Here is a 144,179-nt window from a genome sequence, read left to right on the forward strand (position 1 = left end):
CCCTTTCTGTCCAGCCCAGTTTTCAGATTTCAGTGCTCTTGCACTATAAATGACAACTGCACAGACATGCAACGCTGTACCCAAATAATTTTTTTTTCACACAAAGAGCTTGCTTTGGGTGGTATTTAAGTACCACTGGGTATTTTATTCACTCGCTGATGAGGCTGCACTGATGGGCACTGATGAGGCGGCATTAATATGCAGCACTGATGGGTAGCACTGATTAGCAGGCACTGATTGACACTGAAAGGCAGCACTGACTTGCATCACTGATGGGCGCAGACGAGCACAGACTGGCATCACCGATGGGCACTGTTGGGGCTGCACCGATAACCAGGGCACCAATTATCTGCACAGGTCTCCCCTGTGAGGAGAGGTTGCCGATACGCGCTCCTCTCTTCACACACTGTCAATGGTCAATGTAGGGCGAGGAGAGCCGATAACAGGCATTTCCTTGTTTACATGTGATCAGCTGTGATTTGACACAGCTGAGAGACGCATCATTGGCTCTTTACCGAGATTGGGGACAAGCCATGTCCCAGTGACAGTGCACCAGCAATCGCCGCACTACGCACAAGCACAGCCAGACTGGGGTGACGTCATATCTATACGGCGAGCGGTAGTTAAAATGTGTATCTTTAGTCAAAAATTGTATTTTAAAATCATATATTCATGTCCACATTGTGTTTCTACCATCAACTCACAGCATGGAATTAGGTTTTACAAGTAAGCTTATATTGGATTGTCAATAACACCTATTGTTTGCATTGCTTTTAGAATGCCGACGTTATAAAATGAATGTACAATATATGCTGTGACCATAGATCTCTAGACACGTGCACACTGAAATATTTCGGAATTTTGTTTTCATCCAAAAAATTTAGTTACTCCCGAAATTCGTTTTTATTTCATTTTGTTTCATTAAAAAATGCATTTGCCCGCAAATGCCGAAATAATTAAGGTTGAATCTGTCATTGAAGGCTTATGGTGTCTGTTGAATGTTCTAAGAAGATTCGACGGAGCTGCTAAACTGTACGACGGCGCCATCGTACATTTCCGGTCGAATGTTCTGCCTACAAGCTATGGTAAAATTCTAGTGTTGTATGACACTAGTAATAATTCTATTTATTAATTGTAATTACTAGTCAACCAACGTTAGAATTCTTCTATAGGCTATGGGCGGAGCATTTGACCATAAATGTCCGATCGCGGCAACTGCTTCATGTCAAATCTTTTCTCTCTATGTTGAATAATCTTGGACTAAGGTTGCTTTCACACTGGGGCGGTATTCAGGCGTTACAGCGCTAAAAATAGCGCCTGTGTAGCGCCTGAAAAAAAACGTCCCCTTTCACTCCAGTGTGAAAGCCGGAGGGCTTTCACACTGGAGCGGTGCGCTGGCAGGACAGTGAAAAAAGTCCTGCTAGCCGCATCTTTGGAGCGATGAAGGAGCGGTGTGTATTCACCGCTCCTACCCATTGAAATCAATGGGACAGCGCAGCAATACCGCCGGCAAGACGCCGCTGCAGCGGCGCTTTGCGGGCGGTTTTAACCCTTTTTCGGCCGCTAGCGGGGGTTAAAACCACCCCGCTAGCGCCCGCAGACCGCCGCTAAAACGACGGTAAAGCGCCGCTAAAAATAGCGGCGCTTTAGCGACGACGCCCACACCGCCCCAGTGTGAAAGGGGCCTAAGAGTTAGGTTAGGCGCAGTCGATCTTTTTTGTTATTGTCTCTATAATGTCGAATCTTTTCTCTCTGTGTCAAATCTTTTCTCTCTGTGTCAAATCTTTTCTCTCTGTGTCAAATCTTTTCTCTCTGTGTCAAATCTTCTCTCTCTGTGTCAAATCTTCTCTCTCTGTGTCAAATCTTCTCTCTCTGTGTCAAATCTTCTCTCTCAGGTGTCCTTTTATGAAGCAGTGAAATCTATTCACTGCTTCATTCTTCGGCATTCACATAGGAGATCTTTCTCCTCTGTGTGCCACTTTATGAAGCAGAGTAGATTGCTTCACCCTTGGAGGAGTGAAGTGATCTACAAACGCTTCTAACACTGGAGAACGGCTCCTAATACTGGAATGTCGTGAGACTTTACGAGATTACAGTACTAGAAATTCACTGATACACAGAGATATCAATTTATTAAGCAGTGATAAATTATCACAGCTCAATAAACTGACACACGGTGTGATTAATGTTAGTGAAATAAAGAGTCCCCCTACATAATATATACATGTATACATACACAGACATTATACATACATGTATATACACACACATTATATATATATGTATGTATATATATGTATACACATAACTATGACAGGGGGACATGGTTACATTGTTGGGGGGTCTGAACGAGGCATAAGGAAGTTAATTATCTTCCTCTTTCCTCCTTAGATCCCCCCAGATTCTCTCTTCACTCCCCGGTTCTCCACCTCTGAGCTTGTGAATCGGGGAGTGTGAATTCTGACACAGATCGCCAGTGAAGCGCTGAGATCCCAGCTTCATAAACTGGCCGTTACTGTGTCATTCAATGTGTATTCTCAGAGTGTGGAGATAATCGGCGGGAGAACAAGTTCAAACACTTCTCCCCCGATTATCTCTTGTTTATAAACTGTTTATGGGCTGTGATCAGCGGCGATCCTCTGGATCTCCACTGATCACTGCTTCATAAACGGACACCTCTGTGTCAAATCTTCTCTCTCTGTGTCAAATCTTCTCTCTCTGTTTTTCAAATCTTTTCTCTGTTTTTCGAATCTTTTCTCTCTGTTTTTCGAATCTTTTCTCTCTGTGTCAAATCTTTCCTCTCTGTTTTTCAAATCTTTTCTCTCTGTTTTTCGAATCTTTTCTCTCTGTGTCGAATCTTTTCTCTCTGTGTCAAATCTTTTCTCTCTGTGTCAAATCTTTTCTCTCTGTGTCAAATCTTTTCTCTCTGTGTCAAATCTTCTCTCTGTGTCAAATCTTTTCTCTCTGTGTCAAATCTTTTCTCTCTGTGTCAAATCTTTTCTCTCTGTGTCAAATCTTTTCTCTCTGTGTCAAATCTTTTCTCTCTGTGTCAAATCTTTCCTCTCTGTGTCAAATCTTCTCTCTGTGTGTCGAATCTTTTCTCTCTGTGTCGAATCTTTTCTCTCTGTGTCGAATCTTTTCTCTCTGTGTCGAAGCTTTTCTCTCTGTGTCAAATCTTTTCTCTCTGTGTCAAATCTTTTCTCTCTGTGTCAAATCTTTTCTCTCTGTGTCAAATCTTTTCTCTCTGTGTCAAATCTTTTCTCTCTGTGTCAAATCTTTCCTCTCTGTGTCAAATCTTCTCTCTGTGTGTCAAATCTTTTCTCTCTATGTCGAATCTTTTCTCTCTGTGTCGAATCTTTTCTCTCTGTTTTTCGAATCTTTTCTCTCTGTGTCAAATCTTTCCTCTCTGTGTCAAATCTTCTCTCTCTGTTTTTCAAATCTTTTCTCTGTTTTTCGAATCTTTTCTGTTTTTCGAATCTTTTCTCTCTGTGTCAAATCTTTCCTCTCTGTGTCAAATCTTCTCTCTCTGTTTTTCAAATCTTTTCTCTCTGTTTTTCGAATCTTTTCTCTCTGTGTCGAATCTTTTCTCTCTGTGTCGAATCTTTTCTCTCTGTGTCAAATCTTTTCTCTCTGTGTCAAATCTTTTCTCTCTGTGTCAAATCTTTTCTCTCTGTGTCAAATCTTTTCTCTCTGTGTCAAATCTTTCCTCTCTGTGTCAAATCTTCTCTCTCTGTGTCAAATCTTTCCTCTCTGTGTCAAATCTTTTCTCTCTGTGTCAAATCTTTTCTCTCTGTGTCAAATCTTTCCTCTCTGTGTCAAATCTTTTCTCTCTGTGTCAAATCTTTCCTCTCTGTGTCAAATCTTCTCTCTGTGTGTCAAATCTTTTCTCTCTGTGTCGAATCTTTTCTCTCTGTGTCGAATCTTTTCTCTCTGTGTCGAAGCTTTTCTCTCTGTGTCAAATCTTTTCTCTCTGTGTCAAATCTTTCCTCTCTGTGTAAAATCTTCTCTCTGTGTGTCAAATCTTTTCTCTCTGTGTCGAATCTTTTCTCTCTGTGTCGAATCTTTTCTCTCTGTGTCAAATCTTTCCTCTCTGTGTCAAATCTTCTCTCTCTGTTTTTCAAATCTTTTCTCTCTGTTTTTCGAATCTTTTCTCTCTGTGTCGAATCTTTTCTCTCTGTGTCGAATCTTTTCTCTCTGTGTCAAATCTTTTCTCTCTGTGTCAAATCTTTTCTCTCTGTGTCAAATCTTTTCTCTCTGTGTCAAATCTTTCCTCTCTGTGTCAAATCTTTTCTCTCTGTGTCAAATCTTTCCTCTCTGTGTCAAATCTTCTCTCTGTGTGTCAAATCTTTTCTCTCTGTGTCGAATCTTTTCTCTCTGTGTCAAAGCTTTTCTCTCTGTGTCAAATCTTCTCTCTCTGTGTCGAATCTTCTGTGTCGAATCTTCTCTCTCTGTGTCAAATCTTTTCTCTCTATGTAGAAAAATCTTGAACTAATAGAGCTAAGGATAGGCACATTTGACCACAGATTCGATGGACACAGATCACTATTGTCAGAGTCATGTCGAATCTCCTATCTATATCGAACTGTTGCAACAAAAAACGAAAATAAAGCATTTATGTCGGATCTTTCGGTTTTCGGATTCTGCACGCTCGTTACCGTTTGTTAAAACGATAACGAAAATACCCCAAATTCAGACGAAAACTAATGCACATGTCTATAGATCTCCTGTAATAATAGATTTAAGCCAATAGCTTAGAAAAGATTAATAGATTCCTAAAGTAAGCTGGGTCCATTGTCCATTTCTATTCTCGTTTATCTGCCACACTGTTGCGGCAGATAAAGTACACAAAAACAGGCAGTGTCATTAGTACAGTGACAGTGCATATTTTTAGCACTGATCACTGTATTAGTGTCACTGGTTCCCACAAAGTCTCAAAAGTGGGAGTTAGTGTCAGAATGTCCACCTCAATATGGTAGTCTTGCTGTTAAAAAAACGGTGATCGCTGCCATTACTAGTATACAAAAAAATAATGAATAAAACTTCCAGTAAACATCCCAGAGTTTGGAAACGCTATAACTTCTGCACAAACCAATCAATATATGCTTATTGGGAGTTTTTTTACCGTAATTTTGTAGCAGACTACATATTGGCCTAAATTTATAAAGACATTTTTTTTTTTACCTTATTGGATATTTTTTTATAGCAGAACGTAAAAAATATTGGTTTTGTTTTCAAAATTGTCGGTCAAAAAATGCCACCAAAAGAAAGCTCCATTTGTGGGAAATAAATTTTAAAAATTTTTTTATTTGAGTACAGTGTTACATGAGCGTGCAATTGTCAGTTAAAAAAACTCAGTGCGGATAAATAAAAAACATACATAAAATGCCACAAAAATGCCATAAATCATTCCCATAGTTTGTAGACGCTATAACTTTTCTGCAAACCAATCAATATACGCTTATTACGATTTATTTTACCAAAAATATGTAGAAGAATACATATTGGCCTAAACTGATGAAGAAATTAGTTTTTTTAACCACTTACCGACTGACTCCTGTACATATACGTCAGCAATTTAAAGAGGGATATCTCGGTAACGGCAGCAGCTGCTGCCACAACCGAGATATCCATCTTTTCAGGAGCCGGTCCTCTTCACGATAATGGTGGTCTCCACGCTGGATTTGCCGCGAGATCACCGTGATGGGCGGCGGGAGAGGTGCCACCCCCTTCCCGCCACTCTCACACACCCTCCGACGCTTATCGGAGCCGGTGGTAGTGCTGGAGGCGATCGGGTCCTTTCATGTCCTCGGTATGGAGACGAGTGAGGCTAAGATGGCCACCACTCGTCTCTATACCATAGGAGGGCGGAAGCGACGTCAAAACGTCACTTCTGCCCATACCTCTTAAAGGAACATTTTTCTGTTGTCATTTTTTCTAATGGCAATTTTTTTTTTTTTTTTTTTGCATTTCAGTCCAAATATGAGATCTGAGGACTTTTTGACCCCCAGATCTCATATTTAAGAGGACCTACCGTGCTTTTTTCTATTACAAGGGATGTTTACATTCCTTGGAATAGGAATGAAAGTGACCCAATTTTTTATTTTTTTTTTAAACAGTGAAAAAATAAATAAGAAAAAACACATTTTTTAAAGCGTCCTGTCCCGACGAGCGCGCGCGCAGAAGCGAACGCACACGTGAGTAGCGCCCGCATATGAAAACGGTGGTCAAACCACATATGTGAGGTATCGCCACGATCGGTAGAGCGAGAGCAATAATTCTAGCCTTAGACCTCCTATGCGAACGCAAAACATGCAGCCTGTAGAATTTTTTAAACATTGCCTATGGAGATTTTTGAGGGTAAAAGTTTGACGCCAATCCAGGAGCGGGCGCAATTTTGAACACGGTTTAGGAGATATTTACAAAAAGGCATGTGCCATAGACACCCACGCACAGGCGCACTGAGCAGGCCGCAGATCACTGCGATATGCCGCTCGGGTCGGCTCCCGTGCGCATGCGGCGGTAGTGACGTCATAGCGGCTCTGGCGAATCACAGCGCCGGAGCAGTGAGACCCGGAAGTCCCTCAGGGATACATGGCAGCGGCGAAGATGAAGACGAAGGACCGCTTCGGGGCTTCGTTCTCAGGTAAGTTATTTATAATGCTATGCTTGCTTGCTATGCAATAAAGGAGAATTATACAAAAAAAAAAGTTAAACCCACAAGTGCTTTTTATTTTTTACCACTACTATTCCCTTACATTGGCTTTTGAAGTTTACAAATTCAGCAATTTAGAAAATCGGATGAAAGGCTTAGCAATGGGAAACACTGATTTGATAGATAAATAGTGCATTTTATATATAACTATATAAATCAGATCAAAATGAGGGACAAATGAGGACAGGTGGACTTTGTTCCAAATCAGGGACAGTCCCTTGAAATCAGGGACAGTTGGGAGCTATGCAACTGTGGATCAGAAAATGTATATAAAAAAAGTGCAAAATAGAATTGCACCTAGTGATTTAAGTCTCTCCAAATCAAAGTTGCGTAACTTGTCGGGAAAGTCGAAGCCTGACAATGACTCTTTTATGACTCTGTGACCTGGGAAAGTCTATAGCTGGAGGCAGCTGAAAACACTGCTACCATCCACTGCTTGCTCTGAATAACGACCAGGCTGATGTGGCTCACTCTATAGGCAGGGAACTTGCCGTGGGTAAGGATCTGGGAGGGACTAGAGCAGCATGGATTTGTTTCGCATGCAACTGCTGAAGTTTTCATTTGTCACAAAGGGATACAGAGAAGAAGCAGCACCTTGGCTTTACAGAGGCTTGCTGACCCAGGAAATTTGGCCATGAGCAGTGTAAGTGTCCTTGGTTAAGACCTTTTCAATCTTTCCGTCTTCTAGAGTCCTAGGATATTGAAGCATACACAAATCAAGTGGTCCATCTAATATTGTGTTTCTTTGTGTTTCCTTTCCTCCCTCCCTGTGTGTTCTGGGGAGGAGTGAGACTTTGTATGATGTCACAGGCTTCCCTCTTTGCGGGGCTGAGTGAAGTTTCACTCTGCTAAATTCCAAGTCTGCATGTGCTGCCATGTGTCGATCAAGGAAGACCAAATGATCTAGCAGTGCCTTACCCTGAGGGCTGAATTTTCAGCCCTGCATCTCTTTGGACTATGACGGAGGAATCGGACTGCAGAGAACTTACTCACCTAAGCCCTACCGATAGCCCAGCCATCTCCGCCGTGATGTTCTCTGCTGGCGTGGTGGGAAACGTGATTGCCCTGGTGCTGCTGGAGACTCGTCGCAGGGAATTTCGAGGGAATATTTCTCTATTCTTTATTCTGGTCTCTGGACTGGTGGTCACAGACTTACTCGGCACCTGTATGATCAGCCCTGTAGTCATGGCCTCTTACGCGAGGGGGCTTTCATTAGTCGAAATGGGACTTTGTAAATATTTTGCATTTGCCATGACTTTTTTCAGCTTGGCCACCATGATGATCTTATTTGCTACGGCATTAGAGCGAGCCCTGGCCATTGGGCACCCCTATTTCTATGAGAAGTTCATCAAGAAGCGATGCGGGATCATCACCTTCCCAGTAATCTATGGCTTCTCCATCTTCTTTTGTCTCTTCCCGGTAATGAACTTTGGGGAGTTTATCCAATATTGTCCCGGGACATGGTGCTTCATTGACATGAAGAGTCGAAATACCAATTCCAATCTTAGCAACGTCTACTCCATGCTTTACGCCACCCTTCTTCTCATCCTCATCATCGCGGTGTTGACCTGTAACCTTGTGGTCATTGTCAATCTGGTCAGGATGCACAAGAGGCAGAAGACCCGTAGGATTGGTTCCATTACTGCCAATAAGCGGGACAGGATTTCCATGTCCGAGGAGATTGACCACCTTATTCTGCTGTCCATCATGACCATCACCTTCATTATCTGTTCCCTACCTTTTACGGTAAGATGCAAAGTTATTTGCTAAGGGATAACCTTTTCTCCGTTTTACTTGTCCACACAGCTCTACACACCTGTAAGGTTACACTCTGTTAGCCATGTTGCCAACAATGATATTTCGCAAAAGAATTATAGGGTGGAAAGTGAGAGGTTTCAGCACTGCACAGCAAACCACAAGGCTCAGTTTACTACAACAGCTGAGTTTTCTTAACTCTACTTTTATCTTACGATAATTTCTTCCTAAAAATGTCCAGTATACAAACTTCAGTTAGATTGACGTTGTTATTTTTCTGACTGAAACTGGCATTTAACCATCTTTTTTTTTTCTCATAGAATATTATTTATGTTATTTTATGACCAAATACCTAATTTTCATGTTCAATAGACACCTCTTAAAACACACACATTTATTCCCAACCTGAATCGAATGGCATTTAACAGCTGAGTTTTCTTAACTCTACTCTACTTTTATCTTACGATAATTTCTTCCTAAAAATGTCCAGTATACAAACTTCAGTTAGATTATTGTCGTTGTTATTTTTCTGACTGAAACGGGCATTTAACCATCTTTTTTTTTTTTCTCATAAAGTATTATTTATGTTATTTTATGACCAAACACCTCATTTTCATGTTCAATAGACACCTCTTAAAACACACATTTATTCCCAACCTGAATCGAATGGCATTTAACAGCTGAGTTTTCTTAACTCTACTCTTTTATCTTACTGCATGTTTAAATAAGCTCAGACAATGTGCATAAATATTAAAGTGCAATAAACCAGGTCACATTGTGCGCTTGACAAAAAACTTGATATGAAAAATCCTCTATAGATGACAGTGAGATGATATTAAGTATATATCCAAATATATAAATGATATGAAAAAAAAAAAAAAAAAAAAAAAAAAAAAACACAACTGAGTGTCGTTATAAAAGTGCAAAACAGATCAAAGAATACACAAAATACTAATAATCCATGTGTAGTGTATCACGTGTCTGAACAAAATACTAATAGTCCATAAGCAGTGAAATGTGTGTTTGAGCAAAAATTCCAAAAACAAAAATAAGGTGAACTATAGTTATATGGAGAGCATATCCATTTAGTGATAAAATGCGTCCATTTGATGATCAACAAGGCAGTATCCTGCGTGCTCCAAAAGCAGGGGGTGGATTCCACCAGTGCTCCTATGCGTATAATATCCTCACACTAGGTGCAGTAATTACCTTACCTTACTGCTGTAAGGTAAACAGCATTTCCAAAGTGACGCTTGTTGTCCAATGTAGGTTCAGTAGGTGATGTAATCCTGGACTCTCATTCACCATGGGCACGTTGTAACATGCAGAGAAAGCAAGGGGAACACTCCAATAGTGAAGTACGTATTCACAATTTATTGGGTATAAAACGAAGGTAAGGTACTCACATTTAAAACAATAATAAAAGCACAACTTAAACGAACGCGTGTCACGTTCGCGCTTCCGGACGTCACTTCCGGTGTCCTTACTGGCCAATTGTGTTCCTACGCGTATCGTCAAATGACTTCATCAGGGAATAACAACTGGGGTAAGGGCGGACGTATAAATAGTGTCAGTAATTAGCAGCCATTTTTGTGAAGTCCATTGTGGCCCCATCTACGGCCATTTTCTCGTGGGCTAATATATATAGAGTAATGGTCAACGGACGTGACAGTGGCAGGAAATGTGCAAGCCTCACTTGCGATCATTTTGTGGGGGTATTTTTTATTGTAGATGATCATTAACTGTTATAGCCCGCTGGGAAATACCCAGGAAACATTATTCTTATTGGCGCAGCCCCAAAGGTAATAACAGAGCAACCCTTCTCATTAGCGCACCTGCGCAATAACGTTCGTTTCTAAAATGACATCTAGCATAAAACAACAAGAAAGAAAAGTATGGGCAATACTGGACGAATATATTAAAATTGAAAGTGATTAAATAAAATCAAAATAAAAGCTACACTAGTAAAACCATAGTCATAAAATTATTATGTGTAAGAGATATCGATAATTATATAAAATCTTAAGGTGTGTGGTATAGCATGGCCAATAATTGGGAATCAGCTATTGGCGATATAAATTATCAACAGGTCCATCTAAAAAGCAGTGATGTCTAGGAGGGAGACAGTGATCTAAAACACACTTACGACTATTTACTAGATCACTACCAGTGTATAGACTGAGTGGTATGGGAAAGAATTAAAAGTTATAGCTAAAATTGTGTGTATATGAGATCAACAATATATTGGACTAGGATGTAAGAATTCCATGATAACGGCCATCATAGATGGTCCTAACGGGAGTCATAATCGATCTCCAAGAGTAACACTAAAAACATAGACTAATTAAAAAAAGGGGAATAGAATATATATAAAAATAGAATAGGATAAGATAGAATATGTAAAAATATCAGAATCACTCTGATATGAGCGTTATAGTTTAGTATGAGCGGTAGTCATAATCGATCTCCAAGAGTGACACTAAAAACAGAGACTGAGTAAAAAAAGGGGAATAGAATATATATAAAAATAGAATAGGATAAGATAGAATATGTAAAAATATCAGAATCACTCTGATATGAGCGTTATAGTTTAGTATGAGCGGTAGTCATAATCGATCTCCAAGAGTGACACTAAAAACAGAGACTGAGTAAAAAAAGGGGAATAGAATATATATAAAAATAGAATAGGATAAGATAGAATATGTCAAAATATCAGAATCACTCTCAATTTAGGAGAGGACACCGGAAAGGAGATCCAAAATTCACATAATAGTAATTTTAAAACATCCTAACAAAAGAAGCTTATAAATAATGTAGTCAAAAATCACTAATAAAACAATTAAGGTCAAAATCAATATTGAGTCCCTGGGGCGCAAAAGTGTCTAAAGTGAAAATCCATCTAGACTCTGCCTGACTTAGTGTTCTGACCTTATGGCTCCCTCTCCAATGTCTTTTGTAGGGTTCGATACCCCAAAACATAAGCTGGGTAGGGTCCTTGTTATGGTGTATGCAAAAGTGCCTGGAAACGCTGTGCTTGTCGAAGCCATTAATGATGTTTTTAACATGCTCTTTTATTCGTACCCTTAAAGGTCTTTTGGTGCGGCCTACGTATTGCAAGCCACAACTGCATTGCAACACGTACACCGCTCCCTCGGTATTACAGCATACGAAATCTTTTATTTCGTACGTGTTCCCAGTGCTTGTAGACGTAAAATTAAATTTCTTTTCAGCTGGGCGTTTTGTTTTTAAGCATGCAGAGCACCTTTTACATGGGAAGAACCCTTTACCAGTGAAGAAAGTCAGGCCTGTGGGTGGGGGGTCGGGGACGTTCTTGACTATCTTGTCCCTTAAAGTCATTGCCTTTTTGTACACAAATTTAGGGTATTCAGGCAACAATTCCTGTAAGTGTACATCTAAGCGTAGGATGTGCCAGTGTTTTCTGATAATCTTTTCAAATTTCTTGTGTTGAGCGTTGTAGTTTAGTATGAGCGGTATCCCATCCGTCCCTCGTGCCGGGGTGGTTTTATCTCTAATTAGAGTGGTTCGATCCATATTTTCGACTTCTGTAATTTTCTTTCTAATGTCTTCATTGTCATATCCCTTATTTATGAACCTCTGGCCTATCTTTTCAGCCTGTAGGTGGTAGTCCTTAGTGTTTGTACAGTTTCTGCGTAATCTTATCAGTTGACCCTTAGGAATATTACACAGCCAGTTGGTGTGATGGCAGCTACCTCTTGGCAAGTAACTATTCCTATCGACATTTTTGAAATGGGTCTTTGTATATAATTTGTTATTATTTTGTGTCACTTCTAGATCTAGGAAAGATATTGATCCGGTACTCACTTCCCAGGATAGTTTAATGTTTCTGTTATTAATATTTAGTCCTTCCAAGAATCTAACTAGGCTGGTTGTTTCGCCTCTCCAGAGTATCAGAATATCGTCTATATACCTTTTATATATAGCCAGTTCTCTGGGTCTGTTAGTGTATACCGCTTCCCCTTCCCATTGGGCCATGAATAAGCATGCCACACTGGGAGCAAATTTGGCTCCCATCGCCACTCCAGTTCTTTGATGGAAGTACTCACGGTTATGCCAAAAATAACTGTTTTTAAGGCAAAAGTCCAGACATTTAACCAAATATTTACGCTGGGAGCACGACAACGTGCTGTACTTTCTTAGGCCCCATTTTACAGCCTCACAGGCTTGATAGTGTTGAATCACCGTGTACAATGAAGAGACATCAACTGATGCCATAATCCAGGGTCCTTCCTCTTCAGGTAGTTCTTCTAATATTTGCAATACCTGCTTCGTGTCTCTCAGATAGGCTTCGGTTTTTGTGACCACAGGTTGTAAGAATTTATCTATGTATTCCCCCATTCTAGAGGTGAGGGAGTCAATCCCATTCACTATGGGCCTAAACGGGGGATCAATTTTATCCTTGTGTATTTTTGGTAAGGCGTAAATAATCGGAGTCCTGCATGCCTCTGGAATCAGGTATTTGGCTTCTTTTTTACTCAGGATATCCTTTTTCAGCCCGAGGTGAACTACCTGCTCAAGTTCTTTCCTACATTTAAACATGGGGTTCTTGGTTAGTTTTGTATATGTAGTGTTATCTCCTAGTAGCTTCTTCATATTATCGCAGTACTGTACTTTTGAGAGGATGACAATTCCTCCGCCCTTGTCGGCGGGTCGGATAACGATATCTTTCCGCTTTGATAGTTTCTTAATCCCATTTTTCATAAACTTGGGATCCTCACGCTTCTTGATTTTTAGGTCCTTGAGATCTTGTAGCACTACCTTTTTGAATACTTCAACATGTTTATTATTGGAGACCGTTGGGTTGAACACCGATCTATTCCTTAATTCACTATGTGTCACATCCTGATCCGCTACCTGGATGCGTTTTTTGATGGGATTGCTCGCTAGATATTTTTTAATGTTTAATGTCCTAACATATTTTTGTACTCCTAGATACGTCTCAAATTTGTCCATATTCTTAGTGGGAGCGTATTTTAGCCCTTTATCGAGGATCTTCAACCTGAGTGGGCAGCCCTTATCTCAAGAGGAAATAGGTGTACTCGATAAAGGGCTAAAATACGCTCCCACTAAGAATATGGACAAATTTGAGACGTATCTAGGAGTACAAAAATATGTTAGGACATTAAACATTAAAAAATATCTAGCGAGCAATCCCATCAAAAAACGCATCCAGGTAGCGGATCAGGATGTGACACATAGTGAATTAAGGAATAGATCGGTGTTCAACCCAACGGTCTCCAATAATAAACATGTTGAAGTATTCAAAAAGGTAGTGCTACAAGATCTCAAGGACCTAAAAATCAAGAAGCGTGAGGATCCCAAGTTTATGAAAAATGGGATTAAGAAACTATCAAAGCGGAAAGATATCGTTATCCGACCCGCCGACAAGGGCGGAGGAATTGTCATCCTCTCAAAAGTACAGTACTGCGATAATATGAAGAAGCTACTAGGAGATAACACTACATATACAAAACTAACCAAGAACCCCATGTTTAAATGTAGGAAAGAACTTGAGCAGGTAGTTCACCTCGGGCTGAAAAAGGATATCCTGAGTAAAAAAGAAGCCAAATACCTGATTCCAGAGGCATGCAGGACTCCGATTATTTACGCCTTACCAAAAATACACAAGGATAAAATTGATCCCCCGTTTAGGCCCATAGTGAATGGGATTGACTCCCTCACCTCTAGAATGGGGGAATACATAGATAAATTCTTACAACCTGTGGTCACAAAAACCGAAGCCTATCTGAGAGACACGAAGCAGGTATTGCAAATATTAGAAGAACTACCTGAAGAGGAAGGACCCTGGATTATGGCATCAGTTGATGTCTCTTCATTGTACACGGTGATTCAACACTATCAAGCCTGTGAGGCTGTAAAATGGGGCCTAAGAAAGTACAGCACGTTGTCGTGCTCCCAGCGTAAATATTTGGTTAAATGTCTGGACTTTTGCCTTAAAAACAGTTATTTTTGGCATAACCGTGAGTACTTCCATCAAAGAACTGGAGTGGCGATGGGAGCCAAATTTGCTCCCAGTGTGGCATGCTTATTCATGGCCCAATGGGAAGGGGAAGCGGTATACACTAACAGACCCAGAGAACTGGCTATATATAAAAGGTATATAGACGATATTCTGATACTCTGGAGAGGCGAAACAACCAGCCTAGTTAGATTCTTGGAAGGACTAAATATTAATAACAGAAACATTAAACTATCCTGGGAAGTGAGTACCGGATCAATATCTTTCCTAGATCTAGAAGTGACACAAAATAATAACAAATTATATACAAAGACCCATTTCAAAAATGTCGATAGGAATAGTTACTTGCCAAGAGGTAGCTGCCATCACACCAACTGGCTGTGTAATATTCCTAAGGGTCAACTGATAAGATTACGCAGAAACTGTACAAACACTAAGGACTACCACCTACAGGCTGAAAAGATAGGCCAGAGGTTCATAAATAAGGGATATGACAATGAAGACATTAGAAAGAAAATTACAGAAGTCGAAAATATGGATCGAACCACTCTAATTAGAGATAAAACCACCCCGGCACGAGGGACGGATGGGATACCGCTCATACTAAACTACAACGCTCAACACAAGAAATTTGAAAAGATTATCAGAAAACACTGGCACATCCTACGCTTAGATGTACACTTACAGGAATTGTTGCCTGAATACCCTAAATTTGTGTACAAAAAGGCAATGACTTTAAGGGACAAGATAGTCAAGAACGTCCCCGACCCCCCACCCACAGGCCTGACTTTCTTCACTGGTAAAGGGTTCTTCCCATGTAAAAGGTGCTTTGCATGCTTAAAAACAAAACGCCCAGCTGAAAAGAAATTTAATTTTACGTCTACAAGCACTGGGAACACGTACGAAATAAAAGATTTCGTATGCTGTAATACCGAGGGAGCGGTGTACGTGTTGCAATGCAGTTGTGGCTTGCAATACGTAGGCCGCACCAAAAGACCTTTAAGGGTACGAATAAAAGAGCATGTTAAAAACATCATTAATGGCTTCGACAAGCACAGCGTTTCCAGGCACTTTTGCATACACCATAACAAGGACCCTACCCAGCTTATGTTTTGGGGTATCGAACCCTACAAAAGACATTGGAGAGGGAGCCATAAGGTCAGAACACTAAGTCAGGCAGAGTCTAGATGGATTTTCACTTTAGACACTTTTGCGCCCCAGGGACTCAATATTGATTTTGACCTTAATTGTTTTATTAGTGATTTTTGACTACATTATTTATAAGCTTCTTTTGTTAGGATGTTTTAAAATTACTATTATGTGAATTTTGGATCTCCTTTCCGGTGTCCTCTCCTAAATTGAGAGTGATTCTGATATTTTGACATATTCTATCTTATCCTATTCTATTTTTATATATATTCTATTCCCCTTTTTTTACTCAGTCTCTGTTTTTAGTGTCACTCTTGGAGATCGATTATGACTACCGCTCATACTAAACTATAACGCTCATATCAGAGTGATTCTGATATTTTTACATATTCTATCTTATCCTATTCTATTTTTATATATATTCTATTCCCCTTTTTTTACTCAGTCTCTGTTTTTAGTGTCACTCTTGGAGATCGATTATGACTACCGCTCATACTAAACTATAACGCTCATATCAGAGTGATTCTGATATTTTTACATATTCTATCTTATCCTATTCTATTTTTATATATATTCTATTCCCCTTTTTTTAATTAGTCTATGTTTTTAGTGTTACTCTTGGAGATCGATTATGACTCCCGTTAGGACCATCTATGATGGCCGTTATCATGGAATTCTTACATCCTAGTCCAATATATTGTTGATCTCATATACACACAATTTTAGCTATAACTTTTAATTCTTTCCCATACCACTCAGTCTATACACTGGTAGTGATCTAGTAAATAGTCGTAAGTGTGTTTTAGATCACTGTCTCCCTCCTAGACATCACTGCTTTTTAGATGGACCTGTTGATAATTTATATCGCCAATAGCTGATTCCCAATTATTGGCCATGCTATACCACACACCTTAAGATTTTATATAATTATCGATATCTCTTACACATAATAATTTTATGACTATGGTTTTACTAGTGTAGCTTTTATTTTGATTTTATTTAATCACTTTCAATTTTAATATATTCGTCCAGTATTGCCCATACTTTTCTTTCTTGTTGTTTTATGCTAGATGTCATTTTAGAAACGAACGTTATTGCGCAGGTGCGCTAATGAGAAGGGTTGCTCTGTTATTACCTTTGGGGCTGCGCCAATAAGAATAATGTTTCCTGGGTATTTCCCAGCGGGCTATAACAGTTAATGATCATCTACAATAAAAAATACCCCCACAAAATGATCGCAAGTGAGGCTTGCACATTTCCTGCCACTGTCACGTCCGTTGACCATTACTCTATATATATTAGCCCACGAGAAAATGGCCGTAGATGGGGCCACAATGGACTTCACAAAAATGGCTGCTAATTACTGACACTATTTATACGTCCGCCCTTACCCCAGTTGTTATTCCCTGATGAAGTCATTTGACGATACGCGTAGGAACACAATTGGCCAGTAAGGACACCGGAAGTGACGTCCGGAAGCGCGAACGTGACACGCGTTCGTTTAAGTTGTGCTTTTATTATTGTTTTAAATGTGAGTACCTTACCTTCGTTTTATACCCAATAAATTGTGAATACGTACTTCACTATTGGAGTGTTCCCCTTGCTTTCTCTGCATGTTACAACGTGCCCATGGTGAATGAGAGTCCAGGATTACATCACCTACTGAACCTACATTGGACAACAAGCGTCACTTTGGAAATGCTGTTTACCTTACAGCAGTAAGGTAAGGTAATTACTGCACCTAGTGTGAGGATATTATACGCATAGGAGCACTGGTGGAATCCACCCCCTGCTTTTGGAGCACGCAGGATACTGCCTTGTTGATCATCAAATGGACGCATTTTATCACTAAATGGATATGCTCTCCATATAACTATAGTTCACCTTATTTTTGTTTTTGGAATTTTTGCTCAAACACACATTTCACTGCTTATGGACTATTAGTATTTTGTTCAGACACGTGATACACTACACATGGATTATTAGTATTTTGTGTATTCTTTGATCTGTTTTGCACTTTTATAACGACACTCAGTTGTGTTTTTTTTTTTTTTTTTTTTTTTTTTTTTTTTTTTTTTTTTTTTTTTTTTTTTTTTTCATATCATTTATATATTTGGATATATACTTAATATCATCTCACTGTCATCTATAGAGGATTTTTCATATCAAGTTTTTTGTCAAGCGCACAATGTGACCTGGTTTATTGCACTTTAATATTTATGCACATTGTCTGAGCTTATTTAAACATGCAGTTTCACATTTTAGTTTATTTCTGTTTTGGTTGTCACTTGAGTACATGTTAATTTAATTAGATCTAAGTAGTCGGAGCGCAACACCATTTCTTAATCACTATCACTTAATCTGGGGAGGGTGTATACCCCTGCCGGTGTTTTGCTGCAACCCCACTAGTTTTAGGACACATTGGTAGGCGCGAGAATACTTTTACTCTCATCTCTTTTATCTTACGATAATTTATTCCTAAAAATGTCCAGTATACAAACTTCAGTTAGATTATTGACGTTGTTATTTTTCTGACTGAAACGGGCATTTAACCATCTTTTTTTTTTTTTTTATCATAGAGTATTATTTATGTTATTTTATGACCAAACACCTAATTTTCATGTTCAATAGACACCTCTTAAAACACACACATTTATTCCCAACCTGAATCAAATGGCATTTAATACAGTGATAACCTGTGCAGTAACTTTAGAGAATGTTCTATTTCATTGTAGCGACAGTTAAAACATCTCTCTCTCAGGAGTAAAACACTACAATATAAGATCCTTGTAGATGGCCGTCCTCCATTCCGATCAACAGAGGATCCACGAACAGATTCCTCGTTGAATTTGAGGCGACTGGAAGTCATCTGTGTAGGTTTTTCTCCAACAGTTAGGTCTATGGGCAGGCACAGTAATCGGATGAACATCTGATCCATCACTTATGTTTAGAAGAAACAGAAAAGGGGCACAAACCTATTTTTTTTTTTAAACCTAAATGGACTTGAAGGTAATCGGATGCAAGTGGATGCATATCCATTTACATCCGACTACCTTTAGCCCTTGTACACACGGTCGGAGATTCAGACGGAATGTGTCCTATCGGACCGTTTTGTCGGATAATCTGACTGTGTGTGGTATGCATCGGACTGTTTCCATCGGAGTATCCGATGGACCAAGTTTTCCAACTTGTCCGTAAAATTTTCAGAGAAAATGCTCCGATTGGACATACTCCGATCATGTGTAGCCTACTCCGATGGACAAAGTGCCACGCATGCTCAGATCAAATTCCTAGACCAAAGCTATTGGCTACTAGCGTGAACGTAGTCCCGTCGTAACGAAATAACGTCATCACGTTATGTACAATCGGATTTTCTGACAACTTTGTCCGACCGTGTGTATGCAACAGTTTCGGACAAAATCCAACGGATTTGGTTGTCAATATGTCTGACCGTGTGTACAAGGGCTTAGACCAACATTGAGCTTCCAAACAGGTCTGCCTGAAAGGTGATAGGCTGATAGGTGGATCTGTTTAGATCACTCTTGGGAAAGGACCCTTGCAGAACAAGATATATCGAGTATGTTAAGCACTTTTGTGAGTTGAGGTTATAGAGAGCAACAAATGAGATGCCTTTGGTCAATACATTTGAAGTGGTTATATACCCCTTTTTTTTTTACAATAAGGCTTCCATAGCTCCCAACTACACCCGATTTCGAGGGACTGTCCCTGATTTGGAGCAATGTCCCTCTGTTCCTCTTTCCCCCTCATTTGGTCTGATCCATATGGTTGTATATAAAATGGACTTTTTATCTTTCAAAAAGTCTTTCCCAGTGCTAAAACTGTCATCCAATTTCTCAGTTTCTGCATTTGTAAATTTTAAAATCCAATATAAAGGAATAGTAGTGTTAAAAAAAAAGCCCTTGTGGATTTAAATAAACTTTTTTTGGTGACTTCTCCTTTAAGGGGTTTTGACAGGAGGGCATGTCCTATGCCTACATACGTTTGCTAGTAGGTGTCCCTCATTCCCATCTCAAAATGTTGGGAGGTGTGCTTACCTATAGGTAAAATTAATATCTCCTAAACCTACACGGTTTAGGAGATATTCACCTTGCATGCAGCCACTGACATCAGCGGCGCATGCGCAGTGAAGGTCCGTCGTATCGTGCCGGAAATTGCGCGGGAGTGACGCCATCGCGGCTCCGGGCCACTCACTGCATCGGGGGCCGCGAACCCGGAAGAATCACAGAAAATGGCAGCTCCCTTGGCGGTGACCGGGATGCGATGCCAACGCTTCGTTCTAAGGTAAGCATTTCCTAATGAGCTAGTATGCGGTGCATACTAGCTCATTATGCCTTTACCTTACAGTTTTTTTTTTTTTCATTTGCGGATATAAAACCGCTTAAACCTTCATTCTATGTATGGATCTGGATCAAAGCATTACAGCAAAAATACCTTATATAAACACAGTAAGCCCTTGTACACACGGTCGGAGATTCCAACAACCAAATCCGTCGGATTTTGTGCATCGGATTTTGTCCGAAACTGTTGTATACACACAGTCGGACAAAGTTGTTGGAAAATCCGACGTGATGACGTTATTTCGTTACGACAGGACTATGTTCACGCTAGTAGCCAATAGCTTTGGTGTAGGAATTTGATCTGAGCATGCGTGGCACTTTGTCCGATTGGAATTCTCTACACATGATCGGAGCATTTTGTCGGAAAATTTTACCGACATGTTGGAAAACTTGGTCCATCGGATATTCCGACGGAAACAGTCCAATGCAGACCACACACAGTCGGAATATCCGACAAAACGGTCCGATCGGACACATTCCGTCGGAATCTCCGACCGTGTATACAAGGGCTTAGAGCCAGTTGAAAAGGTGCATCTGCCAGGGTTCCTATATTCTCTTTTCACTCCAGGGACACTTGGGTAATGCGTCTAAACTTCCCTTCTTTGCTTATTATAAACCTTTTAACTATAGAGAAACTGTTCTAAAATTCAAACAGTATAGATATAAAATTTAAAATGATTAACTAAACCATTTTTATAGTGTAGAGTTGTGTGCAGAGGGTTACTAGATAATTGGCTGAACTAATAAAGGGTAAAATGGTATCAAAGCAGGGCGCAGACATTAAAGGGAGCCTGATATAAGGGAACGATTAGATTGGCAGCAGTCTTTGTTTATTAGAGGTGGTAAAAAAAACATGCATGTACATGCTGCCAAAAACCTTGAATGCCAGCTTATCTAAGCGTAGACAGTACTGAAAAGGGAGCCATTGTGGGGTCTAATTCTGACCATATATGTATCAGTTTTCAGGTAATTCCAAACACTTTTTAACAACTGTAGATTGATAATACTATTAAAAGTTATTGAACGAGGGCAACTTATCAACACCAGCATTTTAAAAACGTATAGTCCAAACATTATTTAGTTTTAAAGTAGAGTAGAGTAGAATTAAAACTCATTTCAGCTCATTAGTTATTGTCTGTGTACCATTGGGGAAGTTTTCCTTTACTTCCTTTCCCAGAAATATAACAGGAAGTTAGTAAAAGTCTCCCAAAAGTATGGGGGAATGACCCTCTTAGCCCTTGTACACACGGTCGGAGATTCCGATGGAATGTGTCCGATCGGACCGTTTTGTCGGATATTCCGACTGTGTGTGGTCTCCATCGGACTGTTTCCGTCGGAGTATCCGACGGACCAACTTTTCCAACTTGTTGGTAAAATTTTCCGACAAAATGCTCCGATTGGACATACTCCGATCATGTGTAGAGAATTCCGATCGGACAAAGTGCCACGCATGCTCAGATCAAATTCCTACACCAAAGCTATTGGCTACTAGCGTAAACGTAGTCCCGTCGTAACGAAATAACGTCATCACGTCGGATTTTCCGACAACTTTGTCCGACCGTGTGTATGCAACAGTTTCGGACAAAATCCGACGGATTTGATTGTCAGAATCTCCGACCGTGTGTACAAGGGCTTAGATAGTTGTCAATGGAACAGATGTGTTTTGTTAACAACTCTAAAATATGTGATTTTGCTTAATTTTATGTCCAGTTGACAATGGTCACCAATAGAGAGGGGCTAGTTGCCCCCCGATGGGGACATATACAGCACCAAAGACTTGACAAAGGGTCTAACCCTTCCGTACTCCATCCAAAATGAAAAAAAAAAAGGTCAAGAGATACACTAAGTTTTGTGAAGCGATATGAAAGAAAGTGTTTAGATTTTTAAATAAGGTTTGGTTCTTTTAAAAAAAAATGGTGATACATTGAATCAAAATTGAAGAATTGGATTTCCACATGTTATGGTCACCCTTTTGCATTGCTTGTGGACCCACATGAGAAATAAAAGATTTATTCACTATAGGTATTTATAAAGCACCAGCAATTTATGCAATGCTTTACATAATGTACATACACAACAACATCAGTCCATGTCCTCAAGGAGCTTACAGTCTTAAAGTTGTTGTAAACCCTTACAGACCACTTTGACCTACAGGTAAGCCTAGATTAAGGCTGCATTCACACCTGAGTGTAGCTTTTTCAAGCGTTTTTTGCGGCGTTTTTTACGGCGATTTGCGGCGTTTTTTAACGCGATTCGCAACGTTTTTTACCGCGATTCACGGCGTTTTTTGCCGTGTTTTGTCGCGAATTTGTGCAGGGCAAAAGGTCACCAATGTTAAGCATTGAGCAGATACAGCGTCAAAACGCCCATAGAAACACTCGTTGTCACGCTAAACGCTCGAATCGAGCGTTTCCATTAGTTTCTATGGGAATGAAAACGCCCAAATCAGCCCGATTCGCGCGACAAAAAAGGGTCCGGAACTTGTTTGAGCTTCAGGTGTAGGGCTTCAGGTGACTTGGAGTGGAGATGTGAACCATCTCCATTAAGAATAATGTATTTTTTCCCCTCCAGCGTTTTGTAGCTTCAGGCGTAGGGCTACAAAACGCTCAGGTGTGAATGGGGTCTAAGGCTTACCTGTAGGTCCAAGAAATATCTCCTAAACCTGCACGGTTTAGGAGATATTGGCAAATGACAGGCACCGCTGTCTACGGCGCACTTAGCATGCCGCTGCTAATGGCAATCACGGCGTTAGTGGCGGCTACCACGAGCATGCGCGGGGGTGACGTCATTGCGGCTCCAGCCAGTCACAGCTCCGGAGCCGCGATAACCGTAAGTCACTCTGAGTATCATGGCGGCGACGGGGGTCGCTTCGGGGGCTTCCATCTCAGGTAAGTTATTCATAATGAGCTAGTAATGCTATGCATACTAGCTCATTATGCCTTTGCCTTGCAGGGTTTTTTTTATTTTTATTAAGGCTTTACTTCCTCTTTAAGACTCATATCAAAATAAACACACATGCTAGGGACTTTTTAGACAGAAGACAGTTAAGACGGCATGTTTAAAGTGTGGGAGGAAAAATGAGTACTTGGAGGGGGGGATCAGGGGAACATAGGGGTTCATTTACTAAAGGCAAATAAAGTACTGTACAGTAGAACCTTGGTTTGAGAGTAACTTGATTTGAGAGCCACGTTTTTAAAAAAAAAAATTTTCCTTGATATACAAGCGATGTCTTGATATACAAGTAGCGTCATGTCACAACGGAGTATAAAAAGAGTAGAAGAGAGGCGCCTGTAAGTTTAGCAATATAGTTACATTTAATGAAGTTACAACATTTAGCAACATATTGCTACACTTAGAGGCTCCTCTCTTCTCTTTTTACACTCTGTATCTCCTGCTGGATTTTGCTTCTAATCCCCTTGTGGAGGCTTCCATTTGTGGATGGACATTTTATGGTTACACAACCTGGTCACATTGCTATAATCGTTTTATATGGACTATAAACTGAAGGACCTATGAATAAATGGTTGCGGAACGAATCATTTGAGTTTCCATTATTTCTTATGGGGAAATTTGCTTTGATATACAAGTACTTTGGATTACAAACTTGCTTCCGGGAACGAATTATGCTCGCAATCCAAGGTTTTACTGTAGACTGTGCACTCTGCAAGTGCAGCTGCTACAAAGCTTAGTAAATGAGGTAAAGCTCACTTTGCAAAGAACAACCAATCACGTGCAAGGGGAAAAAAAAAAAAAACAGCATTTTTGCTTGCACATGAATTACTAAACTTTACAGCAACTGCACTTTGCAAAGTAAGGAGTCTATTTGAATTTAGTAAATCATCCATAATGTCCTGGCTGGGATTCCAACCAGCGCTGAAAGGCAAAAGTGCGAACCACTAAGGCGCATTTCAATGCAGCCAGTTGATTCAACCGTGACGTGAGGATTAATGCCAGACTTTTTTCTTCTTTACATGTGATTAGACTGATTGTGTCATTTCTGTCTTGCTCCATACATCCAAAACAGTTAACAACAATTTCAACAGAAACGTATTTAACCACTTCAGCTCCGGGAGGTTTACCCCTACTCCATGACCAGGCCATTTTTTGCAATATGGCACTGCCTCAATTTAACTGAAAATTCCATGGGCGTGCGACGTTGTACCCAAAAAAACCCCCCCAAAAACGTAGGTCCTTTTTTTCCCCCCACAAATAGAGCTTTCGTTTGGTGGTATTTGATTACCTCTGCGGTTTTAATTTTTTGTGCTATATTAAAAAAAAAAAAAAAAATATTACTTACTTTCTGCTATAAAACATTCCCAATAAAAAAAAATAATAATAAAAATTGTAAAAAAAAAAATCGAATTTCTTCATCAATTTAGGCTAATATGTATTGTGCTATATATTTTTGGTAAAAAAAAAAAAAAAATTCAAATATGTGTATATTGATCGGTTTGCACAAAAGTAACATTTACAAAAGTAAATTAGTTTTATTTTATTTTTTTAACTAGTAATGGCGAATATCAGCGACTTATAGCGCGACTGCGATATTGCAGCGGACAAATCAGACACCTGACACTTTTTGGGGACTATGCGTGGTTACTGTACAAATGACACTGGCTGGGAAGGGGGTAATCAAAGGGTTAAATGTGTTCCGTTGGAGTGGTTGCTTGCTGTGTGGGAGACGCTTTGACTGGGGGGAATGTAAAGATCCGTGTTCCTGCTAAGCAGAAACACAAGATCAGCACATTCCCCTCTGACAGAACGGCTGCCTTGTTTACATATGCAGACCGCCGTTCTGCCTTTCTCACAAAGGATCGGCAGGTCCCGGTGTTCTGGCAGATAGTGTCCTGCCATCATATAGTGTCCGCCCCAGAAGAAGCTTCGGAAAACCTCCAAAGATGAACGGCGCCTGCGCCGTGAGTGGAGGTGGTGGCCCCACCATCTAAGCGGACGTAGGGTTCGGAAAATTAGAGGGCCCCCCGCGGGCGAGCTTTGCTCGCCCTCGCTGCGCTCGGCTCTTTTATATTGCTACTCTATGTCCACTTGGATGGTGGGGATAGAACCTGGACTCATGGCGCAGGCGCCGTTCATCCTCGGCTATTTTCGGAATCTGTGTGTGCTGTGTACTGCGCATGCGCAGTACACAGCGGACACTATCCGATGGGGGACCATATGCGATAGGACACCGGCGGACACCGCGTACGCCTGACCTGCTGATTGGCTCCCGCTGTGATTGGACGCAAGTGGGCCGCCATCGGCTGCGTGCACGCGCGCCCCCCAGACCCGGTACTGTCAGATCACCTACCAGGTACGTGATCTGGCGGCTGCCCTGTCAGAGTAAATCTATGGTGGGCAGTCGCTAAGCGATTAACAAAGCAGTCAATAATGTACATATCCCGCAGCGACCGGGTCATTTATCTTTCGTTAGCCTAGCTTCAGATCAGTGAAAGAGAACTAGTGATTATTACTTAGGGTTACTACACTTTGCACTGCGACACATTATAGGACAGGCAGGTTTTACTGTAAATTGCGCAAAGTTTATGAGAACTGCTACCATCATTTCCTCTTTCGTTGTGTACTTTCCAAGCATCCTTCCACCTAGAGAAGTGCGTTGCACGTCTCCCATATGTCAATGCAGCCACCTTCAAGAGAAGATAGTAAATGTGCTCACTATTATACGTTTTTATTATTATGTTTGACGTGAATAAAAAAACACTGTGCATGAAATGAAAAATCAACAGCACTCATTTAAAGGATAAATCCAGTTAAAACAAAAAATAAAAAATAAATGCACTTTTTTGCAGGTTAAAAAAAAAAGTGCATTTATTGTTTTGTTTTTTTCCCCAGAGAAGTCTGCAGGGCATTGCACCCACGATCAGCAGATCAGATCAGTCGGGCTCCTGCAGACGCTCAGTACAGCTGTCTGTCCGTTCCTCCCATATGGGCAGGAAATTACTGAAGTCCAAGAAGTTCAATGAACTACGAGAGTATTCATCAGCACCCTCGCAGTTTAGTGGGAACTGCAAGCTATTTCCCGTGGTGGAAGACAGCACTATATTTACATTGTGACAGCGGGTCCAGGGAGAGCATCCTGTGCCCACTGTCATAGCGCGGGATCAGGTTTGGGCAGGTGCTTTAGTAACATGTTACATTATACATGTTACACCTTGAATAATGAAGTAACATGTTACTGAAAGTGAACTTATCCTTTAATCATCGCTGGGAGAATTCTCCCCAACTTTAGTAATCCTGCAGCAGCCTCCTCATATATAATATTATATATATATACATACATACATACATATATATATATATATACATATATACATACATACATACATATATATATATATACACATACATATATATATATATATATATATATATATATATATATATATATATATATACACATACATATATATATATATATATATATATATATATATACATACATACACATATATATATATATATATATATATATATATATACATATATATATATATATATATATATATATATATATATATATATATTCATCTCTCTGTCATTCTGCTCTCTCCTCCTATCAGCATGTTCCTAGTTAGCACATGGGCACTATAGCACAACTGATTGGCTCCTAATGTTGCTTCTCCTTCTCCCTGTTTGTGCTCTGTTGTACACAGACTGCATGAGGTCGATACCAAGTCACATTTAGGTACTTACAATGCTTGCATTTAAAACAATCAATTCTAAAGAGGTGACTGAACAATGAAAGAAGAAGCAGCAGATTTTAGAGTTCATCTCTGTCACTTTGCTCTGTCCTCCTATCAGCATGCTCACCGCTAACACAAGAGCAATGCATCGCAACTGATTGGCTCAGGATGCCGTTTGTCCCTCTCCCGGTCTGAGCTCCGCTGTGCATATACTGCAAGAGGCTGCTACCAAGTCGAATTTTGGTACTTGAAGGGATTGTAAAAGGTTTTTGTTTTGTTTTTTTGTTTTTTTTTAAATAACAAACAACATGTTTACCTCCTCTGTGCAGGGGTTTTTGCACAGAGCGCCCCTGATCCTCCTCTTCTGGGGTCCCCCCTGTCATCGATCCTGGCTCCTCCTCTTCTCGAGTGCACTCGTGTGGGCGCGCCCCATTGACACAGACAGCAGGACTCGGCCCCACCCCCGGCTCCTGTGTCACTGAATTTGGTTGACAGCAGCGGGTGCCAATGGCTCCTACTGCCATCAATCTATCCAATAAGGACCCAAGACAGCGGTTGGAGCTGCTGTGCTCGTCCCAGTCGATGGAAAGTTTGGGTTCAGGTAAGTAAAGGGGGGGGGGCTGCTGCACTACAGAAGGCGTTTCACCTTATCGCATAGAACGCATTACGGTGAAAAAATAACGACTTTCCTTTAAAAGCCATAAAATTAATTATTTTTAACGGGCGTAGAGCTGCACTAATGTGGTTTTTGAGATCTTGTCTGGGGTTCGGCGTTACAAAGCTAGCTGCATATTTTCCTTATTCACAGGCAGCAGGGAAGGGCATGTGTCTGCCTGCATTGGGCTCCTTCACATGTACCAAGTTAAATTCTTGGATGAAAGAGACAGATGTCGCAGTAAGTTTTCTGGACACTGCACAGGCTTGTATAAACTTGTAAAGGACACAAAACGACATATTGCAGTCTGTTCAATTACAACCCGTCAGGCTTGCGTGCAGCCATCTGGCAATATGACAAACCGGATGTCATAGATGATAAAACACTTGACCTGTCAGATGCCATTTCCTCCTATGAGAGAAATACGGTCTATATGATAAAACGTGGAGGTTCCCAGGAATCTGTTCTAAATACTACACAAAAGCAGCTATCACCAGGGCCGTCTTTAATATTGATTGGACCCTGGGCAAAACTTTTCTTGGCCCCCTGCCCCGATGCAGTTTTGCTCTCCACCTGTTCTGAGACATACAATAAATAACAGCTAGACTCAAAATCAGTTTACTGAGTCAGATCAGGCAGCTATTGCGATTGGTCGCCAGAGGTTACAGTGTATCATTACCGCTCACTGACTGGTTGCTAGAGGTTACAGCACACATTACGGCTCACTGATTAGTTGCTAGAGGTTACAGCACATGATTTCTGCTTGTTTATTGGTTGCTAGACTGTGGATATGACCTCAGTGGGGCATGATATACATATCAATGCCGCCGGCCACTGCTATTTAAATATGAATGCTGGCAATTTACATGTAAACACAGGGTCTGCAGGTGAGTCATCCGTACACAACAATAGGGCAGAGCTTGGCAGCATTAGTAGCAGCACTTCACACTGAGATATCAGGACACAACACGGGACTAAAACCTCAAGGGATGAATAACATTTAAACCATGATAGTTGGCAAGTATGAGGCAGCTACTTTGGGCCCCACAACAATGACAGGGCCCAGGGCAGCTGCCCCTTTTGCCCTGCCTTAAAAACGGCCCTGGATATCACTTTCCTTTGAATGAATGAGAGGATAAAATTTCTCTCTTCTGACTCCTGGAAGTTTGTGTCGGTCCCCATCACACCTACTACTTCATATGGATGGGTAAGGCTCCATGCACACTGGAGCTCATCATAAACAGACATTTTTGGGAGTCTGGGCATTTATTTTATTTTTTTAACAGATCCATCAATTCCTTTCTATGTTATCCTATGTGTCCGTGCACACATGCAAGTTTTTTGACGTTTATTAGCAGGAGTTTATGGGTTGTTTTCTGAACGCCATAAAAAAAAAATTGCATTCAGGAGTCGTTTTTTTGACCACAAAAATCACCAAATGCTCATAAACACCGATAAACGCTAATAACGTGGCTCACCAGCGTTTCTTTTTTTTTTTCATTTTTTTTTTTAAAGTGGAGGGCCACCCTGAAAAAAAAAAATATATAAAAAATTACAAAAAAATCTAAAAAAAAAAAAATGAATTTTTTTTTTTTTTTTTTTACTTACCAGAAGTGCCTGTTGCTAGGCACATAATCCTAATCTTCCTCTTCCTCCTCCGCGGAGATCTTCTGTCTTCTCTCCTCCGTGCGGCGTCTTCTGGGTAATGAGTCGCGCTGTGTTCTGGGAACTGTGTGTTCCAGAACACAGCGCGTCCCATTCACAAAGCGCTGCGTGACTCGCGCATGCGCAGTAGGAAACGGGCAGTGAAGCCATAAGGCTCCACTGCCCGTTTCCCTTAAAAGGAATGGCGACGCTGGGACCCGAGAGCCGAGGGACGGGTCGGCCTAGGGCGGCCCGACATCGCGGGCGCCCTGGACAGGTAAGTGGGCTGATTAAGTCAGCAGCTGCAGTGTTTGCAGCTGCTGACTTTTTTTTTTTTTTAAACGGCCCTCCGCTTTAAGTCAGGGTTCTTTCCTCCTGCTCTGCCCTCTAGTGGTGTGTAGTCCTTGTTGCAATGACGTGTGCATCTTTGTATAAAGCAGTACTGTGAACCGAGATCAGTGTGAGAACACACCCGCAGGGGGTGTGTCCACGACAGCCTCAGCCCACAGGAAGTGGGTTGAATGACTGGGAGTCACGTAACCTAGAACAGTGGTGGCAGCAGCAGGAAAGAGCAGTTTATCTACCTGGTATGAGGCACCAGAGAGGTGGTAACTGCTACGGCGAAAGCTGCATTTTTTTAAATTGTATTTACAACTACTGTTTATTTTTAACACTGGAGTTGGGTCCAAACATTCCACTATAGCTTCTCTTTCTTATTTTTGTTATTGGAATAAAATATATAGGTTATCAGATTATAATGCAAAGGGAGCTCTGTTGTGATAAGGTGGACCACAAACCGAGTGCATGGTTTTCAGCGTGTCAGCTGACTCATAGACTTAAAGTGTAGTAAAATCAGTCTGTAAATGCAGTAAAGCACGCTTGTTAAACTTACTGCTGAACTTAAAAGGTTAATTAACTGCATTGTGTAAAAAAGGCTGTTTGCTCCTGTCTTCTCTGATCCTCCCCTTCTACTACTACAGTCCCATAACCATCTCCTGATAAGAAAGAGATTTTGGAGTCACTTTGCACATGCTCAGTTTGATGTGTATTCCTAGAGTGTTTTTTTTTCTTGGAAGGGTGCATGTGATCAGCACAGGTCCAATCAGCACTGTCCAGACAGAGGGTCAGGGCGTACAGCCTCCTAGGACAGTCAGAGGAGAATGCAAAACTCCTCCTACAAGCTTTATTTAGATACTAGTAGAAATCACAAGGCTGTTATATACTGCTGATAAGAAAGGGTATTTAGCAGTTTATATTTACTAAATTAATTGCATTTCCATGTTCTGTGTACTGTGGGAGACCAGATATAGTGAATGCAGGTTCCTGGGTTTAGTAACACTTTATATTGTATGAAGCAGCAGTACAGCACAGCCACTGGGTAGCACTGCAAAGCATGAAGCAGAGCTTGAGTATGTACTGAGCAGATACTTTGCTCCCTTGTACATATGTAAATGCAAACTACAGAGGTAAACAGATCAAAAAACGTTAACCACTTGACCTCCGGAAGGGTTTACCCCCGTCATGACCAGGCCGTTTTTAGTTTTTTTTGCTATTTAGAACGGTCGGCTAGTTCTGGGAGGGCGTACAGCAGTCAGGGCGAACCTTGGCACCCCAGATGTTTTGGAACTACATTTCCCATGATGCTCATGCGCTCAGCATTGCGCACCCCCTGGGGCGGGACCAGCACACCACAGATCGGGATAAACCACTAATGATAGCTGCTCTTTACCACGTAATTGGACAGAGCGATCACTTGTCAACAAACCAGCGCCATGTTCAGTTCAGTTCTCGCCTATCACTGATTGATACAGCCTGTAAGGAGAGGAGGGAGCCAATGCAGCAGGGCGAGTGGGCTGGATCTGGAGTGCCCACAATGCTGATCCGTGCTTACCCATGGTCATCCATGCCCAATCATGCCACATCAGTGCTCATCCGTGCCACATCCACGCCAGATCATTGCTCATCTGTGCCACATCAATGCTCAGCGTTGCCACATCAGTGCTCATCCGTGCCACATCAGTGCCATCACTACGCTCATCAATGCCTCACAAAAGTGTGATAGGTAGTCATGAAATCCGATGTGCATTTTATGTCCCCAGAACACCTGACGGTGCTCCCTGCATGTATTTTGTAGTGTAATTTTTGCCATGTACATGCTCTGTATTAGAAATATCTTATAAATTGACAACTGTGTGTAAAAAAAATATGTGTTTCCATTTTCTTTCCACATTTTCTAAAAACTTGTGGGAAAAAAATGACATGTTCAAAAGACTCAATATGCCTCATAGGATATACATTGGAGTGTTTGCTTTTCAAAATGGGGTAATTTTGTGGGTGTTTCCATTGTTCTGGTGCTTCAGGGCCTTCAAAAGTGTTATAGGTAGTTAAGAATTAAATGTGTAATTTATGCTCCTAGAACACCTGACGGTGCCCCCTTCACGTTGGGCTATTTGTATGTGGCCAGGCTGTGATGTCACAGGAGTGGCAGAATGTGTTTTGGGGTGTAGCTCCAAGTATGCATATGCCATGTGAGAGAAATAATCTGTTAAAAATTACACTTTTTTGAAAAAATAAAATAAAAAAATCTTTAGTTTGCAAAGAATTGTGGGAAAAAATTTACAAATTCAAAAATGTCTTACTAAATATCTTAGAAATGTCTGCTTTCCAAAAAGGGGTAATTTGGTATCATCAGGTTAATCAATTTTCAATGATTGGCAGCATAGTTTGAAGACTCTATAACCTTTTTAAAGTTCAATAATATACACAGATTTGGGATATTTTTACCCCAAAAAATGTAGCAGTATAACTTCTGGCCAAAATGTATGAAGAACAATCGTGTGCTGTGATTGACCCACAACTACCACATGGTACAGGGTGCTGTGATTGGCCCGCCCAGGTACCATGTAATAGCTGTGGGCCAATCACAGCATCACTATAGGAATCACATCTGTTATGCATGAATTTCAGGTAGAGGCCTAGGAACGGAACAAGGTTCGCCTACAATAATTCTTTTTAGAGATTAGCTCCCTTAAAAGTTAGACATACTTCATTGTATATACATCTGAACCAAGCCTCCTTTCTATTAGTCCATCATTGTGTAATGTAATAGGGTTCTGATTGGCCAACACAGCCATCCCTCGCTCTCACTCACAGTATGACTGGTGTTTCAGAAAGCTGATAAATAGTCAGATGTTTTGAAAAACACTCAACTATTTTACTTCCGAATGTGGTTGGAATTGGGACTGTATTTTTGCTTGCACATGATTGGATGACGGGAGGCAGCACAGCTTCACTTCATTCACTAAGCAAAGGTAAATTTCCCTTGCAAAGTGAACAGCTTATTTGCCATTAGTTGATTTTTAGGACACATTAGGAAGCAATGCTTTGTGGATCGTTTCTGTTTAAGTCATCAGTCTCGTACTTTACAGTCTCTGAAAGTCAATTTTGTAGCTTCAAGTTTACCACAATCCAACTCCAATCACTTTTGCATAGTGTCCATACACATGATACTCTACGTGAAATGGCAATTTTTTTTGTTTTTGGGCTCTATTTGAATCCAATGGCAATGTACGTGTATTGGCTCTGTGATGGGATACATATCAGTGAACGAGGTCAGAGGTGAGGGGCTATCACTGAGCGAGGAGCATGCATAACTGCAGAGTCTGGGAAATATCACCAACACATAACACAACACATAACACAGCCCCGTTGACTTACACAGCCCCGTTGACTTATAAACAGGAAATAATAGCTTGGGAACAGCTTTTTCATCATTATACTAATATTAAGTCTTAGATTGTAATGCCAGATGCATGCAACTTAATTTTAAAAGGTCAATTTATATTAAAAAAATAAAATAATAATAAAGATCAACTTTGAGAAGTATCAAAGTTAATAAATTCTCTGCCTTCCTTAACTCGGTTGTATACCCGCTGAATTATTATTATTTTTTTTTGCTAACCTGCAAAGGAAAAGGCATAATGAGCTAGTATGCACCGCATACTAGCTCATTATGAAATACTTACCTTAGAACGAGTCCCCGGCATCTGTCCCGATCCACGCCGAGAGAGCCGACATGTTCAAAAAGGCATGCGCGTGGGAGATTTCTTTCTGGTAGGGTCCTTGTTTGGTCTAGGACATAGGATAGCGGAGCAGTACTTCCCTTAACTCATGGTGGTGCTCCAGTCCTCTTCTCTTCAGTGCTGGAGCGCCAGGGGCCCCTCTACCACGGCTGGCCCGGAGATTATAAATTATGCATGGGTACATCTGTAGTCATAGGTTTTCGAGAGACAGAGGTTCTAGGAATGCCGGGGCAGTTGCTGATGCTGCTCCCCTTGCATCCAAACCCAAAAGTTTTTTTTTATATATGGACTATCTCTGTACTTTGTGGTTGAACTGGATGGACTTGTGTCTTTTTTCAACCTGACTAACTATGTAACTATGTATGTACTTGCCATGTATTTTGAAATAGCACTCCAATGCACAAACAAAAGGAGCTATTCCATAATGCACCACAATGCACAGATGTGAACATTGTGGTGTGTTGACAAAAAAAAAAAAAAAAAGGTCAGGTAAATAATTTTTGTGCGTGGTTATTGCCCATGGTTATTGGCTTGGTTATTGTCCATTCCAAGTTGATGGGATGCCTTAACAAAGCTTTTAAACACATGAAAGAGTGTGAACATGCCCATAACGTGGCTCAATAACAGCCAGAAGGGAGCTGGGATCAAGCCAGTGGGGTTGATTTACTAAAACTGGGGAGTGCAAAATTCTGGTGCAGCTCTGCATAGAAACCAATCAGCTTCCAGGTTTTTTTGTCAAATCTTACATGAACAAGCTTAACCACATGCCAACCGGGCCATAGCCGAAAGACGGCTACAGCGGAGTCGGCTTATTCTGGGAGAGCGTCCATGGACGTCCTCCCAGAATCTTGTCTTGAATCCTGGGGTGCACACCCGGGAACATCACGGATCATGGTGAACGGGCGCTGATACGTTTACCACGTGATCGCTCTGTCATTTGACTTTCACTTGTAAACAAACCAGCGTCATGTTGTGACGCCAGTTCTTCCCTCCCCTCTCTGTACCGATCTCCGAGGGGGAGAGATTGCAGCAGCGCTGTGGGCTTGATATGTAGAGCCCACAGCGCTGCTCAGTGACACTCTGCCAACACTCAGATTTTTATTTTTTTACCGAATTGGTGCTGCTCAGTGCCAATAATCTTCAGTACTCTGTCCATACTGTGCAATACTCTGCCAATACTCTGCAACACTGTGCAATACTCTGCCATTACTCACCAATACTCTACCAATACTCTGCAATACATTTTAAAAGAAACAAATAATTTTTTATTTTTTACCAAATTTTCTGTAATAAAAATAAATAGCGGTGATTAAATACCGCCAAAAGAAATCTCTATTTGTGTGAAAAAAAGGACAACATTTTAATTTGGATACAGTGTTGCATGACTGAGTAATTGTTATTCAAAGTGTGAGAGCACCGAAAGCTGAAAGTTGGTCTGGTTAGGAAGGGGGTTTAAGTGCCCGGTGGTCAAGTGGTTACGTTAGAAGTTGATTGGCTACCATGCACACAGCTGCACCAGATTTTTTTACTCTCAAACCCTGTATGTGCGATCTAAGGCCTGATTCGCACCTATGCATTTTTTGTGCTTTTTTGTGCTAGATTTGCGCTACAGTCCATTTACCATGGTTTCCCATGGAACACGTTCTGTAGTGCAAATCTGCAAAATGCAAAAAGCACTAAAAATGCCATAGGTGGGAATCAGGCCTAGGCCAGAATGGCAGTCTTCCTGGTACAGACCCCCCCCCCCCCCATATCAATGCATAGCTGCTTTGCTGTTGCTGGATACCATAGAGCTGGAACTGAAATGAAAGCTGTGTTGGCTTAAAAGGCCGGGCTGTGCCAATGGGAAATTGTGATGATTTTTAGCAGGGCAGACAAATCTATTTAAGTACTGGAGTTATTTATTTCTATAACTTTCTATGAAACTGCAATCATCATTTAAAGTTTTGCAATTTGTTGCAAAATGGCATTTATAATGGAGGTTCTTGGAAACCTGCCATTCCTCTGTAATTATGTGTACTAGCGATCCACCCAAAAATTGGGAAGAAGCCAGCTATCTGGTCACATAATCTGATTTAGTCATATGCAAAAAAAAAAAAAATAATATATTTATATATACATATAAAACGTGTTTTCATTTCTTACACATGTGGGATTCATTTTATAAACAGAACCTGTCAGGCTAAAACTATGCAACATGCCATCCTGGGCTTGTTTTTAGAGGTGAATCATCTTCATGCTTGTGTGTTTACCTAAAGCGAGCATGCACATACAAGCTGCACAGATCAGCAATATCATCTACCACCTATCTATCAGGACAGACCCCTTGTTAGCCCTTGTACACACGGTCGGAAATTCCGTCGGAATGTGTCCGATCGGAGCGTTTTGTCGGATATTCCTACTGTGTGTGGTATGCATCTGACTGTTTCCGTCGGAATATCCGTCGGACCAAATTTTCCAACTTGCCGGAAATGTTTTCCGACAAACTGCTCCGATCGGACATACTCCGATCATGTGTAGAGAATTCCGATCGGACAAAGTGCCACGCATGCTCAGATCAAATTCCTACATCAAAGCTATTGGCTACTAGCCTGAACGTAGTCCCCACGTAAGGAAATTACATCATCACGTTCTGAATGATCGGATTTTCCGACAACTTTGTCCGACCGTGTGTATGCAACAGTTTCGGACAAGATCCGTCGGACAAAATCCCGACGGATTTGGTTGTCGGAATGTCCGACCGTGTGTACAAGGGCTAAAGTGGGCCTTTCACCTGGGAGTTAGGCTACTTTCATACTGGGGCGTTGCGTGCACTGGCAGTAAAGCGGCGCTATATTTAGCGGTGCTTTAACATCGTTTTAGCGGCGCTATGCGGCCGCTAGCAGGGCAGCTTAACCCCCGCTAGTGACTGAAAAAGGGTTAAAACCGCCCGCAAAGCGCTGCTTTGCAGCTGGGTTTGCAGCGCTGCCCCATTGTTATCAATGGGAAAGGGGCGCTTCAGGAGCAGTAAATACACTGCTCCTACAGCGCTCCAAAGATGCGGCTTGCAGGACTTTTTTGACCGCCCTGCAAGCGCACCACTCCAGTGTGAGAGCCCCCGGGGCTTTCACGGGGAGACACAGCAGCAGCAGTTTGAAGGCGTTTTGCAGGCGCTATTTTTAGCACTTTAGCGCCTGCAAAGCGCCTCAGTGTGAAAGCAGCCTTAAGGTAATAATGTTTTAGAGCAAACTGAGACCATATGGAAACCATCATCGTTGCACAGTAATATTAAAATATTTTTTTTTTTTTTTTTTATGTTTTAAGACAAAATGTCACCTTACCCATGCAGAGCAAAGTGACAGTGTCACCACAGGGGACCAAACCTGACCTCCAAATACTCGCCTTACTTTCTTCTCCGCAGCCAGCAACACTAGCCGGCACTTCAGCATATTGAGGAGCATCTTTGCCTATGACAGTGCTCGGGCCTAGCAGACTATTGTCAAAGTGGTTCTAAAGGCAGAAGGTTTTTAACCGAATGCATTCTATGCATTAGGATAAAAAAAAGCATTCAGTGTGCCTCAGCCCCCCCCCCCCCCAATACTTACCTGAGCCTCATCTCGACCCAGCGATGTGCACAAGGGACTCTCCCTCCTGATTGGCTGAGACACAGCAGCAGTGCCATTGCTGTCAAAGTCTGTTAGCTAATCAGGAGAGAGCCGGGGTGGGGCCGAACCGAGGCTCTGTGTCTGAATGGACACACAGAGCTGCAGCTTGCTATCGGGGCACTCAGCAGGAGGGAGGGGCCAGGAGTGCCAGTGAGGAACCCAAGAAGAGGAGGACTGGCTCTGCTCTGTGCAAAACCACTACACAGAGGAGGCAAGTAGAACGTGTTTGTTATTTTTAAAGTAAAATAAAAACAAGACTTTAGTATCGCTTTAAGTATGAGCAGAGTCACACAACCAAGTGACGTCACTGCTTACATTTAATGCTGATGTATTTTAATGTTGGCCGTGATCGAGAAGGGAACGCAGGTAAAGTGAGTTTCTGGGAGTTGCATAGTAGGTGAGGTTGAAAAAAAGACACAAGTCCATCAGGTCCGACCTATGTGTGTGATTATATTGTCAGTATTACATTGTATATCCCTGTATGTTGCGGTCGTTCAGGTGCTTATCTAATAGTTTCTTAATTGCTAGGAATAGCTAGGAACCACTTTCTCTCTTCTCCTATAGTCCGTCCCATTAATTAAAAAAATTAAAACAATAATAAAAATGTCATAAATCTATCCCCTATTTTTGTGGACGCTATAACTTTTGCGTAAACCAAAACAATATCCACTTATTGTGATTTTTATTACCAAAAATATGAGAATACATATCGGCCTAAAATGGGAATTTTTATTTTATTTTTAAATTGGGGTATTTTTTTATAGCAAAAAGTACAAAATATTGTGGTTTTTTTTTTTCTAAATTGTCGCTCTTTTTTTGTTTATACGCTATAAACAAAAAAAAGAGCGACAATTTAGAAAAACAAAAACACAATATTTTGTACTTTTTGCTATAAAAAAATACCCCAATTTAAAAATAAAATAAAAATTCCCATTTTAGGCCGATATGTATTCTCATATTTTTGGTAATAAAAATCACAATAAGTGGATATTGTTTGGTTTACACAAAAGTTATAGCGTCTACAAAAATAGGGGATAGATTTATGACATTTGTAAACCGCAGAGATGATCAAATACCACCAAAAGAAAGCTCTGTTTGTGGGGAAAAAAAAAGGAAGTCAATTTTGTTTGAGTTCAGCGCCACACAACCGCGCAATTGTCAGTTAAAGTGTCACGGTGCCGAATCGCAAAAAAATGGCCCGGTCATTGAGTAGCCAAATCTTCCACGGCTGAAGTAGTTAAAGAGGAAGTAAACTTTCCCACTCTGATGCTTCTTTTCATTTAGTCCATTATAATAAGAAATTATCAGACTATAGCCACTGTAATCCAACCCAAATCGCATATTACTTACTGTTTACAGAAACTTTAAAAAACTTGTTTCCAGGGGTTAGGCAGCACCATCTTAAGTATTGTTTTCTGAGTCCACAGTGGAGTGTATTTCCGCCCTTACATTGAGCACTTCCTGTACTGTTAACCAAGCCTCCTTCTCAAACAAACGTTTCTATGGCAACCCTGCTTCCCTGTTCATAGCTGATTTGTTTTATTTAATAGTATTTACTTGTGCTGATTACCTAGTGTTTGCCTGTATGAGTCCAATCAGCTTCAGCTGATAAGTCTGCAGTACTGCTGTCCCATTCCCTGCTTTACACTGTATGAGAGGTCAAATGATCACATGGTGTGTAGGAGGAAGCTCTGAGTGATGGTCTCAGGCAGTCCGAAACCCGGACACATGATTCCAAACCCGAATTGTCCGCATGAATTCTGGACAGGTGGCAACCCTATTCTAGCCACTTACTTAAAGTGACAGCTAGCACGCTCAATAATATCTTACTTTAAAGAGGAAGTAAACCCTGATGAGTTTACTTCCTCTTTCATTCCCTGTAAAGGCAAAGCATAATGGACTACTATGCATTGCATCGCATCGCATAGTAGTCCATTATGTGTCACTTACCTGACACAGGAGCCAGCGATGTCCCCGCTGTCCCCTGTAGTCCGGCGCATCCACCTTCTCGGTGGGTCTCGCTGCTCCACCGCTGTCATTCGGCGAAGCCGCGATGACGTCACTCCCGCGCATGCGCACGGGAGCCGACACGCGCGGCATCTTCGTCGTTGACGGTGCCGCGCTCAGTGCGCCTGCGCCCCACTGTCTATGGCACATGCGCCGCAGACATCGGTGCCTGTCTTTCGGCAAATATCTCCTAAACCGTGTAGGTTTAGGAGATATTTCTTGGACCTACAGGTAAGCCTTAATCTAGGCTTACCTGTAGGTCAAAGTGTGTTGTAAGGGTTTACAGCCACTTTAATATCCTCAAACTAGAGCTGAGGGTGCTTTACAACAAAACCATCAAAGGTTCCTGAAAGCTGTACAGATGCTGCACACGTCGCTCCTATACACGTTGAAACCTGTGTAACTAGGCTGAATGGCCATTTTGATAGACCTGTTGCAGGATTGTCATTTGAAAGCTGATTGGACAAGAAGCAGGGCTTTTTTTTCAGCAGGAACGCGGGGGAAAACGCAGTTCCGGCACCTCCGCCACTGACAGCAAGTGGTGCTGAGGTGTGCTCCAGGGTCTATTGATACGCACTGCTAGGGGATCTAATCTAGCTGGAGGGTATCTATTTTTGCATGGGGGTCTATTGTTTCTGAGGAAGTCTTTTGTTGCTGGTGGAAGACCTACTGTTGCTGGGGGTGGGTCTCATATTGCTGGGGGGTCAGTTGCTGGGAGAGATCTCCTGTTGAGGGAGGGGTCTATTGTTGCTGGCTGTCAGAGAATCTATTGATTCTGGCTGTAGGGGGATCTATTGTTGTTGGGGGGATTTTATGTGGTGGGGTGGTCTATTGTTGCTGGCAATTATCAAATTCCTTACAGATTACTTAGCACTACAAATTGATACCTGGTTCTTCTGTATTATCTAAAAGGGCAGTACTGGGAGGTGGGTAGGGGATGGAACCAAGGAACGTGCTCGGAGGTGGGTAGGGGTGGAGAAAAGGGGTGGCTCAGAAAGTGGGAGTTCCTGCACCTATTCTCGGAGAAAAAAAGCCCCGACAAGAAGTCCTGAACAGGAATCCTCCAATCAGCATCAGCAATATTTTCATTCATTACTCTGACCTGATCCACAGTACCACCTGGATAACGTCCAATAAGTCCCATCGCCAAGTCTAATACCGCGTACACACGATCGGAATTCCGGACAGAAAAAGACCAATGAGAGCTTTTCATCGGAAAACCGTGTGTAGGCTCCATCGGAATTTAGCTGTCCAAATTCCCGCCAGCCAAAAACTGAGAGCATGTTCTCAATTTTCCAGACGGAAAAACTTTCTATCGGAAATTCCGCTTGTGTTTGCAATTCCGACACGCCAAAGCTCAGATTCAACTACGAGACAGAAGCTATTGGCTACTGGCTATTGAACTTCCTTTTTCTTGTCCCATCGTACGCGTTGCACGTCACCGCGTTCTAAACTATCGGAATTTGGTGTGACCGTGTGTAGGCAAGACGGCTTGAGCGGAACGGAAACCCATCAGAGCTTTTTCCGACGGGAACGCCGATCGTGTGTACACGGCATAAGGCACATCAATAACTTGCCTGAGCAAGAGCTGATGTTTCTGGGTATGATATCACCAAAGACGCACCGTTTCTAAAGACAGCGCTGTGGTTTCTAGATTTGGGAAATGAATAAAAAATTCCTTTGGGCAGAAAACGGTTTATTCAAATATTCTTGCTATTACTTAACCTTGGGACACTGAATAACATGACACGTCTTCCTGTGTGTCACTACATACACATTGAGAAAGCGCACACTGAAGCCGCCCGACTTTGGCTGTAATTCAGTTCTCTCTGCATCTGCATATTTCATTTCCATGCTTTTATTTCAGGGATTTATTTTTGGGATTTTTCTTGGAGACATATCAATCCTTCATGCGTTGCCATGCTCTGGTGTGATTATATAAACCCTTTCATTTTCTAAACGGTATCCTCTTGCTGACCTTAAAAAACAAGTTCCATGTAATCTGGAAATTGTCCCATTCAATAAGCAGAGGCGTAAGTAAAAGCGGTAGGACCCTGGTGTAAAATTCAAGCAGGGTGCGTTTTTATACAAGACCTTGATTGCCCTGTTGCTGTTCTTCAGTAAACCTATATTTAAAGCGAAGGTCCATACAAGTTAATAAATTCATCTTAATCCCTTCTTTGCTCTGTTCAAATAAAAAAAATAAAAAAATATATATATATATATTTTGTTTGTTTACCTTGCTAGTAGTCTTTATAGGGGTACTTCCTGTCTCAGACCCCCGTGGGAGTAGGCGTGCATCTTATTCTGTCCCCTGGGAGCTAAGGGTCTGCATTCCCAGGAATCAGTGCTGATCGCCGCCGCAAAATCTCGTGAACGGTATTGTTTTTGTTGCCATCACAATGGGGCGGGAACTCCCGACGACGCCGCCCGTTGCGATAACAACCTGGAAGTTAACGGCGCTTCGCACCGTTAACGCTGAGCATGCGCGGGAACGAGCGGTGAATGCTGGTAGCTCAGCATTCACCGCATCCAGGAAATGAATGCTTGCAGGCTTCACACGCCCACAAGCAAGATGGAACCGGGCATCCTCAATTTTCATAACATCTTTTTTAATGTGAATCCGGTAGGGCTGTGGAAATTAATTCCTCGAATTAATTTTTTTTTTTTTTTTTGAACAATCAAAATTCTTTTGATCAGTGGGTGACAATCCCTGGTACTCACCTCTCTGCCGGCTTCCAGGTCTTCAGGGAGTTTCCGGCGGAGATCCGGTGACGTTCCGGACATCGACGTCACCGGACTCCTCCCCCCTTCCCCAATTGCCTCTGTCTGGTAACAAAGGGAAGGGGGGAGGAGTCCGGTGACGTTGAAGTTCTGATTAAACGCAACGCGTATGGGGGAGGAGCTAACTCTACCTTCTCTTGAGCATATTACCTGAGCACAGGAGAGTCACTTTTTATCCTGGTTTGCGTAGACTAGAAGTAGTTGTATTACTTTACTGAAGCAGAGAAGAATCAGGTTCCCAGGCTGATTGATCTGTTATGTATATCACAGCAATGGGGGTTATTTACCAAAGGGAAATCCACTTTGCACTGCATGTGCACTTGTAAGTGCAGTCACTGTAGATCACTATAGATCTGAGGGGAAGTTGTGAAATGAGGGGAAGCTCTGCTGATTTTATCATCCAATCATGTGCACTTTTTTAATTTCCTTGCGTGTCCCCCTCAGATCTACAGCGACTGCACTTTCAAGTGCACTTGTGGTTCAAAAAAGAATCCCCACTGAGTTTACAGAAATACTGCTTTCATATACACTATATTACCAAAAGTATTGGGACACCTGCCTTTAAACGCAGGCCGGCCGCCGCAGTTCCACTGCGGCAGCATGGCTTAGCTGCGCAAATCGCCGTTATGCTAGGTCGGCAGCATAAACGGCCACTAGGAGGCCCTTGCATGCTGCCAGAGGCACGTGCCCCCCGCTTGCTCCCCGAGTCGATGCGAGTGCCCGGCGGTCTCGATCGCCGCCGGGCTCACAGAGAACCGCAAGCTGTGTGTGTAAACACACAGTTTCCAGTTCTCTGAGCAGTGAACTGACAGATTGTATGTTCATACAGAGTATGAACAGCAATCTGTTAGTTTCTCTGCACAGTCCCGTCTCCCCTTCAGTTAGAACACTCCCTAGGATACATATTAACCCCTTCACTGCCAATGACATTTTTACAGTAATCAATGCAATTTTAATCGCAACTGATCGCCGTATTAATGGCAATGGTCCCAAAAATCTGTCAAAATTGTCCAACGTGTCCGCCATAATGTCACAGTCACGATAAAAATTGCTGATCGCCGCCATTACTAGTATAAAAAATAATAATAAAAAAATGCCTTAAAACTATGCCCTATTTTGTAGACACTATAACTTTTGCGCAAACCAATCAATATACACTTATTGCGATTTTTTTTTATACCAAAAATATGTAGAAGAATACGTATCGGCCTAAACGGAGGAAAAAAATGTATTTTTTATATATTTTTGGGGGATATTTATTAAAGCAAAAAGTAAAAAATAATGCATTTTTTTCAAAATTGTCGCTCTTTTTTTGTTTATAGCGCAAAAAATAAAAATAAAACGCAGAGGTGATCAAATACCACCAAAAGAAAGCTCTATGTGTAGGAAAAAAAGGACGTCAATTTGTTTACGAGCCACGTCGCATGACCGTGCAATTGTCAGTTAAAGCGACGCAGTGCCAAATCGGCCAGCCAAATGGTCCGGGGCTTAAGTGGTTAGCACACACATGAACTGTAATGCCATCCCAGTCTTATGCCTTGTACACACGATCGGACTTTCCAACAACAAAACCGTGGAATTTTGTTCGAAGGGTTCCAACTTGTCTTGCATACACAACGGTCACACAAACGTTGGCCAACAATTACGAACGTAGTGACATACCAGACGTACGGCGAGGCGATGTGATATCTCCATTACGAGCAATTCCGGCTCGCCCTTAATTCTGAGCATGCATATTTGTACTTCGGACTTTTGTACACACGATTGGAAAGTCCGACAACACACATTTGTTGACGGAAAATTTGAGAACACGCTAGGCAACATTTGTTGGCGGAAAATCCGACAACAAATGTCCGATGAAGTATACACACGGTCGGACTTACCGCCAACAAGCTCACATCTAACATTTCCCGTTGGCTTTAGTCCGTAGGGTTCAATATCGAGTTGGCCCACCCTTTGCAGCTATAACAGCTTCAACTCTTCCGGGAGGGCTGTCCACAAGGTTTAGGAGTGTCTAAGGGAATGTTCAACCATTCTTCCAGAAGAGCATTTGTGGTCAGGCACTGATGTTGAACAAGAAGGTCTGGCTCGCAGTCTCCACTCTAATTTATCCCAAACGTGTTCTATGAGGTTGAGGTCAGGACTCTGTGCCAGTCAGTCAAGTTCCTTCAACCAAAACCTGTAAAGTCAGGCGCCCCAATACTTTTGGTAACAGCGTACGTATTTTATCTGCTAGCCTGGAGTTCAGCCTTAAAGTCCAAGTCTGGGTTTCCTGTCACTTTAAAAGTAGTTAGTTTGTGCCAAGCTGGCCCAAAGTAATTTGACGACTAAACACTGTCTCATACGGTAGTAGCATCCACTACATACAGTAGGCATCGCTGTGTTCCGCAGCAGTACAGACGACTTCCTGTCTGCCGCTGGAACAAAATCAGTAGCTGATGCTACTACAGCCCGATTCAGTTCTCACAGCTGCAGAATAACTTAGTAATGGAAATAGTTTGTTTTTGCCAGCTTGGCCCAAACGAACCATTTCAAGTGCCAGGAAACCTGGATTTTGGCTTTAAACCATATTTGAAGCCAAACTATTTTTTTTTTATCCTTGGCTACAGTCAGGGCTTTACTGCTATCAGGAGAGAACCACACTCTCCATGTTCCAGTAACAATGGCCATCAGGATAAATTATGTGATGGGAAATTCAGTTTTACCACTGTCAACAGAACACAAGGAGATTGAATGGGATCTTCTGAAGGGGACACATGTTCCAGTGACAGCGATCTTTTTAGGGCTTCCCTCTCTCTCTCTCTTCTTCTTGTGTTCCCAGGAAAAAAAAAACAAAAAAAAAAAACACATTTTAGCCCTTTCATGACGAAGTCTATTTCTGACATTTGATGTTTACAAGTTAAAATCCGTATTTTTTGCAAGAAAATTACTTGGAACCCCCAAATATATTATATATATATATTTTTTTTTTTTTAGCAGAGAATCTAGAGAATAAAATGGCGATTGTTGCAATATTTTATGTCACACGGTATTTGTGCAGCGGCGTTTTAAACGCAACTTTTTGGGAAAAGGGACACTTTCATGAATTTAAAAAAATAACAGTAAAGTTAGCCCAATTTTTTTTTATAATGTGAAAGATGATGTTACGCCAAGTAAATAGCTACCAAACATGTCACGCTTTATAATTGCACGCACTCGTGGAATGGCGACAAACTATGGTACCTAAAAATCTCCATAGGCGATGCCTTAAAAATTATTTTACGGTTACCAAGTTAGCGTTACAGAGGAGGTCTAGTGCTAGAATTATTGCTCTCGCTCTGACGATCATGGCGATATCTCACATGTGTAAATTGAACACCGTTTACATATGCGGTCGCGACTTCCATATGCGTTTTCTTTGCTGCGCGAGCTCGCAGGGACGGGGGCGCTTTAAAAAAAAAATATACCGTATATACTCGAGTATAAGCCGAGATTTTCAGCCTCTTTTTTGAGGCTGAAAGTGCCCCCCTCGGCTTATACTCGAGTCACCGCTGTCTGACTGCCCGAACAGCGTGTCGAGCAGACAGACAGCGGCCATTCTACCTTTCAAAAGCCGCGCCTCCGCCTCCGCCTCCGCCTGTGATAGGCGGAACACTCAATTTCCCAGCAGTCAGTGTTCCGCCTATCACGGACATCGGCTCATCCTCGGATGAGCCGATGTCCGTGATAGGCGGAACACTGACTGCTGGGAAATTGAGTGTTCCGCCTATCACAGGCGGAGGCGGAGGCGCGGCTTTTGAACAGGGGAATGGCCGCCAGGGCGCCGACGAAGAGCGGCGATCCTGGCATGGGACGACACGGAGGCTCGGGACGGGACGACACGGAGGCTCGGGACGGGACGACACGGAGGCTCGGGACGGGACGACACGGAGGCTCGGGACGGGACCGGACGGAGGCTCGGGACGGGACCGGACGGAGGCTCGGGACACAGGTAGGCTGGACACACAAGGCTGCACGGACACACACACACACACACACACACACACACACACAGGGATGGATGGATGGACACACACACACACACAGGGATGGATGGATGGATGGACACACACACACACACAGGGATGGATGGATGGATGGACACACACACACACACACACACACACACACACACAGGGATGGATGGATGGATGGATGGATGGACACACACACAGGGATGGATGGATGGACACACACACAGGGATGGATGGATGGACACACACACAGGGATGGACGGACACACAGGGATGGACGGACACAGAGGGATGGACGGACACACACAGGGATGGACAGGCATATCTCACCCTCGGCTTATACACGAGTCAATAGGTTTCCCAGTTTTTTGGGGGTAAATTGGGGGCCTCGGCTTATACTCGGGTCGGCCTATACTCGAGTATATACGGTATATATTATATATATATTTATTTTTTTATTTCACTTTATATAATTAAATTGTGTTTTTAAAAAATAAACATTTTTGATCATTTTTATTGCCGTCACAAGGAATGTAAACATCCCTTGTGACAGTAATTGTTGGTGACAGGTACTCTTTATGGAGGGATGGGGGGTCTAAAAGACCCCAAATCCCTCCTTTGCACTTCAAAGTATTCAGATCACCCAAAAAGGCGATTCTGAATAGTGTATTTTTTTTTTTAAACCGGCGCCATTGGCAGCCGAGTAAACCGGAAATGTCGTTGTGATGTCACATCCGTGTTTACATTCAGGAGCCTGGAACGAAACCGGTGTTCTGGCAGATAGTGTCCTGCCATCATATAGCGTCCGCCCCATACTGCGAAGCTGAACGGCGCCTGCGCCGTGAGTGGAGGTGGTAGCCCCGCCATCCAAACGGACATAGGGTTGTCCGCTCGCCACGCTTCGTGCTCGGCCTCGCTGCGCTTGGCTCTTTTTTTATTCCTACTCTATGTCCACTTGGATGGTGGGGATAGAACCTGGACTCACGGAGCAGGCGCCGTTCCTCCTTGGCTATTTTCGGAATCTGTGTTGCTGTGTATTGCGCATGCGCAGTACACAGCGGACACTATGTGATAGGGGACCTTATATGATGGGACACCGGAAACCAGTCTGTCTCTAGAAGCTGGAAGTGGCACCTCTCAGGGCCGGTAAGAGTGGCGGGAGGAGAGGGGGATGTCCCCTTCCGCTCCTCCGGTATAACAGCTGAGCAGCTTTTAGCCGAATCGGCTGTTATACCTGGAAGGCCAATCACCGGCTCTAAAAAAACGGTACCAGGATGATGCCTGCAGCTGCGGGCATCCTCCCGGTATAACCCCCAAAAGCCGAGTACGCACATCTGCGTACACTCGGCGGGAAGGGGCTAACCATTCTATAGCTGATGCAGGAGGCATCAGTGTCTATCGCCTCCTCTTTTAGGCTAGGTACACATGTAAAGTTTATTCATTCAACCCAGTCGGCTGAACGAAAAAGCAGAGCCTGTGTGTTCTGAAAGGCAGACTGCTGCCACGACCCCCCGCCAGTACACACTGATCAGCGATGGCAGACATTGGCTGGCAGTGCTGATCGGATGCTGGTTTTTCAGCATGTCCCTTCGACAAAAGCCAGTCTCCCGTTGGAAAGACGGCTGTATGCACTGGCCAAATGTTGGGGCCGGATTCTGATATTCGGCGGGCCCGTGTGTACCCAGCCTAAGGCTGAACTGTGGGAAGTAGAAAAAAATGTACCCCTGTGTTGCCCCCTCAACTGCAGTGGTTAAAGCAATATTAAAGCTTCAATTTTTTTTTTTTTTTTTTTTTAAAAGAAAGAGGTTTTTTTTATTGTTGGTATTTGATCATCTTGGCGGTTTTAATTTTTTGCGCTATAAACAAAAAAAGAGCGACAATTTTGAAAAAAAAAAACACAATATTTTCTACTTTTTGCTGTAATATCCCCATTTTTTTTTTTTAACCACTTGCCGACCAGCCGCCACCATTATACTTCGGCAGGTCGGCACATTCCCACGATGACCGCCATCCACAAGCGATCGCGGGCACAAGAGGCAGAACAGAAACACAAAAATCCCTGTTCTGTTTGGAGAGACAGGTCGTGAGTTCCTAATAGCTAGGGACCACGAACCGTCATCTCCTATAGTCAGTCCCCCCCCCCCCCCCTACAGTTAGAACACACAGTCAGGAAACGCCGTTAACCCCTTGATCACCACCTAGTGTTAACCCCTTCCCTGGCAGTGACATTTATACAGTAATCAGTGCATTTTTATAACACTGATCACTGTATAATTGTCAATCGTCCCAAAAATGTGTCATAAGTGTCCGATGTGTCCGCCATAATGTCGCAGTCATGATAAAAATCGCAGTTCACCGCCATTACTAGTAAAAAAAAAAATAATAATAATAATAACAACAACAAAAATGGCATAAATCTATCCCCTATTTTGTAGACGCTATAACTTTTGTGCAAACCAATCAATATGCGCTTATTGCGATTTTTATTACCAAAAATATGTAGAAGAATACATATCAGCGTAAACTGAGAAAAAATGTGCTTTTAAAAAAAAAAAAATGGGGATATTTGTTGTAAAGCGCTGCGCAAACTGTTGGCGCCATATAAATCCTGTATAATAATACCGTATATACTCAAGTATAAGCCGAGATTTTCAGCCTCTTTTTTGAGGCTGAAAGTGCCCCCCTCGGCTTATACTCGAGTCATCGCTGTCTGCCCGCTCGATCAGCGTGTCGAGCAGACAGACAGCGGCCATTCTATGATTCAAAAGCCGCGCCTCCGGCTCCGCCTTCGCCTGTGATAGGCGGAACACTGAATTTCCCAGCAGCCTGTGTTCCGCCTATCACGGACATCGTATCATCCTCGTACTACGGACGAGGATGATACGACGTCCGTGATAGGCGGAACACAGGCTGCTGGGAAATTCAGTGTTCCGCCTATCACAGGCGAAGGAGGAGGCGCGGCTTTTGAATTTTACAATGGCCGCCGACGAAGAGGGCACGGGACGGAGGCAAGGCAAGGCACGGCACGGGACAGGACGGGACGGGACGGGACGGGACGAAGGCAAGGCACGACACGGGACGGAGGCTCGGGACAAAGGCTCGGGACACAGGTAGGCTGGACACACACACACACACACACACACACACACACACACACACGGATGGAGACACACACACACGGATGGATGGATGGATGGAGACACACACACACACAGGGATGGATGGATACACACACACACAGGGATGGATGGATGGATGGAGACACACGCACACAGGGATGGATGGATGGAGACACACACACACAGGGATGGATGGATGGATGGATGGAGACACACACACACAGGGATGGATGGATGGATGGACACACACACACACAGGGATGGATGGACGGACACACAGGGATGGACGGACACACAGGGATGGACGGACACACACACAGGGATGGACAGGCATGTCTCACCCTCGGCTTATACACGAGTCAATAAGTTTGCCAGTTTTTTGGGGGGTAAATTGGGGGCCTCGGCTTATATTCGGGTCGGCCTATACTCGAGTATATACGGTAATAAATAATAAGAGCAAAATGTACAAAATATTGTGTTTTTTTTTTCAAAACAGTCGCTCTTTTTATTTGTTTACAGCGCCATAATGTCGCAGTCACAATAAAAATCGCTGATCGCCGCCATTACCAGTAAAAAAAAAAAAATTAATAAAAATGCAATAAAACTATCCCCTATTTTGTAAACGCTATAACTTTTGCGCAAACCAATCAATAATCGCTAATTGCGATTTTTTTTTATACCAAAAATATGTAGAAGAATACGTATCGGCCTAAAGTGAGGAAAAAAATATGTTTTTTTATATATTTTTTGGGGCTATTTATTATAGCAAAAAGTTAAAAATATTGCATTTTTTTCAAAATTGTCGCTCTATTTTTGTTTACAGAGCAAAAAATAAAAACCGCAGGAGGTGATCAAATACCACTAAAAGAAAGCTCTATTTGTGAGAAAAAAAAAGACGTCAATTTTGTTTGGGTACAGCACGGCACGACCGCGCAATTGTCAGTTAAATCAACGCAGTGCAGTATTGTAAAAAAAATGCCCTGGTCGTTGAGCAGCCAAATCTTCCGGTGCGGAAGTAGTTAATTGAATTTTTTTGCTCAGTTTAGGCCGTATTCTTCTACATATTTTTGGTAATAAAAAAAAAAAATCGTAAAAAGGAGCCAACGTATAGCTACGACGGTTTGTGGGATTGTGCCAACCTGTGGCAGTATAATGACGGTAGCTGGTCGGCAAGTAGTTAAATGTGGTGGCTGCATACCTTTTCACTTTTCAGGCTAAGAACGTTTTCAGCAAGTAAAAGAAAATACCGGTTAACACCTTTCACTTCCTGCGAGTGAGCACAGTGATCAGAAAGCAATAGTTAAAGCGGGAGTCCGCCGGGACTCCGTGTTTTTTTTTTTTTTTAAAGCCAGCAGCTACAAATACTGCAGCTGCTGACTTTTAAAATAGTGACACTTACCTGTCCAGCGCGCCCACGATGTCGGCACCCGAAGCCGATCTCTAGATCGTCTTGTCGGGTGCTGCCGCCGCCATCTTGGGTATGGGAATCAGGAAATGGAGCCTTTCGGCTTCATTTCCCGGTTTGCTACTGCGCATGCGCGAATCGCGCTGCGCAATAAGGACGGTCCCCGCTGCCTCTGGGATCTGTGTGTTTCCCAGCAGGCAGCGGGGCACTTGCGGAAAGGGGCGGGCACTTGCGGAAAGGGGCGTAATCTACGCCCCTTTCCGCAGAGAGCTATCCCGGAAGTGGGTGCAGAATACCTGTACTGTACAGGGTTCCGATGAGCGGAAGGTCCACTTTAGGGTGGACCTCCGCTTTAAACCGATACAGAGACTCAGATAAAGATCAGGGAAACGCACCAAGCATAACATTCCTGGACTCATTAAATCATCCCGCTGATTTAGATCTGTGCTTCCTTGTAGGTTTAATTAACTTTCAACATTCTCTACATTTGTGTATATATAAACACACACAAGTATGTGAATGTTTTCATTGTTTGGATCACTCTATGCCAGCCAAACAGAACACGGCATTCTTCAAAGCTATATGTAATAAAAAAATGAAATAAAGAATATGGCAGATTGTTTTACAGAAAAGTCATGTAAGCACGTTTGAAGCTCTTGTATAATATAAACGGATAGGGGTCAGTTACCAAGTTATGTAGCACAGGCTACATGGTTACAGGCTAGATTTACTTTTTGTAAACAACGTTATTTTTTTATTTTATTTTTTTAATGCACAATTTTTTACCTTAAAAAAAAAAAAAAAAAAGAAGTGTGACGATTACTGCACTTGCGGTCTACGGTATTGGACGGGATTTATCATTTTACAGTTCATCATTGACAGATTTCTGTGATTGAATGACAGGACTGTGCACAGCCAAGACGATTTTCAACTCGACAGTGGCTGTGGGGGAAGCGGGGAGAAACCCCCCCCCCCCGCCCGCTGTCAGGTGAGGGGGATGGGGGGGGGGTTCAGTTTGAAAGTTGGATGAGAGGCAATTGCACCCTGTTACATGTTACACCAAAATACAGGTGTTACATGTAATATGGTGCAAAAGGTAAACTTGGCCTTTAAAAGATGACGTTTAAACCACTTCAGCCCCGGACCATTTTGCTGGCCAAAGACCAGAGCACTTTTTGCGATTCGGCACTGCGTCGCTTTAACTGACAAGTGCGACGTGGCTCCCAAACAAAATTGACATTCTTTTTTTTCCCCCACAAATAGAGCTTTCTTTTGGTGGTATTTGATCCCCTCTGCAGTTTTTATTTTTTGCGCTATAAACAAAAATAGAGCGACAATTTTGAAAAAAAAAACGCATTTTTTTTTTACTTTTTGCTATAATAAATATCCCCCAAAAATATATAAAAAAAATAAAAAATTTTCCTCAGTTTAGGCCGATACGTATTCTTCTACATATTTTTGGTAAAACAAAAAATGCAATAAGCATTTATTGATTGGTTTGCGCAAAAGTTATAGTTGTTAGTTTTATGGCATTTTTATACATTTTTTTTTTTACTAGTAATGGCGGCGATCTGCGATTTTTATCGTGACTGCGACATTATGGCGGACACATCGGACAATTTTGACACATTTTTGGGACAATTTTAATTTTTACAGCAATCAGTGCTATAAAATTGCATTGATTACTGTAAAAATGACACTGGCAGGGAAGGAGTTAACCACTAGGGGGCTAGGGAGTATTTCTCACTATTAGGGGGATGGGCTATGAACGATACTTCACTGATCATAGCTCCCGATCACAGGGAGCTATGATCAGTGAGAGTGTCACTAGGCAGAACAGGGAGATGCTTGTTTACATCGGCATCTCCCCGTTCTTCAGCTCCGTGAGACGATTGCGGGTATCCCCTCGGCGATCGAGTCCGCTGGACTCGCACACCGACTCACGGAGCTCCCGGCAGGGTCGCGCGCATGTGACCACACGGCGGCAAATTCAAAAGGACGTACCTGTACGCCCATTTGCCCAGCCATGCCATTCTGCCAATTTAAATATACATGCGGCGGTCAGCAAGTGGTTAAAAGAGAAACGTGATTTGTTTTTTCCCCAGTCATACCTACTTAGGTGGATGCAGAATCATTCTGATACTGCACCTATCCTCCGCTGGCTCCAACACTGAGAACTGAGCAGTCTAACACCATTGATCGCTCGGTTCTTACAGCTCCCTGAGCAGAGAGCTGGTGTCCGTCAGTCACTCACTGGAGTGCTGGGCTGTGAGGGGGGCGGGAGTGGCCAGCTCAGGATCTCCGTGGCTCGCTGAGTGGCTGAGCCAGGTGCCGGTCCATAAGGTCATGATCTTGCCCGAGCCTGGACCGGCTCTGTGACGTCAGACGACAGCGCGCTTCAGCCCGCTGTTTGCTGAAAATGGGTCACAGGGATGTAGAATGAACTGCACTCCTGTGATCCATAGGCGTATGAATGAAGAGAAACGTTGGAATACTAGTCAGTACCAGTTTGCAAAAGTATATTTGCTTTGGAAGAATAAATCACCTCTAACGTTGGGTGTCCTACCTGTGTGGATGTTTCTGCGTTATGCAAAACTATTACAAAAGTTTTTGCATTTTAGAATGGAGTGCCTCAAGACTGTCCATAATTTTTGAATAACTGAAGAAAAAGTTGAGAAACACTAACCCAAAGCTACCAGAAACGGATGTTTTCATAGTTTCATCCTTAGTTAGGTTGAATAAAGACACCAGTCCATCTAGTTCAACCTGAGTGAGTGTCTACAATTGTCCCTATCCCTGTACATTGCACGCTCACATCAGTCCCTACCCTCTAGGAGCCCACAATCCAAGGTCCCCATTCATGTACTAGGGCACATTTTGGACAGAAGCCAATTAACCTACCTGCATGTCTTTGGATGGTGGGAGGAAACCGCAGTGCCCGGAGGAAACCCACGCAGGCACAGGGAGGACATGCAAACTCCAGGCAGGTAGTGTCGTGGTTGGGATTTGAACCAGCAACCCTTCTTACTGCTAGGTGAGAGTGCTAACCACTACACCACTGTGCCTCCCAAGTACAAACCCCACCCAGTATATCTGTGTATGCTATGGTAGTGAGGTACCCCACCAGTGTTTGGACCAGGCAGGTTGAGGGGCTCCAGTTTATTTGCTTATTTGGGAGGAACCTGGCTTTTCGGCTTCCTCATTGTTTACTAAAATCCGTTTTGGGATCTGGAGCCCCGGGGATTTTGTAGCGATCTGGGTGGGATGAAATCCCTAGTCCTGGATCCAGGTTTTGAGATCCACCAGCATACTGACTGGTCAGGTGTGTGCTGGGCTATTTGTAGACACCTGACCATGGTTCTGGGCTCCACCCCCCAAGGAGTCCAAGCAAGCAAGGGAGAAGTGTGCATGTCTGCACAGGTCTGTCTTTCAGAGCAGACAGAGGGTCCAATCCTGTGGGCTGGAAAAAGAGTGCTGAGGTGCAGGAACTCTATTATAGAGCCGAGAGGGCTGAAGCATAAGTCTGAGCAGCAGTGCTGCTAAAGAGAGCCAGGTGGCTTGGTATTTGTGGTTTTACTTACATTGTTGCTGTGGAAAGCTGAAACCTCAGTGTGGGCAACTCTTCTGTTATCGGACATTTTCTTTCTTTAATAAAAGTGGGCCTGCAAGCTCTTAAAAAGGACGTAAACCCTGATGGGTTTACTTCCTCTTTGATTCCCTGCAAAGGTAAAGCATAATGGACTACTATGCATCGCATCGCATCGCATCGCATAGTAGCCCATTATGTGTCACTTACCTGACACAGGAGCCAGCGATGTCACCGCTGTCTCCTGTAGTCCGGAGCATCCATCTTCTTGCTGGGTCTCACTGCTCCGCCGCTGTCATTCGTCGAGCCATGATGACATCACTCCCGCGCATGCGCACGGGAGCCGCCACTCGCAGCATATCGCCGTTAACTGCGGCACGCTCAGCGGTGCCTGTCTCTCGGCAAATATCTCCTAAACCGTGTAGGTTTAGGAGATATTTCTGGGACCTACAGGTAAGCCTTAATCTAGGCTTACCTGTAGGTCAAAGTGGTTTGTAAGGGTTTACAAACACTTTAAAAAGGCATATCTGGCATGGACTCAGCTCACTGGTAAGCTAAAACAACCCCCAATATTACAGTGCACACATATGTACAGTATGTATGCAGGAATGGTATAAATAACATATTCAAGCTGATTCTCAAATGCTGACAGTGACAGGGCAAGTTCACTAGGGATGTCAGCAAAGTCAGTCTTTAAACCGGAAGGCAGGAGTTTCTTGTGATGTGATCAAAGCGAAGGCAGAGCGCCTCTGGACTGGACGGCTTAAGTAAGCAGGACTGACGAGCAGGATATCATCAACAGCTGAGTAAATGTGGAGAGAGATTGGAGCTGGCAATTAGACAATAGCTGAGCGGCCAGCACAGAGAAGGAAGGGCTGGGCCCAGACAGTACCGCAGTGCAGTATAGCATAAAATGGCCTGGTAAATCTTCCAGAGGCCAAGCGGGTTAAAAAAATTAAAATAAAAAAATGAAGTTCCTCTTTAACCACTTAAGGACCACCTCACGCCGATGCACATTGGCAGAATGGCACAGCTAGGCACAAGCACGTACCTGTATATTGCTTTTTAAGTGCCCAGCCGTGGGTCAGGAGCTCCCAACCCGGTCCTGTGCTCTATAACCGTGGCCACGGAACCAGCGGACCCGACTGTCGCTGGTGTCCTGCAATCGGGTCACAGAGCTGAAGAACGAGGAGATGTGTAAACAAACCTCTCCCCGTGCTTCCCTGTGTGGCTGTCCCCGATCGTCTGTTCCCTTTTATACGGAAGGACGATCAGTAACGTCACATGCCAGGCCACGCCCCCCTACAATAATAAAAAAAAACACATAAAGTCATACATAACACCTACACTGCCCCCTAGTGGTTAACTCCTTCACTGCCACTGTCATTTACACAGGAATCAGTGCATTTAAAAAGCACCGATTGCTGTATAAATGGTTCTAAAAATGTGTCAAAAGTGTCCGCCATAATGTCACAATAAAAATTGCTGATCGCCGCCATTACTAGTAAAAAAAAATATTAATAAAAATGCTATAAAACTATCCCCTATTTTGTAAACGCTATAACTTTTGCGCAAACCAATCAATAATCGCTAATTGGATTTTTTTACCAAAAATATGTAGAAGAGTACGTATCGGCCTAAACTGAGGAAAAAATATTTTTTTTATATATTTTTGGGGATATTTATTACAGCAAAAGGTAAAAAATGTTGAATTTTTTTCAAAATTGTTGCTCTATTTTTGTTTATAGCGCAAAAAATAAAGAGGTGATCAAATACCACCAAAAGAAAGCTCTATTTGTGGGAAAAAAAGGACGCCAATTTTGTCTGGGAGCCACGTCGCACGACCGCGCAATTGTCAGTTAAAGCGACGCAGTGCTGAATAGCAAAAAGGGGCTTGGTCCTTTGGCTGCAAATTGGAAATTGGTCCGGGGCTTACAGCCTGTGTTAATAGAGAGGTTTTATAAAGGCGTCTTCTGAGGACAGCAGAAAGGAGCCAGCTGAGCTGGTGATAGAATTAAGAATAATGAGAAATAATGCTTTTTAATACATATTGTGAATTGAGCATTCTGATGAGAAAAATATTGAGAAATGAAGGCATGTGGGATAAATAAAATGCAGTTTAGAGAACCAACACTATAGTTGTAGATTGTAACCTAGCCAAGGATTGCCAGCTGTAGCTCAGAAAGACCCACACCCATCTTTGGCCACACTAAGCTCCATGGAGGTTCTGACTGGATGCTACAGCAACAGAATTTTTGTAGCACATACTTAGGACAAATGAGGCCCAGTCAGGCATGTACTGGCCATCGGGACTACCGGGAGTTTCCCGGTGGGCCGATGGCTCAGTGGGCCACTCTGATCTAAGGGGGCTGGTGATGGGCCACTCGGATGTAAGGGGGTGCTGATGGGCCGCTCGGGTGTAAGGGGGTGCTGATGGGCCGCTCGGGTGTAAGGGGGTGCTGATGGGCCGCTCGGGTGTAAGGGGGTGCTGATGGGACACTCTGGTGTAAGGGGGTGCTGATGGGACACTCTGGTGTAAGGGGGTGCTGATGGGACACTCTGGTGTAAGGGGGTGCTGATGGGACACTCTGGTGTAAGGGGGTGCTGATGGGACACTCTGGTGTAAGGGGGTGCTGATGGGACACTCTGGTGTAAGGGGGTGCTGATGGGACGCTCTGATGTAAGGGGTGCTGATGGGACGCTCTGATGTAAGGGGTGCTGATGGGACGCTCTGATGTAAGGGAGTGCTGATGGGACACTCAAAATGTAAGTGGGCTGGTCTGGATGAAGTCCAGGGCCAAATTTCTGTCCCAGTCCAGCCCTGCGCCCAGTGCAGAAATCTCGGATAAAATCTGCGTTGTGAATCTGCAAGGATTGAGGTCTTTTGGAAACAAATGAGTTGGCTAAGCCCTTTCTGTAAACTTTTCAAGGACAATATTTACACGGGACAAAGTACAAATCTGACTAATATATAACATTATTTTACAAGTTACAACACAATGGAAAAAAAAAGATTTTAGAAGAATATTAAAATTGCATTTCTTTCTTCAAATAGTCCAAATAGTCCAATTTCCTGTCCAATGCAACTGGCCAAATAAAATTCTAAAAGCTGTGTCTGCATGTTTTCAGAGACTGGCAACATTTCTTTCCAATTTAATTTGAACAATTTGCTTCAAGAAAAATATGACTGTTCTTATCATAAGGCAAACTATCAAGCCTCAGGCAGTATCCTCAAGAGGAAGTTCTTAAAGTGGTGTTGCCACCAAAAAATAAAAAGCTGCTTAAAATTTGTTGAAAAAATAAAAAAATTATAATAATTGGCAAAAAAATTAAAAAAAATGTACTCACCTCTAAATACCTGTTGCTAGGGGGTCCCTCGTAGTCTGCCTTCTTCCATTCCCGGGCTGGTGACATCACTTCCCCTCAGGCCGCACATTCACATGGGACCTGTCACGTGTCCCAGGTGACTATACGGCGTATCACGGGCCCTGGGCCGCTCGCGCATGCGCAGTGGGTGCCCGGCTGTGAAGCCACAGCCGGGTGCCCACAGTACGCATGACGGCGCCTGACTTTAAGATAGGAAAAGAGCACATGCTATAGTAAATCTGTATATTGGTACTGTTAGTTCAGCTTCCATGCTATCAAAACCAGCCATGAAAGAGATAATAATGGGGTTTAACGACCTGTTCCAACAGGCTTTTGGCTTGTGTCAATGACAGCAACACTTTTGAGATTATTTAGAATTCATTGACCTAAAGTTGACTAGCTTGGCCAAAGCTTTTTTGGTCATACGTCACTTATGGGCCACAGGAGTACACTTAATGCGGTTGTATAGTGTTTTTTTTTTTACTTTTACCTACAGGTAAGCCTACAATAAGGCTTGCCTGTAGGTAAAAACTACAGCGGCGCATGCGCACAGGGGATTTGCGGCTGAAAGCCCGGCAGACGCCGGACCCTGCCGGAAGGAAATTTCCCAGAAGACACGCCGAGGGAACATGTCAGCTCCCTCGGCGTGGATCGGGCGAGATGTCGGGGCCTCGTTCTAAGTATTTCATAATGAGCTAGTATGCGGTGCATACTAGCTCATTATGCCTTTTCCCTTGCAGGTCGAAAAAAATAAATAAATAAAATGTCAGCGAGTTTGCCCCCGCTTTAATATTGCACTCCTGTGACTCAGAATCAGCAGACAGCAGGCTAAAGCCTGTTGGCCATTGTCACAAAGCCGCTCCAGTCTCTGGAAGCATCCCGAACCAATTGTTGGGATCCACCCAGCTGCACCAGCCCCCTCTCAGTGAGCACTGGAGGGGCAGAACAGAGAGTGGTGACAAATGCCACGTACGCACGATCGGAATTTCGGCCAGCAAAAGACAGATGAGAGCTTCGCATCGGAAAATGTGACCGTGTGCATGCTCCATCGGAATTTAGCTGTCCGAATTCCTTCCAGCAAAAATTTGAGAGCATGTTCTCAATTTTCCCAATGGAAATTCCGATCGTACGTATGCAATTCCGACACGCAAAAACTCAGGCATGCTCAGATTCAACTATGAGATGGAAGCTATTGGCTAAAGGCTATTGAACTTCCCTTTTATAGGCCCGTCATACGCGGTGTATGTAATCGCGTTCCTGTTGGTCGGAATTTGGTGTAGGCAAGACAGCTTGAGCGGAATTCCGTCAGAATTCCATCGGGAAAACCATCAGACCTTTTTCCGACCATAATTCCGATCGTGTGTACGAGGCATTACAGTCACCACTCTGCTCTGAGCTGACACAGAACTGAGCGATCAGCAGTCATGTCATGCTCAGTTCTCAGGCTTAGAGCTGGCGGTGGACAGCTGCAGCATTTAGGCGAGTATTTTTTTTGTTTTTGTTTTTTTATATAGCCCAAACTACTCCTTCAAGTGGGTTTTGCATTCCCGAGGATTAAAACTGGATCAATGCTATCAAAAGCCCGTCGACACATTCCCCCAACACGGGTTTCCTAGCTACAGTATCTCAAAAAAGTGAGTACACCCCTCATTTTTTGTAAATATATGTTTTCATGTGACAACACTGAAGAAATTACATTTTGCTACATTAAAGTAGTGAGAGCACAGCTTGTATAACAGTGTAAATTTGCTGTCCCCTCAAAATAATGCAAAACACAGCCATTAAGGGGCTGTAAACCTTCAAGGTTTTCCACCTCAATACATTCTATGCATTGCGGTGAAAAACCTCCTGTAATACTGCAGCCCCCCTGAGCCCCCGTTTTACTTACCTGTACCCCCTCTATCTCGTCCAGGGGACTAGCACACCAGCAAAAGCTGGTGTCTCAGTTCCCGATTGGATGGATTAATACCAGCGCAGCCATTGGCTCCCGCTGCGGTCAATCAAATCCAATGACCCGGGGGGCGGGGCAGAGTCATACATTCTGCTTCTATTGACTCGGAAGCGTTCCCGCAGGGTAACCCCCTTGGGAGAGTGCTTCTCCTAGGGGGTTATCAAATGCGGGGAGGAGCCGAGGGACCCCAGAAGAGGATGTTCGGGGCCACTCTGCAAAACGAGTTGCACACTGGAGGTAAGTATAATATGTATAAATAAGCTTTAGTGTCACTTTAATGTCTAAACCACTGGCTACAAAAGTGAGTATACCCCTAAATGAAAATGTCCAAATTGGGCCCAATTAGCCATTTTCCCTCCCCAGTGTCATGTGACTTGTTTGTGTTACAAGTTCTCAGGTGTGAATTAGGCGCAGGTGTGTTAAATTTGGCGCGCACTCACTCTCTCACACTGGTCACTGGAAGTTCAACATGGCACCTTATGGTAAAGAACTATCTGAGGATTTGAAAAAAAAAGAATTGTTGCTCTACATAAAGATATCCTAGGCTACAAGAATATTGCCAAAGACCCTAAAACCCTAAAACCCAGCACAGTGGCCAAGACCATACAGCAGTTTAACAGGACAGGATCCACTCAGAACAGGCCTTGCCATGGTCGACCAAAGAAGTTGAGTGCACATGCAGTGTCATCTCCAGAGGTTGTCTTTGGGAAATAGATTTATGAGTGTTGCCAGCATTGCTGTAGAGGTTGAAGGGTTGGGGGGTCAGCAAGTCAGTGTTCAGACCATACGTCACACACTGCATCAAATTGGTCTGCATGGTTGTCGTCGCAGAAGGAAGCCTCTTCTAAAAATGATGCACAAGAAAGACCGCAAACAGTTTGCTGAAGACAAGCAGACTAAGGACATGGATTACTCGAACCATGTCCTGTGGTCTGATGAGACCAAGATAAACTTATTTGGTTCACATGGTGTCAACCAGGTGAGCAGTACAAAGACGAGTGTGTCTTGCCTACAGTCAAGCCTGGTGGTGAGAGTGTCATGGTCTGGGGCAGCATGAGTGCTGCCGTCACTGGGGAGCTACAGATCATTGAGGGAACTATGAATGCCAACATGTACTGTGACATACTGAAGCAGAGCATGATCCCCTCCCTTCGGAAACTGGGCCGCCGGGCAGTATTCCTACATGATAAATGACCCCAAACACACCTCCAAGGCGACCACTGCCTTGATAAAGAAGCTGAGGGTAAAGGTGATAGACTGGCCAAGCATGTCTCCAAACCTAAACCCTATTAGGTATCTATGGGGCATTCGCAAACAGAAGGTGGAGGAGCACAAGGTCTCTAACATCCACCAGCTCCGGGATGTCATCGTGGAGGAGGGGAAGAGGACTCCAGTGGTAACCTGTGAAGCTCTGGTGACCTCCATGCCCAAGAGGGTTAAGGCAGTGCTGGAAAATAATGGTGGAGCACACAAAATATTGACACTTTGGGCCCAATTTCGCCATTTTCACTTAGGAGTGTACTCACTTTTGTTGCCAGCGGTTTAGACATTAATGGCTGTGTGTTGAGTTATTTTGAGGGGACAGCTAATTTACACTGTTATACAATCTGTACACTGACTACTTTACATTGTAGACAAGTGTCATTTCTTCAGTGTTGTCACATGAAAAGATAGAATAAAATATTTACATAAATGTGAGGGGTGTACTCACTTTTGTGAGATACTGTAAATGTAGGTATGCATTCTAATGGATGCTAAATTCAAAACAGCTCCCAGTGTTTCCAACCTCTGTTTAGCCTGCTCTGGCAGTGTTCCCCATCTGCAAAAGACATTATCCACAAGGAATATTACTTTTGGGTAGACTATGCCTTTAATGGGTTTAATGGGTACCCGGCACCCCCTTATAACAATGTTCATATAACACTGAGAAGGGATCTGCATTTTTCCAGTCAACATTTAATTTAGGAATACCTTGCAATCAATGCAAGAAAGGTTTGATGTCCTATAGCAAAGTAACGATGGATAGAAGTCTATGTTGTTGCAGTTTTTTTTTATTTTTTTTATGGAAAATGTTCTTTTGTTGCTCATAGGAACCAAACCCCATAGGTTAAAATCCTTTTAACGCATACATGAGGGCAATTGCATTTAGATGTTTTTTCACTCTCGACTAACCCACAAGGGTCATTTACTTGTCAGTCCATTATTGATAACTTTTGTTAAACTAATGTCTGAAAGAAGATAAATGTTATCTAATGGCTACAGAAAGCCCCATCCTGAGATCATGTAGGTGGTTTAAAGATTGACCAGAATTAGCTTTATGGCTAATTCTAGGGCTCGTAATGGTGCTTTTAGGACCGCAAAGTGGTTCCTGTGCAGATGCTGTAGGAAAAACGAATCACCCTCGTTATTTATTCATGATGAAGTGAGACCCAAACACCAGCTCTTTGCGGCATAATCTTCAAATTCCAGCTTTACAGAGATTGCCGTGGAATATGCTATTTTTGCTATTTCCTGCAAAACATATACCATTGGACCTGCTAAATGTATAGGTAGTAAAAAAAAGTTGCAGTGTCGGCTCCTGAAGAGCACGCACTATGTGTTTTTGGCATTTAATAATCCTGGAACCGCAGTTTGGTTTTGGGTTTAATTACTCTAAATTTTGGCCTCAATACCAGTCTGGCTGGATTGCATGGTGTTCTGCTTGACCATAGGTGGCGCTGTCATCCCTGGCAGGTGCTAGAATGCAGTCCAGTTGGGCGCGTTAAGTGCCAGTTCTCTCTCGGAACCAGCACAGTGGGGAGTGTCACTCTTGCTCTGCATTCTGGGAGAGGTTCGTTAAGGTTCGGACATCACGTGCTTCAGGGGTTCCCGTCCAGAAGTGACTGTTTGGTCCTGGTCCTCCTGACCAGCCCCCAGGGCTCTCATGGCCTGGGGTGCGGATCCACCCGACTTCAAGTCTCGGAGCTGGCTAGCCCGAGGCAAAGAAACTGAAAGAAGGATTCGAAGGTGGTCTGGTGCCGTCTCGGTTTGTGGAGAGAAACAGCAACTGTGAAGGTATCCAGGGGAGGACTCTTCGGAAGAAGGCCACGCAAAGGTTGGCTTCTCAGCAGGAGCCTGGAGGCTAAGTTGAAAGACCCCAAGCGAATCTAATCTCGTATGGTATCGCCGGACCGGCTGCGAGATACTGGCACTGTACGAGGGTTCTCTACGTTGTCTACATCCTTCAGTTTATTCAAGTGTTCTACAACAGGTCTGTGGTAGAGACTTTGATTTAAAAAATGGAGCCCCAGCCAGTCACCGAATGGTGAACCTCACTCAGACCCTAGCAGCGCTTTGTTGTTTAAAACTACAAACATTCAACTGTAAGTTTAAATTTCAATGTGATACGAACTATCACACTACGCCCGGTAAGAAACCTTGTAGTATATACAATTAATTTCAAACCAAAAAGGTGGATGGTATCACATATGTCAAAAACAGTATATTGGATAATAGTTCATATTCAGCACCAATCCTGCCAGTATAAAGTACTGTAAGTCGACAAATGGCAAAAGTTGCTAGCAGATCGTTCAGATACACAGTAGGCCACCACCACACCTCCTGTGCAAATCCCTATAGGTTATGCACTTACCAGAAAACCCTGGTTTAAATGCACATCTCATATCACCGGAAAACCGATCGTATCCTTAGCTCTCATGTATAGCATACAGTAAAAGTATGTGTATCAGTGATTACCACAGCTGTTCCAACTTATGGAAGTCCTCTAATGACAGCCTGGTGGCCGTATTATCTGAAATGACACATCAACTTTGGTTAGGGCACGTGCAGTGAGAAGCACTGTGTATATTGAAGTCTCTGGAAGATTATGTTACTATTATACAGCCGACGGGATACATCCGATGACTTGCTATACATAAGAGCTAAGGATACGATCGGTTTTCCGGTGGTATGAGATGTGCTTTTAAACCAGGGTTTTCTGGTAAGTGCATAACCTATAGGGATTTTCACAGGAGGTGTGGTGGTGGCCTACTGTGAATCTGAACGATCTGCTAGCAACTTTTGCCACTTGTCGACTTACAGTACTTTATACTGGCAGGATTGGTGCTGAATATGAACTATTATCCAATATACTAATGGACTATATTTTATGTTTTTGACATATGTGATATCATCCACCTTTTCGGTTTGAAATTAATTGTATATACTACAAGGTTTCTTACCGGGGGCGTAGTTTGATAGTTCGTATCACATTGAAATTTAAACTTACAGTTGAATGTTTGTAGTTTTAAACAACAAAGCGCTGCTAGGGTCTGAGTGAGGTTCACCATTCGGTGACTGGCTGGGGCTCCATTTTTTGAGTTTTGTGTGATTAATATAGCAGCAGCTATAACTTATGTTTTTACCGTGAGTGCTGAGGGAGTAAGATTTTTAGTATCTTGCTCATATTTCTTCTAGAGACTTTGATTTAAGCACCCTGTTGGCTGCTAGGCCTGGTGAGAGAAGGACTATCCGATAAGGGTGAGGATCCAGCTGTGAATGGCTATTCTCTGGATTTCCTAATGTAAAAGACTCATTTTTTTTTATTTGACTTAGACTCAAGAGTACCTGGACTTTCCTACCTAAACCCTCTAACCCTACTTTGAGAGACTGTGTTTGTTTATTCTTTTTGCAAATAAAAATCCCTTAAGTGGATCTGGCGTCAGTCTCTACAGTTCTTTGGGCCATCTACCTCGGGAAACCCCCTAGACAGACACGAGGTGAAGAAGGTAACGGTAAGCCCAATTAAATCAGCCGCTCCTTCTGGGGTCAGTGCTACAGTAAACAGTAAACAACAAAAAATAAATTGGCTCTAATGTCATTTTAGAAAAATTATATCTTCCTATAAAAAAAAAAATCCAGATAATCGAGTCACAGGATGTGAAGAAATTCTAATTTGAGACTTTGGGGGTTATTTACGAAAGGCAAATCCACTTTGCACTGCAAGTGCACTTGGAAGTGCAGTCATTCTAAATCTAAGGGGTAGATCTGAAATGAGGGGAAGCTCTGCTGATTTTATCATCCAATCATGTGCAAGCTAAAATGCTGTTTTTCATTTTCCTTGCATGTCCCCCTCGGATCTACAGCGACTTTACTTCCAAGTGCACTTGCAGTGCAAAGTATTTTCCTTTAGTAAATAACCCCCTTTGTGTAGTTGCTCTTCCTTGCTAATAGAAAGGCAGGCCCAGACACAACATGGCCCCCACTAACCTCAGGCCAATGATCTTAAAGTTGGAGGGACATATACAGAAAATTATTATGATTTAATATGGTTTAGCAGGTGGGTTCATCTGCTGTGCATAGGAATAAATGAAATGTCATGCTTTGACATGTCAATAAAGTGAACAGTGCTCTGTGCTTTAAAAAGGCACCACTGACAAGAACCCCACCCATAACTGACACTATCCGTATGGCAAAAATCTGCATTTTACCGTGCAGATAGTGTGAACCAGCCAGTTTTCGTTTGTGATAGGGAAAGAAGTCAAGTATCAAGTAACACATTTTTGGGAACCTTGTCATTTATACAGCAATCAGTGCTATTTAAATGCACAGATTCCTGTGTAACTGACTCTGCCCCCGAGTTAACCACTAGGGGGCAGAGTAGGGGTTATGTGTGACGTTATATGTTTCTTTTTATTGTAGGGGGGCATGGCCTGGCATGTGATGTCACTGATCGTCTTTCTCTATAACAGGGAACAGATAATCGGTGACAGCTACAGTAGGAAGCATGGGGAGGTTTATTTACACAGACCTCTCCTCGTTCTTCAGCTCTTCGACCTGATCGCAGGACACCAGTGTCGATCGGGTCCGCTGGTCCCGCGGCCGCGGTCACGGAGCTCAGGACCCACGGCTGGGCACTTGAAGAGCCACGTACAGGTACGCGTTTGTGCCCAGCCGTGCCATTCTACCGATGTATATCGGCGTGAGGCGGTCCTTAAGCAGTTAAAGTCCTAAGTTTTAGAACTGTCATGAGAGTTAAAGATGAGGGGGGATCTTCCAAGGGGAACATTCTTTTGGCAACTGTCTTAGATGGGAATTCCCGTCACTTTGGGTAGACTTCCCCTCACAACCCAAGGCATTGCCAAGAGAGGAAGGGAAATATAAGTAGCAAGTACTACTCCCTTGCTAGTGTAGTTCATTACAGTACTGCTGGTTTAATCCCCACTTTTTCCACCCCGCTGTAATAAATCACAAACACAGTTCAACAGTCTAATGGGAACGTTTTTTCTTGAGGCTGCAGTGTTTGTGTGATCTGTAGGTTATGCAGGATAGTATAAAGTTGCCTCTCTTGTTGAGCTGCCTGAGTAGAAAGAACCCTTTCCCTTAATGAACTGGCCCATGCCCTTCTGAAAGAAATGTGGTACTGATGAAATTCTGGAAGTCCCAAGCCTCACTTGCCTTCTCACCCCCTGCGATTTCTTCCCAGGCCAGCTCAGGAAAGTCCAGGCGACCCTCTGTCTACTCGGGTCGCTTAGCAGCTACTTCCCGCTTCTTGAATGATGAACCTTCCAGCTCTGGGGTCTCTGAACCCCCAGGCTTTCCAGTTGAGTTCCTTGGCTTTCCAGCGCTGGGGTCTCGGCACCCCCAGGCCTTCCAGCCCTGCTCCTGTGGGCTACATTTTGCAGCCTTTGCGGATCTTCTCTAGTTCCATCTCCCCAGGGAACATGTGACCCCAGTGTATATGTATGAACACACCCCTGCCCAAACAAATTAACAATTGGACTAGGACCATACACACTGCCTGTCCTTCAGTCCCTGCACCCACTTCCTTTCCAGAACATTACTCTGGAGAAGCAAGGGAGGGTTTTCCAGGGTGATGAACAGGTGGTCACACCCCGCTCTAATCTACAACTCCACCCTAACCTAAACCAAACATCCAGGCCTAAACAAAAGAACAGTAAGGCACTGGAAATTTCTCCTATCTTTACCTACTAGCACCCACCTTAAAGTGGTGAGAGCTACACAAGAAAAGCAAAAATAAATAAAAAAACACCACAAAGTCAAAGTCAGTAATAAAGAACTTTCTTGCTTTGAGTAAAATCCAGAGAATAGACATTCACAGCTGGATCCTCACCCTAGTTGGATAGTCCTTCTCTCACCAGGTCTATCAGCCAACAGGGTGCTTAAATCAGGAACAAGTCTCTGCCACAGACTTTAAAGATAGAACACGTATAGAAATAAGTCTCTGCCACAGACTTTGTTATAGTATAGGAACAAGGAAACTTGAATACTTGTAGAACGCTCGTGTGGTACCAGAATCTTACAGCCGGTCATGCGATACCCACGAGATTGGATTCGCTTATGTCCTTCAGCTTTACCAGGCTCTTGTTGAGAAGCCAACCCTTGCATGGTCTTCTCCCGAAGAGTCCTCCCCTGGATAACTTTGAAGTTGCTGGGCCTCTCCACAACTTGAGACGGCACCGGACCACCTCGGAATACTTTCTTTAGCCCCGAGACATAAAGTTGGGTGGATCCACACCCCAGGCCATAGGCGTCCTGGGGGCTGGTCAGGAGGACCAGGACCATGTAATAAGAACATACTTCTGGACCGGAACCCCCGAAACACGTGACATCCGCATCTTAAGTACCCTCTCCCAGAAAGCACAGCAAGAGTGACACTCCCACTGGGCTGGCTCCGAAAGAAAGTAACCTTAAAGCACCCAACTAGACTGTTTCCATACCTGCCAGAAGTGACAGCGCCCCCTGTGGCTAGGCAAAACATCCTGTAGTCTAGTCAGACTGATGCTGAGGTCAAAATTTGGAGTAATTAAACCCAAACCAAACTGCAGTTTGGGTGTAACATAAAATTTCAAAAACACATAGCGCGTGCTCTTCAGGAGCCGGCGCTACAACTGTATATAGTAACGGTGTGTAAAAAAGTTCCTGTCTTCTATCTCCTGAAAATAAGCCCAAATGTGTGTTTTTGTAGCCAAAATATTATAAGACCCAGTCTTATTTTCAGGGAAACATGGTAGCTATGCCATAACATGCATAAATTGAAATCGTCACAGACGTATTGGCTATATACTGTAAAGTTTTAGGTCTTCTTTTCCAGACAGCCAATTTTTTTTAATGCCACTGTTGCATTTTACTTGTTTTTTTTTTGCAGATCAGAGCATACATCAACAGAGCTGCCGATGACAAAGGCGAAGACTCACTGGACCTTTTAGCGCTCCGATTCCTTTCTGTGAATCCTATTATAGACCCATGGATTTTCACCGTCCTGCGCCCCTCTGTTCTCAGAGTGATGCGTTCCGTTATATGCTGCCAGACCTCTTTCAAGAACAAGAGTATCTCAAACTTCCCCTCGCTCAATACTCATCTAACAACGAACACCAAGATAAATATAGACACTACATATGGAAGTGCTCAGGAGAAGGCTTTAGCTGATGGGGAGAAGATTGCATGTGGAGAACAGACAGACACATAAGAACAATTCTTTCGGTCTAAAAATAAATAAAAATAAAAATAAAAAAAAGAAGGTACCGGTAGATGCAAATTGCATCGGAAAAGCACTTCAGACGGCATTTGGGCACTTACTGAAGTAGATTCTGACTAAAGTTGGTCAAATTGTAAAATTCTCTGTATGGGAGCGATATGAAAACATGGAATCTACTCGGCTGATACCTGTGGACAGTGTGGCATAAAGAGAGAGCATGACCTATAGTTTAACGCTACGCTGCACCCGATTAATGACGGTGTTGTTTCCGCAGCTAGTAGTGATGAGCGAAATGAAGAGATTGCTCTTCACCAAAAAAAACAAAAAAAAACAAAAAAGTCTTCAAACATAACCACTTTGGCTAAATCTATTGAAGAGGCGAAAGGAGAGGCAAAATTTAAGAATGAAAGCGATATTGGATGTTTTTTTAGGGTACATCGAGCTTCAAATGGCTCCTCCGGGTTATAGAGGCAACATTTTGTTCATTTTGTTCATTTTTTTTTCTTCATGCGTATCTAAACCCGAAAACCAAAAAAAAAAAAAAAACTCTGTTGCAGCATACCAGTCCTTGAATAAGGGTCCTTTCACACGGGGCGGATCAGTGCAGATCCGCCCAGGGGATATCCGCTTGCACAGAGCGGTGATCGCCGGAGCGATCTCCATTGAGCAGGGAGAGGACAGGTCCGTCTCTGCACACTGCGCAGGGACGGACCTGTCACAGCGCCGCTCTCCCCTATGGGAGATCGGGTGACGACGGACCGCAGTGTCTGTCGTCACCCGATCCGATTCCGATGACAGATGGAAAAATAGCTTTTTCCTCCATCACACTTTTTCGGATCGGAGCGGGTCGGATGTCAGCGGACATGTCACCTATGGAGATGTCATCTATGGAGCATCCGTTCAGGTCCGGATCTGAACGGATCAGTAGTGTGAAAGGGGCTTAAGGCAGCTGGTTTTCTTTTTTTCAAATTTCCCCCCCCCCCCCCCCATCTGCTGATATAATATGATATAGTTAAAATGGCTGCAGCCAGATTCAGTGGAGGGAGATGTCTGCAGCATATTTGGCGAGTACAGAATCACAGTATATATAAAATAATATGCAAAGTGGTTGGAGGGAAGCTTCAGAATGGCAAAAGATGTTTTTATTACAAATTACGTGAACAGACAGCAGTTCCTCTTTATGGCGGCAATGTGCAGTATTATCTTTCCCCTAACGATATCAGTAGTCTCACCATTGTTGATGTCATCATGTGACAGGAGAGAGTCAAAGATAATAAGCAATTTTACTTCCAGCAAGATGGCGCACCACCCTCACTATCACCGAGACTTAAAGGGATTGTAAAGTAAAAAATAAAAAAAAATAATAAACATGTTATACTTACCTCCACTGTGCAGCTCGTTTTGCACAGAGTGGCCCCGAACCTGCTCTTCTGGGGTCCCTCGGCGGCTGTCTCCGCTTCCTCCTGCAGGTACTTCTCACGTTCATGGGAGCTCCCTCTCATGGTGAGAAGCACCTGCAGGCACGCTCCCGTGATACAGCCGGCGGCTATAGCCGCTCGCTGTATCACAAGGCCCCGCCCCGGCGTGCTGCGTCATTGGATGTGATTGACAGCAGCGCGAGCCAATCCACTCCAGCCAATCAGCGGCCAGGCTGAGTGGTGAAGAGGACAGCGGGGCGAGCACGGGACTTTCGAGGGGTGAGGTAAGTAAAACACGGGGGGGGGGCTGGGGGTGCCGGCACTGTCAGATGTTTTTTCACCTTAATGCATAGAATGCATTAAGGTGAAAAAACATTTATCTTTACAACCCCTTTAAGAGATCTCAATGACATTCTGCCAATACGTTGGATAGGACGTAGAGGTGCTGTTGAATTCCCTCAGTGTTCCTCTGACTTAAAGCGGGAGTAAACCCGCTGACTTTTATTTTTTTTTATTTAAATTTTTTTAGACCTGCAAGGGAAAAAGGCATAATGAGCTAGTATGCACCGCATACTAGCTCATTATGCAATACTTACCATAGAACGAGGCCCCGAAATCTCACCCGATCCACACTGAAGGAGCTGACATGTTCCCTCGGCGTGTCTTCCGGTTATCACGGCTCCGACCACTCCCGCATGCGCGCGGGAGATTTCTTTCTGGCAGGGTCCGGCGTCTGCCGGGCTTGCAGCCGAAAATCCCCAGTGCGCATGCACCGCTGCAGTCGGCAGCTCATTGCGAAGGAGAATATTTATTATTATAGACTTAACTGTAGGTAAAAGTAAAAAAAACAAAAAATAAATAAACTATACAACCGCTTTAAAGGAGTTGTAAAGGCAGAAGGTTTTTTATCCTAATGCATTCTTTTTTCTGTAGCAGCCACCCCAGCACCCCCTTAATTACTTTCCACAGCCCCACCTCTCGATGTCCACGAATGTCTAAGCTCTCCCAATTGGCTGAGACACTGCAGCGGCGCCTTTGGCTCCCGCGGCTGTCAATTAAACTCAGTCAGCCAATCAGGGGAGAGGGGCCCCATAGGAGGCTGCTGACTGTCTGTGGGGGCGCTCGATAGGAGGGAGGGGCCAGGAGCAGCAAAGAGGGACCCGAGAAGAGGAGGATCAGGGCTGCTCTGTGCAAAACCAACTGCACAGAGGACTTAAGTGTAACATGTTTGTTATTTTAAAAAAAAAAAACAAATAGACTTTACAATCACTTTAATACCCCTCCATTTCTATCTGTGGGGAACACTAAAGGATGTGGTGTACCATAGAAAACCACCTACATTGATTGTACTACAGGAAGAAATTGAAACACCATGCAGAGCATGAAATGAAAAGTGTCTGGATGCTAATGGTGACCACTTTGAGCAGCTAATGCGATTGCATAATTCAAACATGACTTGCAGCTACAATTTGATGTTTATATAAATCTAGTTATAACATTTTTATGCATTTTTCATGTTGAAGTGTATACTTTTTTTTGGGGCCCCTGTGCATTTATTACTGTACTGTATATGCCGCCTGACTACATTATAGTAATACAATAGGGTTCAAATGGGCTTTAAAAAAAAAAATTCTAGGTACACATCGAGTTGATCAACAAAGTTGTGTGGTCTCCATGTCAGCACTGATATGTTTGTTGGCTTTGTTAGAAACTACTGTAAGGCTGGAGTCACACCTATGGCAGCTTTTTTTTTTCATTTTGCAGATTTGCACTACAGAACGTGTTCCATAGGAAACCTTGTTAAATGGACTGTAGTGCAAATCTGCAACATACAAAAAGCACTAAAACTGCCATAGGTGTGAATCCAGCCTAAGGCTTGGTCCACACTAGCTTGGGCTGTGCTTTGACGTTTGCCGTTTGCTCAGGCACGGCAGCTCATTCATTTGAATGGGCTGCTGTGCTGTGTGAAATGCACAAAAAAAAGGTGCATGCCTGTATTTATAAATGCGGCCGCAGGGAAACCACATGGTCTTTTTGACCATACGGTTTCCTTGGCATTCCTGCACCCAAAAATCGCGCTGCGGCTGAGATGCGTGGGGGTGCCATTCGGTAGCGGTACAATTCCCGCACCCGCAACGCATAGCAGTGCCAGCCATTGTAAACCTAGCCTTAAAGCTGGGGCTAGCTTAAGAATTGGCATTAAAGTGTTTTTGTTTTGGATAGAGTGGTGAAGGATTACAACCCCAGCCATGCTTTTGTTGCTATCTGTGTCCCTGCTCTGTTCCGCTCTCTGGGTGACAGCGGTCACTGGGACTAATGCCGCGTACACACGATCGGAAATTTCAGCCAGCAAAAGAGCAGATCAGAGCTTTTCATCGGAAAATACGACCGTGTGTGTACGCTCCATCGGACATTAGCTGGCCAAATTCCTGCCAGCAAAAAATTTGATAGCATGTTCTCAATTTTCCAGATGGAAAAACTTTCTAGCGGAAATTCCAATCGTGTGTATGCAATTCCGACGTGCAAAAACTCACACATGCTCAGATTCAACTATGAGACGGAAGCTATTGGCTACTGGCTATTGAACTTCCTTTTTCTAGTCCCGTTGCATGTGTTGTCTGTCACCGCATTCTTGGTGGTCGGAATTTGGTGTGACCGTGTGTAGGCAAGACAGCTTGAGCGGCATTCCATCAGAATTCCAATGGGAAAACCATCAGAGCTTTTTGCAATGAGAATTCCGATCGTGTGTACGTGGCATAAGAGCATAGGAAAAATCTGAATTTTTCAGTTGTCTCTGGAAAGGGAATTAATGGAAAATCTTTCCGGTGACAATTAAAAGAGGTTTTCCGACACTTTGGATAGATTTAAGCCAGCTATACATGGATCAAAATTCAACTGCTTCAGCAAACTCAGATCCAATCCATTTATAGGCAGGCTGATTGTACCAGTCAATCCAACCAGCCTGTCTGATTTTTTTACATGTGATTACTGCTGGTGGCTACAGCCACTAGCTGTAATAATTGTGTTCTGCCAGCGGCGAAGGCTCCCTGTGCCCCCCGCCCCGCCAGCAGAACACAAAAGCGCTGCAGTAGACATTCCCCTATCAACACTGACAGTGTTGATAGGGGAATCAAGCTATTTTCTTTCCTTCCACCCATGGTGGAAGGAAAGAAAATCAAATCCTCTATGTCCTGCTTTACTCTCACTTCCTGCTGTTTTTTACATTACAGGAAATGAATACATTTTAACCCTTCTCTACTTCATCCAAAAGGAGAAAAAAAAAAAAAGGTTCAGCCTAAAGCTGGCCATAGATGGATCAATACTTGGCTCGATTCATCTATGGCATTTAGGTTTCGATCCATCTATAGCTATTCCAGTTCTAGAGAAGTCGATCTAAAATTCATCAACATCTCTCGAACTGGCTTGATGGAAAAATTTCTGTCGATCAGCGCTGCAGCCAATCGGTGCATTCTGACAGAAGAGGAGTTTGGGCTATCATCCTTGCTTGTGTGGATGTGGGAATCTGTTCTGTTTTTTTTGTTTTCGATTAGCCTGCTTGCCAATTCAAAAAAAAAATGGTCCTTGCTTGGCCAGCCTTAGATGCCCTTAGCTTTGTTTATTTTTATAAAAAATAAAATAAAATTAGAGCATGTTTCACTTAATTGGTCTACATGATGAAATTTAAATTCAATTTCAATTTTGTTAAACTGAAAAATTGGTAATTTCGTGAGCAAATCAAGTGCAGAAAAATTTCCTCTCATCCCGAGTTGCGTGCAATGACTTGACTCCCTTTCTCTGCTGGTGCAAAAAAAAAAAAAAAAAAAATGTGATGCCTTATAAATGATGTAGGAATCCTCTATTTTGTGTTTTAATTATATTATTATATTAATAAAAATGTGTTTACAACTGCTATTTTATGGAGGAACCAATATCGCCTGACACTCTATGTATGTTAAATGCACTTACATTCCAATCTATGATCTATCTACAGATATTTCAATAATATGTACAGCGAGAGACAAATATTATTTAAATTAAAAAGAACTTGTGTTTATTGATTGAATTTTGTAATAAAATATATTAAACCAATTATTTTGTTAATTTAATTTCTTATGCCTGATTTGATTAATTACCCACCCAGCTAGATTCTTGTATCATCTGAAAGATTTGGGGGCGAAGAAATCTCTCCACCAAGGTTGGTGACATTTTGCCTTTCATCTTGGAGTTTGGTTGTTCAATGTACTTTTGGTACCCACTTCACAAATGCTCCTCTGGCTGAACGGGCCCTACAATTCCTACACGCGCATTCCAAAATCTTACCAGAAGAATGGAGGGGCTGTTATAGCTGTAAAAGGGGTACTCTATATTAAGTCCTTGGCATTTGAAAATACAATATATTATCTCAGAATTTGTCCTTTAACCACGTGACCGCTGGGCTGGATTCACACCTATGGCAGTTTTAGTGCTTTTTTGCATTTTGCACTATGGTCCATTTAGCATGGTTTCCTATGGAACACGTTCTGTAGAGCAAATATGCAAAATGCAAAAAGCACTAAACATGCCATAGGTGTGAATCCAGCCTAAAACCTCTCTTAACCTCCCTAGCGGTAATCCCGAGTCTGGCTCGGGTTGGGATTTTACCATCATAAGCGGTAACCCCGAGCCAGACTCGGGATCGCATCGCTGGATACAGGGAGAGGTTACTTACCTTGTCCCCTGGATCCAGCGATGTCCTCCGCGCTGTGTGATCAAGCCGTCCTCTGCTCTATTCACACAGTGCCCGAGTGCCGCCGAGCTCCGTTCCCTGTGACGTTACGGCGCACGGGAGCGGAGATCGGCGCCAAATTCAAAAAAATACAGTATACTCTAATCTTACAGATTACAGTACTGTATAAAAAAAATGACACACCCCCTTTGTCCCTAGTGGTCTGTCCAGTGCCCTGCATGCAGTTTTATATTATAAATACTGTTTTTTCTGCCTGGATTTTTGGAGATTGTCCATAGCAACCAGAAAGTGTCCCTTTATGTCAAAAGTGATTTTAGACCAACTAGAAAACAGCGATAATAAATTAGAATCACTTGCAGAATTGAGCGATAGCGATTTGTGGGGAAATTCGTTATCAAACACTAAATCTAATAACAGCGACAATTCTGCAACTGAGCAAATTTCAGTGTTTTTGGATTTGATTACATTATTGAATAATTTTTATTATTATATTATAAACTTTATCATAACCGGGATGTCTACTAGACTCTGGTTTGAACAGATTTAAGAGAGTTATTCCTAAGAATTACAGGACTACAATATAAAACGCCAAATTTCCATGCAAAATAATTGTACCGCTTTCAGCACCTAAAACCAGAACTAATCATACCGCCAGGGAGGTTAATAACCAGACCAATTTTCAGCTTTCGGTGCTCTCACATTTTGAATGTCAATTACTCAGTCATGCAAGACTGTATCCATATGAAATTTTTGTCCTTTTTTTCATATAAATAGAGCTTTCTTTTGATGGTATTTAATCACCGCTGGGTTTTTTATTTTTGTGCTATAAAAGAAAAAAAGACCGAAAATTCTGTAAAAAAAATTTAATTTTTCTTCGTTTCCGTTATAAAATTTAGCAGATTAGTAATTTTTCTTCATACATTTTGGCCAAAGTTTATACTACTACATATCTTTGGTAAAAATAAGTACAAATTGGTGGATATTATTTGGTGAAAGTTATATAGTGTCCACAAGCTATGGTGGCAATATCTGAAAATTGATCACACCTGAAGGACTGACGGCCTATTTCTTGAGACCCTAACATGCCAGAAAAGTACAAATACCCCCCCCCCCCCCAAATGTCCCTTTTTGGAAAGAAGACATTCCAAGGTATTTAGTAAGAAGCATGATGAGTTTTTTTGAAGTTGTCATTTTTTCCCACAATTCTTTGCAAAATCAAGATTTTTTTTCCTTTTTTTTTTTTTCCCACAAAATTGTCATATTATCAGTTTATTTCTTACACACAGCATATGCATACCACAAATTACACCCCAAAACACATTCTGCTATTACTCCCGAGTACGGTGATACCACATGTGAGACTTTTACACAGTGTGGCCACATACAGAGGCCCAACATGCAGGGAGCGCCATCAGGCGTTCTGGAGCACCCAGGCCAATTCTGACATTTCTCTCCTACATATGAAAATCATCATTTATTTGCTAGAAAATGACATAGAACCCCAAAACATTATATATGTTTTTTTAGCCCCTAGAGAATACAGTGGTGGTCATTGCAACTTTTTATCTCGCACGGTATTTGCGCAGCAATTTTTTCTAACGCGTTTTTTTGGGGAAAAAAAAGCTTTGTGCTTTCAAAAAACAAAACAGTAAAGTTAGCCCAATGTATTTGCATAATGTGAAAGATGAAGTTACGCCGAGCAAATAGATACCTAACATGTCACCCTTCAAAATTGCACGCGCTCGTGGAATGGCGCCAAACTTTGCTACTTAAAAATCCCCATAGGCGACGCTTCAAATTTTTTTACTGGTTATATGTTTTGAGTTACAGAGGAGGTCTAGAGCCAGAATTATTGCTCTCGCTCTAATGTTCTCAGCGATACCTCACATGTGCGGGTTGAACACCGTTTTCATATGTGGGCGGGACTTACGTATGCGTTCGCTTCTGCATGCGAGCTCAGGGGGACAGGGGCACTTTAAAATTATTATTTTTTTTTTATTGTTCATTTTACTTTATTTATTTTAGTTTGACACTTTTCCCCAAAAATAATTATTTTGATCACTTTTATTCCTATTACGAGGAATGCAAACATCCCCTGCAATAGGAATATGGCATGACAGATCCTCTTTACAGTGAGATATGGGGTCAATAAGACCCCACATCTCACCTCTAGGCTGGGAAGCCTGAAATTAAAAAACAAAAAACAACTATTCTGGCTTTGATCGTATTGGCGAGTCGGTAGAGGGGCACGCATCCCCTCTCGCCTCCTGTAAGAACGATCAAGCAGCGGAACAGGGTGGGGAATCGCCAGCTGAAAAATCTGATATCTGAATGATGCCTGTAGCTACGGGGTCTGTAAGGCACTGTACTGTAATTTAACCACTTCAGTCCCAGAAGGATTTACTCCCTTCCTGACCAGAGCACTTTTTGCGATATGGCACTGCGTCGCTTTAACTGACAATTGCTCGGTCGTGCGACGTTGCACCCAAACAAAATTTACGTCATTTTCTTCCCCACAAATAGAGTTTTCTTTTGGTGGTATTTGATCACCTCTTTTGTGCTATAAACAAAAAAAGAAAAGGGCGACAATTTTGAGAAAAAAAAGCAATATTTTTTACTTTTTTGCTATAATAAATATCCTCCAAAAAAAAAAAAATTATATATATATATATATATATATATATATACACACACACATACACACACTGTATATTATATATATTGTAATGGAAATTTGTAGGTTCTGTATATAATTGTATTCTATTTTATATGTATTGCACATGCACAATGCCCTCACTGTGCACACGGCACTAACAATGTTTTCAGTACATGTTTTCCATTCTTTCAAGTCCTGATTAGAATTAGCCTGCCTATGTAACACCCCTTGTTGGGACGATTGTCATTTATACTGTGATCAGTGCTATAAAAATGCACTGATTACTGTGTAAATGACACTTGCAGGGAAGGGGTTAAACACTAGGGGGTGATCAAGATGTTAAGTGTGTCCTAGGGAGGTGTTCTAACTGTGGGGGGGGGGGATGGGTTTCCACTGACATGACAGCGGTCACTGCTCTCGATGAGCAGTAGATCCCTGTCTTGTCAATAGGTAGGACAGGGAAATGCCTTGTTTACATAGGTATCTCCCCGTTCTACCGCTCCACACTGCAATCTCGGGCTGTCGGCAAACATCGAGTTCCTGGGACCTGCGGGCACGCTCCCGTGGCGTGTGTGCATGCCCAATAGGCAGCAAATTTAAAAAGGGACATACGGGTACGCCCATTTACTTGCCTGTGCATTTGCCCGACGTACATCTGTATGCGGGGGTCAGCAAGCGGTTAATGTATCCAAGTGGCCCAAATCCAATACAACTTTTCATGTCGGCCCTTACACATTGCCACCCACTCCTCTGAAGCCATGATGTTGTTTACCAAGTGGATCCAATCCACACGCCCAGGGACATGAGCCGTTTTCCAGTGAACGGAGATCAAACGCCTGGCTACATTCAGAAGATGAGGTAGAACCGACCGCCTGGCTACATTCAGAAGATGAGGTAGAACCGACCACCTGGCTACATTCAGAAGATGAGGTAGAACCGACCGCCTGGCTACATTCAGAAGATGAGGTAGAACCGACCACCTGGCTACATTCAGAAGATGAGGTAGAACCGACCGCCTGGCTACATTCAGAAGATGAAGTAAAACCGACTTGCGGTAATGGCTGAGAGGAATAGATGGCACATGGAGCAAAAACTACGTGAGACAAGTCATTGACAATTAGTTGTCTGCATTTCAGTCTAAGTCCTTCAAAACTTTTGGGTTCACATAAGCTTTCACTAACTTCTACCTAAACTGGTCCTATCATGTGGCATGATCGTGTCTGTAATATGATGGTTGGGGGGCAGGGCTACTCTGCAGGCTCAGGGACAGGTCCTGATGCGAACTGTTTTATGTATCGTATTTATCGCCGTATAACACGCACTTTTTCCCCCTTAAAACCAGGGTAAAATTGTGGGTGCGTGTTATACACCGATCCCTGCCGTCTCTAAGGGAAGAGGAGCGATCGCCGCTGAATTACATAGAACCGCAATCTCCTGTATAACCGGTGCTCCGTCACTCACAGCCACGCCTCCTGGCCCCGCATTGGCCCACTGTTCTGTCTATCATATGAGCAGGGCCAGGAGGTGTGGCTGTGATAGAGCACCGGTTACACAGGAGATTGCAGCTCTGTGTAATTCAGCGGCGCTCGCTTCTCCTCTTCCCTTGAAGACAGCAGGGATAATCCAACACTAGGAGGCTGCAATGATGGGAAAGGTGAGGCTGCAGATGGGCACTGAACAGGCTGCATTTTCGGGCAATTTAATGGCTGCAGAGGGGCACTGAACAGGCTGCATTGTTGGGCAATTTAATGGCTGCAGATGGGCACTGAACAGGCTGCATTGTTGGGCAATTTAATGGCTGCAGATGGGCACTGAACAGGCTGCATTGTTGGGCAATTTAATGGCTGCAGATGGGCACTGAGCAGGGTGCATTGATGGGCAATTTAGAGGCTGCAGATGGGCACTGAACAGGCTGCATTGTTGGGCAATTTAATGGCTGCAGATGGGCACTGAAAAGGCTGCCTTGTTGGGCAATTTAATGGCTGCAGATGGGCACTGAACAGGCTGCATTATTGGGTAATTTAATGGCTGCAGATGGGCACTGAGCAGGGTGCATTGATGGGCAATTTAGACGGCTGCAGATGGGCAATTTAGAGGCTGCAGATGGCCACTGTGCAGGGTGCATTGATGAGCTGTGACCCTAATTTTGCTTCAAAGTTCTTTATTTAAAATGTAAGTTTTTTTCCTTAAACTTCCTTCCTAAAATTGGGGTGCGTGTTATACACCGATAAATACGGTACGTTATAAATTACTGCAGAATATGTTGGCACTTTAAGGCTGTATGCACACTGGACATTTTTATAGCTGATGTTTTTGGGTTCGGGCGTTTTTTTCTGCAACCAGTAAACTCCCCAGTATGTTATCCTATGTGTTCATGCACACATAGGCTGTTTCCAGTGTTTTTTGGAAGAATTAGTGGGTTTTGAGGGGAACTAAACTCTGATAAAATCTTAAAAACACAAAAAAATAAAAATAAATGCTACTGCGAAATTCGTTCTAGATTTACAGCTTTCTACAACTAATGCTACTGTTTCTTTTTTTTTTTTAAGGACGTCCAGTGTGCATGAGGTCTAATTGGCAATTCATTGTTAAAAAGGCAAGATAAACAACACTCGTACTGAATGACTCACAAACAGGATTTCACTGTAAATAAATATTTTAAAATCACAAAGCCATCCGACTTTGTTCCCTAAACAAACCGAGGCACTTTAATTCTGGTCCGCTGCACACGCAGCTCCTCGGTTATCTTCTCATTTTCTCTGGTCAAGTTCCAAAACATGTCACGCTTCCCACAGAAATGTCACATGTGGTATCCTACCAAAGCACAAATGTTTGTCATAAACAAGCAGTTATGTGATGAGAACGATACAATTCCTGGTGCCAGCGAGTTCTGAGAATAATTGGAAATGTGTGTGTTGGGGTGTAGCCATTTACTCTTTAACCACGTGCCTACCGGGTACTTTCACCCCCCCTTCCTGCCCAGGACCATTTTCAGCTTTCAGCGCTGTTGCACTTTGAATGACAATTGCGCGGTCATGCAACATTGTACCCAAATTAAATTCTAATCACTTTTTTTCCCACACAAATAGAGCTTTCGTTTGGTGGTATTTAATCACTTTTTTTTTTTTTTTTTGCTAAACAAATGAAACAGATAGAAAAATTTGAAAAACAAAAAAACAAAAATGTTTTTCTTAGTTTCTGTTACAAAACTTTGCAAACAGGTAATTTTTCTCCTTCACTGATAGGCACTGATGAGGCGACGCTGGTGGGCACTGATGAGGCGACGCTGGTGGGCACTGATGAGGCGACGCTGGTGGGCACTGATGAGGCGACGCTGGTGGGCACTGATGAGGCGACGCTGGTGGGCACTGATGAGGCGACGCTGGTCGGCACTGATGTGGCGACGCTGGTCGGCACTGATGAGGTGACGCTGGTCGGCACTGATGAGGTGACGCTGGTCGGCACTGATGAGGCGACGCTGGTCGGCACTGATGAGGCGACGCTGGTCGGCACTGATGAGGCAACGTTGGTGGGCACTGATGTGGTGACACTGGTGGGCATTAATAGGCACTAATAGGCAGCACTGATAAGCATCCCTGAAGGGCACTGATAGGCAGCAGTGACGGGTACTGTTAGGGCTGCACTGATCATCGGGACATTAATGATCAGTGCCCCGATTATCGGTATAGATGTCCTCTTTCACTTAGCCAGTTACTGGCTCTCTCCTCACACTGCGAGCTTCTTCCCTACAGCAACACAATGTAAGTGGGGTGCACTATGATGAAAAGGATGGTGGGGGACTTTTGACTTCTGATGGTGGGGGGGTTCTTGACATCTGATGTTAGGTGGAGAGGGGTTCTCTGGACAGCTAGTCTAATGCCCCATACACATTCCGACCACAAAATCCATCAGATTTTTTCTGACAGATTTTGGACGAAACTTGTGTTGCATACACACGATCGCACAAAGTTGACGGAAAATCCGATCGTTCAGAATGAGGTGACATTCGTAACGTACGAGGGGGACTACGTAGAGGCCAGTAGCCAATAGCTTTCGTCTCCAATTTTTTCCTGAGCATGCGTGGCACCTTTGTGCGTCGGAATTCTCTACACAGGATCGGAAAAAGTCCGATCGGATTTTGTCGTCGGAAAATTTTAGATCCTGCTCTCAAACTTTTTTGGTCGGAAATTCCGCCAGAAAAAGGCCTGCACACGATCGGATTTTCCGACAACGTAATCCAATCTGACTTTTTCCATCTGAATTTCCGACCGTGTGTACAAGGCATTACAGATACAACCCGCCCTTTGGAGCAAACATAATGCTAATGTGGCCCATGACGAAATTCAGTTCGACACCCCTGATTTAACCTGTTACTGTTCGTGCTCTGCCTCTCCGCCTTGTCCAATCAGAGAATGTTTTGCATTCATTGAGAAAAGCAAAGCATCCTATTAATGGTGCCTGTGCCGAGCAGCTAACCTCCTGTGTTCAGAATGTAGCAGGACACCTGCTCAGCACAGGACTTGCAAGTTAGTTGAGATGACTGGAGTTGCTATGTTTACTATAATGATTTCCAGCTTCCATAGGGATCCCACAGGTATAGTATATACAAAGTTAATTACATTGGTACAGCTTGGACCAATGTAATTATGTAAAAAATGCCAAAGCTGTAACTCTTTAATTGTTTTTAATAATTAAAGAAGTTCATTGTACTTTAGGTTTTATTTATTTTAAAAAGTTTATTTTTTTCCCATGAGGCTGGCAAGCTTATGTGAGCATCCAGCAAAAAAATAAATAAAAAATAAAAAAAACATACCACATGTAGTTGGAATGTAACCAAGTTCTTCTATATATAAAACAATGAGCACTCCCAGCTGCACTGAAGACAGTACTGGCAAGCACCATCCTTCCGACATTTACTTTACACTAAACAGAAAATCACAAATGTCAGTTTAAAAGGATAATTGATTATTTTGTCAAAAAAAATACTTCCAATAAAGCAGTGGTAAAAGCGTGTTAAAGCAGACCTTTACCTATTGGGAAAGTACATACGGCAACACTTCCAATATGGTTGGATATTTTCAATCTGAACCTAAAAACTTGTGACATCAGTGAACAGATGCAGGGATCATATTTGTGTTCTCCATATTACTTTGTAGCAGTTCACGTCAGAACATTTCATTCTGTTTTATTAAAAATCTAAAACAGTACTTAACCACTTATGCCCCCGAAACCAATTTGCAGGACCGGGCCCCTTTTTTGCGATTCGGCGCTGCGTCGCTTTAACTGACAATTGCGTGGTCGTGCAACGTGGCTCCCAAACAAAATTGACGTCCTTTTTCCCCCCCACAAATAGAGGTTTCTTTTAGTGGTATTTGATCACCTCTGCGGTTTTTATTTTTTGCGCTATAAACAAAAATAGAGCGACAATTTTGAAAGAAATTCAATATTTTTTACTTTTTGCTATAATAAATATCCCCAAAAAAATATATAAAAAATAATTTTTTAGGACGATACGTATTCTTCTACATATTTTTGGTAAAAAAAATGCAATTAGCGATTATTGATTGGTTTCCGTAAAAGTTATAGAAAATAGGGGATAGTTTTATAGCATTTTTATAAAAAAATTTTTTTACTAGTAATGGCGGCGATCAGCGATTTTTCTTGTGACTGCGACATTATGGCGGACACATCGGACATTTTTGACACGTTTTTGGGACCATTGTCATTTATACAGCAATCACTGCTATTTAAATGCACCGATTCCTGTGTAAATGACACTGGCAGTGAAGGAGTTAACCACTAGGGGGCAGTGTAGGGGTTGTGCGTGACGTTATGTTTTTTTTTTTTATTGTAGGGGGGCGTGGCCTGGCATGTGACATCACTGATCGTTTTTCCCTATAAAAGGGAACAGACGATCGGTGACAGCCACACTAAGAAGCACGGGGAGAGGTTTGTTTACACAGCTCCTCGTTCTTCAGCTCTGTGACCCGATCGTGGGACACAAGCGGCGAGCGGCTCCGCTGGTCCCGCGGCCACGGAGCTCAGGACCGGGTTGGGTAGCGCGCCGCTAGAGGCACGCTGCCGACCCATGGCTGGGCACTTAAAGAATCACGTACAGGTACCTGGTTGTGCCCAGCCGTGCCATTCTCCCGACGTATATCGGCGTGAGGCGGCCCTTAAGCAGTTAAAGTGGAAGGCCACCCAAAAAAAAAAAAAAAAAAGCATTAATAAAAAAAAAAAAAAAAAAAAAGTTTTCACTTACCTGAAACGCTGTTGCTAGGCAGTCTTCCTAATCTGCCTCTTCCTATTCCACAATGCTTCCTGCTCTTCGGCGAGCGGCCCAGTTGCCTTCTGGGACATGTATGTGTCCCAGAAAACAATGGGGCCATTCACAAAGCGCCGTGCAAGTCACGTATGTGCAGTAGGAAATTGGCAGTGAAGCCGCAAGGCTTCAGGATGGAGGCGCGGGCAGCCCCGCGGCCGTCATCGCGGGATCGTTGGAAAGGTAAGTGTCCTTATTAAAAGTCAGCAGCTACAGTATTGACCGGAACGCCCCTTTAAAGCAGATCTGGGGTCAACATATAAAATCATATACAGCATTAATTTTTACATTGTATTTAAATTATTTCTAGCCTACTCCCATTAATCTAAACTGTCTTGAAGTTTGTAAAACTTACTTTGTGAAGATCCCTACACATTTAATTCCTTGAATTTTGTGACACGTATTCACTATACCCTGTAAATAGGCACTGCTGTGTCACACATTACACAGAACCTGCCTTCTGACACACAGAGGTTCTGAGAGGAGGAGTTTCTGGAGGAGGAGTCAATACAGGAATCATGGCTTACAAGCAACAAGGTACCATGGGATATGTAGTCATTAGCAATAGAAAGTAAACAGCAGAGGAGAAGCTGAAAAGCATTCAGTAAATCCAGGAAATTTTGGAAAGAGACGGCCAGCAGACAAGTAAAACTCACAACATAAAAGATTTTTCAAGTAATCTTATACTAGACTGTCAAATAGAACTATCGTTTGTATTGTTCTTGTACAATGCTGAGGTTTAAAAATGAAAGTGTATGCAGTGACCATAGATCTTTACCAGTGGCGGTGCGTCCATAGAGGGAACAGGAGCGCCACCCCCTCTCTCCTGCACCGTTCTATCACCAATAGATAGATTCATGCAATGCGTGAATCTATCTATTGTTGTCACCCCCTATTCAGGTGTCTGGCCCCTTGTTGGGCGCCGGGCATCTGAATTAAAGCGGCGGGGTTTCCTTGGAAGCGCCTGATTAGAGCGGTTGGCTCTAATAGACATCCTGATTAGAGCCGTGGGCTCTAATAGGCTTCCAAAAGGGCAAACAGCGAGCGCAATGCTGTGCGTTCGCTGTTTACACAGTGTTGTGTTAGAGTAGCGAATACATCGCTTCCCTAACACTGACCCGCCTCTCAGCCAATCAGGTTGCTGGGTCTGTGTTACCTGTCACCTGATTGGCTGAAATCACAGGCGCTGTGATTGGATGCCTCATTGCCGAAGACGAGAGGAGGAGCGCGGGAGAAGACATCGGGGCCTGGATGAAATAGAGGACACCGCTTGCCGCCATCACCCGCTGCACACTAGAGACAAGGTAAGTGCCAGGCAGACAGCAGGGCAGCACTTGAGGCACAGTGGCAGCATTTAATGGGCACAGTGGCAGCACTTAATGGTCAAAGTGGCTGCGTTTGATGGCACAATGAGGCTGCAATTGATGGGGTTTTTTTTGGTTTTTTTTGTTTAGTTTGTTTGCGCCACCCCCCAAAAATTTTGAGCACCAGCCGCCACTGATCTTTACTAAACAATTTGAAAACAATTCTATTTAAGTATGTCATCACTCAAACATGTTCCTTCTATTGCTTTTAGCTGCCTCCAAATCTCCAATTCCCTTTTTTGATGTGGTGATCTGATTTCCTGTTAGAGGGTGGTTACATTTATTGTGAACAAAAAAAGTATTTATATGTGCAAAAAACACTCACTTATTCACCATTGTGCCAAAGAACACGTGAGAAAACACAGAAACCTAAAAAGATAAATAGAACCAGGGCCGATCCTGGGCGGGTGCGTGGGCTGCTCTGCACCAGGGCGCTGCAGAAGGGGGGGGGGGGGGGCGCTAAAGTGTGAGGCCGCGTACACACGGGCGGACTGTTCGTCCAACTTTGTCCGCTGAACAGTGTTTGGGCGGACAGTCCGCTCGTGTGTGGGCTTTCAGCGGACAGTTTCAGCGGACAGTTTGACGAACAAGGTTTTACGGAATTTCCGAAAAACTGTCCGCTGAAACCTTGTTTCAGCGAACAGTCCGCTCGTGTGTAGGCTTGTTCGTCAAACTAAGTTCCGCGCATGCTCAGAAAGGATTTACACGCCGAAAGTTATAATGCAGTGTATAGGACGTCGTATTTTTCGTCCCGTCGTACGTGCCGTTCACGTCATCGCGCACGGTTTCAGCAAACTGTTCGTCCGTCGTGTGTGGCCATGTCCGTCCATGCTAATTTTGAGCGGACTGTTTGCCGAAACTGTTTGACGGACAAAGTTGGGCGAACAGTCCGCGCGTGTGTACGCGGCCTCAGAGTGCTCCCCTTCCTCCTCCTCTCCTTGAACACAAGCTCCTGTGCTGTGACAAGGGAGGCGAGCTGCAGGATGTCAGCGTATCTCTCCCACTCCCCCCCCCCCCCCCTACCCTTCTCCTATCAGCGAGCGTGGCTCTCCTCTTGTTAGCTGCCCAGCTTGGTGCCCGATTTGTCCCCATTGGCCACAGTGGAGGGCCAATCAGAAGAGGCTAGTAGTGCATCGTGGGACATGTAGTCCTGGAAGATCTGCAAAGAAGTCTGCAAAATGTAAAAGAAGGCTTCTTGTGCTGTGCCCAGTGATTGCAGGTATGTGCAGGGGGAGGGGGGGGTGAGTGTTCCTGTTACTTTATCACAGGGATATGCAATTAGCGGACCTCCAGCTGTTGCAAAACTACAATTCCCATCATGCCTCTGCCTCTGTGTGTCATGTTGGTGGCTGTCAGAGTCTTGCTATGCCTCATGGGACTTGTAGTTCTGCAACAGCTGGAGGTCCGTTAATTGCATATCCATGCATCAGTTAGCAGCAGGACAGAATGTCTGTGTACACTGCAGGCTGTTTAGAACAGCCCGGGAATGAAGTGGGGAGGGGGAGAGTGAACGTACCTGAGCTCCTTACGGTCTTCCCCCTGACTTGGCAACCCCTACCACCTACTGTAGAAGGCTGTAAGGGGTGAGCAGTAAGCTGACACATAAGCAAGTCACTCAGTTTGTCCACCTGGCACTCCCCCCTTACAGACAGTGGGGTGTAAACAGTAAGTCACATGAAGCATGCTATACCATCTCTGCAGACTTGATGGAGAGCCAGGAGTAGAGAAAAGTCTCTATTGGGGTAATTTAAGGGGATAGTGTGTACTGGAAATGGGAAGGCAATATTTGTTGAACACTGGCCAGTGTGTTACCTCTGTGCTATGTGCATGGCACACACCTGAGCACTGTCTAAAACACACACTTCAACCCTCTACTCCATGCACTCCTCAGCCCAGCAAAATAATCAAACCTCAGCCCAACACCCATACAATACGCATTGAACCCTCTGCTGCCTGTGCGCATCGCACTCCTGTGCCGTCTGTGAGTCTCTTGTACCATGTCTGCAGTCTCTGATCATCTCCTGTAGTATGTCTGCAGTCTCTGATCATTTCTTGAATCATGTCTGCAGTCTCTGACCATTTCTTGCATCATGTCTGCAGTCTCTGACCATTTCTTGCATCATGTCTGCAGTCTCTGACCATTTCTTGCATCATGTCTGCAGTCTCTGACCATTTCTTGCATCATGTCTGCAGTCTCTGACCATTTCTTGCATCATGTCTGCAGTCTCTGACCATTTCTTGCATCATGTCTGCAGTCTCTGACCATTTCTTGTATCATGTCTGCAGTCTCTGACCATCTCTTGTATCATGTCTGCAGTCTCTGACCGTCTACTGTACTATGTCTGTAGTATGTCTGGGGGCTCTTTCTACCAGACTCTGTAACAGAAGCCCTCTCTGTGTCCATCAGCGAGACCCCCCCCCCTCCAGGTCCCATTAGTGTACTCTCTTCCTATAATTTGTTTATTGTTAAGAGATCATGGGAGTATCCCATGTGCGGGCGCCAGAAATATTTCAGCACCCAGGCATCGGTGACCCTAGGATCGACCCTGAACAGAACATCATAACAGCCACTGCTTGTTACATAAAATCAATAATATGCATAATTACTTGAAAACCTAGAAGTGAACAGCTCGGGCTGGCTGGGAGAAGGATATTGGTCCCATCTCGGAGGAGATTTTGGACAATGTCCTCCGGTCCCCATCTAGGGTGTCTCTTTCTCCATCACATAGACAGACCCAGATTTTTATTCTCCATAGGGTCTATAGAACTCTGCAGTTTCTCCGTGCAATTGGACTGAAATCAGACAGCCTGTGCTAGATGCGCTAACACAGGTACATGAATACATCTTTTGTGGTGATGTACAAAACTTCAAAAGATACTGGGTGGAGGGGATTGGTACCTTAAAGCGGAGGTCCACCCTAATTAACTGTCCTAGGTCTATGTGATCCCCCCTTCCCTAATCGCTAGGTAACCCCCTTACCTTTCTGATGTCTTCTTCTGTTTTCTTCTTCTTTCAAATTTTCTGCCTCTGGAGATTCCGGAAAGGGGCGGAGCCGCTGCGGAAATGGGCGGGGCTTCAGCGGCAGGTCACTTCTTCCTGTCGGCCGCAGGGGCTCCTGGGATCGTTGTTTTTATTTCCCAGGAGTCTGTGTGGCGCCCAGGCTCGAGATCTCGCGCGACCTGAGTGGTTGTCAGCGCTCGAGCGGATTGATCTGCGCATGCGCGAGACCGCAGATCTTACGGGCGGTGCATGATGGGAGTTTAGGAGGACTGTGCCCCGGAAGTCAATGCCTGTGGGCTGCACATGCCCACAGGCAAAATGGAAAACGCCTGGAGACTTTTTCCTAACAAGTTTAGAAGAAAGAAAAACAGCTGCAAGATACTCGGACAGCACTTAGAAGTAAGTAAAGAATTTAGAATAGTTAATTTTACAGATTAATGCGGGAAAAAAAAAAAAAAATAAACGGCGGTGGAACCCAGCTTTAAATAGGGTATTGGATATGAATATTGCGGTTGAACCGCTTATATGTATATTGGGTTACTGTGATACCTCTAGCTATACCTCCCCTATTGGTAATACTATAAGGCACGCACTTTTTGTTGCCCATAGACAGATTGCTCTTAAATGGACCTCTCTACAGCCACAGACTGTGTCCGATCGGATAGTAGATCTCAATAGGATCATTCTTTTTGAAAAGCATACATATTCCCTAAATAACTCCCTGAATAAGTTTGATGTTATCTGGTCTAGATGGCTTCAATCTATGACTTAGGTATCATGTAAACCAATGGGTACTGTGTACTTTGTAATACTGGATACTGCCATTCTTTTTTTTTTTTTTGTGTGTGTGTTATATATACTCCCTGTAGGGGGTTTGTTGAAGGGGGGTGGTCTAGTCAAATCAAACGATTTGATTTAAAAAAAAAAGGTGAACAGCAGCACTCAATGTAAAAAATGCAATAAAATAACCCAAAAAGTCATAAGGTGTATGGGGAATGAAAAATCAGTGAATGAAAGTCCATGGAAAAGTCACATAAACAGTGCAAAAGAAGCCAGAGAAGTGTAAGCGATCCTCCAAAGAGCGATCAAATCTTCACACAACAACGTGACTGTCATAAGCACCTCTCCCCATCAGTAATGAACTCACCAAAAGTAGTGGCCTCAGACTCGCGTGTTTGGCAGCAGAGCAGTTACCCATATAGGGTTAAAATCTTCAATACACCACCCTCCAATAGGTACAATTAAGGTGTAGCACACTCACATAGAGGGGAGATAAAAGAAAACTCCACTAGTGCAATAATGTCTAAAAAGGTGATCCATTTATTGTATAAAATCTTCAAATATTGCACTTACAAAGTTCACATGTATAACAAGCATTGGAAAAGATGTAACCAAGAGCGCGAAGGCGGAAGATGAGCGACAAACAGCATAATAAAATACATCTGGGATTATCTAGTGAGTGAGAACTATCAATTTTCTAGATGGCACTATTGAAAAAAATCAGTCCGACATTGACTACTAAAGGTCTATTTTAAACACACAGTGATCAGTTAAAAGTCATCATCCGGCTTTGATAAAAAAAATATTCCGAAAGGTCAAATTATAGCAAACATAATTGCAGTAGAAATGAGGATTATTTTGTACAGTCAGTCAATGGTACTTAAAAGATAAATTCATACAAAAAGGTTATCACCCTAAATATTTTGATGACGTCATTGGTGAGGTTGCCAATACCTCTAGATCTCAAGTCGTGTCAGCTAAAAGTACACAATACTTTATATCCAATTTCCATCATCGATACCGTAATATAGAAGCCATCTTCAGGAAACACTGGCAAATACTATCTATGGATAGGGATTTGGGTCCAGTCCTCCCCACTAACCCTAAATTCATATATAGAAAGGCCCCTAATTTTGGTGACTGGGTGGTAAGGAAATTTTAGATCCACCTGGGTAACAAAAATTGCATTTTGATCGTGTAGCACTAACCCCCCCCCCCGAAGGAGCTGCTGGTTTTATTCAGGCTTACCATTACCTCTTCATCCCAATTGGAGAGCGTCTGATATAGTGAGGGATTTGTCAAAGAGAGAAACTAAATGGATCTTTTTATTAAATACTTTAACACCCAATGGGCTGAACATCAAACATTGAACTGGTTTAAATTGTGTTATTACGCTCTACAGGTAGGGGCAAGAGGGGTCAAGCCCCCCCCCCCCCCCCCCCGGAATCAGGGATCAGATCTTAAATTCAGAACAGTTGCATCTGTATCGGGGTGCGGGCAGCCTGCACCTGGGTGCCACCCACCAGTGGGGTGACACCATCAAGTTGCTGTCAAGCCCCCCCCCCCCCCCCATCAGCAAAGTGTGACTTTGCCTCTTTTCCTTGCTCAGTCCAGCAGAGAACTCGGTGGTGCTGTGACAGGAGAAATACGAGCTGCGGGCTGTCAGAGGTTTCCCCCGATCACCCCCCTTTCTCCTGTCAGGGAGAAGAGACGGCAGCTCTCGCCAGGTTCCCTGCTCAGCTTCCTGTCCGCTCCGTTCCTTCCCTATTGGCCATAACTGAGGGCCAATCAAAAGGAGACTAGGAGAGGAGAGCATCATGGGACATGTAGTCTCAAAGATTGGCGGCCCATTTTCCACAGGGAGAAGGCTACAGCTCGATCGAGAGAGAGATTGATAGACTGCAGCCTGGAAAAAAGCTGAGAAAGAGAGTACTACAGGACAAAGAATGAGGAGTGTGCTTAGCAGAAGCCAGAGAGAGAGCCACGCTGCCCAGCGCCACCAGAGAGAACCACGCTGCCCAGCGCCACCAGAGAGAACCACGCTGCCCAGCGCCACCAGAGAGAACCACGCTACCCAGCGCCACCAGAGCGAACCACCCTGGCCAGCGCCACCAGAGAGAGAGAAAGACTGAGCCACTACCAGGGTACAGACACGCTACACTACTGACCAGAGTCGCCCCAGGGAACCCAGAGTGAGCGATCGTCCAGCCGGAGGGATCACTACTTTAGTTTTGCTGTGTCTGGTAAGAGGGCCTGTTTGCCATTATCCATTGCATCGTAGGGACTGTACTACATCTCTGACCATGATAATGTGATAATGACATTGTTGAAAAGGGGCGGTGCATGGGTGACCCTAAAATGATGCCCCCCCTGAAAAAAGTTTTGTGGACACCACTGGTGAAGCGATCATTCATTTAATACTTCATATTTTAGTCTATCTTTCATCTCATGTCAGATTTTATTTAATTATCAGACTTTTTCTGCCATTTTATGTTGTTATTTATTGTTTATTGTGGCGACATTCCCACATGCTTGGATTTGATGTTGGGACATCAATCTCGTCTGTGGAGGATTGTCATAATTGTTTTCATTCCAGATATGGTGTCTCGAGTGCCTCCCTTCTAGGCGCAATATGGTATTTGTGTCTGTGCTGTGCGGGGTACTTACAGTACTCGTTATGTATTAGGAGAGGGGGCGTGTAAGTGGTAATCATTTGTATGTCTCACAGTATATCAGAAAGGTTGCCGTACCGTACAGCCAATCCCAGGACGAAGCCATGATTACGAAACGCGTCGGGACCTGGCTGTACGGCAATTAGTAGGATTTTTCTGACATCACGAGAGACGCTCTGGCTGCATCTTCATTGTGCTTCATTGTGGTGAGACATTGCCTGCTGTTTGTGGCTCACCTTCCGCCTTAGCGATCTGGGTTGCATCTTTTCCGATGCTTGTTAACTACTTCCCACCCGGCCAATGTACATATACGGCTGGGTGGGAGCTCTCTACTCCTGAGTGGACGTTCCTGGACGTCCATCAGAATTAGGGGGATCGCGCGCGCACGTGTGCCCGCGCAGAGGCGTGATCCCGATGCGCTCGTGTCACCCGGACACGACTCATCTCGGATCGGCAGGAGGGCTCTGCGATTGGCCCTCCTGATCACATGAGGGCCGTGATTGGACAAGTGATGTAAACAAACAGCCAGTTGCTAGGCAATCGGCTCTCCTCTCCTCTCCTCACACGGAAGTCATCGCTGAGGAGAGGAGAGCAGAACGCTGCAGCCGGCTGGTGATCAGTGAGTATGAGCTGTTTTCTACAGCTTTTTACTCACTGATCACCAGTCTAGTGAAAACACAGTGTAAACACAATGTCCCCACACATGTCCCCAAAACACACACGTCCCCCACATATGTCCCAATGATTATCTGCACACATATGTCCGTGATCACCTGCACACATATGTACATGATCATTTGCGTACATATGTCCGTGATCACACAAACCAATTATTATATACTTAACCAAATTTTTTTTTTACCAAAGACATGTAGCAGAATACATTTTGGCTTAAATTTATGACATCATTTGAATTTATTGGATTTCTTTTAAAATAGAAAGAAGAAAATATTGTTTTTTTTTTTTCCAAATTTCCACTCTTTTTTCACTTATATCGCAAAAAAAAAAAAAAAAAAGGAGTCGTGAATAAATACCACCAAAATAAAGCTCTATTTGTGCAAACAAAATGATACAAATTTCATTTGGGTACAGCAGTAGCACGACCGCGCAATTGTCACTGAAATTGCGCGAACGCTGAAATCTGAAAATTGGGCTGGGAAGGAAGGGGGCAAAAGTGCCCGGTATTGTAGTGGTTAAACATATGAACTTATTCACTTAAATGCAATAATTTGAAGAATTTATACAATAAATGGATCATCTTTTTAGACGTTATTGTATAGTGAAGCTTGCTTTAAAGCGGAGGTCCACCCTAAAGTGGACCTTCCGCTCATCGGAACCCTCCCCCCCTCCGGTGCCACAATTGGCACCTTTCAGGGGGGAGGGGGGTGCAGATACCTGTACAGTACAGGTATCTGCACCCACTCCCGGGATAGCTCTCTGCGGAAAGGGGCGTAGATTACGCACCTTTCCGAAAGTCCCCCGCTGCCTGCTGGGAAACATACAGATCCCAGAGGCAGCAGGTCCATCCTTATTGCGCAGCGCGACTCGCGCATGCGCAGTAGGGAACCGGGAAATGAAGCCGAAAGACTCCACTTCCTGATTCCCATACCCAAGATGGCGGCGGCAGCACCCGAGAGACGATCGAGAGATCGGCTTCGGGTGCCGACATCGCGGGCGCGCTGGACAGGTAAGTGTCACTATTTTAAAAATCAGCAGCTGCAGTATTTGTAGCTGCTGGCTTTTAAAAAAAAAAAAAACGCGGAGTCCCGGCGGACTCCCGCTTTAATCACCCCTCTATGCGAGTGTGCTACACCTTGATTGTACCTATTGGAGAGTGGTGTATTGAAGATTTTAGCCCCATATGGGTAACTGCTCTGCTGCCAAACACAGTGTGAGGCCACTACCTTTGGTGAATTCATGACTGATGAGAAGAGGCGTTTATGATAGTCGCGCTGTTGTGTGAAGACTTGATCGCTCTTTGGAGGATCGCTTACACTACTCTGGCTTATTTTGCACTATTTATGTGACTTTTCCATGGACTTTAATTCACTGATTTTCCATCCCATACACCTTATGACTTTTTTTTGGTATTTTATTGCATTTTTTACATTGCTGCTGTTCACTTTTAGGTTTTCAAGCGATTATGCTTATTATTGGTTACATTTATTCTCCACAGTCCAACTGTGTGTAAGAACTTACTATCCTTTCTTGTTCGGTCCTGAGATGGACTACAGAATTTGTAATAGGGCAGTGTTCATAACTGCAACTAAAATGCACTGCTAGATCCTAATCGTGCACATTCAAAATATAAACGGAAACTTGCTTTTTACATGACTGGTTCATTGGATTGAAGTGGACACACAATTTATTGTGTGAAGATTCTCAACCGCTTTAGAAAATCACCCTTCAGCTTTCACCAATGTCATCAAATTAGAGGAGAAGGCTTCCCATTGACTTTTAGAGGTAGCCCATGACTTTGAAGTCAGACCCCAGCACAATTTCAGAATGACTTTAACAGACGTCAATGCAAGTCGCGCCAAAGTCCGATGAAAAATAGTGCAGTAACCCAGGGGCGGACTGACAACTCATGGGGCCCCCGAGCAATAGGAGATTACGGGGGCCCCCAGGCAATAGGAGATTACGGGGCCCCCAAGCAATCAGAGATTACGGGGCCACACAGTATACAATCACACAGTATACAAATACATGTACACACAGTATACACAGACATGTTTATATTGGCTGAGAAGGTACTGGAGAGGTGGGGCAGCTATAATCTCAGGATTTTTAGACCAAAAGGATGTCGGTAAGACTTTTCAGAGACAGATGTAAAAAAAAAAAAAAAAATGCAGATTTTTACATACTGTTCCTGGTTTTACTGAGGCTGGCGACCCTGATGGGGCCCCCTAGTGGCCCAGGGCCCTCGGGCAGTGCCCGAGTGGCCAAATCTTCAGTCCGCCCCTGCAGGAACCTTTTTCTAACTCTAAGTCGTACTGATTAGAACGGTTCATTTGCGCAGAATGGGGTCTGACTTCTGATGCGAAAAGTGCTCCAAAGTCGGAGCAATTGTCGCATCCTTGTGAACTGGGCCTGTGAGAGTCTACCTTTTTTACCGTCTGGAAGATTTTTTTCAGTAAATTTGTATGCATGGAGCTAGAAGGCACATAAAAAAAAAGAATTCAAGCCTTGTCAAGCCTCTACAGATATAAAACGGTTCGTTAGATACTAATGTTTGAAAGTAAAAAAAAAAAAATTTTCTGTAATTTTCTGTATTTTAATCCTATGAATTCTTAGTAGATACATAGACTTAGGGTTTACCCTTGACAGGGTATATTGGCAAAAAAAAGGTTTGCCAATGCAACCTATCAAAGTTGCTTTGGGCACCTTTTTTTTCAATTACATCTGCCATCTAGGACATACTTTTAATGAGTCAAGGGCAACAGTTTTTTATTTTTATTTTTATCCAAAAAAGTTTTGTTTTAGTATTGAAATGGGCATAAAAAGTAAGAACATCATTGCTGACAAAAGACATGCAGCGATGTTGTACATATTGTCATACAGAGGGCTCAAGATCACCAGCAAGCCACTTGTAAAAGTAAACAGTCCTTTTTGGTCTAACAAAACAGATAAACACAAATGGCTTTCTTCGGCAAAGGTAAAGCAAACAGTTCAAAGTTCTGGTAACAAGAAAACCATACAGCAGGCTCACCACCAGACTGTTGGTCCCACACTGGGTTTAGGGACCCCACTTGTCTCAGGGTGCTGCAAAAGCCAAAGGGGTTCAGCAACAAATGTCTAAGTTGGCCGCAGGGGCGAACTGACAACTCACGGGGGTCCCCGCCAACACTCAAGCCACACCTGCACAGGGGGACACTGTGGGGGGGGAGCACACAGAAGGACACTGTGGGGGGAGCACACAGAGAGACACTGGGGGGGGAGCACACAGAGGGACACTGTGGGGGGGGGAGCACACAGAGGGACACTGTGGGGGGGAGCACACAGAGGGACACTGTGGGGGGGAGCACACAGAGGGACACTGTGGGGGGGAGCACACAGAGGGACACTGTGGGGGGGAGCACACAGAGGGACACTGTGGGGGGGGAGCACACAGAGGGACACTGTGGGGGGGAGAGCACACAGAGGGACACTGTGGGGGGGGAGCACACAGAGGGACACTGTGGGGGGGGAGCACACAGAGGGACACTGTGGGGGGGGAGCACACATGGGGACACTGTGGGGGGGAGCACACAGGGGGACACTGTGGGGGGGAGCACACAGAGGGACACTGTGGGGGGGGAGCACACAGAGGGACACTGTGGGGGGGGAGCACACAGAGGGACACTGTGGGGGGGAGCACACAGAGGGACACTGTGGGGGGGGAGCACACAGGGGGACACTGGGGGGGAGCACACAGGGGGACACTGTGGGGGGGAGCACACAGGGGGACACTGTAGGGGGAAACTCTGCTGGGCCCTCCCTAACATGGCGGCCCTGGTGTTTCTATACTCCAGTAAAAAAAGTTTTAGTCACTCACCCGATGCCTGTAATAATACCGCAGCCCTAAAGGAGCGCTGCTTCCCGCTGGCCCCTCCTCTTTTCTCATTCGTCCCAGGTGATGTCATGTACATTACAAGCACTTGCGGTGAACGGGAGGGAAGGAGGTGCCTAATGGCTTTGGGCCCTTGGGCTGTGCCCAAGAGCCCGATGGGTCAGTCCGCCTCTGGTTGGCAGAGAGTTCACACTTGCTCACAGCTTGTGAACCACTCCACTCTGCTTTACAGACACAGGTGCCGATTCCTTCCTTCTGCCTTTCAAGACTCCTTCACCTGTGGCTTAACTCCTTCAGGACCAGAGTCCCTGTAATCAGAAATTTAAATCCCAAATTTTGAGTTCCTAGTAAGGGGTTATTAATCTAGAAAGTACTGAAAATCCATCCTCTTCACTAGATTACCCCAGAACCCCTCACCTTGCATGAGTGAGAACCCCTGAGTGCTCAACAATGTCTTCAAAACGTTCTCCTTTAAAAAAGGTACCACAACTCAAATACTGGGGACACATACCTGCTATCCAAGACACATTCCCAATGTCATATACAATATTCAAAAGAATATATAAGACAAGCTCTCTGCAATATAGCATACACAAAAGGAATGTATTACATAGACAATTCAAAACTTAAAGTGGAGGATTGTGCAGCTCTGGCTCCTCTGCGACAGTAAGTGACTACTGCAGGGGAGGAAGCAGCACTGACAATGGCTGGGGCAAAAAGAGTCTATAGGTGACATCATGGCTCCCAGAATTCATTGCCACCATTGAGCATTCCCATAACACAGAGCTGTAGGATCACATCACCGGAACCAGAGTTTACTGAAATTAGAGAAGAACACAGATTTTTTTTAGGTAGGAAGAAGAGAAGGGAACATTTTTAAGAATAGTTAATGTTAGGGTTTACTTTCACTTTAAAGCGGTCCTCCACCCTGAAGTGGAAGTTCCGCTCATCTGATCCCTCCCCCCGCCCGATGCCACAATCGGCACCTTTCAGGGGGGAGGGGGGTGTAGTTACCTGGATAATCCAGGTATCTGCACCCACTTCCGGGGCAAGACCGCAGCAGATGCCCCCCCCCCCCCCGTTGTGTTCTGGGAAACACACAGTTCCCAGGACACAGTGGGGACCAGCAGAGACGCGCAGCGCGACTCGCGCATGTGCAGTAGGGAACCGGGCAGTGAAGCCGCAATGCTTCACTTCCCGATTCCCTGACAGAGGATGGCGGCTGGGCCGCAGAGAGACGAACGATTGCTCGTCATCTGCCGCCGACATCGCTGGACCCTGGGACAGGTAAGTGTCAATTTATTTGTAGCTGCTGGCTTTTAATATTTTTTTTAAAAGGTGCAGAACCACTTTAAGGGCAACAGTTATTAAAATAATGGTGGCAGATTTAAAATGTTTACGAACTGTATCTGCAAAAGGGGAACAGAAGTTGAAACTCAAAGCTTTCCAACTGGAAAGACAAAATTAGGCAGATTTACTAAATAATTCAAAGCGATGCTACACAAAGGGCCCCTTTCACATGGGGCCCGACTCTGCCATGAGTCCGCCCGCTCAGCGGGGAATTTGTCCGCTGATCCCCGCTGAGCAGGCAGATGGCAAGTCCGTGTCTCCGCTCCCCTTATGCAGAGCGGACACAGACACAGCCTGCTCTCTTCTATGGGCAGTCGGATGTAAACTGACCGTTTGTTGTCCGTTTACACCTGACTGTCACCTGATTCGCCAGACGGATGGGGATCGAAAACGGATTTTGGCAGGTGTCAATGGACACATGTCTGTTGACCTTGGCAGCTCCATAGGAGGTAAATAGATGGTCTGATCAGGTCCCCCTGAAAAATTGACAGGTGGACTAGATTGGTCTACCGGTGTGAAAGGGAACTTATAGCATGTATCTGCCCAAAATACGGTTAGGCCTCATGTACATAGGAAGTTTGAAAACATCTTTTGAACGCTGGAACTTGACAGCTAGTAACTGACGTTTAAAAACGTCTGTTTTGCCACGTTTACATGCCACGTTTATGCGCGTTTGCGTTTAGATGCATTTTTTTTATTTTTTTTACACACATAACCTTGGGAGACCCTCCCAAATGCCAACAATGCATGAATAACCAGTATTATTAACCATCAGCCATTCTATGAGAGAAGAGTGAGCAGCAGCAGAGAGTGCAGTGTACTTGTAGATAGAGGGCTTTTTTTTAATGTTTTCAAAATGGATCCCATCATGAGCATGTGTGAGGAATAGGGATGAGCTCACGCATGGTCCATCTGCAGAGCCCGCCAAGAAGTCGGCGCAGCCCTGCGCTAATCACAGGCAGTGAGCCATTGCCCCGATGTGCGGCTGCAGAGATTGGGGCATTGTCTCACTGTCTGAGATTAGCGCAGCGCTGCGCCGACTTCCTGGCGGGCTCAGCACGCGGACCATGCGCACACGCCTGAGCTCATCCTTAGACCCCTTTCACACTGGGGCATTTTTCAGGTGTTTTTCAGGCGCTTTAGCATTAAAAAAAAGCGCCTGTGAACCGCTTGAAAGAAGCCTCATCTGTAATCCCAATACGAAAGCCCGAGTGCTTTAAGAGCCCTTTCACAATGTCAGCACCTGAAAAACGCTCGTAAAGCGCCGCTTTAAACCAGTGCCACTTTACCAGCGTTTTTCGAGCGCTATTGGGACACTTTTAACCCCTGCTAGTGGCTAAATAAAGGGTTAAAAGCTCCGACAAAACGCTGCTGCCAAAATCGCTTTTCAGGCGTTTTGCAGGCGCTTCCCTTGATTTCAATGGGAAGGGGCGTTTTAGGAGCCGTGTATTCACCGCTGCAAAAGCTCTGCAAAGAAGCTGCTTGCAGGACTTTTTTTTGATGCCCTACCAGCGCAGCACCTCAGTGTGAAAGCACTCGGGCTTTTACATTGGGATTGCAGTTGCGGCTTCTTTCAGGCGCTTTTTTTTAAAGCTAAAGCGCCTGAAAAACGCCCCAGTGTGAAAGGGATCTCAGTGTGAAAGCACTCGGGCTTTTACATTGGGATTGCAGTTGCGGCTTCTTTCAAGCGCTTTACAGATGCTTTTTTTAACGTTAAAGCGCCTGAAAAACGTCTGAAAAATGCCCCAGTGTGAAAGGGGTCTTAGTGAGGAAATTCTCCCGATTTTGCTGTTGATGAGGCTCCAAAGACTTAGGAAATGGCGTGAAAGGACCAGAGTTCATCGCTACTAGACTCATCCATTGATGCAGGCAACAGCATGTGGTGAAATTTGTGTTTTTTGGTGGGTTTTTTTTGTCATTTTCCATGTTCAAAAAAAAAATTATAAGAAAACGTTCCCCTTTGAAAACATTTATAAACGACAACGCACATAAACGCGGGTTTGCCACATTTAGATACGTTTGGTGTTTGAAATGGTGGTAAAATCACGTCCTGAAAGCAAAAATCTGCTTAAAAAAAAAGAAATAAAACTAAACTCAACTGCTTGTAAACGACTATAAAACGACTCAGTGTACATGTACTGATCAGATAACATAGGACAGTTCAGAGGCTGATGAAAAAAACGCCCAACTTCTCCTAAATGTCCGTTTATCAGCTGTAGTGTACATAAGGCCTTAAAAGGACTTTTAAAAATAAAAACAGAAGATGACAGTGGGGTTGATTTACTAAAAGGCAAATCCACCGCGCACTACAAGTGTACATGGAAGTGAAGTTCCTGTAGCTCTGAAGTGGGAAGCTTTGCTGATTTCTATCATCCAGGGCCGTTTGTAAAGGCAGGGCATAAGGGGCAGCTGCCCTGGGCCCTGACATTGTTGTGGGGCCCAAAGCAGCTGCCTCATACTTGCCAACTATCCCAGTTTAAATGTCCTTGTCTCTTACTGTGTCCTGGTATCTCAGTGTGAAGTGCTGCTACTAATGCTGCCCAGCTCTGCCCTATTGTTGTGTAACAATGACTCACCTGCAGACCCTGTGTTTACATGTAAATAACCAAAATTCATATGTAAATAGCTGTATAGATATGTAAATAAAGGCGGCATCCATATGTATAACATGACCCCTGGAGTGAGGAGATGGTGTGCTGTAATCTCTAGCAACGAATCAGTGAGCAATATTACTGTACACTAATCTCAACAAGCAGAAATCATGTGCTGTAACCTCTAGCAACTAATCAGTGAGCTGTAATGTGTTTTGTAACCTCTAGCAACCAGTCAGTGAGCGGTAATGATACACTGTAACCACTGGCAACCAATCGCAATAGCTGACTGATCTGATTCAGTAAACTGATTTTGAGTCTAGCTGTTATTTATTGTATGTCTCAGAGCAGGTGGAGAGCAAAACTGCATAGGAGGGGGGGGGGGGGTGCCCAAAAAAAGTTTTTCCCAGGGTCCAATCAATATTAACCAGTTCTCGACCAGCTCACGCCGATGTACGTCAGAAGAATGGCATGGGCAGGCATATTGGCGTACATGTACATCCAATCTTTAATGCCGCCCTGCCATCGCGAGCGCACCACCGACGGTGCGCTCGCGTGCCAGTCAGGACTCCCGTGAGTCCGGTCGCGGGTCCCACAGACTCGATCGCCGCGGGCATACCCGCGATCGTCTCACGGGACGGCTGAATGGAGAAGTGCCGTTGTAAACAGCATTTCTCCATTCTGCCTAGCAACTAGTGATGCTGGTCTCTGTTCCATGTGATTAGAGCAGAGATCAGTGTTCACAAAATGAAAGCCCAGCCCCCCAACAGTAAGTAACACACCCCTAGGAACACTTAACCCCTACACTGCCACCCCCTGGTTAACCCCTTCACTGCCAGTGTCATTTACACAGGAATCACTGCATTTATATAGCAGTGATTGCTGTAAAACTGACAATGATCCCAAAAATGTGTCAAAAATGTTCAATGTGTCCGCCATAATGTCGCAGTCACAATAAAAATCGCTGATCGCCGCCATTACTAGTAAAAAAAAAATAATAAAAAATTTATAAAAATGGCATAAAACTATCCCGATTTTGTAAACGCTATAACTTTTGCGCAAACCAATCAATAATCGCTTATTGCGATTTTTTTTACCAAAAATATGTAGAAGAATACGTAATCGGCCTAAACTGAGGGAAAAATAAATTTTTTTATATATTTTTGGGGATATTTATTATAACAAAAAGTAAAAATATAATGCGTTTTTTTTTTTTAAATTGTTGCTATATTTTTGTTTATAGCGCAAAAAATAAAAACCGCAGGGGTGATCAAATACCACCAAAGAAAGCTCTATTTGTAGGGAAAAAGGACGTCAATTTTGTTTGGGAGCCACTCCGCACGACCGCGCAATTTGTCACTTAAAGCAACACAGTGCCGAATCGCAAAAGCGGTCTGGTCTTTGATCAGCAAAATGGTCCGGTCTGTAAGTGGTTAAAGACAGCCCTGCTATCATCCAATCACGTACAAGCAAAAATGCTGCTTATTTTCCTTGCATGGTCCCCCTCATATCTACAGCGACTGCACTTCCAAGTGCACTTGCACAGTGGATTTGCCTTTAGTAATAAAACCCCACTGTATCGGAGTGAATGTCATCAAGTAAGTAGGATTACGATAACATATTAAAGCTTTAAAAATATAGGTAAAAGGAGGAATTACATCTGGCAGGTGCACTGTTAAAAAAAAAGATTTTCGCCTTTAGGGATTAAGTATACCTAATGTAAATACTTTTGTTATCTACCATATGTTCCCCTTATCTCTAGCCAATAATATATGATCATCATCCTATGTGCTTACAAATCGACCAGGGGTTTGTCTCTCGTTAGCACATACATGATTCGCAATTAACAAGGAAATTCCACTTTCATAAAATAATGATAATAATAAAGCATATATTACTATACAAGCCATTTTGTTAATGAATGTTAGGAGACCGGAAGGATTTGCCTCCCTCAATGGCCATTTTTTTTTGCGATACGGCACTGTGCCCGCATTTAACTGACAATTGCGCGGTCGTACAACGTTGTACCCAAACAAAATGTACCGTCATCCCCCCCTCACAAATAGAGCTTTCTTTTGGTGTATTTGGTCAACTCTACGGTTTTTATTTTTTGCGCTTTAAACAAAAAAAGACATAAAAAAAAATAATAATAATATTTGTATATATATATACATACACATACACACACACACATATATTATATATATATATATATATATATATATATATATATATATATATATATATGTATGCATGCATGCATGCATGCATGCATACATATATACACACACACATATTTTTTATTTTTTTTTTACTTTTTGCTATAATAATAAAAAATAAAAGAATACAAAAAAAATAATGTCTTCCTCAGTTTTAGGCCGATATGCATTCTTCTACATATTTTTGGCAAAAAAATAATATAATCGCAATAATCGTATATTGATTGATTTTGCTCAAAAGTTATAGCGTCTACAAAATAGGGATAGATTTATGGCATTTTTATTATTATTTTTTTTTTTTTTTTTTTACTAGTACTGGCAGCAATCTTGCGAATTTTTAGTGGGACTGCGACATTGCAGCAGACAGATCGGACACTTTTGACACTTTTTTTGGGACCATTGACAATTATACCCCCAAATCAGATCTAAAAATAGCCACTGATTACTGTATAAATGTCATTTGGCGGCAGAGAGGAAAACACTAAGGGGCGATCAAGGGGTTTAAATGTTTGTCCTAGGGAGTGTTTCTAGCTCTTATTTTGTTTACAGCGCAAAAAAAAACCCCAGAGGTGATATATACCAAAAATAAAGCTTCTATTTGGGGGGGGGGGGGGGGGGGACAATTTTATCTGGGTACAGCATCACACGACTGCGCAACTGTCAGTTTAAAGCGTGCCGTACTCTACGCACGAAAAATGGCCTGGTCAGGTAGTGGGTAAAACCTTGACTGTAACCTGAACTGGTTAACACACTGAAACTGCCCCAGGTGATTATAATGTAAGACGCTCCCATTTGGAAATGAGTCTTACAAGACAGTGGAACAGCCAGCCTTTTTCTTCAGAACAGAGAAAAGGAATCTGCATTTTAAGTGAATATAAGAAAGATAGTTATTATTAAAGACCCACAGCACCCAGTGTGAAATGTTACACCCGACACACCCAAACGTGTTGAATAGCAGCTGTGCTTGTAGCTCTTTAAGAGCATTAAAGCAGTATTAAACCCATGAGCAGACAACTATTAGATTGCAGCTTCCAAATTTTAGACTTGATGGCTGCATTTGTTTCCTTTTTTCCAGGCTTTCCCTTCTTCCGTTTTCATCTGGTGAGCCAGAAAGTCTGTTTTTCAAAAGCTCAAGCTCTGCAGCAGAAGGTATCAGTTTACATGCATTACTACCCCCCCGACAGACAATGCTGCTGCTTGCTGTGCCTTCTGTGCTCATTCATCCAGATTTGTTTCTCCTTGATACCTTTAGGTGTGTTTCAGGCCAGATCAACAGGGCAAAAGGGGGGCGGGGGGAGGATATAAAGAAAAGAAATGATGCAGACAATAACAACAACAACAATAAATGTGAGCAGGAGCTCCACAAAGAACCAGGCAAAAGGCTCGTAATAGCACACTGTAGCGGTACCCCCGTGGGGCCTGCTGGTAGTTGTCCGTCTCTCACCCTACACAGCCAGGAACACAATCTTCAGACACTCAGCAGGTCAAGAAGCAGTCCATGTACTTTGTTTTTTTTTTGTTTTATTGGGGGGAAATTAAACTTGGATTGGGTAAGGGAAAGTAATGGGGATGCCCACTTGATTGAAGAATAAAGAATAGGTACTTCAACTGTATACGCTCCTTGTATATACACCTCCTCACTTCCAGCTCCAGCACATCACTTGATTACTGGTCTCACTCCCAGGACCAGCTAAGCACTATGTTTTGAGGCCTGACACTGACTCAGCAGGCCTTAGCAAATGCCCTTTGCAGGCAGGGACCCCTTTGGGGTAGCAAAAATGGTGGTAGTTGCAGTGCTAGCTGTCCCACGTGGCGTACTGATCCCAGCACCACATGATCAGGCCCTGCCAGCCCTCCACTGCCTGTGTCACCACAGTCCACTTCTCTGGTTCTGCACCCATCCCAGACTGCACTCTCCCAGTTTCTCTCAGGTGTGCCTCCCCAGTCCTCCTGACTGTGTGAACACACGTCAGCCCCTCTTGGTTGCTCCCTGGAGGAAAGGAGGAACTCCTGGAGACTTGGCCGGGCAGTGTTCTTCTGCTGTCCTCTCTTGGTGAGGACATCTCTGTGGGTTGTAAGAGGGTCCCGTCCACAACAGAGCCCAGGCCCAAGGTCACCCGCCCCCCGGCCCCAGGACTGGGGAGCCCCCTCAAAGGCCCGACAGCCTAACACTCCATCTCCATCTTCCACCCGATCACCAACTCTTCCCAGCAGGACCCCTAGTATTTGAGAAGGCCTGTCCTCTGCTAATCCTAAATGGGGATTGGACAGGGTCCTCAAAATACTCCAGAGAGCTCCACTTCTCCTCCTCCTTTTTCAGAAGATTTCAGCACATCCTGGAAGGAGAGGGGAGATCTCAGTGATGCTGCCTGTGAGTCACCCAGCCCTGCCTGGCTTCCTGCCGACCCAGAATACAAACACACAGGCTTGGCTGCCTCCCGGACCTGCTAAAATTTTCCTACACTAAAAAATACTAACTGTACACATCCTAGTACTAGAGGGTGCTACACACAACCTAACAGTGATTTTCCAGTAAAGCTAGGTTTCCGCTAATGCCGAGTCCCAAAGTCACACGATTTTGGTGCAACTTTGATCTGACTTTACACTCAGGCAGAGTCGCATCAAACCTTTTCAAAGTCGCTGCAACTTTAAGTCGCATAGCTTGGAACGGGTGCCATGTAAAAGTGGTTGTAAACCCTTACAGACCACTTTGACCTACAGATAAGCCTAAATAAAGTCTGACCTGTAGGTCCAAGAAATATCTCCTAAACCTACACGGTAAGTGAGGCAGTCAGGTAAGTGACACATAATGGACTACTATGCAATGAATAGTAGCCCATTATGCTTTTACCTTTGCAGGTAGACAAAGAGGAAGTAAATCCATCAGGGTACTTCCTCTTTAAATCAATGGCTGTGACTTGTCATGCGACTTTGCGTCCAAAGTCACATGACAAGTCACACTAGTTGAAATGGAGCCTAACAGTGAACCCTAGACAAGGATATAATGTATATGCAGTAGACTGGTAAGGTACCAAACAAATAAGTTGAAAATGGGGGCAGTGGCGTAGAGTTGGTTGTCAACGCCCGGGGCGAGGCAAGTAATTTGCGGACTTTTTAGCACTCCCCGAGTCCTGTCCCTTCCCTTCCTACAATAGTACTAACCAACCTGATTCCTATACTGACCACTACACTACACAGACCACTATACTGTCCACTGCACTATACTGACCACTATACTGTCCACTACATTACACTGACTGTCCACTAATACTGTCCACTACGCTGTACTGTCCATTACGCTATACTGTCCACTATACTGATCATTACGCTATACTGATCACCACGCTATACTGTCCACTACGCTATACTGTCCACTATACTGACCACTACACTATACTGTCCACTATACTGGCCACTACACTATACTGTCCACTATACTGACCACTACACTATACTGTCCACTATACTGATCACCACGCTATACTGTCCACTACACTAACCACTACGCTATACTGTCCACTATACTGACCACTACGATATACTGTCCACTATACTGATCACCACGCTATACTGTCCACTATACTGACCACTACACGATACTGTCCACTGTACTGACGACTACACTATACTGTACTGACCACTTCACTACACTGACCACTATACTGACCACAATACTATCCTACCTACAGTATTCCTATACTGACATTACACTGCGCTGCTCTTCTACTCTCTCTCTCTCTGGCTGCTCCCTCTCCGCAGACCGTGTCCAAACCCCCCCCCCCCCCCACTTCCGGAATACGCCTTACCTTCTCTTCTTTGTTCTCCATTGGTCTGGAGGGGAGGAGGAGGCGGTGAAGACAGCGGTGGCTCACATTCACGATTTCTTGTGTCCCCCGCGCCCCGCCATGTTCTAACTCCGGAGCTCCGTACGGGGTCATGTGCGGCGGCGGGTCTGGCCTGTTAACGTTGCTCCTGGAGTCCCGCCTCTGCACATAACCACTCCAATCACAGGGTGCCGGAGACTGAACATGTGCAGAGGTGGGACTCCAGGATCTACCGCCAGCGTTGATAGGCGACCCCCTGCCGCCGCCGCACATGACCCCATACGCTCAATCACAGAGCGCCAGAGTTTGAACATGGCGGAGCGCAGGGGACACAGCAAAGTAAATTTTAGGAGGAGGCAGACAGAATTTCGCCCCCCCCTAAATGCTGCGCCCGGGGCCGCGGCCCCCTCCGCACCCCCCACGATAAAGCCACTGAATGGGGGTAATGATCCCAAAATACACAATGCATGAGTTTTAACGTTTAACTGTGGCAAACCAGTTCTTTCCCATAAACAATTGGAACAGGGAAATATCAAAACAGACTGCAGCCACCACATCTAAAATGATTGGTACGCTGCAATACATTTTTGGTTTGGGGTTTAATACTGCTTTAAGAATGCACGACTACTAGAGAGGTAAGTACTGAACATTTGCTTTTACAGGGTGCTGCTGATTCCTACTTTTAAGACCCCTTTTCACACCAGGGCGTTTTTGGCAGGCGCTATAGCGTTAGGAATAGCGCCTGCAATCCGCCATAAAAAAGCTGCACCATTGTCTGTAGTGTGATCCCCCGAGGGCTTTCACACTGGAGGACGTCAGGGAAAAGTCCTGCCAGCAGCTTTCTTTGGAGCGGTGAGTTTACCGCTCCTCCACCGCTGCTCCCCATTAAATCAATGGGGCAGCGATGTAATACCGCTGGCAAAATGCCGCTATTGCGGCGTATTGCCGGCATTTTAAACCCTTTCTCGGGCTGCTAGCGGGGGGAAAAAGCGACCCGCTAGCGGCCGAAAATACGCCGCAAATCCGGTGGTAAATCGCCGCTAACAACAGCAGCGTTTTACCGCCCACTCTATGGGCGGTGTGGTGTGAAGGGGTCTTATACATGGGCAGTGGAGATTTGCATATTCTTTCACAGTAGTTTCTAAAAGCCACAAAAGTTCAACCTCTAAAATAAAAACACTGAATTTTTTTTTACATTTTTTTTTGTTACTGCCAGCCTTTTGATCACATGACGTCTCAAAACAATAAAAAAAAGACTGCTTTCTGCAACATGCTGGGATTGCAAATGTGAACAGGGATCGGGTAACTATATAATTCCCAACGTGTTGTTGACTTCGGATCCTACCCCCAATTAACGTCTGAATGGTGAAGTGTTCTCACTTAGGGCCATCGGCCCTAACATACACTATATTGTCAAAAGTATTTGGACGCCTGCCCTTAACACGCACATGAACTTAATGCCATCCCGGTCTTAGTCGTAGGGTTCAATATTGAGTTGGCTCCGCCCTTTGCAGCTATAACAGCTTCACCTCTTCTGGGAAGGCCGTCCACAAGGTTTAGGAGGGTGTCTATGGGAAGTTTGACCATTCTTCCAGAAGAGCATTTGTGAGGTCAGGCATTGATGTGGACAAGGCGGCTTGGCTCGCAGTCCTTTGCTCAAATTCATCGCAAAGGTGTTCTATCAAGTTGAGGTCAGGACTCTGTGCAGGCCAGTCAGGTTCCCTCCACACCAAACTCGCTTCATCCATGTCTTTATGGACCTCACTTTGTGCACAGAAAGGGGCCGTCCCCAAACTGTTCCCATAAAGTTGGGAGCATGAAATTGTCCAAAATGTCTAAGTATGCTGACGCCTTAAGAGTTCCCTTCACTGGAAGTAAGGGGCCAAGCCCAACCCCTGAAAAAAACAACCCCACCATAATCCTTCTCCACCAAATGATTTGGACTAGTGTGCAAAGCAAGGTCCCATAAAGACATGGATGAGCAAGTTTGGGGTGGAGGAACTTGACTGGCCTGCACAGAGTCCTAACCTCATCCAGATACAACATCTTTGGGGAGAATTAGTGTGGAGACTGTGAGCCAGGCCTTCTTGTCCAACATCAGTGCCTGACCAGGACAAATGAACTTCTGGAAGAATGGTCAGACGTTCCCATAGACACACTCCTAAACCTTGTGGACGGGCCTTCCCAGAAGAGTTGAAGCTGTTATAGCTGCAAAGGGTGGGCCAGCTCAATATTAAACCCTACGGACTAAGACTGGGATGCCATTACAGTTCACGTGTGTGTAAAGGCAGGCGTCCCAATACTTTTCACAATATTGTGAATCTTAACAGTACTGGCTCGGAGGGGTTGCAGAAAGACATCAAGGTAATCTAAGGATAAATTAGGGTAAAACTCAGAACGACATTCAGGAGACAGGAGAATAAGTTAAACCAAAAAAACGTTTTGGCTTTAGCAGACCTGCTGTACTTGTATCATGTTCATAGCTCTGAATTTATCAGAGAATGTCTTGACTTAAATTTGACAAACTGATTTGTCACACAGGACAGAAGATCACAGCACGGCACGGCAGGTTGAGACAATGCAGAAACTCCCTTTTATTTTTATTTTTAAGATTTATACTTCTGTTTCCAAACTCTACATAGAAATCAAGTACATAGTTACACAGTTAGTCGGGTTGAAAAAAAAAGACACAAGTCCATCCAGTTCAACCATAAAAATAAATAAATAAGAAAATAATATCATACAATCCCATATACCCAATCATATACTCACAGTTGATCCAGAGGAAGGCGAAAAACCCCAGCAGAGCATGATCCAATTTGCTACAGCAGGGGGAAAAAAAATTGCTACCTGATCCCCCGAGAGGCAAATGGGATTTTGCGTGGATCAGTTTTACCTATAAATGTCAGTACCCAGTTATATTATGTACACTTAGGAAATAATCCAGGCCTTTCTTAAAGCAATCCACTGAGCTGGCCAGAACCACCTCTGGAAGGAGTCTATTCCACAATTTCACAGCTCTTACTGTGAAGAAACCTTTCCGTATTTGGAGATGAAATCTCTTTTCCTCTAGACGTAAAGAGTGTCCCCTTGTCCTCTTTGTTGACTGTAAAATGAATAACTCAACACCAAGTTCACTATATGGACCCTTTATATATTTGTACATGTTGATCATATTCCCCCTCTTATCAAGAGTGAATAAATTCAGTTCCTCTAATCTTTCCTCATAGCTGAGCTCCTCCATGCCTCTTATCAGTTTGGTTGCCCTTCTCTGCACTCTCTCAAGATCCCCCCAATTTTCTTTTTGAGAACTGGTGCCCAAAACTGAACTGCATATTCCAGATGAGGTCTTACTAATGATTTGTACAGGGGGGGCAAAATTATATCTCTCTCTCTGGAGTCCATACCTCTCCTAATACAGGAAAGGACTTTGCTCGCTTTGGAAACCGCAGCTTGGCATTGCATTTTATTATTGAGCTTATGATCTACCAAACCCCCAGATCCTTCTCCACTATGGATTCCCCCAGATCCTTCTCCACCATGAAACCCCCCCCCCAGATCCTTCTCCACCATGGATCCCCCCCAGATCCTTCTCCACCATGGATCCCCCCCAGATCCTTCTCCACCATGGAACCCCCCCAGATCCTTCTCCACCATGGATCCCCCCCAGATCCTTCTCCACCATGGAACCCCCCCAGATCCTTCTCCACCATGGAACCCCCCCAGATCCTTCTCCACCATGGATCCCCCCAGATCCTTCTCCACCATGGAACCCCCCAGATCCTTCTCCACCATGGAACCCCCCCAGATCCTTCTCCACCATGGAACCCCCCAGATCCTTCTCCACCATGGATCCCCCCCAGATCCTTCTCCACCATGGATCCCCCCCAGATCCTTCTCCACCATGAACCCCCCCAGATCCTTCTCCACCATGGACCCCCCCAGATCCTTCTCCACCATGGATTCCCCCCAGACCCTTCTCCACCATGGATCCCCCCCCCAGATTCTTCTCCACCATGGATCCCCCAGATCCTTCTCCACCATGGATCCCCCCAGATCCTCCTCCACTATGGATCCCCCCCAGATCCTCCTCCACTATGGATCCCCCCAGATCCTTCTCCACCATGGATCCCCCCAGATCCTCCTCCACCATGGATTCCCCCCAGATCCTTCATCATTGATCCCCCCACATCCTCCTCCACCATGGATCCCCCCAGATCCTCCTCCACCATGGATCCCCCCAGATCCTCCTCCACCATGGATCCCCCCAGATCCTCCTCCACCATGGATCCCCCCCAGATCCTCCTCCACCATGGATCCACCCCAGATCCTCCTCCACCATGGATCCCCCCAGATCCTCCTCCACCATGGATCCCCCCCAGATCCTCCTCCACCATGGATCCCCCCCAGATCCTCCTCCACCATGGATCCCCCCCAGATCCTCCTCCACCATGGATCCCCCCCAGATCCTCCTCCACCATGGATCCCCCCCAGATCCTCCTCCACCATGGATCCCCCCCAGATCCTCCTCCACCATGGATCCCCCCCCCCCAGATCCTCCTCTACCATGGATCCCCCCCAGATCCTTCTCCACCATGGATCACCCCAGTTGTACGCCCCCTAGTATGTATGATGCATGCATAGTCTTAGCCCCCAAGTGCATAACTTTACATTTATCAACAATAAACCTCATCTGCCACATATTCGTCCAATTAGTGCATTGAGGTCGGCTTGTAAATTGGAGACATCCTGTAAGGACGTTATTCCGCTGCATAGTTTGGTGTCATCTGCAAAGACTGAAATTATACTTTTAATCCCAAACCCAATATCATTTATAAAGATAAAAAGTAAGGGTCCCAGCACTGAACCTTGGGGTACACCACTGATAACCTTAGATCTTTCAGAGTAAGAATCATTAACCACGACTCTCTGAATTCTGTCTTTTAGCCAGTTTTCTATCCATTTACAAACTGATATTTCCAAACCTGTAGACTTTACCTTACACATGAGCCGTGTGTGCGAAACTGTGTCAAACGCTTTTGCAAAATCCAAGTATACCACATCCACCGCCACCCCTCTGTCCAAGTATACCACGTCCACCGCCACCCCTCTGTCCAAGTATACCACGTCCACCATCACCCCTCTGTCCAAGTATACCACGTCCGCCGCCACCCCTCTGTCCAAGTATACCACGTCCACCGTCACCCCTCTGTCCAAGTATACCACGTCCACCGTCACCCCTCTGTCCAAGTATACCATGTCCACCGTCACCCCTCTGTCCAAGTATACCATGTCCACCGTCACCCCTCTGTCCAAGTATACCATGTCCACCGCCACCCCTCTGTCCAAGTATACCATGTCCACCGCCACCCCTCTGTCCAAGTATACCATGTCCACCGCCACCCCTCTGTCCAAGTATACCATGTCCACCGTCACCCCTCTGTCCAAGTATACCATGTCCACGGTCACCCCTCTGTCCAAGTATACCACGTCCACCGTCACCCCTCTGTCCAAGTATACCACGTCCGCCGCCACCCCTCTGTCCAAGTATACCATGTCCACCGTCACCCCTCTGTCCAAGGTTTTACATACATCTTCATAAGAAGAAATCATATTTGACAACTGCTGTCTTTCGTGAATCCATGCTGTCTGTTGCTTAAAATATTTTTTTCCCCAGCAAGAACTCATCTATGTGGTCTTTTATTAAACTCTCCAGTATCTTCCCGACTATAGAAGTTAAACTAACAGGTGTATAGTTACTTGGTAAAGACTTTGTTCCCTTTTTAAATATAGGCACCACATTGGCCCTATGCCAATCCAGTGGTACCAGTCTAGTCATTAACGAGTCCATAAAAATGAGAAACAATGGCTTTGAAATGACAGAGCTCAATTCTTTTAGGATCCGTGGGTGGATGCCATCGGGTCCAGGTGCTTTATCCACCTTTAGTCTGTCTAAATATTTCTGGACCATATCACTTTTGAGCCACTGTGGATCATTTGGGGCGGTGTCAATACCATCCCCATTTTAGACTTGAGCTCCCCCATGCTCCTTTGTACACACAGAACTGAAGAAAGTATTTAATACATTTTCCTTCTCTTTGTCCCCAGTCACCCACTCTAGATTATTTTGAAAAGGGCCTCCATGCTCAGACCTGACCTTTTTACTATTAATATATTTGAAGAATTTTTTGGGGGCTTGTCCTACTACCTTTTGCAATCTGTCATTCGTTTTGAATTTTTGCGTCCTTGATTTCCTTTTTACATATTCTGTTATACTTTTTGTAACATTTAAATGACAATAGCATTCCTTAATTTTTATATTTTTTAAAGGCTCTTTTCTTATTGTTTATAGCTTTTTAACTTTGGCCCATGAGCCACATAGGTTTTATTTTTAGCCTTTTAAACTTATTGCCCATGGGAATAGACTTTGAAGTGAGTGCACAGTCTTTTTGAAGAATTCCCATTTCTGTTTCTGCATCACCGATGCCAATATTATCTCCCAGTCTAAGTGCTGGAGAGCAGCCCTCATCCTTGGAAAATTTGCTCTCTTAACCACTTAAGGACTAGCCTTGTTTTGAGATTTACATGTTTAAAACTGTTTTTTTTGCTAGAAAATTACTTAGAACCCCCAAACATATATAGTTTTTTTCCCAACACCCTAGAGAATAAAATGGTCGTCATTGCAATACTTTTTTTCACACCGTATTTGCACAGCGGTCTTACAAGTGCACTTTTTTGGGAAAAAATTAACCTTTTTGAATAAAAAAAAATAAGACAGGAGTAAAATTAGCACAATTTTTTTATATTGTGAAAGATAATGTTACGCTGAGTAAATTGATACTGTCATGCTTAAAATTGTGCCAGCTTGTGGTTTGGCGACAAACATTTACCCTTAAAAATCTCCATAGGCGACATTTTAAAAATTCTACAGGTTGCATGTTTTGCGTAACAGAGGAGGTCTGGGGCTAGAATTATTGCTCTCGTTCTACCGATTGCGGCGATACCTCACATGTGTGGTTTGAACACCGGTTTCATATACGGGCGCTACTCTCGTATGCGCTCGCTTCTGCGCGCGAGCTCGGCGGGGCAGGGCACGTTTAAAAAAGAAATGATTATTATAATTTATTTTACCTTTTATTTTTTATTTTTACACTGTTTAAAAAAAAATTGTCACTTTTATTCCTATTACAAGGAATGTAAACATCCCTTGTAATAGAAAAAAAACATGGCAGGTCCTCTTAAATATGAGATCTGAGGTCAAAAAGTCCTCAGATCTCATATTTCGACTAAAATGCAATTAAAAAAAAATAAAAAAAATTTAATGTTAAAAAATCGTTAAAAAAAATTGCCCTTTTAAGAGCTATTTAAGACGTTGCTTCCGCCCAAGAATTGTATGGAGACGGGTGGGGGCCATCTTCCATACAGAAGGACGCAATCGCCTCCGCCGAGAGCTCAGGTAAGCGGCGGAGGGCACTGGATCTAGGCGGGAGAGGGGGGTGGCGCTCTCCCGCGATTCCGCCGCAAGGACCACTTTTATCTTGTATCGGACCGCCTGCTGAAGAAGAGACTATCGGGGTTATGGCAGCTAGCTTCTGCCATAACAAAGATACTCTTCAAACAGCCGCCGGAAAACTGTGGCGGACGATACGCAAGTGGTTAAAGTTAAGTGTTTTTATCTTTCCCTTATGTCTTTTTTGCTTACAGCCAACATCAAATGAAATGATGTTATAGTCACTGCTACCCAGATATTCCTTAATATGAACATTGGCAATAAGCTCTGCATGGTTTGAGATTACCAGGTCCAACAGAACATCATTCCTGATGGGAGCCTCAATAAACTGGACCTTAAAATTGTCCTGAAATAGGTTTATAATTTTTTGCCCTTTAACTAATCCAGCAGTGCCACTACTCCAGTCAATTTCCAGGTAGTTAAAATCCCCCATTATTATCACCACCCCACCCCTTGCAGCCCTTTCCATCTGTGCAAAGAGCTCAATCTCCGCCTCCTCATTAACCACTTACAGACTGGACCATTTTGCTGGTCAGACTTTTTGCGATTCGGCACTGCGTCGCTTTAACTGACAATTGCGCGGTGGTGCGACGTGGCTCCCAAACAAAATTGACGTTTTTTTTCCCCACAAATAGAGGTTTCTTTTGGTGGTATTTGATCACCCCTGCGGTTTTTATTTTTTGCGCTATAAACAAAAATAGAGTGACAATTTTGAAAAAAACGCATTACTTTTTACTTTTTGTCATAATAAATATCCCCCAAAAATATCTAAACTTTTTTCCCCCTCAGTTTAGGCCGATATGTATTCTTCTACATATTTGTGGTAAAAAAAAAAAAAAAAAAAATCGCAATAAGCGAAAATTGATTGGTTTGCGCAAAAGTTATAGCGTTTACAAAATAGGGATAGTTTTATGGCATTTTTATTAATAATTATTTATTATTTATTTTTTTAATAGTAATGGCGGCGATCAGCGATTTTTATTGTGACTGCGACATTGCGGCGGACACATCAGACATTTTTTACACATTTTTGGGACCATTGTCTTTTATACAGCAATCCGTGCTATATAAATGCAGCGATTCCTGTGTAAATGACACTGGCAGTGAAGGGGTGAACCAGTAGGTGGCAGTGTAGGGGTTAAGTGTTCCTAGGGGTGTGTTACTAACTGTGGGGGGGGGGCTGGGCTTTCATTTAGTGAACACTGATCTCTGCTCCAATCACATGGATCAGCTTCACTAGTTGCTAGGCAGAATGGGGAAATGCTATTTACACGGCATTTCCTCCATTCAGCCACCCCGTGAGACGATCGCGGGTATGCCCGCGGCGATCGAGTCCGCGGGACCTGCGACCGGACTCACGAGGGTCCCGACTGGCATGCGAGTGCGCCGCCGCCGGCACGCTCACGATGGCAGGGCGGCATTGAAGATTGGACTTACCTGTACGCCAATATGCCTGCCGTGCCATTCTGCCGACGTACATCGGCGTGCGCCGGTCGGTAACTGGTTAACATTGGGTGGGCTATAACAAACTCCAATGATTAACTTTGAACTACGCACATCTGTATGCAGTTCCACCCATAATGCTTCAGGCCACATCACACTCTCCATCAATTGAGTCCTTATTCACACTCGCTTCTCACATAGAGACAGACCCCGCCACCTTTCCGTTTTACCCTGTCTCTCCGAAAGTGTGCATAGCCAGGAATAGTAACAGCCCAATCATGTGAGGAATGAAGTACGATTTAAATAAAGTCACATTTTGTTTTGTTTTTTACGAAACTTACCAGAATTGAAGAGAAAGCTCTGTTCTTGGGCAGCCATGGATGACTATGCTTTGTCTTTCAGAACCTAAGATGACCGAAAACAGAGGTTACATTAATGGTTTTATAGTAAATTATAGGCAATTTTTTATTTTATTTTTTTTAACAGAAATGTAGTCTCACATTGGAAGTCAATAAAAGCCCTACCTATCGTTTCATGGTATAATTGGATCATACAATAATTATAGAGGAATTAATGTATGATAGAGATTCTAGTATTTAGATTGATTTGGAAGAAATTAAACATCTATAAAAAGTATTTACTCCCCCTTGACTTTGATCAGGAAATAGTTTTTTGGATTCTGATGTAGATGTCACATCTTTAGAAGGATACTACGTTATCATGATATTTCCTCGTCTTCCCTACCGAGGACTGTCAACATGTGGAGTGGCTTTGACTGGGCTCTAAGTTATAGGAAATATGGTCGGGCCATTGACGGAGACCCTTCTGGGATGGTCTGGAGGGGAGCCACCTTGAGGGTTGCCTTGGAAGATAGTAGATTATTGGGCGGACAGCTCGAAAAGAGAGTTGGCTTTATAGTTTCAGTGTATCCATGGCTGGTACCGCTATCATATGGTAATTTGAAAACTGTCCCCTACATTGTACTAAATGTATTGTTCGGTGTTATGGAAAGTTGAGCAACCTGTTTTTGTACAGTCTGTTTCTGTATTACCTGCAATCCGTAAATAAAGAATTAAAAAAAAAAAAAAAAGAAAGAAGGATACTACGGTAATCGTTTCAGGTTTTTGGACCTTAAGAACTGTCACACAGCTTTTTTTCCCCCTCTCCATCTTATTGTTCTTCCTTTTAGGGATGGGAGGTAAAGGAAAAAAATATGTATTTATTTGTCACTGTTAGTATCACCCCTGAATGAAAGATTATAATGGCCTTTGTTTTTCTTTAGTTTTTTTATAGAACAAAAAAAAAAAAAAAGTATTCTGTTAACAACACTGATTCTTCTTGGTTTTAGGTGTAAGGTTCTTTAAAGTGTTTTTTTTTTGCTTTGTATATAATAAACCCCCCCCCCCCCCAAAAAAAAACAAAACTAATAATTAAAAGAGAAAAAGAAAAGAAATCATGTATACTGTGAACGACACTGATTCTTCCTGGTTATATGTCCTTTAGGTCCGGTTCACACCGCTGCGGGTGAGAGATCCGGATGTGATTCGCACCGCACTGCAGTGCAAATCACATCCGATCTCCGTCAGATAGTATGGCTGAATTCGCATCGCTCCCGCCGCAAACTCGCACGGGACCCTTTTTTTGGTCCGCAGCAGAATCGGATCGCATGGGTGTTCACACCATGCGATCCGATTCCTGTGCGAGTGTGCAGATCGCACTGCGATATACGGACGGATCTGGGGGTGTCATTAATATTTCATTGACACTCCCAGCAGTCCGCATAGGGCAGTGTGAACTGCCGGCGGGAGGCATGCGATGCGGGAAAACGCCGCGGATTTGCGGCGTTCCCGCATCGCTATGGTGTGAACCCAGCCTTATGTAAAATAGATTTAAACCCTACTTGAATAATATTTAGTTTGCTAAAGCACTGTGTAGTAGAATTTGTTTTACATAAAATTCAAATTTTACCTTTTTTTATCCTCTTTTGAATCTTACTGCTGCACACGGTTGTGAATTTAAGCCTGTTTTATCCACTTCTTGTCAACAGAAATCTGTACTCTGGACCGGCTTCCTGATAGTAACAGCAGTAAACCCTTGGGCAGTATGAGACGGACCCCATAGCAGAGGGTCTTTGTGGATCCCCAGGTTGAAAACAATGCTTTAAAATTTCATTAACACCTTATATCTCATTAGGGGTTATATCTATTGGGTTTAGATCTACTTTAAGTTATGAAAAATTATAATATATATATATATATATATATATATATATATATATATATATATATATATATATATATATATACACACACACACACACACACACTAGGCCTCTATAGAGTCATACGCTTTCTGCTTGGGCCCCTGTTCCCTTGGCACCCAGCCATTATCATGGTTTACATTTGAGGCTGTTGGGTTTAGCCCATTCTGTATGTACTCAGCAGCAACATTGTGCATTTTACAGCCTTGAAAAAGTTATATGAGCTTCAAGCTGGATGAAATTAGGTTGTTCACCCATGACCAACATCTTGACTTAATATTACATTGTTTTCATGGTTCTGCCATTGGGAACCTATTAAAGATCATAAAAGAAAAAACAAAACTGTGAAACAATATGCTTACTTATGCAAGGAATTGTATGTGCTTCTAGATCAATCTACCACCTAGTATGTCTAAGGCTCGGTTCACACAGTAGGCAAACAAACAAATTCAGCCCCCATAATATAGGGCTTAAATCAGGGGTCTCAAACTGGTGGTCCTCCAGCTGTTGCAGAACTACAATTCCCATGAGGCATAGTAAAGCTGACAGTTAAAATGGAAGTAAACCCTTCCAAACAACTTTGACCTACAGGTAAGCCTAGATTAAGGCTTACCTGTAGGTCCAAGTAATATCTCCTAAACCTATATGGTTTAGGAGATATTTGCCCGAAAATGGGCACCGCTGTCTACGGCGCATGCGCCGTAGACAGCGGCGCGCAGGCGCACTAAATGCGGCAAGTCCAAGAATGAATTTGTCGACTCCCGTGCGCATGCGCGGGAGTGACGTCATCGCGGCTCCGCCGAATGGCAGCGTCGGAGCTCCGAGACGCGACTCCCGTGCGCATGCGCGGGAGTGACGTCATCGCGGCTTCTCCGCTGTCATTCGTCGGAGCTGCGAGAGACGCCACAACCAAGATGGATGCGGCGGACTACAGGTGACAGCGGCGACTTCGCTGGCTCCTGTGTCAGGTAAGTGACACATAATGAGCTACTATGCGATGCATAGTAGTCCATTATGCTTTACCTTTGCAGGGAAAAAAAGAGGAAGTAAACCCATCAGGGTTTACTTCCTCTTTAAAAGCATGTCTCCCATAGGCAGAGGCATGATGGGTAGTTCCGCAGCAGCTGGAGGGCCGCCAGTTTGAGACCCCTGGCTTAAATCCACATTAAATCTAATTACATGATTTTGTGCAGTGCAACCTATCTTCCTTCCTCCAAGGTTGCTGCAGTCTTGGATAGAAAGAGGTAATGGAACTCCCTGACATGCAATTTCACAAGCTCGGTCTAATGGCCATTTAGTAGATGGGGATGATTTTACTAGCAGGGCAGACAGGTGCAGAAGGGGAGTTATATGCTTAGATGGGTCAGTCATTTAAAGCAGAGCTCCAACCAAAACACACCTGGGAGACATTTGGTACCTTTTGGGGAGGGGGTGGGGCAGGGTACCTGGTTTTGATAGGTAACTACTCCCACTTCAGGCTCGGTTCGCCATGGCAGACTAAGCCAGAAGTTTGACCCCCCCTCCCCCCTTTCCTTCACCTGCAGCCGGCTGGAGCATGCACAGTAGGAAACCAGCTGTGAAGCTACAAGGTGGTGGTGTTACCAGCATCCGATAGCCTATTGAAAAATCAGTAGGGGTGAGGACACACCACTAGATTCCTGGACAGGTAAGTGCCCTAATATTAGATTTTAGCAGCTACAGTATTTGTAGCTGCTGACTTAAAAAAAGAAATTTGGGGGGGGGGGGGGGGGGGGGAGCCTGGAGCTTCTCTTTAGGACCAAAAAAGTCAGTCAACCCAAGCTTAATTTTTTCCTTATTTAAGCAAACAGAACTTATAGGGCTTGTTTACAAACATTCCATGATCAGAATGCTTTTCAGAAAAGTTTGCGAGGTTGAGGAGTTGATATGTCATGTCCTCACTGCATAAATTAACCCCCTAAATGATGCACTACTGTACTGCACCGACCCGCATTGCACATGGCTGCAGGGCAGTTTCCCTCTTTTACATAGGCCTTGAATTCTCATGCAGCCTTTAACCACTTGCTTACTGGGCACTTAAACCCCCCTCCTGCCCAGACCAATTTTCAGCTTTCAGCGCTGATGCACTTTGAATAACAATTGCGCGGGCATACAACACTGTACCCAAATGACATTTTTATCATTTTTTTCCCACAAATAGAGATTTCATTTGGTGGTATTTAATTACAGCTGGGAGTATTATTTTTTTCTAAACAAACAAAAAAAGATGCAAAATAAAAAATCATGTTTAATAGTTTGTTATAAAATTTTGCAAACAGGTAATTTTTCTCCTTCATTGAAATGCGCTGATGAGGCGGCACTGGTGGGCACTGATAGGCACAGTTAAGGCGACACTAAAAGGCACAGATAAGGTGGCACCGATAGGCACAGATAAGACAGTACTGATGGGCACAGATAAGGCGGCACTGATAGGCAAAGATGGGCACGGATGGGTGGCACGGATGGGTGGCACTAAGGGGGAACTGATGGGTACCACTGATAGATGGGACTGATGGGCACTGATAGGTGGCACTGCTGGGCACTGGTAGATGACACTGATGGGCACGGATATGTGGCACTGAGGTGCAGCAATGTTTTTGAGGCAGATTGTGGGCACTGATAGGTGGCACTGTGGGCACTGATGTGTGGCACTGTGGGTACTAATGTATGGCACTGTGGACACTGATGTATGGCACTGCTGTGTGGCACTTTTTTAATTATCTGGGGGTTACTGGCAGGAGGCAGGTGGGCACTTATATGCTGATGTCCCGATCACGGCCGCGGGTGATCGGCTTTTTTTTTCTCTCCTCGAGGAGGAAAAATAGCCAATTACTGGCTCCGTTATATCACATGATCAGCTGTCATTGGCTGACAGCTGATCACGTGGTAAGGGGTCGGGATCGACCCCTTGCTCGGATCCGTGATCAGGCGAGTCTCATAGACTGGCCAGTCACAGAGCGCGCCGCGCGTGCCCCCTCAGGGGGCGCGCAGGCCGCTCGTGCACGGGACGACGTCAATAGACGTCGTCCCGACAAAGCAGGTCCGTGCTGTAGCCGTAATTTGGCTATAGCGCGGATCTCAAGAGGTTAATGCGCATTAACGCACCTGTAGGGTTTGACATCTGTGCCTCACCTGTGAAAGGGAACGCCCGTTGGTGTGGGGCGTCTGTCTCCTGGGAGCGTGCCTTAGAAGGCTCTTCATAGATTCCAACCAGTCACCTGTGTGGGGAGCCTATGAGATCCTAGCAGCTTCCCTGCTGCTCTACTAAGCTTTGCTTAACCCCCCTAAGTAAGGGCGGTCGCTGGCTTTCTGGTAAGCCTTCATTTTTTTATTGTAAGGTGATGGGCAGCCCAAGCGGTGGAAGTATACACCCAGGGTTTCGCATTGGAAATTTCCTTACTGGATACCTTCACTTATGAACTGTTTTTTGTGGCCATAAATATTTTTTGTGTTTAAACGCACATGTCTGCTACTAATGTAGTAATCACACAATCATATATGGACTATTTTTTGTATGTGTTTTATTTGTATGCTATCTTTGATCATTAAGGACACATTGTAATTATGTTGTACACATTGTAATCATATTCCCTTCTACTATTAGTATATTATCCAGCGCAGCACTCTTATTTGTATATCTCTTGTGCCCTATATCGGGTTTATGGTGCTTAGCTGCAGGATATCCTTCACGGCTTTTCTTTTTTCACATTTATCACGCACCTAGCGCATTTCTTCTTTTTATTTTGATACTAAGGACACCCCCCAGGCACAATATTTAAAGGAATATTTCATTTTTATTATTTCACTTTAAGCATTATTAAAAATCCCTGCTCCTGAAAAAACTGCCATTTTAACCACTTGCCGTCCGCCCTATAACAGAAACACGGCGGCATAGTGGTTTCAAAATCCTGACGTCATATGACATGATCAGGATTTTGAGCCACTGCGCGCCCCCGGGGTTGCGCATCGCGGCGATCGCTGTTGCGGGGTGTCAGTCTGACACCCTGCAACTACGATCTCGGTAAAGAGTCTCCAACGGAGACTCTTTACCACATGATCAGCCGTGTCTGATCACCACTGATCACAGTGTAAATAGGAAGAGCCAGTGATCGGCTTTTCCTCATTTGCGTCTGTCTGGCGCGAGTAGAGGAGAGCCGATCGGCTGCTCCTCTGACAGGGGGGGGTCTGTGCTGATCGATTATCAGCACAGCCCCCCCGAGGATGCCCACACTGGACCGCCAGGGATGCCCAGCACAAGGTATGCCACCCTAGGTCACCAGGGATTCCAGTCAGTGCCCACAATGGATGCCAACCAGTGCCCACAGTGGGCATCACTGATTGGCATGCATTGTTTGGCACTGATTGGCATCCATTAGTACAGTATAATATAATACAATTCTGCCTATCAGTGCCCATCCATGCCCACCTGTGCCGCCTATCAATACCCACCTGTGCCGCCTATCCATGCCCATCTGTACAGCCTATCCATGCCCATCTGTACCGCTTATCCATATCCCTCCATGCCAGCTATCAGTGCCAATTTGTGCCACCTATCAGTGCCCATCTGTGCCGCCCATCAGTGCCACCCATCATTGCCGCCTATCAGTGACACATATCAGTGTCCGTCAATGCCACCTCATCAGTGCCACTTCATTGGTGCCCATCAGTGTAGCCCCATCAGTGCTCATCAGTGAAGGAGAAATGTACTTATTTACAAAGTTTTGAAACAAACAAAAAAAATTTTTTTTTCTGTGTGCTTAAAGTTTGTTTACCCTGGAGAAGTATGCAGTGCAGTGTGGACCGGACTCGGGGGGGGGCGGGACTCTGGCTGGGGAGAACAGACATCGGACTGAGTGGCAATGCATGGAGCAGGAGAGGGGTACTCTGAGGAGCCGGCCGAGGACACAAAAGTCATGTGGGGAATGCACAACTAAAGAGCAGCCAGTGCATGGAGCTCTGCTAGTCACCCTCCACCTCCAGCCACCTGTGTGCATGGTGCACTGGTACCCCTAGCTGCCTATGCTGCTGACGGCCATATGTAGAGGGGGCTGCATGGGCCCCCTGCATCACAGGGCCCGGTTGCGGTCGCGACTGCTGCACCCCCTATAGTTACGCCTGGCTCTGGTAGTTCATTGTATTTTTCTGTTGGTGTGTATCTGCCTGCCTGTACAAGGTACGAGCAGACAGATACACTGACAAGTCTACAGGAGTGAAGCATGGCACCCGCGATCTACTGATCTTGGGTGCAATCTTTTACAGGCTTCTATAAAAAACAAAAACAAAACTAAATGCACATTTCTTTACATGCAAAAAAAAAAGTTTATTTTCTTTTTTTTTTAAAACAAAGTAAAAATATTCTTTAACAATTTTAGGTGGCATTGATGGGCAGTTGAGAAGCAGTAAAGATGCCACCATAACAGTCATTATGCCACAAAACTCGTGTGAAAGAACCCTTTAGGCGACGTGCAATTAGAAGGCATACCAAATGCTTACGCAACATCCATAATGACTATGTGTCAGAGACTTGCAGCATTACGGGAAGTTCGATGGACATGGTAGAAAATTATCATGGTATTGTGAAGCGCATCATTTTTAGCAACAAACTTGCAGCTGTTTGCATCCTTTCAGTCACATCTGCACAGACGTTTCTTTGGAAGAGGAAATACACATTCTTTTTATCACAGGAAACTTGACATACAGTACATAGAGCATTATACATAGACTTCTTGAGAATCAAATGACGCACTTATTGGTGCCTCACATGTAATCTGCTTAAGTTGCTCGTTTTCATTAAAGAAAGCCTTCTGTCGGACAAAGAGGGGTACACACAGATCCAAATTTGTCCGGGTTCCTCCTTAACCTCAATACATGTATGACCAGCTTTACACTTTGTTGCAGTTGATAAAATGTGAAGAAAAAAAAAAACATTATCTAGCGCTTTTAATCACTCATAAAATAGTAGTAAACTGAAGATATTATGATTTTTTTTTTTTTCAAATTTTTTTATTTAACACAAGGAGACCAGACCACAGAGTTCAAAATAACAGCAGTATAAATAGCAATACAATGACAGTTAAACAGATGGTTATTCATCTATATTGACTCAAGCGAAGTTCTTCTCTCCAAGCCTTCACCATGAGGTGAGTCTAGAGTGTGAGTTCTTCTACACACAGGCTCCATCCATGTCTGACTCTATCCCCCCCGTGAAGGGGGTACGGTTCGTCTGAGTGAAGAGAGCGGTGGCGTACCTGACTCTGTAGGCATGGCCTCGTCTCCAATTTCTGTAAGGTTTTTTCCTTTTTTTTGCTTTGTCTTCTCTTCCCCCTTTTCTAAGATTAGAATTCCTATTTGTATATGGACCGGGGGAGGTCTGGGGGGGGGGGAGGGGGGGTGCGACCGGGTGGTATAGGATGGGTCATGGGAAGGGAAGGGAGAGGGAACAAAGGGGGAAAAAAAAAAGAGGGGAGGGGGGGATTGGGAGAAAAGGTTCAGTAAGGATTTACCAACTGAGTATCATGGGAGGGTTGTCAGTCAACCCTCCTAAGGGTACAACCTTCATCAGAGTATCTGAAGGCGTTCCATGCCTGCCACGTTTTAGAGTATGCTTCTTGCCGGTGTTGGTTAGTAAGGATCAAGTCTTCCAGTCGGCGATATTATGATTTTTATGATGCAAGTCAGTTTTTTTTGTTTAGGAATAAGATGCACTAGGTCCTCAGTAGATCTGATATGGCCCCTTGAGGAGTTATCCTATTCAATAATATCCTCTCTTTTATATGACAATCTTCCTTGAAGGCTCCATTCAAATCTAAACATAGTGCAGCATTGGCTGCTGCGCCTTTTTTTTTTTTTTTTTTTTTTTTTTTTTAAAGCTTCTTTGTGTTTTTTTTTTTTTTTGTACCAAAGAAGCTCAAATTTTGTCACAGAGGCCAGAGCGTTTGGCGGTGACATTTGTTTGCTACGATTTAAAAAATATAAATAAAAAAATTGCACCGCGTTTCGGGTGAAATTAAGAAATAATGGCTTTGCAAAACGCATCCTATGTTTCCAGTACACTCAGGTGTAAAAAGAGCATAAAAGATTGAATGAAAACTTTACTTCAAACGAGCTACAAACAACTTTATTTGATCAATTCTTCTTAGTTCGACCTTAGAAAGAAATAAAAAAAATAAAAAAATAAAAAAAAAGAAGAAAAAAAAACAACACCCAAACACCATTTTTTTTTTTTGCAGACACATGGTAATATTTGTAACAAAAAAGTTTTGCGCTGGACCAAAAATTCACCTACTATAGAAGAAACACCGCGTGAGATACACACCAATAACTATAAAAATCCAAAAATGGTTGCCCTCATAAAAAATTATGAATTAATAAAGATTATATATATATATATATATATATATATATATATATATATATATATATATAAAAATAATAATAATAATAATAACACTGATCTAAATTAAGTAATTTCATCCCTACATGGATAAATCTTAAATCCTGTGAAAGAATTACCAATAATAATGAATACAGTTACTGTAGAAAATCATAAAAATTTGTGTATATGATCATGAAGTTCATGTGGATATATTCATAAGCATCTAAGAAAGCTAAAAAATGTGAAAAGAAATATGAAATAAACAAACCCAAATACAGTGAAAAAAAAATAAATAAAAAAAAAATAAAACAAACACACACATATATAATATATGTAAGTCCACAGTCCATGAAAAAAATTTAGTGACGACTGGGATATTTTCCACAATAAAGTTACTTGCTGAAGAGATCCCACCACCAGGTGAAGTGCACGCTTACCAGCTGTGAAAGGTTCAAGCACATATGGCCATAACCCGGCCGGGGGCCTTTTTCCTCAGAGAGGTCTCCACACACAGTCCAATCGTCAGAACGATCAAATCGGCGAAAATCCTCAGAGGATGGAGTACCGAGATCCGTAAATACGCGGGGAGACAGATCAGCTCCAGGGAGCTTCCCGGGGTACCAGCTCGGCGAACATCACAGAGCCAACATGGACCACGTGTTCAGCCTGTATGCGTCAGTCACATACAGGCTGAACGCGTGGTCCATCTTGGCACTCCATCTTCTGAGGATTTCGCCGATTGGATCATTCTGATGATTGGACTGTGTGTGGAGACCTCTCTGAGGGAAAAAGGTCCCGGCCGGGTTATGGCCATATGCGCTTGAACCTTTCATAGCTGGTAAGCGTACACCTCATCTGGTTGTGGGATCTCTTCAGCACAAGTCGCTTTAGACCCCTTTCACACCACACCGCCCATAGCGTGGGCGGTAAAACGCCGATATTTTTAGCGGCGTTTTACCGCCGGATTTACAACGCCCCGCTAGTGGCCGAGAAAGGGTTAAAACCGCCGGCAATACGCAGCAATAGCGGCATTTTGCCGGCGGTATTACAGCGCTGCCCCATTGATTTCAATGGGGAGCAGCGGTGGAGGAGCGGTAAACACGCCGCTCCTTCGCAGCTCCAAAGAAGCTGCTGGCAGGACTTTTCCCTGACTTCCTGCCAGCGCACCGCTGTAGTGTGAAAGCCCTCGGGGCTTTCACACTACAGACAATGGTGCAGCTTTTTTAGGGCGGCTTGTAGGCGCTATTTCTAACGCTATAGAGCCTGCAAAACGCCCTGGTGTGAAAGGGGTCTTATTGTGGAAAATATCCCAGTCGTCACTCAATTTGTTCACGGACTGTGGACTGATTTTATAGTTTTTTTAATTTTTTCACTGTATTTGGGTTTGTTTATTTCTTTTCAAGATTTTTTGCTTTTTTAGCTTTCTTAGATGCTTCTGAATATATCCACATGAACTTCACGATCATATACACAAATACATTTTTATGATTCTCTACAGTAATTGATATTTATTTAGATCTGTATGAATTATTATTGGTAATTCTTTCACAGGATTTAAGATTTATCCATTTTAGGTATGAATTGACTTAATTTAGATCAGTGTTATTATTTTTATATATATATATTTTTTTTTTATTAATTTAATTTTTTTTTTTTTTTGAGCGCAACCATTTTTGGATTTTTACATGGTAATATTTAGAAATGATCCATGTGTAGATAAGAGAACTGGGGAAAGCCTAAATGAAGCAAAGCTAAAATTATCCATCTTGTCCTCTCCATGTTATGATACCCGGGATTTCTCTCAGATGCAACCCTGTTTAAGTCCTGAATTCCTCATTGATTGCAAAAGCTAAGCATTAGTTTTAATAACGTACATGACTCATCCAGAGAATAAATCTTCATGAACATAAACGTCACCATTGGATGTTAAAGGTCTATTAAATTGGTGACTACATGTCGTTTATTAATGATGCTCTGATAAGGCATCAAGTGCATTTAACTCACTGCAGTCGCATTAACAGGACAAGAATTTTAATGAAACCCCTGAGGCAATGCACTTTGCCAAATCAATTTCAGATGTACCACTGCCTTAAAGGAAAAGTCTAGTTGATGCAAGCTACGGTAATAAATAAATATTTGTTGGTCACCGAAAAAGAATACATTTTAAGTGTATAATGTGTTGCTTTAAAAGTTACATTAAAATTATATATTTCTGTTCCAAAACATGGCAAGGTTATTTGCAAATCAAAAAAGGCTTTTTTAAATTGTGTGCATTTTTTTGGGCAACAGTAGAAAAAAACAAAAACAAACAAACAGATTTAACAAAATCAAGGTAAAAAAAAAAAGTAGAAAAATAGCTTAGGGGAGGATGGCGTTAACTAGGCCTGATTAGGGCGGTAATGAAGATTTGAATAGGAATACTTTTTTTTTTTTTGGTGACATTAAAAATAACAAAACAAAAAGGAAAAAGGATTAAAGGGGTTGTAAAGCTTCGTTTTTTATTTTCCAAATAGGTTCCTTTAAGCTAGTGCATTGTTAGTTCACTTACCTTTTCCTTCGATTTCCCTTCTAAATGTTTTTTTTTTTTCTTTGTCTGAATTTCTCACTTCCTGTTTCTCCTCAGTAAACTTCACACCATCCTCTGAACGGTGTTTGGTCAGCCAGAACAGCTTACTGAGGAGGAACAGGAAGTGAGAAATTCAGACAAAGAAAAAAAACATTTAGAAGGGAAATCGAAGGAAAAGGTAAGTGAACCAACAATGCACTAGCTTAAAGGAAACTATTTAGAAAATAAAAAATTAACCCTTACAACCCCTTTAACAGTATTTATTGGCAACCCCTTTAAAATGAAGACAAATATAAGCCCTTGTACACACGGTCGGACATTCTGACAACCAAATCCGTTGGATTTTGTCTGACGGATTTTATCCAAAACTGTTGCATACACACAGTCGGACAAAGTTGTCGGAAAATCCGATTGTACGTAACGTGATGACGTTATTTCGTTAGGATGGGACTACATTCAGGCTAGTAGCCAATAGCTTTGGTCTAGGAATTTGATCTGAGCATGCGTGGCACTTTGTCCGTCGGAGTAGGCTACACATGATCGGAGTACGTCGTAAAATTTTACGGACAAGTTGGAAAACTTAGTCTGTCGGATACTCCGACGGAAACAGTCCGATGGAGACCACACACAGTCGGAATATCTGACAAAACGGTCCGATAGGACACATTCCGTCAGAATCTCCGACCGTGTGTACAAGGGCTAAGGAATATAAAATGGTGAGTTTACATCAGGGGTGTGCAAACTTTTTTCAAAGAGGGCCAGATTTGATGAAGTGAACATGCGTGAGGGCCAACCATTTTGCCTGACATTCTTTGAACCATTAAAATTCGGTCGTTCGAGCACTCATACACTGCCCAACAAGAATTCTCTTGCCTTTGTCGCGCTCTTGCCTTTGTCTAAATGGTACCCCACACAGTTGAAACGTGGGGTGCTTTTGGTGCAGTGCAATTTAAAAAAAATAAAACTCTGGGACTTCTTTCCCTGCATTTTTGTGGGTGAAATGCATGGGCTGCCCTACACGCAGCATGCAGCCACGCAATTGTTGGAGGGGCAGTAAAACCACATGGTTAAGCTGTTTTTACCACCCCCAACTTCTCCCCCTTTAGCTGCAGAGGGAGCGGCTGGGGGTGTACACATGCTGTGGCTGGATTAAAAGTAACACACAGACACATGCACACACACATACAGACACATGCATACACATACAGACACATACATACATACAGACACATGCATATACTTACATACATACAGACACATGCGCACACACACACACACATGTACATACATACATACAGACACATGCACGCACAGACATACAGACATACATACAGACACATGCACACACATACAGACACATGCATACATATACATACAGACACATGCATACACATACATACAGACACATGCACACACATACAGACACATGCATACATACAGACACATGCGTGCACACAAGTACATACAGATACATGCACGCACATACATACATACATACATACATACAGACACACATGCACACACATACAGACACACATACATGCACACACATACAGACAGACATGCACGCACATACAGACAGACATACATGCACACATGCACACACACAGAAACAGACATACATGCGCACACACAGAGAAACAGACATACATGCGCTCACACACACACATACAGACATATGCGCGCGCACACACATACAGACATGCACACACACACACACATACAGACACATGCACACACATACATACATACAGACACACATGCACACGCATACATACAGACACACATGCACACACATACAAACATATAAATAAAGCCTTTTTAAAACGAATCTAGCTTGTAGCATAGTACATTACCTTTGCAGCTTCCTCATTCAGCCGGGTACTGCACTGTAGGGGGAAGCAGAGAGCACAGCACACTTCCCTGCATTTTACTTTCACTTTTGAAGCCTACGGAGCTTCTCACAGTGCAGGAGATCGGCTCATCTGACAGCCCTGATCCCGCAGCACACCAGGCGGGCCGTTCAAAACCGGACCGCGGGCCGCGATTGGCCCGCGGGCCGGACTTTGGACATGCCTGGTTTACATATTCTTTTACTAGGGCTGATTAGAGCAAAGGGTTAAAAAAAAAAGTTTAATAGGAATGCATTTTTAAACCACTTTGGAAAAAGAAAAAGGGGGGGGGGGGGGGGCAAACAAAATGAAAATAAAAAAATAAATTAAAAAAGGTAAAAAAGACGTTAAATAGGAATACTTTTTTTTGTTTTTTTACTTGTAAGTTTGTCCTATCCAGATCAAAGGTTATACCATGAATCTACATATGAATAAAATAGTAAATCTAATGTAATAAACTGTACACTGTATTCTCATTGACACTTGCAGACTATGGGCAGACTATGAGTTTAGGGCTTTCACACACGGGCGAACTTAAGCCCCCGTCCCCATATCGTGTAACGAGTGTTCCTGCTACGCGATTTTCAAAGTACCATTGTCACGTGATTCAGCGAGTTGCATAGGGCCAGCCCATATATATATATATATATATATATATATATATATATATATATATATATATATATATATCAAATTATTATAGCCAAATTTACCACCCTAACACCTCTCACAGCTTTTACACTACATAGCTCGTAATATACCGAAACGTGCGGATTGTTCCCGATTGGTGTGCTATTACTTTTTGGAACATTTCGCCGAATGGATCAGGAACTATCGTTGTTTTTGCGGTGAAATTGGTCCCATAGGAATGAATGGCGAAATGTTCAAAACTAGAGTGGGAGGTGACAAAAGCTGACAACCCCATGATCAGCCAAAACATTATGACCCCCCCCATGATCAGCCAAAACATTATGACCCCCCCCCCCCCAATGATCAGCCAAAACATTATGACCACCCCATGAAAAAAAAAAAATATTATTATTATTATTATTATTATAATAATAAAAATAATAATCATTTTTGAAAAAAAAATAATCTGTTAAAAAAAATAATAATTTTTTATTACTATTTATACTTTTTACAATATTAAGCTTTTTAACACTTTTCACAGTTACTCCAGCCACTCCACCCACACAACAGTTACTCCGCCCACTCCAGTTGTAGACTACTGTAGGTGGAGGCAAGAACACTTCACACAATTTCCCCAGAAATTGTAGCTTTTCTGGTTTCTAGTTGTTTTAGTTGGCCCCATTGCTGTTCCATTCTAATAAAGTTAGCAAACTTTAAAAAAGTCCCTTATTATAGGTTTGCCTCTCTTTTTTTAGATTTGAAGCCCTTACAACAAAGTTTAAGTGACCCGAGAAAGCATTTTTATAGACGATCATGATCTGGCTGTCTCTTGTAAAGAGCAGCAGATGTACTGAATTAGTACAGCTTTGTGACCTCTTAATAATTTTCTTTTATTTACAAACTGCTAGAACACTCTTGTTACAGGGGAACGATAATCATTTGCTTGTCCCAGTTCTGTCTAAATAAAACATACATCTCATCCTGGTATTTGCTAACAACCATGGCTTAATATTACTCCATTGCAAAACAGCAGACATTCAGAAAATGTTATTTATATGAAAAGGCATTTACATAGTGACATTTTACATCCTGTGTATAGATATCATTTATCAGAAAAAGCCCATCCTCTTTTTTTTTTTTTTTTTCCCCTTGAGAATGATAGTCTAGATCCAGAAAAGTAGGCCTGACTGAAGGGTCAAAAGGGGGTGAAGATCAGTGACATCACTGAAAATGCAGCCTATCCAGTCACTAGACACCAGTGACATCACTGAGAATGCAGCCTATCCAGTCACTAGAGACCAGTGACATCACTGAGAATGCAGCCTATCCAGTCACTAGACACCAATGACATCACTGAGAATGCAGCCTATCCAGTCACTAGACACCAGTGACATCACTGAGAATGCAGCCTATCCAGTTACTAGAGAGTGGTGACATCACTGAGAACACAGCCTATCCATTCAGTTGAAAAATGGAAGGGTTCCCCACTGTTTTTATTAGCAGCTGAATAAATTGTAGAAAAATTATTGAATTCAAATATTTTATTTTATCAAAAAATATAACAAACTCACAGTGAGTTTGATATATAGGTTTTGATAAATGAGAAAGATTTTAATTCAATAATTTTTCTATAATTTATTCAGCTGCAAAAAACAAACAAAAAACAAACAAACAAACCTGTGGGGAACCCTTCCATTTTTTGAAACTTTTTGGGGTGTGCAGATTTCCTGACTCTCACATACAGTTGTGCTCAGAAGTTTACATACCCTGGCAGAATTTATGACTTCTTGCCCATTTTTTTTTAGAGAATATGAATAACAAACTTTTTTCACTCATGGTCAGTGTTTGGCTGAAGCCATTTATTATCAACTGCGTTTACTCTTTTTAAATCACAATGGCAACAGAAATTACCCAAATTACCCTGATCAAAAAAAGTTTACATACCCCAGTTCTTAATATTGTGTATTGCCCCCTTTAACATCAATGACAGCTTGAAGTCTTTTGTGGTATTTGTGGATGTGTCTCTTTATCTTATCAGATGGTGAAGCTGCCCATTCCTCTTGGGAAAAAGCCTCCAGTTCCTGTAAATTCTTGGGCTGTCTTGCATGAACTGCAAGTTTTAAGATCTCCCCAGAGCGGCTCCATGATATTGAGGTCAGGAGACAGATGGCCACTCCAGAACCTTCACTTTATTCTGCTGTAGCCAATGACAGGACGACTTGGCCTTGTGTTTTGGATCATTGTCATGTTGGAATGTCTAAGTACGTCCCATGCACAGCTTCCTGGCTGATGAATGCAAATGTTCCTCCAGTATTTTTTGATAACATTCTGCATTCATCTTACCAACAATTTTGGCCAATTTTCCTGTGCCTTTGTAGCTCACACATCCCCAAAACATCAGCGATCCTCCTCCGTGTTTCACAGTAGGAATGGTGGACCTTTCATCATGGGCCTTGTTGACTCCTCTCCAAATGTAGCGTTTATGGTTGTGGCACGTACAGTCAGGTCCATAAATATTGGGACATCGACACAATTCTAAACTTTTTGGCTCTATACACCAGCACAATGGATTTGTAAATGAAACGAACAAGATGTGCTTTAACTGCAGACTTTCAGCTTTAATTTGAGGGCATTTACATTCAAATCAGATGAACAGTGTAGGAATTACAACAGTTTGTATATGTGCCTTCCACTTTTTAAGGGACCAAAAGTAATGGGACAATCATCCATCAAACTTTCACTTTTTAATACTTGGTTGCAAATCCTTTGCAGTCAATTACAGCCTGAAGTCTGGAATGCATAGACATCACCAAACACTGGGTTTCATCCCTGGTGATGCTCTGCCAGGCCTCTACTGCAACTGTCTTCAGTTCCTGCTTGTTCTTGGGGCATTTTCCCATCTGGTTTGTCTTCAGCAAGTGAAATTCCAGCTCAATCGGATTCAGGTCAGGATATTGACTTGGCCATTGCATAACATTCCACTTCTTTCTCTTAAAAAACTCTTTGATTGCTTTTGCAGTATGCTTCGGGTCATTGTCCATCTGCACTGTGAATTGCAGTCTAATGAGTTCTGAAGCATTTTCCTGAATATGAGCAGATAATATTGCCCGAAACACTTCAGAATTCAACCTGCTGCTTTTGTCAGCAGTCACATCAATAAATACAAGAGAACCAGTTTCATTGGCAGCCATACACGCCCACGCCATGACACTACCACCACCATGCTTCACTGATGAGGTGGTATGCTTTATATCATGAGCAGTTCCTTTCCTTCTCCATACTCTTCTCTTTCCATCACTCTGGTATGAGCTGATCTTGGTCTCATCTGTCTATAGGATGTTCCAGAACTGTGAAGGCTTTTTTAGATGTTGTTTGGCAAACTCTAATCTGGCCTTCCTGTTTTTGAGGCTCACCAATGGTTTACATCTTGTGGTGAACCCTCTGTATTCACTCTGGTGAAGTCTTCTCTTGATTGTGGACTTTGACACACATACACCTACCTCCTGGAGAGTGTTCTTGATCTGGCCAACTGTTGTGAAGGGTGTTTTGTTCACCAGGGAAAGAATTCTCTGGTCAGCCCACCACAGTTGTTTTCCGTGGTCTTCCAGGTCTTTTGGTGTTGCGGAGCTCATCGTTGAGTTCTTTCTTTTTAAGGATGTTCCAAACAGTTGATTTGGCCACACATAATGTTTTTGCTATCTCTCTGATGGGTTTGTTTTGTTTTTTTCAGCCTAATGATGGCTTTCTTCACTGATAGTGACAGTTCTTTGGATCTCATATTGAGAGTTGACAGCAACAGATTCCAAATGCAAATAGCACACTTGAAATGAATGCTGGACCTTGTATCTGCTCCTTGTAAATGGGATAATGAGGGAATAACACACACCTAGCCATGGAACAGCTGAGCAGCCAATTGTCCCATTACTTTTGGTCCCTTAAAAAGTAGGAGGCACATATGCAAACTTTTGTAATTCCTACACCATTCACCTGCTTTGGATGTAAATACCTTCAAATTAAAGCTGAAAGTATGCAGTTAAAGTACATCTTGTTTGTTTCATTTCAAAAACAATGGGGTTGGTGTATGGAGCCAAAAACATTAAAATTGTGTCACTGTCCCAATATTTATGGACCTGACTATATGATATTTGGGTTACTCAATATAAACTTTATTGGCGTTCTGATGTGATGCTCCTTGCTGCTTATTTCTGGGTGGGGTTTGGTATGTATGGATACACTACCAATGCATGCAACAAGGTGTCTGGGATATGGGAGGAAAAAATACACATATTTATGTCCTTTCCATTTCTCCTGATACTCTTTGGTTAAGCCAATATGCCCTATTGGGTCCTTTTCCCGATACTGCATATTTTGGCATTCAATTAAATACCATTTACTATTTTTGTATCTTATTACCACAGGTGTTGCCTGCCCACCATCACACCACCGGGTGATCATCCCTCCTCCCTCCTAGCATTAGGGGGAGGTTGTGGACTCAAGTGTGACCTCTCGTAAGGCGTATTTTGTGGCCCCGGCCCGTCTTGGATTGTTACTCCTGAGGTGGAGCCCGGAGCCCTGTCTGTTTTGTCTATTGAGTTTTTTTTTTTTTTTGTTTTCTTTTTCCTTTTTAAATGAGGGTTTGGGTTAGGGTTAGGGTTTAGGGTTAGGGGTTAGGGTTACCCCGACTTGTTCAAGCCCCGACTTGTTCATGCCTCCGACTTAGTTGGGGTAGGCGGAACACTTTGCTGGGGGTGGGTCAGCCCGACACTTGACCTTTGACCTCTGGTGACACGCCTCCTGACCTTTGACCTTTGGGGGAGGTCCCTATTCTAATCCCTGAGTCCAAACCTTGTTCTTCTAGGGGAAACCCTAACCCTAACCCTCTCACCCTCACCCTCACCCTCACCCTAACCCTAACCCGCAACCCTAACCCGCAACCCTAACCCGCAACTCTGTTGTCATTAAGATTTAAAAAAAAGAGTAAACACAGTTGATTGATAATAAATGGCTTCAGCCAAACACTAACCATGAGTGAAAAACATTTTTGTGTTATCATTCTTATTCTCTGAAAAATGACCAAGAAATCATCAATTCTGCCAGGGTATGTAAACTTATGAGCACAACTACACACGTTCTTCCATTATCCATTTACTAGAGACCAGTTACCTCACTGAGAATGTAGCACTAGCAAGTGCTTTTATTCACACACAAAAAAAAAAAAAAACAACACTGGCATATTTTTTCCCTTTTCTCCTGAAGTATCTAATTCCAATAAACATTTCACAGATAAAAATAGAGTCAGACTTCTAAAGGCCCGCGGACATTTTTCTGTGAACAAACATTTCCTTGTGTTTCTCAGGCTCTCCGATTGTCTTTCCTGGGAAGGACTTAATAAAAAAGAATAATCATATATTTAGATTTATCAGATTAAGTCCTCTCTGGAATAAATTTAGAAACAAACATTTACTGAGAGCAATTTGTAGGTTGTTACGGCTGACCTTCTGAAAATGCTTTTTGCTGGGCTGTCTGCTACTTCAAGATGAATTCCAGGTATGGTTAGTTTTACATTGGTCCAGCTTGCATATGCCATACCTGTGGGATCCCTCTAAGCCCTTGTACACACGGTCGGACATTCTGACAACCAAATCCATTGGATTTTGTCTGAAACTGTTGCATACACACGGTCGGACAAAGTTGTCGGAAAATCCGATTTTACATAACGTGATGACGTTATTTCGTTACGACGGGACTACGTTCAGGCTAGTAGCCAATAGTTTTGGTCTAGGAATTTGATCTGAGCATGCGTGGCACTTTGTCCGTCGGAGTAGGCTACACATGATCGAGGTATGTCCGATCGGAGCATTTTGTCGGAAAATTTTACCGGCAAGTTGGTCCGTTGGATATTCTGACGGAAACAATCCGATGGAGACCACACACAGTCGGAATATCCGACAAAACGGTCCGATAGGAAACATTCCGACAGAATCTCCGACCGTGTGTACAAGGGCTAAAAGTTGGAAATCACTGTAGTAGACACACCGCTACCACAGTCATCTCCACCAACTTCTGGGTCCCATGCCGACCAGCTGCTCCACTGTATTCTGAACACAGGAGGTTGGCCACTTAGCTGAGGAACCATTCAGAGAATGCTTTGGATCTTCTCATTGAATGCAAAGCATTCTCTGATTGGACAAAGGGAAGTAAGTCTATGATGTCACCAGGGGCGGACTGACAACTCATGGGGCCCCCGGGCAATAGGAGATTATGGGCCCCCCAGACAGTAGGAGATTATGGGGCCCCCCCAGGCAGTAGGAGATTATGGGGCCCCCCAGACAATAGGTGATGGGGCCACACAGTATACACACACATTATAAACACACACACACAGACACACAATATACACACACAGAATACACATACACACACTGGAAAAGGTACTGGAGAGGCGGGGCAGTTATAACCTTGGGATAAAAAGAAAAAAAAAAAAAACACAGATTTTTACATACTGTCTCTGGTTTTATTGAGGCTGGCAACCCTGATGGGGCCCCTTAGTGGCATGGGGCCCTCGGGCAGTGCCCGAGTGCCCAAATGGTCAGTCCGCCCCTGGATGTCATTTTGTTCAATCAGAAAAAACTTTGCATTCATTGAGAAGATGTAAAGCATTCTCTGAATGGAGCCTCTGCTGAGTGGCTGACCTCCTGTGTCCAGAATGTGGCAGGGCAACCATTGGGCACTGGGCCCAGAAGGGGGTGGATATCACTAAAGTAGGGGCGTCTACTTCAGTGATTTCCGGCTTCTAGAGATATCCCACAAGTATGGTATATACACCGTTACATTAATCCAAGCTTCAACAATATAACTGTAAAAATATCCATACCTTGGATTTGTTTTCCAGCATTTCCCAAGTCTTTCACTTGGAAGAATTCTGCAGCCAATGAGGTCGGAACTTGAAATCTGCATACTTCGGGGTCACCAACTGAAGACAATATTAAAGTGTTTGTAAACCCAACATTTCATAGTCCTGATATGTGGCTGCTGTACGTGTATGAAAAAATATTCTGTTCTCCTTGTATGCTTTCTTTGTATGAAATCCGTGGTATCCCCATCAGTCCCTCTGCTCTCCTTTTAAAAGCTGACCACACTAAGCAGGAGAGCACATCGTAGTCAGTTCTTTAACTGTGCTGGGAACTCAGCTTGCTCTCCTCCAATGATCAGACCTGTCCTGACACACCTCCCCTGGGAAGATCAGTGTACTGCAGCTTCTCCTTCCCCCAGCTCATATGCAACTGAGAACTGAGGGAATGTGATCACTTATAAAAAAAAGGGGGGAGAAGAGATTATAATTTTTTTTTATATATCTATAAACAAAATGTTTTGGCTTTCATTTCTATTTTAAATTGAACAGGCTGTTTTAGGAGATGAGGTTTTACAATCTCTATAACTGCAGTGGATCATCATGAAACCCATACAAGGCACAGTGCGGCACAGTGGTGTAGTGGTTAGCACTCTCACCTAGCAGTAAGAAGGGTCACTGGTTCAAAACCCAACCACGCCACTACCTGCCTGGAGTTTGCATGTTCTCCCTGTGCCTGCGTGGGTTTCCTCCGGGTACTCCAGTTTCCTCCCACACTCCAAAGATATGCAGGTAGGTTAATTGGCTTCTGTCCAAAATTGGCCCTAGTATATGAATGGGGACCTTGGATTGTGGGCTCCTTGAGGGTAGGGACCGATGTGAGTGTGCAATGTACAGGGATAGGGACAATTGTAGACACTCACTCAGGTTGAATTGGATGGACTGGTGTCTTTATTCAACCTAACTAACTATGTAACTATGTAATAAGCAGCATTTTCAGAAGGAAAAAAATCAGTAATGGTAACCTATGTAATTCTTTTAAAGGAACTACAGTCTGCTCACATAGTTTGTAATAAAAACATCTTTTCCATCCTAAAGCTTCCCTCCAACCACTTTGCATATTATTTTATATACACTGTGATTCTGTACATGCCAAACTTGCTGCAGAAATCTCCCCCCCATTGAGTCTGGCTGCAGCCATTTTAACTGTGGGCAGCTGAAGCTGCTGTCTGTCCACTTCCTGCATTTTACACAGAGACACACCTCCAGCTCTTCAGCTCTCATTGGCCCCCTTATGACTCACCCCCCCCCCTCCCTTCCTGGCAAACTCTCATGAGAGTGAAAGAGAGCTGTGCATGTCATAAGCCTAGGCTTTTTACCAGACAAGAAACAGGAAGTGGGCTGTATAAAAGGTATTTATTGGCATAAAAAAAAACAGTTTTTATTATCCAAAAGTTAAAACAAGGGCAGAAGATTTAATAGATGGAAAGTTGAAAAAAAAAAATGACTGAAGGTCCGCTTTTAGTATAGATCAAGAGATCAAGCATACTGGAGAAAGGGCCTAGGGATGGTGTCGCCCATTTCAACCATTCATCCGCCTACATCTACACACAAGGAATCTGTCTCTGCACTAACCGATTTGCTGCCACATTAGGGTGTCATTCACATGGGCACTGAGGCCTGTATACTGTGAATGAGCCATTTATTTATGCAGCTGCCAAGTGCGACGTGCAGGCAGCCCAAGTCTTTCAGGATGCAGAGGCTGCATGGACACAGGCGCTAGTCTTAATCTGACAGGCGTGTGGGTGCGTATGAGTGGCCCCGACTATAGACAGTGTGCATTCGGGGCCAGACACACACACACACAGACACACACACATCCCTGTCAAAATAGGGCGAGCAGCTGCGTCTTTGCACCCGCCTGCATCCCCATTGACTTACCTGGGCTGCTTGCAAATTTAGGTTATCAGAGACATAAAAGTACAGTATGTCATATTTAACCACTTGCCGACCGCCGCACGACGATGTACGTCCATTTTTTGAAGAGGGATATCTCGGTAACGGCAGCAGCTGCTGCCACAACCGAGATATCCATCTCTTCAGGCGGCGGTCGGCTGTACGATAACGGTGGTCTCCGCGGCGGATTCGCCGCGAGATCACCGCTATCGGCGGCGGGAGAGGTGCCATCCCCCCTCCCGCACCTTCCGCCGCTTACCGGAGCCGTCGGTAGCGGCGGAGGCGATCGGGTCCTTCCGTCTGCTGGGCATAGAGACAAGTGAGGCTAAGATGGCCCCCACTCGTCTCTATACCATAGGAGGGCGGAAGCGACGTCAAAACGTCACTTCCGCCCAAACCTCTTAAAGGTATATATTTTTTTTATATGTCAGATTTTCTTTTTTTTTTGTTTTTTTTTTTTTTTTTTGTTTTTTGCATTTTAGCCCAAATATGAGATCTGAGGACCTTTTGACCCCAGATCTCATATTTAAGAGGACCTGTCATGCTTTTTTCTATTACAAGGGATGTTTACATTCCTTGTAATAGGAATAAAAGTGATCCATTTTTTTATTTTTTTTTAAAGTGTAAAAATAAATAAAATAAATTAAAATAAATAAGAAAAAAAAATTTTTTTTTAAAAACACCCCGTTACGACGAGCTTGCGCACAGAAGCGAGCGCATACGTGAGTAGCGCTCGCATATGAAAACGGTGGTCAAACCACATATGTGAGGTATCGCCACGATCGGTAGAGCGAGAGCAATAATTCTAGCCCTAGACCTCCTCTGTAACGAAAAAAATGCAACCTGTAGAATTTTTTAAATGTCGCTTATGGAGATTTTTGAGGCTAAAAGTTTGACGCCATTCCACGAGCGGGCGCAATTTTGAAGCGTGACATGTTGGGTATCAATTTACTCGGCGTACCATTATCTTTCACAGTGTAAAAAAAAATTGGGCTAATTTTACTGTTGTCTTATTTTTTTATTCAAAAAAGTGAATTTTTTCCAAAAAAAGTGCGCTTCTAAGACCGCTGCGCAAATACGGTGTGAAAAAAAGTATTTCAATGACCGCCATTTTATTCTCTAGGGTGTTAGAAAAAAAACAATATAAAATGTTTGGGGGTTCTAAGTAATTTTCTAGCAAAAAAAAACTGTTTTAAACATGGAAACACCAAGTCCGAAAAAGAGGCCTGGTCCTTAAGTGGTTAAAAACAAAAAATGGCAAAAAAGTATCATTCCTGCAATGTAAAACATGTAACATGTTAAGAGAAAATAATCAAACTGGCAATGCAGTATGAAAGTCTATCAGCTAAAATGATGGGAACATTTTTACAGTTGTCACCAGAACAAAAGGTGAGGGCAGGGGCGTTGATAGGGGGGTGGCTTTTGGGGCTATAGCCCCCCAATCTGGGGCCCAGAGTCTCTCAGATGGCCGTGGCCGTGGTCGTGGCCTCTCTGCAGCCAGGCCACGAGTGTGGCAGGCAGCACCAGAGAGTGGGCAGGCAGTATGGGGGAGCGAGCAGAGAGATGTAAGGAAGGGGCTCTCTAGGGACCCTGATTTACCGGGGACCCTGATGTAAGGAGCAGGCAGTCTGGGGACCCCGATGTAATGAATATATATATATTTATATATATATATATATATATATATATATATATATATATATATATACACACACATACATACATATATATATATATACACATACATACATATATACACATATATACACACGTAAATTATATACATGTGTATGCCCACCATATGACTTTCTTTACTTCACTGCTGTGGGCTCTAGCCCCAGATATTTTGTAGACCTAACAACACCCCTGGGTGAGGGGAATCTTTTTAACCACTTAAGGACCGGAAGGATTTGCCCCCTTCCTGACCAGGCCATTTTTTTTTTGTGATATGGCACTGCGTTGATTTAACTGACCACTGCACGGTCACAAATAGAGAGTCTTGTTTTGGTGGTATTTGATCACCTCTACGGTTTTTATTTTTTGCGGGAAATAAAAAAAAATAAAAAAACGTGCAAGTGCCCTAAAAAAATCTTGAAACTAAAGACCTCTCTGGACAGAGTCTTATAAAAAAAAAAAAAAAAAAAAAAGGCCAATATTTATTCTACTTTTTATTTTTAATTTTATCTACCAAAAACAATAAAATCGCAAAAAAAGTGTATAACGATTGGTTTTCACAAAAGTTATAGCATCTACAAAACAGGGGATAGAAGTATGCAATTTTTATTATTTATTTTTTTACTAGTAATGGAGGTGATCAGCGATTTTTTTGCGGTACTGCGACATTGCGGTGGACAGAGCGAACGCTTGACACTTTTTTGGAACCAGTGACATTTATACAGCAGCCAAAGCTAAAAATAGCCACCGATTAGTGTATAAATGTCACTGGTAGGCGTTAACACGAGGGGCAAATCAAGGGGTTAAGTGTTCCCTAGGAAAGTGTTTAACTGTGGGAGCAGATTTTTTCAGCTTCACATCCATGATGCAACTCTCCAGTTCCACCACATCCCAAAGGTGCTCTATTGGATTGAGATCTAGTGGGGGGAGACTGTGGAGGCTATTGGAGTACAGTGACCTCATTGTCATGTTCAAGAAACAAGTGGTGAGACGATTTGAGATTTGTGACATGGAGCATTATCCTGCTGGAAGGAGCCATCAGAAGATGGGTACACTGTAGTCATAAAGGGATGGACATGGTCAGCAACAATACTCTGGTAGGCCGTCGCACCAGCAAACAATACTCTGGTAGGCCGTCGCGTCAGCAAACAATACTCTGGTAGGCCGTCGCGCCAGCAAACAATACTCTGGTAGGCCGTCGCGCCAGCAAACAATACTCTGGTAGGCCGTCGCGCCAGCAAACAATACTCTGGTAGGCCGTCGCGCCAGCAAACAATACTCTGGTAGGCCGTCGCGCCAGCAAACAATACTCTGGTAGGCCGTCGCGCCAGCAAACAATAGTCTGGTAGGCCGTCGCGCCAGCAAACAATAGTCTGGTAGGCCGTCGCGTCAGCAAACAATACTCTGGTAGGCCGTCGCATCAGCAAACAATACTCTGGTAGGCCGTCGCGTCAGCAACAATACTCTGGTAGGCCGTCGCGTTTAAACGATGCTCAATTGGTACTAAGGGGCCCAAAGTGTGCCAAGAAAATATCCCCCACACCATTACACCACCAGCCTGAACCGTTGATACAAGGCAGGATGGATCCATGCTTTAATGTTTTCGTCAAATTCTGACCCTACCATCTGAATGTCACAGCTGAAAATAAGAATCATCAGACGAAGCATTATTTTCCAATCTTCTATAGTCCCATTTTGGTGATCCTGTGCAAATTGTAGCTTCAGTTGAGTGTCACCTGAGAGACGGTATTTTGTGTATCATAGTTGTAATGAGTGGTTATTTGTGTTACTGTTGCCTTTCTAGCCCCTGCCTATTCTCCTCTGACATCAACAAGGCATTTTCCTCCACACAACTGCCGCTCACTGGATATTTTCCTTTTTCAGACCATTCTCTGTAAACCGGAGAGATGGTCGTGTATGAAAATCCCAGTAGATCAGCAGTTTTTTTTAAAATACTCAGACCAGCCTGTCTTGCACCAAAAACCGTGCCACGTTCAAAGTCACTTAAATCCCCTTTTCCTCCCCATTCTGATGCTCAGCTCGAACTTGTGTTGCCAAGCAATTCAACAGGTGTACCTAATAAAGTGGCCGATGTATTGAGACGATTATACTGGGATCATGGTTGACGCTACAGTATTTTTTACAGCAGGCAATTCCCCATAATGTAAAAAGTGATCTGAGCGGCTATACAGTGGTTAAATGACTTTTACAGATGGCAGAAGGGGGTTTCCACCCTCTCTCTGCCACCTTTACGGATTTCCTGTCCCATCAGGAACGCATCGGCTTCCTTGCACACAGCGAGAGGAACTGCCATTATTCTTCCCATTTGTCCACCCACTGTGTGGCGTCAGAATCCAGAAGCAACAAGGATTTCTAATAGACCCCAGATCTCTCCATAAAGAGGACCAGTCGCAGCCCACGCTATCAAAAAGGATGTTGTTCATCTCCTGTGATAGGAAAAAAAGTTGACGAAAATAATAAAGAGACACCGTAAAAAAAAAATAATTAAAACGCCCCTAAAACCAATGCCCCATAACTTTGAAAAGAAAACACTGAACAAAGATCATGTGACAAAAAAAATTGCAACTCCTAACATTTTATTCCCCAGGGTCTCTGCTTAAAATATGTAATGCTTAGAGGTTCTAAGTAATTTTCTAGCAAAAAATAAAAATAATGTAGATTTTTGCATGCATCACAGAAACATCAGAACTAGCCTGAGGGTCAAGTGGTTAAGCCCACAACAATAGCTGGCTGTACCCTTTAATACATTTCACACCTGCTACTGTACTGGGTATCCCATGGGACCTACAGCAGGGGCCATATGGATGTATATGACACTTTAAACTGAGGAAATGCCACGCATAGCTTCCTCTGTTCGTAGATCTTTTCTTAGACTTTAGGAAAATTTGAGTTATGACTAAAAGGAAACATGTGAAATTTTTTTCTTAACAGCAACCAGGGGAAATATATTAAATTAATAACCACACACAGCTGCAAATTTTTTGAGTCTAAATAAACTCTCAGCTGCCCGTCACCAATGGAATTATGCCCGGGACATTTTGTTAAAAAACAGCCAATGACCTGGAACAAGTACACAGGCAGTGAAGTGCCAGACCTGTATACTTGCCCCAGGGAAACGACTTTTCAAAAGGAATCAGTATTTCGAGAAACACGTTAGCTGACTTTGCTGAGCGTTTCCTGATAAAGCCAGTTGCCTGGATGCAAATGCTTACCGAGTTGTAACAAGAATGCAGATGAGAAGACTCTGGAATTCCTGATGTGAATTCTTGTCCCAAGTCTTTGCCTCATAAAAGCTATAATAATCAGCATTAAGGATGAGCTCCGGCGTGTTCGCACACCCCACATGCAGAGCCCGCTAGGAAGTCGGCGCAGCGCTGCGCTAATCACAGGCAGTGAGACGTTGCCCCGATGTGCGGCTGCAGAGATCGGGAAATGTCTCACTGCCTGCGATTAGCGCAGCGCCGACTTCCTAGCAGGCTCTGCATGTCGGGTGTGCGACTGCGAACACGCCGGTGATGTGTCGAATACTGTCCCCCATCGGATAGAGTCCGCCCTGTACTGCGTTCGCGCAGTACAGAGGACAAGGAGAAGCCAAACATCTCCAATGATGAACGGCGCCTGCGCAGAGAGTCCAGGTTCAAGCCCCACCATCCAAGTGGACATAGAGTTATTATAAAAAAATAGCTGAGTGAAGCGAGGCCATGACCGAAGAGTGGCGAGCGAAGCGAGCCAGCGAGGGGCCCTGTTACCATGTCCTACCGTATGTCCACTTGGATGGTGGGGCTTGCAGGCGCCGTTCTTCTTCGGAGACTTTTGGCATCTCCTTGTCCTCCGTACTGCGCAAGTGCTGTGCCTGCGCAGTAAGGGGTGGACACTATCCGATGGCCGGACAATTTTTGACAGAACACCGGAGCTCATCAATCAGCATGGCATTCAGGCAGCTAGCATTTCAGAAGGAGGTCAGTCTCCTTGTTTCCTTAGTACAGGATTTCTTGACACAGCTGAACCCTTTACCTTTCAAAAAAACGACATACATCATCGTCCTCTGTATGTGCTGTGTCCTTTATTAGATATTCTCCTTTGGGTTTCTGTAGGTGTCATTACAGCACCGACTGTCTCTGCAGACATGTTTCTGGCTGTCAGTAGAGTAATCAGGGCCGTCTTTAAGGCAGGGCAAAAGGGGCAGCTGCCCTGGGCCCTGCCATTGTTGTGGGGCCCAAAGCAGCTGCCTCATACTTGCCAACTATCCCAGTTTACATTCCCTTGTCCCTTGAGGTTTTAGTCCTGTGCTGTGTACAGATAACTCACCTGCAGACCCTGTGTTTACATGTCAATAACCAGCATTCATATGTAAATAGCCAACGGCATTGATATGTAAATAAGGCAGCATTTATATATATATATATATATATATATATATATATATATCATGCCCCCTGCAGTGAGGAGATGATGTGCTGTAACCTACAGCAACCAGTGAGCAGTATTACTGTACAGTAATCTCTAGCAGCCAATCAACAAGCTGAAATCATGTGCTGTAACCTCTAGCAACTAATCAGTGAGCCTTAAGGAGTGCTGTAACCTCTAGCAACCAGTCAGTAAGCAGTAATGATATGCTGTAACCTCTGGCAACCAATCGCAATCGCTGCCTGATCTGATACAGTAAACTTATTTTAAGTCTAGCTGCTATTTATTGTATGTCTCAGAGAAGGTGGAGAGCGAAATTGCATGGGGGGGAGGGGGCCCTAAAAAAAATTTTGTCCAGGGCCCAATCAATATTAAAGATGGCCCTGAGAGTACTGATTGTGTGTCTGTATATATTTCTGGCTGTAAGTACAGTACTGATTTAGTCTTTGAGTACGATTGTCAGCACAGTACTGATTGTGTCTCTGCAAACATGTTCCGGCCCCTTTCACACATGCGGAGCGTATATCCGTATTTCATCCATCCTATTTTTCTATCTGTCTGCAGAGCGGATCGGATGAACACGGACAGACGGTCCGTGCTCATCTGATCCCCCCATAGAGGAGAGCTGACAGGGCGGTCCCTGCACAGCGTCCCGGGACTGCCCTGTTATCCGCCGGCTCAGCGGGGACAACGGAGCGATCCC

General features: G+C 43.6%; 1 protein-coding gene across 2 annotated transcripts; it reads left to right on the forward strand.

Annotated features, from left to right (window-relative positions):
* The first annotated feature begins 7,363 nt into the window (after positions 1-7,363).
* LOC143956591 (prostaglandin E2 receptor EP2 subtype-like) lies at positions 7,364-72,909 on the forward strand. 2 transcript variants are annotated; one of them, XR_013269958.1, is made up of 3 exons: positions 7,364-8,458; positions 67,073-68,165; positions 72,109-72,909. XR_013269958.1 is itself a non-coding variant. In XM_077466802.1 (2 exons), the coding sequence occupies exons 1-2, from the start codon at positions 7,670-7,672 to the stop codon at positions 67,391-67,393; spliced, it is 1,110 nt and encodes a 369-aa protein (XP_077322928.1). In that variant the 5' UTR covers positions 7,364-7,669; the 3' UTR covers positions 67,394-72,909. The 2 variants fall into 2 exon arrangements, 1 of the variants encoding a protein (XP_077322928.1); XM_077466802.1 differs by having other exon boundaries at positions 67,073-72,909.
* The last annotated feature ends 71,270 nt before the right edge of the window (positions 72,910-144,179 follow it).

Source organism: Lithobates pipiens, unplaced genomic scaffold, assembly GCF_037356315.1.
Source record: "Lithobates pipiens isolate NorthernLeopardFrog02 unplaced genomic scaffold, aLitPip1_a1.2 Scaffold_37, whole genome shotgun sequence".
NCBI classification, from domain to species: domain Eukaryota; kingdom Metazoa; phylum Chordata; class Amphibia; order Anura; family Ranidae; genus Lithobates; species Lithobates pipiens.

Excerpts from the sequence above, each read along its gene's own strand:
- LOC143956591 (XM_077466802.1), top strand. The coding sequence starts at position 7,670 with ATGACGGAGGAATCGGACTGCAGAGAACTTACTCACCTAAGCCCTACC. Across the intron at positions 8,459-67,072 it reads TCTGTTCCCTACCTTTTACG|ATCAGAGCATACATCAACAG; the intron begins GTAAGATGCAAA and ends TTTTTTTTGCAG.